At 52.5% G+C, this 140608-nt stretch overlaps 3 protein-coding genes across 3 annotated transcripts; all 3 read left to right on the forward strand.

The window, feature by feature from the left end:
• The first annotated feature begins 9991 nt into the window (after positions 1-9991).
• Positions 9992-52672, forward strand: Iffo2 (intermediate filament family orphan 2). Its single transcript, XM_059255305.1, has 9 exons — positions 9992-10879; positions 40402-40462; positions 42508-42603; positions 43776-43916; positions 45139-45278; positions 48752-48872; positions 48983-49075; positions 49946-50076; positions 51762-52672. The coding sequence occupies exons 1-9, from the start codon at positions 10230-10232 to the stop codon at positions 51865-51867; spliced, it is 1539 nt and encodes a 512-aa protein (XP_059111288.1). The 5' UTR covers positions 9992-10229; the 3' UTR covers positions 51868-52672.
• Positions 52673-58725: 6053 nt separating this feature from the next.
• Aldh4a1 (aldehyde dehydrogenase 4 family member A1) lies at positions 58726-83574 on the forward strand. The gene is made up of 15 exons (XM_059256230.1): positions 58726-59016; positions 68339-68432; positions 68523-68615; positions 69412-69459; positions 70435-70590; positions 71955-72104; positions 72216-72290; positions 73330-73517; positions 75739-75812; positions 77235-77431; positions 77649-77696; positions 78520-78672; positions 79262-79383; positions 79906-80024; positions 82634-83574. The coding sequence occupies exons 1-15, from the start codon at positions 58958-58960 to the stop codon at positions 82744-82746; spliced, it is 1689 nt and encodes a 562-aa protein (XP_059112213.1). The 5' UTR covers positions 58726-58957; the 3' UTR covers positions 82747-83574.
• Positions 83575-89506: 5932 nt separating this feature from the next.
• Tas1r2 (taste 1 receptor member 2) lies at positions 89507-103694 on the forward strand. The gene is made up of 6 exons (XM_059256231.1): positions 89507-89697; positions 91736-92036; positions 95222-95998; positions 97368-97577; positions 101302-101425; positions 102766-103694. The coding sequence occupies exons 1-6, from the start codon at positions 89507-89509 to the stop codon at positions 103692-103694; spliced, it is 2532 nt and encodes an 843-aa protein (XP_059112214.1).
• Positions 103695-140608: the final 36914 nt, after the last annotated feature.

A 140608-nucleotide genomic window follows, 5' to 3' on the forward strand; every position in this document is an offset into this window, starting at 1 on the left:
CATGACATCCACAGTCAGGAACAGAGGGAGAGAGTACATGCTTGTGCTCAGTTCTCTCTTTCTTTATACAGGCCAGGACTCAAACCCAGGGAGTGGTGTCGCCTACTTTTAGGCTAGCTCTTTCCACATCAATGGACATAATCAATATAATTTCCCATAGACATAGCCCCAAGTCAGCTTTGATAAAAGCAGGCTGGAGCTGTGGAATTCCAAGTAGGCTCCAGCTCAGGGGCTGGGGCTGGGCAATACTCTATTGAAAAGGGACAGAAAGGTGTTGAGCACAGATAAAACCTGGAGGAAAACTCTCCAGGTCAAATGTAGGGAAAGTACAGGGAGGTGTGAACAAGGGATGCTTCATTTGGGAATCAGAGTCATTGAATGCTGTACCCACAAGTCTAAGATCACCTTGGGGTCAGTCCCGGTAGCCCCAGTGTAGATGTGACACCAGCAGAGCCTGTGGTGACAGAGTAGAATCTTTGGTATCTTGAGCTCTAACCAAGATGGCCCAGTATGTCTGACCAGCCTCAGGGTGCCTGTTGGCCTCTGCTGGGCTCAGCTTGATTGCTTAGTGACAGTTCACACACACACACACACACACACACACACACACACACACACACACACTGCTGTTGTTACTACAATCCTGTGCAGGGCTGATTGTGTTAACAGCCCTGTGGGGTCAACAATGGGCAAGGGCTTGCTGTGTAGGTATGAGGACCTGAGTTCAGATTCCTAGACCCTACCTAAAGCCAGATGTGGGAGGACAGGCACATCTGGAACATCAGCACACACCTACGACAAGATGGGAGGTGAAGATGGGAATTTGTGGAAGCTCATGGGGCAGCTAGCCTGGCATATGGAGCAGGGAACAAGAGATCCTGTCTCAAACAAGGTGAAAGGTCAGAAGCTGACCTCTGACCTCCACATGCATACCTACACTCATGCACATGTATACATAAACATACATAAAGTTTTTTTGGTTTTGTTTTTCAAGATAGGATTACTCTACATAATAACCCTGGTTATCCTGGGACTCTCTCTCTCTCTCTCTCTCTCTCTCTCTCTCTCTCTCTCTCTCTCTCTCTCTCTCACACACACACACACACACACACACACACACACACATATATAAAATCATAATGATGGACAGAGCTACTGAGACCATTATGCCCTGAGGCTTCAGACATCCTTGAACAACATCGACAAACTAATAATTAAAATCGCAGAGAGAGTGAGTCAAGGGCCTGAAAGGTACCATAGGCCTGGTGGAGAGGGACGACTCTGTATGGCCCCCCTCTTCCAGGTGGCTTCATGAGGCTCGTGACACCCAGACAGTAGAGTCAGGCTGTTGGGAATTTGAGGTCCTGAGTGAGAGGATGCTCGCTGATGCTCGCAGAGCCTCCTCGGCCTCATCTAAAAATGGGGACAATGACACGCTATACACCGACATATGGGCCAAGCCAGAACTCTTTTTTGTCTGATTCCAGTACCTCATCTCTTACCTGGAGGGTGTCTCAGATCTTGACCCCGACTGTGACAGTCACTTCCCACCAACCAGGAAATTCTTGATGAAGGGATTATAGTTTGGCTGCAGGAGGCTACATCTGGTCCTTACACACATTTAAAAAATTTATGTGTGTGAGTGTTTTGCCTGTATGTACGTGTGTATACCACATGCAAGCCAGATGCCTGCTGAGGCCAGAGGACGCCATTGGCTGCCCTGGAACTGGACCAGACAGTTGTGAGCCACCATGTGGGTACTGGGAATCGAACCTGGGTCCTCTGTAGGAGCAGTAAATGCTTTTAACCTCTGAGCCATTGTTCCAGCTCCGTTCCATGTGTTTGATCAAAAGTTACAGTAAAAATTTACAGAAAAGCTTGTGGGATTTTTGCAAGTAGGGCTTTATCTTACCCCCCACCCCTGGCCCTGATTGCTGGGCTTTGTCTGGCTTGAGCTTGCCCTGCTCTTGTGCACACTGTCACAACCACTGTGAGCTCATATGTACAACTCCCTGTTGTGCTCAGTTTCCTTACAATCACTCACACCTTTGGCTCTCACCCCGCCCCCATCTTCTGAGATGCTTCTTGAGTCTTGGGAGGAAGGGGAGTTACATAAATGTCCCTTTTAGAGCTGGGCATTCCACAATCTCTTACTCTCTACCCCTTGACCAATTGTGGGTCTCAGTGTTAACCGCCATCCCCTGCTTAAGAAGTTTCTCTGATGCGGGTTGAGACACACAGTGAGCTCCGGACATAACTGTAAGCCATCAGGAGCTGGCTTCTTCTGGGACTTCGTTCCCTGCCAGCAGAGTAGATAGGCTGCCCTTCCAGACTGTCCTGAGCGCTGCTGCATCTTAGGGGTGAACCAAGGCTTACATTGTTATCTGTTGTTGGGCGCTTTGTGGCTCTTCCCATCTGTTTGGAGTCTGGCTGGTGGGTGGGGGCAGGTGTGGACTGAGTTAGCCTCTGAAGTGTCTGCAGTTACAAAACTGCCATCGGGGAGGTCACCAGGCTGACTCAGGGACTTCTGGATGTTGAGTGATTTCCACGTTTGTGCTGGGGACAGCAGGAGACCGATCTGTCATTGAAGCCCGGGTAAACTCAGGGCATCACTCTGCTTCATGCTTCTGACAGGGCTGGGCCACAGGAATAGGGCTTCTGATTCACCCTCTTTTCTGGTCACCTCCCGGAGGTCCTGTGGCTGGGACCATTGCTGCAGCAGTATTTGTACCACAAAGCCACTAGGACCTGCCTTGCGCTCCTCTGAGGGCTTTCCCTGAGGCATGATGTAACTGGGGGAGGTTAAATGTGCATGTATCCGGCTGCCTTCCACTGGGAAGAAGGGCAACCTGTAGAGAAGGCAGAAGGGGCCCCCCACAGCGAGGACACCTCACTCTCCCATCCCTGTAGACCCTGGATCCTTTGGAGTCTTCCTGGCAAAACCTCACTAGTTGCATCCCTCCAGGGGGCAGTGCAGTATTCATGCAGTACCTGCCTCCACATTAGGACTTTGGCTCTCTGGTCCTCCAAAATGAGGACCTTCTCCTGGTTGCCTAGCTTCTCCTCTCCCACCGTCAGTTTCTCCATCCTTAAAATGGGCACGAAGGCCCTGCCCTTAAATTCATCAGGGAAGAATGATGCCTGGCAGGTGCTGAATATTGCTAAGCTCACTGCTGCTGGAGCTGATGTGAGCAGGGCATGGTGAGGATGGATGAGACGCTGCCCAGGTAACAGACAAAGGGGCTCAGTGCCTACCTTCTCCTCGGGCTGGGGTCCATCTCTGGGGACTGTGCTGCCTTTAGATGACAATGATACTGGGGTAGGAAACATCGTCTCTCCTGAGAGGGCTGCAGACTTTCTAGTGACCTGGATGTGGCTCTGACTCCATGCTCCTCTGCCATCTCCCAGAGACAATGCACAGTATCAGAGAGAGACAGAGAGACAGAGAGACAGAGACAGAGCTCTCACCTCAACCCCTGAGGCAGCACTGATTCTTATTCTGTTTTGTTTTGTTTTAATTTAGTGGGGTGTGTGTGTGTGTGTACATGCACCTGTGGGTGTGAGCACAGGCTAGAAGTCACTGTAGGATGTCTTCCTTGATTCCTCTTCATTTTATTATTACTATTATTTTGGTAAATCGTTTTGTGTGTAGGAGGGGTTTGTCTGCATGTATGTCGGAGTACCATGTGTGTACCTGTTCCCACAGATGCTAGGAGATGGGGTGTCAGATATCTTGGGACTGGAGTCACAGATGGTTGTGAACCTCCATGTGGGTGCTGGAAACTGAACCCAGATCCTCTGCAAGAACAGCAACATTGTTTTGCTGTTCTGGGGTTACAGATGTGTGCTATAGTGCCTGGCTTTTACGTAGGTGATGGAGTTCTCACGCTGTGTGACAGGTACTCTACCAATGGAGCCACCCCCTCAGCCCCTGTTCCTACTTAATTGCTGGGAAAACTGAGGCTCCAAGAGGCCCAGTATTCCTGCCCCAACCCCTACCAAGGGAAGAACTACCTCAATAAGTACTAGGCTTCAAATGAGTTAGCACACAGCCAAGAGAGGGACTTGTGTCCTCCAGACAGGACTTCAGGGGTGCTAGGAAGAATCTGGAAAAGGTAAGGCCAAGGCTGGCGTAATGGGCTGGCTTCATCTTCCTGAGGGAGCTGTGGGTCAGATGGAGGTGTGAGAGATGAGGGGGGCAGTGTGCTAATGGACACATGACAGAGAGGGCTGCCTATGCCGCAGGGAGAGCAGCGGGAGGCAGCTACGCTGGTTCAGGACTTCCGTCTATACTCCCACATGCTCTGCTTTGGTGTGCCGTTGAATGGCGCGCTTAGAAAGCTGTCTGTCAATGTCTGGTAGCACTGAACTTGCTTGCGTCCATTGCAGCAGTGATCTATCTCTGGGGCTGTACCCAAGGCGGACAAGTTCCTAACTTTACCGAAAGCATCTTTGAGAGGGTCTGTAGCGGCTTTCAGCACCTCCAAGCTAAGGGACAACCCAGGTGTCCACCTGCAGCAGGATGGAATGAATCCACCCTGATGTGTCTATAGTGACACCACGCAGCTGAGGAACTAAATTCTGCTGTATGAACACTGTGTGGGCAAATCTCACGTACAGGCTGAGAGAAATAAGCCAAGGACGTCCTGCACCAGAACATGCAGTTCTAGAATGGACTGGAAAGGAATCGAGGGTGAGAAAAGTCCTCACAACTTTGGGAGCAGGAGACTGAAAGGGAACAAGAGGGAACTCCCCAACGTGTGGGATGTGGTCTGGTGAATAAATGCCCACTTACAAATTCATTGAGCTGCACACTTGGGACCTGTGCATTTACTAAATGTAAATTACACATACTCTGGGCAGAGTCAAAATAAGAAGCAAGGTGGACTCCCAGAGAACGAAGTCAGGAGCTGGCCAGCCAGAAAGGCTGGGGACCGAGTTCTGGAGGAGGGGGCCACATGTGCCAAGGCCCAGCAGCTGGAGTACACGATGGCGCTGCCTCCGGGCTCTGGATTCATTGATGGTGCCACTATCCCTTGCTTTTGTTTTGTTTTTGCTTTTGGTTTTTGTGAGACAAGATTTCTCTGTGTAGCCCTGGCTGTCCTGGAACTTGCTCTGTAGACCAGGCTGGCCTCAAACTGCCTGTGCCTCCTGAGAGCCGGGATTAAAGGTGTGGGCCACCACGCCTGGCTCACCCCTTGCTTCTGTCTGCCTCTTCCTACTCATATGAAGGTTTCTGAAAACACAACTTATTCCTTCCCTCCCCTTTAAGATGCCAGGGGAGGGGCTATTGAGATAGCTTCACCAGTAAAGGTGCCTGCCACCACCTAAGGACCTGAGTTCCAACACTGGGACCCACACTCCCACAGGTTGTCCTCTGACCTACATATGTGTGCAGTGTGCCCACTTCCGGTCCCTATACACACTAAATAAAAATGGAGAAAGGGAAACAAGAGGTGCTATGGGAGGGGATATAGGCAGAGCAGGAGGAGCTTGGTGGGGAGGTGGGAACTGGATTCAAAGCTGAGCTGTGCTGTGCACTGTGTCTTTGGCTGAGTCCTTTCCTCCCATGAGCCTCTGCTTCTCCATCTGTAGGGAGAGTATTTGATAGATGCTGTTTTCATGAGAGGGGCGGGTGAGGAAAGGACACAGTCAGCAGATACCTGTCCTGTTTGGGGAGCGAGTGTACCCCTGTACGAATGAGCATGGCCATGTTAAGGACACCAATGCTCCAGACCACTTTCTCCTCAGAATGACTTCATCCTGACACTGCTCTCTACAGAGACCCCACTGACATTAGCTAACATCCCCCTGCCTCTGCCACCTGTATATAATAAACACAATGAATTTCCCAAATGATGCTGTATCTCCATCAGAGCCCACAGCCCACCCAATCCCAGCTTTCCTGCATGTGTGTCTATCATTTCTTCACTCCCTATCATCTGAGTGAGGTCAGTCTGCGGGAGACGTGGACAGAGGCCGATTGCAAGACCCTCCAGTCCTGTGGCTCTCTGTGGAGTGATCCAGCGTGGCCTCCTGTCTGCCTAGCACAGAGTTCATTACCACACAGGACGGGATAGGAAGAATGCTGGCTTATGACAGCACGTCACAGCAACCCTCTAAACCATCACCAGCCCACTTCGCAGAGGGAAAACTGAGGCATAGGAAGGTTGAATAACTTGCCCAAGGCCTCACAGTTAATCATCTGTGGTCCCTGAGTCTGGGTCCCCTCTTCCCAACAACACTACACAGACAGGGGCACCCAGGCGAGCATCCTCAATGGGGAAGGCGCCGGAAGCCACCAAGGGCTCCCTCAAGACTGCTGACCAAGATCAGTGCTGTCAGGGCAGCCAGCAGGACACTCTGGCGCCCTGAATTTAGTGAGATCCACACCCTTTTCGAGGAAGGTGAACACACCCAGAATAATCGTGGAGCCGACAGACAGCCGAGGCCCTGTATAGCCTGGAGGTCCCAGGAAAGATGAGGTTCTGAACGTGCGGCTGAGCCCAGGTGAGCTCGAGTCACCACTTCTGCCAAGATTTTTTTTTTTTTTTTTTTTGCCGCTGTTGTCATTATTGTTTCTTTGGTGGGGAGGGGGAGCCATGGGACATCTCAAGGACAAAGCCTGTGCAAGTTAGGGATGAGTTTTCATCCGGCACGGTGAGGGCTCCTAGCCACTCCCTCCCTTGGTGCCATGATGGTTTACTGTACTTTTTCATTTCACTGGAGAAGAAGCCTGATTGGAATGTTCTGGAAACTGAAGCTTGGAGGGATGGGAGGCAGGGGAGGGGGAACCCCTTCTGCCCGGCGGCAGGCTGAACTTAGGCCCTGGCAGGGGTGCTGGGTAGCGTTGTAGGAGATGCTGCTCAGTGCATGATGGGCACTGAGAACTCCGTTTGCTTAAGCAGAGCAACCCCAAGTAAGTGCCGAATGATGGTGATACTGGCAGTCGTTGCTGACAGCCAGGAACTGTGGCTTCAGAAGCACCCAGCTCTGCCTGGGCTGGAGGGCGGGCCAATCAATCTTGGGTTTGGGCACTGAATGTCTGCATCAAGGGAAAACCCTAAGTCCTGGGCAAACCAGAAGGCTGTTTGTTGGTCCCCTAGGTGGTGGGCTATTTGGTATTTCTCCCTCTCACCTTATGTGAATGCATTATGAGGCTGCATATGGTGGTCTTTAATACCAGCATTCCATATACAGAGCAGATGGATCTCTGGGAGTACAAGGCTAGCCTGGGCTACATAGAGAGGCCCTGCTGCCTCAACAAACAAGCAAAACAATGCATATGTGGCTGTCAGAAGAGGGCTTTCCTAGCCAGCTGAAGGCCTTGATGCAAAACCCATGCATGATGCCCTATGCCTCTTAGCACTTAGGAGGTGGACCCAGGAAGATCAGAAATTCAAGGCCAGCCTGGGCTACATGATACCCTGTTTCGAAAATGAACAAACAAAAACCGTATCATTTTGTTTTTGCATTCTGACAAAATTTATGCAACGAAAAGAGTTTAAAATGCAAGTCACCAAAGTCTTCAAAAAGCAAATTCACAGCGTCATGATATATTTATTTCTTTATTTCTTTATCAGCACACTAACTAATGGAGCTTGAGAGCTGGCTCAGTGGGTGAAACCCTGCTGCACAAGTGTGAGGTCCTGAGTTCAGATCCCTGGGATTCATATAAGACTGGATGCAGAGGCAAGCATCTGTAATTCCAGATTCCTACCATGAGAGAGGAGGAGACAGGAGAGTCGCCAGGGCCAGCTAGAACCCCTAGGACCAGCTAGCCTGGCATACAAAGCATCATTGATATCTTGTCTCAAGTAAGGCAGAAGGTGGGGACCAACATCTGAAGTTGTGGTGTGTGTGTGCTTGCACAACACACACACACACACACACACACACACACACACACACACACACACACACATGATTTTTTAAAATGAGGTTTAGGGCTGAGGATGCGGCTTGCCTAGCAATTGAGATGCTCTGAGTTCCATTCCAAACACTATAAAAACCAAGCAAATAGATATAGCAGTAAGCCCAAGAAGACTTTCAGAATGTTGGTAGCTCAGGTCTCAGGATATTTACAGCACCGATCATACGGGCTTACCTGATTTCTATGGGCGACAGAATCACAAGGACTTCATTCAGAGTCAAAGGAAATGCTGACTAGCATTCAAAAGACCAGTGACCATAAAAGTGGAACTTAGGTCCATCCCAGTGTCACAGGCCCCTCAGAATTCTATTCTCACTCCACGTGGGAGCCCGAGAGCCCCCCACTTCAAGGCAAAGGGTTCCTGATTCTTTGGGGTGGATAAGGAAAACATTGAAGGCTACGAGATCTAAGAGTTCAGAACAGTGGCCAGGTAGGGTTGGGTTCAGAGGAGAAAGACTGCCAGAAGGGACTGTCAGAGCTCAGAGGTATGTCCATCTGTCAGGGAGCAAGGAGCTGGGAGTGAGGGAAGGCAACATGACTAACCCTGAAACACAGCAGTAACATCAGAGGCACAGCACCACCCTAGGACAAGCTACTGTCTTCTGTCACAAAGAACACCAAGGCATTGTCCCCGGAAGACAGGGTACCTACCCACAAGCTTACACAAACAGATAAGACAAATACACAAGTTAGTAACAAGACAGCAGGGCAGCGAAAAGAAAAAAAAGATGTGGTTGGACAAATCTAGAACATACCACATATCTGGTTAAGAGCTGGCGGTGTAAGCCACAGGCATTCAAGGGTGGGGTCCCTCCTTTATGAAGTTTGTGGTGAGGACCAAAGGCCAGCAGCTTGGAAGGCTGGTTAGAGCATGCTTGAGATGGTGGTGACTGCTCAGGTCTCAGTGACCTTCTCTATAAAGTGAAGATAATACTTAAGCTGTATGCTAATGCTTGCGGTGGGTGCAGGAGACGCTTGGAAATTGCAGGAGACACTGACTTTAGGGTGGTAGATGTGAAGACATCTGGATGAATGAATGAATGAATGAATGAATGAATGAATGAACAGATGGATGGATGGATAAGTACATCCTCTAAATACTTGCTTCTCCACATCGCAGCAAGGCAGTTGGGAGAATAGACGGACGAATAGACCCCCCAGCTGTGGGCTCTGCTACATCATCGCAGCCTGTGAGAACATGCTGGGAGGGTCATCGGTTGTTCTCTCCCGTCTTACCTGGCGTCCCTGAATCTCGGTTTGCCTGTGGACCAGCGGGCTCGAAGCCTGCGGGTAGAGGCGGGTGAGGAACCCTGGATCTGCCTAATGGGGGACGGGAGGGTGACCTAGGCCGCTGGAGGCTGGAGTTGGCATGCACGCTATGGTCGCCAGACCTTTGCAGGCCACAGTCATTCGCAGGCGTGAGAATCTGGGGCAGGGAAATTTGGGGCGCGGAGGGAGGGCGGGCGGGAAGTCAAGCCCCTTGGCAGACTTGGTGGGAGAGGGCTCCTTCGGAGGGCAAGTGAGCGGATCCAGATCGCCCGCTTCTTTAAGAGGCTGCTGCTCCCGGCTCTGCCGCGCTCCCCGCTGCATTAGATTTACCTGAATCCCGCTAGGCCTGCAGCGCCGCACGCAGGCGAGGGCTTTCCGGGCCATTGCTGGGCGGAGCCTAAGCTGCAGCAGTCGCCTGGCGCCTCGCAGACAAGTGGCGCAGCTTGTGGGTGGGCGGAGTTCAAGGGGTTGTGGGCGTGGCCGGGGCTGCAGGGCCTGGGAGCCGAGTCTCAGCGGGTGAAATCGCTGCATTGGGTGGAGGGGGCGTGGTCTATGCCCGCAGAGGGCGGTCCAGGCAAGGGGGCAGAGCCTTCGCCTATAGAGGGCGGGTCAGGGAGGGGCGTGGCCTTTGCCTGCAGAGGACTGCCAGGCGGGGGGTGTGGTCTGTGTCTGCAGAGGGCGGGCCCCGGGGGCGTGGTCTGTGCCTGCAGAGGGCGGGGCCCGTCGCAGAGGGGGCAGCGCCGGCCGAGAGTCCTCTGCGCGCCGCTACTGCGGCCGGTCCACAGCAGCTCTGACAGTCGCGGCGCAGGCACCGAGCCCCTCGCCAGCCCCACGCAGTCACAGCGACCTCCGGCTCGTCCCGCTCTCTCTTCCGGCGCTGCGGAGCTGCATCTGGCGTGTACCTGGCACCACCCCGGCCGCGCTGGAGCCCGCGCCCGCCCTGGCCCGGCCACGCCGGGAACCCGGCCCGGAGCTGGAGCCCCATCTGGAGCCACGGGCCCGGGGCCCTGAGCCGCGCAGCCGGCGCATGGTCAACTCGCTGCTGTTCGGGGAGATGGCCTTGGCTTTCGGCTGCCCGCCGGGGGGCGGCGGCTGCGCAGGCGGTGGCGGTGGTGGTGGGGCCGGGCCGGGGCCCTCGCCTGTAACGGCGGCACTGCGGGACGATCTGGGCTCCAACATCCACCTCCTCAAGGGGCTCAACGTGCGCTTCCGCTGCTTCTTGGCCAAAGTGCACGAGCTGGAGCGGCGCAACCGGCTCCTGGAGAAGCAGCTGGAGCAGCAGCAGAGCGAGCGCGAGCGGCGGCTGCGCTACAAGACCTTCTCCCGCGAGCAGGCCGTGCAGACCGGGCCCGAACTGCTGCGGCCGCCGGCTGCGGGCGGCGGGCAGGCCCTCGGCGCGGCCACCGGCGTCAACGCCAACGCGGTGGCCCTGGGCGGCCTGCCCCCCGGCGGCGGCTCGCACCCACAGCACTACGGTCGCCTGCCCGGGACCATATGGAGCTACACGCAGGTGCGGCGCACTGGCGGCGGCGGCGTGGAGACAGTGCAGGGCCCCGGCGTCTCGTGGGTACACCCGGACGGCGTGGGTGTGCAGATTGACACCATCACGCCAGAGATCCGCGCACTCTACAACGTGCTGGCCAAGGTGAAGCGCGAGCGTGACGAGTACAAACGGAGGTGAGTGGATGCGCCCCTCCTCCGCCGCTCCTGGGACGGGCAGCAGGGCCTGGCAGGTGGGCTACGGGCTGCAGGGAGGATTCGGTCATCTGAATCCACGAGCGCAGGGCCCTGCGCAGGATACCTGGGCGCCGACCCTCGGAGCCAGGCACATTGTTTCCCAGGGACGTAATAACCAGCGGACTTGTGGTGATCTCATTCTGTCCACATGACAATGCGGTGTGAGGCAGTCTTGTCCCCATATTGCAGATGAGGAAACTGAGGTGAAGAGGTGCTAAGTGACTTGCCCAAGGCGCCTTGGCTAATCCGTGGTGAAAGTCAAGATTTGATCCATTGATGGGAGTCCTGGCTGGTGTGTCTCCCAGGCTAGGTATTTACCCAGAGACGCTGGTGGTAGATTTTCTTCCCATAGCAGGTGTAAAGAAAAACTCTCAACTAGCACATTGTCATTTTTTTTTTTTGTCCTTGAATTTAATGAGCTCATGTGAGAAGATGGATGGATCTGTCTGTCCCCAAGGCCCCAGGGTTGGCTGTTTTGTTCCAGGTCTGTAAGGCCCAGATCCCTGGGCTGCACAATCAGAACCAGCCACCAGCCTTTAAGAAAATTCATCCTTTTCTTCACATTCTTCCAAGTCTCAAGGATTATTGAGGTCCCCCATGGGAGAGAGGCCCATGGGTTAGACTATTGGGTGGATCCAGATCATGGGTCCAGCTGGAGGTCAGGGGCAGACTGCCTGCAAGATGGTCAGTGTGCTCCCTGAAGTCCAGATTCCCTGGCTGCAATACTGGCACTGCTTTCTGCCTGCAGCCTGGCTAACAATACTGTCTGCTCAGCTTTCTGACACAGGGAGGGAGAGAGAGAGAAAGAGGGTCTGTGTGTGTAGTTCTCAGGTCTGCATGGGGAAGGGGCCCTCTGGTCTTAGGCTCCTGTCTCAGGCGTGTGTAACTCTGCTTCCCTGACTCTTAAGGGAGTGGGGCCATTCCTTCCGTTCCTACAGTCTCCCTGGAAGCTGGGCCTGGGTCTCCTTTCTTACCTGCTGCTGAGGTCTACTGACTGGGAAGAAGTCCGGGGCTAGCTCCCATCACCTGCAGAGGAGGGAGATTGTCAGGTACTTGGAAGCCTGTGCACTCCTCAGGGAAATGGAAATAGAAAACTCCGGCCAGTGCTCCAGGGTAGAGTGGGATGAAGCTCCTGTTGGAAGGTGTAAAATAATCAAGTAGATGTCATTACCTGTGATAAGCAGGGTGTAGACATGCCTGGAGTCCCTGTTGCACATGCAGGGCCTGGCTTGCTGGGGGATGCTTTTCTCTCTGGCCTTGGGAGTGTCCTGTGCCGTTCATAGTGGGGGCACCCTCTGCCCTTGGTGGTCATCCCCATCAGGGCGGTCTAGGGAAAGAGACGGTTGCCTTCGATGGTGAAACTGGAGGAGGAGGGTTGGGCTGGCCCTCCTGTCTGCCACCCTGGGCAGTGTAGTCATGACACAGGCTTGCGCTGTATTTGTTTAATTGTGTGTGTGCTTTTTGGCCCCGGCTGCTAAGGTGACGGAAAGACTGTGCCCAGGCTTAGAAAGAGATGGGTTGGCATTGAGCAGTGAGCTGTTCAGGTTGCACCCAGGGTGTGGGGTGTGATGTCAGCTTCTGGCACTGTCCTGGAATGAGCCAGCCCTGCTGAGACAGGTGGGGTGTAGGTATCTCTCTTCCCGCCTTTCTGGGAGGCTCATGTACACCTTCCTTTCTTTTCTTCATTGTCAGATGAATTGGAAAGACCTGTCTTCTCCGAAGTTGATTCAAAGCTTTGGAGTTTTCCAAAGTGAATATTCTGCCTTGCTCAGGCCTCAGTTTCCCTACCTGTCAAGCAATGTGTTTGGCCAACAGCTGTGCTCCTTGAAGCCCTGGGCTTCCTCGGTGATGCTTTGGGGAAAGCTCCTTGGGTAGTTAATAAAAATACAGCAAGGGCCTGTGAGATGGCCCAGCAGGTAAAGGTGCTTGCTGCCAAGCCTGACAACCATAGTTCAATCCCTGGGACCCACATGGTGAATGGAGAGAGCCTACTCCTGCAAGTTGTTCTCTGACCTCCACACACACACAGATACACATAAATAACTGTGTTAAAAACCCAAATACATCTAGCCGGGCGGTGGTGGTGCACGCCTTTAATCCTAGCACTTGGAAGGCAGAGGCAGGTGGATCTCTGTGAATTCGAGGCCAGCCTGGTCCACAGAGCGAGTTCCAGGACAGGTTCCAAAGCTACACAGAGAAACCCTGTCTCAAAAAACCCAAGTGCTCTTGCTTTACGTTGATGTCAATATACCTGATTCCACCAGCATGCAAATTTTTTCTAAGATAGATTTATTTATTTATTTAGTAATTATGTGGATGAGTGTCTTACCTGTGCATGTCTAGTGCCGGTGAAAAGAGGAGTAATTCCCTGGAAGTGGAGTTACAGGCGGTTGTGAGCTGCCATGTGGGTGCTGGGAACTGAACCCAGGTCCTCTGGAAGAGCAGCCAGTGCTCCTAACCACTGAGCTATCTCTCCAGCCCATCATGCTCACTTTTTAATAGTTGGCTTCAAGTTAAAGCCTCTTTCTTTGGATAATATCCCTAGCTGACTAAGCAGGCTGCTTACACAGTTTCTGGTAGTAACGGCTTACCCAAGTGTGACAAGATACTTCTGATTTTCTGCTAATAGCCCCATCTGAACCTAGAATTTAGTCCCAGCACTTGGGAGGCAGAGGCAGATGGATCTCTGTGAGTTTGAGGCCAGCCTGTTCTACAGAGAGAGTTCCAGGACAGCCAAGGCTACACAGAGAAACTCTGCCTCGAAAAATCAAAAGCCAAAACAAAAAACAACCCAAAACCTCTGGGCTACGTGATCTGAGAGGGGATGCCTAAGCTTGTCAGTATATGAATCTGCATCTGTACTGGGGTTGAAACCCCATGACAGATCACTTGCCCAGAGTGCAGGGGAAAATGGGTTGCAATAAGTGAATGTATCTGAGCTGCCAGCCTACCTCTGGTACTTTGACTATTAAAAGATCACAGTCTAGGAGATGAGACCACGGTGTTTGCCTGTCTGGTCTGTAGACTGCCAAAGGCATCATAGCATCCTGGGGTGTCTAGTGTGGAAACCCAGTGTTGAGCACCAGAGAGGTCCTGGCTGGAGAGGGGAAGACCTCCAGTGTTCTCTGGCACAAATCCGGAGGACCTCAGAGGCTCCTGCTCTAGTCACTAAATGGTAAGCTGGAAGTATAGCCATTTTTTTTTTTAAAGGTACAGGTCTTTGTGGTTCCTTCTCATGACTGCTTTCTGTCCATCTGCACCTGTAGTTTCCTGGTTGGCTGAGGTAGAATCGGTCCATCTTGAAGCCACCCAATTTAAGTACAGCGATGATTTTTTTTTTTTTTTTTAAGAAAATTTAGAGCGGCCGGGCAGCAGTGGTGCACGCCTTTAATCCAAGCATTCGGGAGGCAGAGCCAGGTGGATCTCTGTGAGTTCGAGGCCAGCCTGGTCTACAGAGCGAGATCCAGGACAGGCACCAAAACTACAAAGAGAAACCCTGTCTCGGGGGGCAGCGGGGGGAGAGAAAAGAAAAGAAAAAAATTTAAAGCAGTGTATCCATCTCCAGGGTCTAGTTTTAGAACATTTGAAACCCACCCCCTCCCCAAATTCCTTCCTGTCTATTTGCAATCAGCTCCCCTCTGGAGCAGTCACCAACCTGCCTGGTGTCTCCGCCTATGTGCTTTTTTTCTGGATGACTTAGAAGCGAGATCCCACGATGTGTAGTCTTCCGAATCTGGCTTCTTTCATATAGATGGTGTTTTAGGAGTTCTTCATGTTGTACTTGCGTATATCTGTAGAGTATCCCTCATCATTGCTAAATCACATGCACAGAGGGGTAGACCCTGTTCTCTGTCCCTTCACCTTACACAGTCTTGTGTTCCAAGCTTTAAGTCACCTGAGTGCTGTGTGATGTGGTGTACCATCAGCAGTACTAACCCAGAGCACAGCTTCTGGCCCTGGCCCCCTCCTCACCCCCCTACCCCCACCCCCACTCCCCCACCCTGCTCTTCTCTGGTTTCCCTTCAGCCCAACCTGCTCTTTACCACGTAGGAAATGTGGTCACCGAGACTGTATAGAGGGCAAAGTTGTGAAGCGTTGATCTGGAAACCAAAACAAACACTTCTTTCTGTCACCACCCTGTGCCACCAAGATCTCTTGTTCTGAGTTTGCGAGTTGGGGGCTTTCCCCGGGGAGAATCCTGGCAAATTATCTGAACTTTAAATGCATGCGTTTTCTGAACTGGCCTCCAAGAGACCCCGACTCCCTTGGGTGGTCCCTGGGTCTGTGTCATGGCTGATCTTTTGGTCTTTTCAGAGACTTTGTGTTTATTGTGCCTCCTATGTTCTGGGCATTCTGTTTCCTGTCTCTGCTTCGGAAGACCAGGGTCCATACCATGGCATGTTTCCATGGTTCCTCCTCTTGTTTACAGGAGGAGGCTGCGTTACTTTGTGACTGTCAAGAAGTTTTGTGTAGGTCCCACTGGCTGCATCAGGGAAGTTGTCGTGGCTGTTCCAGGAAGTCACAATTATTGGCAGAGACAGCCAGCTGCCTGCGGGGCGGGGTGACTCTCTACTGTCCCAGGTCCAAAGCCCCTGTAGCCCGGTAGGCCCGGTTGATTAAAGGGTGACTAGCTTTCTCCCCTTGATGCTGTGGACAGGCAGGGTCTATGTGCTCCTGGCTCGCTTTGTCCTTGGTGTCTGGGGAGAGTGGAGGGCTGTTGGAGGGTCTGAGGGACCTGTGTTGTCTTTTGTCTTGGTGGATTTCAAGTGGGCTCTTCAGATCCCTGGAGCCCATAGTAAGGTACCTCATGGGTGGTTCTGGGGACAGTGGGAGGCTGAGCCCCTGGAATTTGACACATCCAACCACAGGCTCCTTTTCCGTGATTCTAAAGGATAATCTGTGTGGAGACAGGCTTGATATTGACAAAAGAAAATGAAACCACCAGTTCAGCTGTGTATTTTCATTTCAGAGGTGGGGAAACTGAGGCCTGGGGAGGCTTGCCATCCACAGGTGGCTTTGGGCAGCTCTTCTAAGTGTCACTTACTCTCAGCCTAACTCTGATGTGGTGCCCACATCTGCCTCCAGCAGGGGCTTCTCAAAGGCTTTCTTGTCACCTTCTCATGTGGCTTTTTCAGAATCTGTTTAAAAAGCTCCTTCCTAGGATGGAGGGACTTTTGACACAGCTATTTCTGACTGAAACAGAAGCGGCTGGGCTGTTAGAGCTGGAATGGAGGGTTCCAAAAAGGGATGTGAAGTGGGCAGCTGGAGTGTCCCTGCCTTTCCCAGCATGCCCCAGGGAGGCCCTCCAGCAGGTGGGTGCTGGCCCCTGAATGCCCCAAGCCCCAAGGACTGCCTCAGAAGATTGTCCCCAGGCCACTGACACCTTTTTAATTTCTGAAGCTCCCAACAATAGAGGTTTTTAATTTTGATTTCCGAATGAGGCCTAGGACGGTGGGAAAGGGTTCGAATCCTGACTCTGCCATTCTGTATGACCATGGGCAGGTCTCTAGGCCTCTCTGAGCTTGCTGCTCTGTACAGAGGAATGCTGGGAAGGAGTAACTGAGTTCTGTGAAAGCCTCCATGGCTTGGGAAGCTCTGAGGATGTCCTTCACTGGAGCTCACAAAGTCTGTTCCCTTAATTTATGGCGCCTTCTGTGTACAGCCCTGGGCTGCCCAACAAATCCATTTCAGGATACATTGCTTCTCTCTGTGTCCCGTGGAAGGCGCCAGAGATGGTGCTGGGGGTGGAGGGAAACTGGGCCGCCTCTTTGTCCTGCCGAAGGGCAGTCTGGCCATTCTCAGTAGTGATTTGTGCCTCCGGAACTCCCCATACCCCCACTAGCCCTTTGTCTTAAAGGAATCCACACCCACACCCCCACACCCACTTCTAGGACCTCAGTTCACTGGAGAACCGGGTTACCGAGTCTCTTGGCCAGCTAGGCATCTCCCTGGGGACAGATTTGAGAAGGACTCTCAGAGCCTTGAGCCAGAGGGAGGGGAGGGAGGAAGGTCTCAGAAAAGAAGAGAAACTGGGGACAGCTGACTCTGAAGATTCTTTCCTTCCCAGAGGAATGCAGGCGAGGCTCTTGCCGGCCCCACCGGATGCATGCCTACCCACCCCACCCCCAGCCGCTATGCACCGTGCACAAACGCACTCACACATGCACGCAAGCACCTGGTCTCTGGCTTTGGGTCTGCAGCTTGACTCTCCACACGTGTCCTGTAACGTAGCTGTTGAAGGACACGGAAGGGTAGAGCAGAATCTAGCAGAATCGTGCATGTGTCCTTTGCTGCAACCAGACTCTGTGGCTTCCAGCAGAACTGATCTGAACCCCGCTGGGTATCAGATCCCGGAGGGTGGGGCTTTGTTGGCATCGGGGAGATGAAGCCAGGTTGGCATTTGTGTAGTTCCATGTCACAGATGGCTGGAGGCCTGAGACAGAACAGCCCTCTGTCCTCTGCACTCAGGAGTGAAGGTGTGAGCCCACAGTGTTCCTGAGACCTCAGTTCCTCCCACCCTGTAGCCCCCACACTCTGAACCCTAATTGCCCAGGATGTGTCTGCTCCCCAATGCGCTTGAGTTCCGCTGCTCCCAGCTTTTTTCTGGTGTTCACAGAGCTCAGCCAGGCCGGCCGGAGTCCACACTGAGTAAATATTTGTGCAGCCGGGGAGGACTACAAGTCTGGCTGCTGTGTGCTACTAGGCATCCAGGAGAAAGGGGGGTCAGATGACGCAGACTCGGTCGGCATCTAGGGGTCTGGCATACTGGGACAAAGGGTCAGCATCTGGAGCCAGAAGACCCGGCTTCAGTCTCAAGGCAGCAACTCCATGAGCTGGTATGACGCCCAGGCCTAGAACAACAGTGAAAAGCTGTGTGAGCCTGGGCTAGACGCTGAACCTCTTCCGATCTCAGTTTCCCCATCATTAGAATGGGAAGGTTGCCCATCGTAGTGCCACACATCTGTCACCCCAGTCCTAGGGAGGCTGAGGCAGAAAGATCTCCATGCATCTGAGACCAGCCTGGGCTACATAGTAGGTTCCAGAACAGCCAGGACTACAATGTAAGCTTGTTTCAAAAAACCAGAATCAATCAGCTTGATCAATCAGGGAAGCTAAGCTCTGTGCCCAGGATGTAGGAGGAGCCAGTGGGCTTACATGGCTATAGGAGGTTATGTATATGAGGCAAAGATCTATGTGGGAAGAGTTTGCAGGGTGGTATGGGAGCTGGGCTGGCTCTGCAGGCAGAGGCGGAGCACTGAGTGCCTACTTGGGAACTGGGAAGGAGTTTAGGAGTTGTGCACACTTCTGGGTACACCATGCTGGGAGGTTCAGAGAAGGAAGGTCTGGAGCCAGATGGGAGGCTGGCTAGTGAGCAATGGTAATCATGTCAGGGGAGCACCCTCCCATTCAGGTCAAGGGACCGGTGCTTGCTACCAGGACAGAATGTGGTTGCTCACAGTCCCTGGTACAAGAGGAGCTGTCACCCAGCATAAAGCCAGCAAAGCACCTGGTCCTCTGGAGGGTTGTAGCCTGGCTGAGCCCCCTAGCTGGTGGTGTGGGCTGCCTGAGCCCTGTAGAGTCAAATCCTTGCACAGACCTGCCTAGGGGTGGTGAGAGCTTCACCTTGCCCACCTGGGAATGGGAGAGGGGGGTTTGCCCATGCCCATGAGCACTGTGCTCTCCTTGTGACTTTCCTGGAGGGTCTGGATTTGATGAGGTCCATTCTGTCCCTTCCACCTCAGTCTGTCTCGCTATCAGCTCTTGGGAGGCTGAGACAGGAGCATTGCCGACAGTTTGAGGCCAGTTTGGGCTACACAGTTCATTAGTGAGTTCGTGGCCAGCCTGGGATTCATGGTGGAACTGTCTCAAAAGGAAGAGGGGCTGGTCAGATGACTTGCCTAGGTGCAAGAACCTCCCCCAGGTTGCCCAGGAGCCCCACTACTCATCCCGGCCAAGCTCTGAGCTTCTGCCCTGCTGTGAACTTAGTCCATACCCCCTGGAAGCTGACAAAGGTTGTCCCAGGTGAGGAGGCAGGATTGGCCCGGGAGCAAGGTCTTCTCCAGTGCCTGTCACAATATTACCTTGGCAGGTGGCTGCACAGAAGGCGGAGTCTGGGCTGCAAAGACTTCCTGCTGTCACTTTGCAGCAGTGATTTCTTAGGTAGCAAATTAGTCACTGGCAGCGGCAGGCAGCTGAGACTCTGAGCCACCCTACAGGCCATCCAGCCCCTCAGTGCACATTGAAGTCAGGCTGACTGTGCACCCCAGGCTCTCAGTGAATACTCCTGTTGTCCCTAGTTCCAAGGTGTCCCTAGGACAATGACTTGAAAGTCTTGTCTGTTCACAGCAAGCATGAAGGAGCAGGGAACATTTTGGGGACAGCATGGGAGCTGGGGACCCCCTAACTTTTTTGCTTCTGGTCAGCACTGTGAACTTTGCCTGGGCATCAAGAAGTGGTCACCGTCTTCTCTTGTCTCTTGCCGGGCACCGTGAGCCCGGTGAATGTGATTGTCTAAGACATCAGTGTTCTGTCGTCCTCATGGCCACCACTGAGCACATGTCACATGCTTCACCTGAGAACCAGGGAACAGACAGCCTCTGCTTCTGGAGCTCGGAGTCTGGGGTAGACATGTGTCTTGGCGCGTGGTGGAGTCATATGACATTGCCATGTGCCAAGTGCCTGTCAAACAATGCCCATGCATAGGAACCCGATCAATATTTCTTAGTTAATTTCATAAACAAGTATTTATGTAGCATTCACCCATTACCAGGCCCCATTCAGAGAGGGTCACACACATCCAATTCACAGAACCTCATTCCAACCCTGGGAGGTGGGTACTGTCCTCAGCCCATTTTAGAGGTGCTGAAACTGAGCCTTTGAGGGAACTGGACTAGGTGAGATTTAATCCCCCTAGATCCAACCTTTATCCTACACTGTACTCAGAGAAGGGAGCCCACAGCAAAGAGCTCTCCTGTTCCAAGCCTCAGCTTTCCCTCCTGTGAAATGGGTGAGCAATCTGACCTCAGGAGGCTATGTGGAGAGCTGTAGTGATGCTGAGGGGGTTCCTTGTGAAAGTGCCGGATCCCACACAGGGCCTCCTCTGACTTCCAGTGCCGCTGCCGGGGATACCCCAGGCTCCGGGGATACCCCAGGCTCCATGACACATGGCTCCTCCCTCTTGGCCTTGCAAAGCTGCTGAAGGAGGCCGCTTGGAGTGGAGCGTGCACAGAACCCATCTGGGGAATGAGAGCCTGCCCATGCTTGCACTGCTCATCAGTCGTGGGACCTTGGTAGAGTCTTTGCCACTCATTCTCCTTTTCTTTACCCGGGATATATGGCTGGTCACAAACACGGGGTGGACTGAACAAGGAGCCATGAGATGATGGCACTCAAGCCCTCGGGCCGTCACAGATGCTCTGGATCTTCAATCGAGGCTGAGGCCGGAGAAATGACCTTGGTGGGCCCAGAGTGGCAGCGTGCATTGCCCCTCTGAGTGGCTCTGACTGGCAGGACTGAACCACCAGAGAGATGTGTCTGTGCGCTTACTGTGTGTGCTCTGACTTGAGATGTGCAGGTTTGCCCAGTCCCTGCCCTGCCCATCTGTCACTTGGTGGGAAGAGGCTCCTGCAGTGGACACATTGCCTTCCGCCCTCTTAGCTGGTCATTTTTATTATTCCGTTTATTCAAGGCAGTTCTTGGCTCCCTGCCACCTATTGGCTGTCTTGGGGGAGAAGGAAGATCTACTGGTCTAAGTGGACCTTGTAAAATCCCCTGGCATTCAGGCGTCTCTCTGAGCAGGGACAACACAGCTTCCCAGGGACTACTGGGAACTCCCTTTCTGCCCTGGCCCACTGGGATACTGGGCCAAAGGCCATCCTGTCACAGTCAGGACAAAGTGGAAGTTTTGCAAAGTCACGAAGTCCTGGAACTCTGACTTAGGCACTGGTGAAGTCCTGGGGTGCTACCAGGCCCAGGATCCCAGGAATCACCCCAGCACTGTGTAGGGCCAGTCAAGGAAGGTTCCCTGGAGGAGGCAGCACTTGGGTTACATGCTGTCCTCTGTTCTTTTGTCTTTCTTCCTTCCTTCCTTCCTTCCTTCCTTCCTTCCTTCCTTCCTTCCTTCCTTCCTTCCTTTCTTTCTTTCTTTCTTTCTTTTTTTCTTTCTTTTTGTAAGTTGGGGTCTCTTTTTGTAAGTTGGTGCAGGGTGAGAAACTGCAGAGGAGAGCTCTCTTAACCAAGGAGAGCAGCATGGGCTGAGGCCTGGAAGGGAGACTGAGGCCAAGGCCACAAGCTGGGTCCGCTCCTTGGTCTAGTCTTCAAAGCTTTTCTTGGTTTTAGTCCCTCTCAGTCTTCCGTGCTTTTGGCTTCCAAGTCCCTGTTCTCATCTTCTTGCCTGCTCTTTCCAGTTCCGGTTCTGGTTTTCCGTTCTTCATGGTCTGTGTTCCTGCCCCCGTTTGAGGCATCACTGAGTAAGGATGGAGCTTTTGTTCTGTACTCCTCAACCGGATGCCAGGCCTGAGGGGGCAGCTCTTGCTGCTGAGGCTTTGAGAAGGAGTGTGTGTGTGTGTGTGTGTGTGTGTGTGTGTGTGTGTGTGCATGTGTGCGCACATGTGCCGCTCAAGCATGTGTCCAGAGCCTCTGTGTATACTCTGCGCCCTCAAGGTCAACCCCCCTCCCTCAGGGACCTTGTGCAATGGGCTGCGGTGTTATATAGTGGTAGGGTAGAGGACATGACCGCCAGATCTTAGAGGTCATTGCTGGCCTCGGGACCTAAGCTCATACGCAATGGGAGTAGGGACCACTTTACATCTCATGCTGCTTGTGTCTATTCCCATAGTCCACACGGCTCCAGACTCTTCATGGTCTGGCTACTCACCTCTTCCTTCCAGCAAAATCCTTTTCCTGCTATCCCCAGACGGGTGCCTGCTGTCCTCTGTTTTTTTGTCTTTCTTTCTTTCTTTCTTTCTTTCTTTCTTTCTTTCTTTCTTTCTTTCTTTCTTTCTTTCTTTCTTTCTTTCTGTAAGTTGGGGTCTTTTTTGTAAGTTGGTGCTGTCCAAGTCTATGTAGCTGACAATGACCGACCTTGAATTTCTGATCCTCTGCTGACACCTCTCAGGTCCTGAGATCATAGGCATACACCATCACACCTGGTTTATATGGTGCTGGGCATCGAACCCAGGGCCGCATGCATGTTGGGCAAGTACTCTGCCAACTGAGCTGCATGCGTCCCTAGTGGGTAGGGGTGCCTGCTGTCTTTTAAGAAAGACCAGAGAGTTGTCTCTCAGTGTCTTCTCTTTGCCCCACTAGTGTCCCCGTGGAACAGCTACCTTGAGTAGCTACCCTTCAGACAGGGAAGGGCTGGACCTGGGCTTCGCCACAGCTCTTTGAGTTAAGACCCCCCTGGGGGCAGCTAATGTAAGGCTTGAAGGTGGAGTTTGGAAAATACCCAGCAGCTGGTATGAGGAGGGGTGGAGTTGCCTCCCTGGGCCTCTGAGCAAATGTCTAGGTTGATGGTACTGCTGGTGGGACTTGATCTCTCAACCTGCAGAACAGATTGGAGGTCACCCGCAGGGCTCATCTGCTTATAACCTTGAACCAGACTCAGCCTCACTTTGGGGTCTTGGAGTACGGACTGGTCCCCCATCCTGTTCTACCCTCCACATGCATAGTGGCATTGTTTCTGTGCCTCTGTTTCCTCTTGAATGAAGTGGGGTAGAGAGACCAACAGGGCCCCGGGCCTGAGTGCTGGGCCTCCTCCCCGCTTTCCTCTAAGGTAGGCACCAGAATTGTAACTTGGGAAGTAGGTTGAACTTTCTGACCCTGCAAAACCATGTCTTCAGAGACCCCCCTCTTTCTGCCTGGGGGTGCGTGCCTCATGGGAGATGCTTTAGTCATTGTAGACTCTTGCTCTGAGCATCTTGCTGTTCTTGGGCAGTGGGGCTACACCTGTCTTTAAAGACAATACACCATGACTTAACCTGACCAGGGCGGTGGAGGTCTGAGTTCTGCAGGCGGTGACTGGCAGAGGCCACATTCACCTAGCGCCAAGTTCAAGGTCTTCCAACTGGCAGGTGGTTCCTTCCTGAGCCTTAAGGCACGATTAAACTGTGGGGACTTAGAGACACTGCTCTAGTCTGTCTTCTTTGGGGTCACCGTTGGCCTGTAAGTTAGCCTTTCATGCAGAGTGGGAGCCCTGACTTAAGTGAGGGGTTCACCTCACTGCCCCCCACCCTGGCAGCCTCTTTTCTTTCTGTCTGGGGAATTGGGAGTGACTCCTTAGACTTAGGTTGTGGCAGGGTTCGGGGGCATGGTGTGTGCTACATGCTGAGCAATGCTGGCCCTTAGCAAGACTGTCCTTGGCCCTCCCCAGCCCTACACAGTGTGAGTGGTCTACTTCCTCCTGCTCCTAAGGCAGACTAGCCTTTTGTGTTCTGATATTTCCTCTCCTTAGCATGGCCCTCGAAGAGGAGGTCATGTCCTCTCTCCTCTCTAGTACTCTGTCCACAGGGTGACCAGGAGAGAGGGCATGGCTTGGCATTCAGGGCACAGGCCATGGCTACCAGGTGGCAGGAATGGGCGAGTGTCTCTGTCCCTGCCTCCCCAGGGATCTTACAATGTGTGGCTGTGAAAGCAGCCCTGTTGGCCTGAGGGCTGGCTGTGAGGGGAAGCAAACTGTTTACCCAGAGGACTGACTCTCCATTCTCAGCTCACTCTACCAGGCTGAGAAATGGGCTCACGTTCCTTGCCCTCTCCCTGGGATTGAGAGGCAGGAGTCTGATTACAGAGTTCCATCTGGGCCCCTGGGGGACAGGCAGGTGGCCTCCTGGGACCTTAGGAAGGCCTTTCCCAGGCCTTGGCAAAGGGGTGACATTGAAGACTGGCTCGGTGTTGTTTTCCAGCGCTGACGTCAGGGCTGTGGTTTAGAGTTTCTTCCCAGACAAAGGCTGCTTTGTAGCTCTGGGTGAACTGAGCCCAGGAATCTCACTCCAGGTGGGAGGCCAGGTGGAGGAGAAGCAGGGCTGCGCCCAGGAGCCCTCAGAGGCCTGCCTGTCCTCAGATCCATCCCTCCATTTTGTCGCTTCCCAGGAGCAGGCGGCCATGCGCCCCTTCAGATGCACTCTCTTCACCACCCTCATGCTCCTAGGAGGTAGCTGGGCTCTGACCCATTGCACAGATGGAAAAACTAGGTCTTGGAAATAAAACAACTGAGTACTTGTCTTAGCTGGCAGTGGGCGTGTGGGCTTGAGTATCATTAGCTTCAAGGATTACCTAAGGTTCATCTCCCATCAAGCCACATCTCACCTCCAACTTTGGCACTGTGTTTAAATAGTCGGGGACCCCAGGGGAAGAACAGTGCAGGCAGAACTCAGCTTTCAGCAGGCACAAGAGCTGATTTCCCTTTTTGAGATTCTGAATTGGAATATGTGTGGCATGTGTTGGTCTGTGTGTGGGGGTGTACCCACACGTATGTACATGTTAAAGAAGCGGATTGGTTACCGGGAGATCTGTAGTTACTGGAAATGATTCCAGGGGGCCTTGTGGGTAGGTGTAAGTAGTCATTCCAGGGGACACCTAGGATCTCTGCTCCTCTTTTTCAGTATTCATACATCCACCCATCTTTCCTTCTTTCTGTCCATTCATCCATCTGTTCATCCATCTATCTATCCAACCATCCACTATTCATCTATCTATCTACTCACCTATCCATCCATCATCCATCCACCCACCCATCTGTCCATCCACCTACCCATCTATCCATCATCTGTCTGTCCATCCATCCATCCATCATCCATCCACTGACCTATCCATCACCCATCCATCCATCCGTCTATCTTCCATCCACCCATCCTTCCTCCCTTCCTCTCTCCCCCGTGCCCCTCTGGATTCCTGTGTTTGTTCTTTGGCTTGAGCTTTGAGGACAACTCTGTGTGGACTGGGGGCCTTTCCAGTGTCTGTCAAATCAAAGCAAGAAGAAACCTTGAAGGTTATTGAGTCCGCCTCTCCCCTTTTTCCCAGCGAGGGGTCAGTGACTATCCAGCTTGCCCAGTAAGTTCACAGCAGAGCCAGCATTCAGTCCAGCCCTGTGTCTCCCTTTCTGCTGGGGTGACAGGCAGCTGTCACCCTTAGCTGGCAGCTGCCTTAACTTGCCCCCTTTCCCTCCGGTCCTTTGATGTTTGGCCTCCGTTTTGAGACACATCTAGAGACACCAGAATACAGCCCTGGGCTGGAGCCCAGATTAGCTAACCAGCTCCAAGATGCCTTCCTCAACCTGAACATCCAGTTAGCGGCGCTCCTGAGGGCCATCTTTTCCTTGCTGGAGCAGTTTGGGGGTCCAGAGGTCATTTGATCCTTTTACCTGGAGGCTAGAAACACTGAAAATCCTGCTCAAAGTTCACACTCAGAACTGGATGGACTGCCTGCTTTACTGATGCCTTCCAGCAGCCTTTTCCACTGGGAAGTGCTTTCTGATCTCTGGACACAGTCCCGATGCTTCATTCCTTTTGTTTGGTGGTTTGAGCATCACTGCCTGTGGTACTCGAGGCAGCTCATCCCCGTCTCATCCTCCCTCTTCCCTCCTGTATCCTTTGCTGCTGTCCTGAGGGCCCTGCCTTGACTCAGACACCAGTTAGAGCATGCTCTGCAGGAGGCCCTGCCTGGGCTTCAGGATCCTGCTGGGTCTTGAGAGGGAGGCATACTCCTTCCTCTGGACTCAGGCATCACTCTGAGATAGAACTGGCATGTCTGTCTGGCCCAGGCCCACCCTTCTTGGCATGGAAACTGAGGCCCAGAGAGGCTGTGCCACTTGGCTATGGCTGTTCACAGCAGAGTTGGGTGCCTGCATTCACCAGTGGCCGTGTTTCTTTTTGGACAGAGGCCAGGATTCCCAGCCTGAGGGTGGCGGCTGTGGGTTTGGGGTGGGCTGTTCTGGACTGGTATCCCAGAAAGGAAAAAGCCAGTGCCTTGTAGCTCCACAGGCACCTCCACAGACCCCTGATGCTCCAGGGCTACTGTCACCTCCTGTGTGTCAAGAGGCTCGAGGTTCCACCCTAGACCCTCACTGGGCCCCAGGGAGACCCCTCAGATTCTCACCCTAGATGGGTGGCCAGAAAGTCCGAGAGTTTACTGGTGACTAAGGTCAGGGTATGTATCCTGTGGCTGGGCAGGAAGAGGTTAAGCAGTTCTGCCTTCCAGGCCTAAGTTCCCAGCTGGTGTCCTGGCCCCTCAGGCCAGCTAGGCCATCTGGCCGACAGATGCCATACTGTGTCCCATCTGTCCCAAGGCAAAGTCACCAGGAAGACCTGTCTGCTGCCTTTGTGAATCTACGGCAAGTCGACTCCTCACTGTCTGTTCCTATGAGTTCAGGCCACTTGGGAAGGACTCATAGCAGCAGGCTGGCCTCTGGCCACTCTCCCTGATGCCTGGGTTAGCTGCTGTATGGTGTCTTCAAAGTGACAGAGTCTGGGCTTCCTGTAAAGATGGGCTGGGAGAGTTGTAGGGACAAGCCCCGGTCACACAATGAGTCAGTGTAGGCAAGGCGGGGCACGCATCCATGCTAGGCTCCTGTTCAGAAGCTTATTTACCTAGTGAGCATCACTTGAGGGCCTACTGTGTGCCTGGTAACTGGAACCCAGGGTACCAGACAGTGTCCCCGCATCAGGGAGCAGGAACTATGAGAACAAGAGTCCCAGGGGAGGCATGGCTCATTGCGCTCTGGTACCTACCCAGACGCTGTGACAGTTCTCCCAAAAGCCATCAGCTGTCCCTGGCCACAGCCTCACAAGCCAATGTTGTTACCCCATTTTACAGATAAGGAGACGGAAGCTCAGAGAAATGAATTCACTTTTGCTAGCTCACTGGCTGGAGGTTGACTGAGTTGGGTCAGCCTTGCTGGTTTGTCTGATGTCAAAGCATTTGGGGTAGAGGTAGGGGACAGACACGCACGGTCTCATCCCTGCCACAACGTAGAATCCTTGTTTTTCTGTATTGGAACTTCTCCCTTTGGACGTTTGGCTGAGTCTAAGCTGGGGGTCACGAAGCTGGAGGACCCGGTCTCAGAGCAAGTCTCGAGTGGAGATAGCTCAGTCAATCAAGTACTTGCCTTGCAAGTATAGGGACGTGAGTTCAAGCCCTGGAACCCACATAAAAACACCGAACAGGGGGTCATGTGCTTGTAATCCCAGAGCTAGGCAGGAGGAGACAAGGGGATCCTTGGGGCTTGCTGGCCAGCCAGCCTACCCTAAATGGCCTCCTCTGGATTTAGTGAGTGAGGCTGTCTCCAAAGATAAAGACAAAGAAGAGAAAAAGAGGTGGCCATCATCTAACGAGTGACTTATGGCTTCCACATACACACACATACATGCTCATATACACACATACATATGTGCATGCACACACACACATGCAAACTGGGTGAGAAGGGGAGCTGTTGGTGCTGCACGGTGGGGTTGGTGGCCTTGCTGACTTGCCCTGGACAGCACATGGAGGACTCTCTATGCTGTGATAGGAGCCACACAGGGCCACCCGGGGCCTGGCAGTCCAGAGTGGAGCCCTTAGCACTCTGTATTCAAAATTTTAGTTAGTGAGTAACCTGATGCTGGTTTCTGATCTTGGGGAAACTGAGGCACACACTCCTCATCCTTCTCCCTTTTGGTAAATCACCTGGCCCAAGAAAACTGGTCCAGGCTTTGGGATCAGAGCGACCCGGGTTCAGATCCAGCCTTAGTGCTGGCACAGAAACAGGGAAGTCTGCCAGTCGCGGGCATGTGCGTCGGAGCCCTTGGGAGTCCAGTCCTGGCTCCTCCACTCCCCAGCTCTGTGACCTTGGCAGTTACTCCACTTCCTGGCCATCATCTTCTGTCTTTAGAGTAAACACAGTGGTCATTCTGCCTCATAAAGCACCCGTGAGGCCTCAGTGAGCCACCAGGGCCTCGTGCATGCTCACAAGTCATGATGTGAACCAGTGTGATTATGTGACCCTGTAAGCCTCAGTTTCCCCACCAGCCAGATGCAGATAAGGACATGGGAGACTCCAAAAAGATACTGTCCCAGGGACCATGATGTCGCAGAAGGTTCTCTGGGACTCTTCTCTCTAATCCATACCCTCCGTTCTCAGGGAACTGACTGCGGCAGGGAGACCCGGGTCTCATAGAAAGGTGGCAGCGACCCTGTGTGTATTAGGGTGGGGTGCCCATTATCTACCTCTGCCTTCCCCAGGTTCACCCGACTGAGTGCCAGGGTTGCCATGGCAACCCCCATTTGCTACTAAGAAACAAGTCTCCCAGGTTGAGGTTGATGGGTGTTGAGTCACTCAGCCCCTCTCCCTGTTTGGGCTAACCCAGTCTAATTACCCGTCCCAACACAGCCTGGAGCCTGCCTTCCCAGCCAGTTAAGGTGAGGGCGGGAAGACGCACGCAGGCACGCCCTGCTGCAATCCCTCTGCGGTTGCATCAACCCCATGGGTAATTGGCGGGTCCCTCTCACTCTTCTGTCTTCACGGAGAAGGCTCAGAAATGTCTTTCCCTTGTCAGCGGCATGGCCTGAAGCACACTTGGCCTGGCATGTCCTCCCCGCCTCTGAGTTCCCCCTGAAGAATGGCCCGGACACTCTGTGTCCCTTCGGACACTCCGTGTCCCTTCAGACCCCACGGTGTCCTGTATTCCAGGCTTTTCTCTGACCCTCCTGGAGAGTCACTTTGTGCTTGGCCGTTCTCATTTAATCCAGGTGGGGGCTCTCCCACTTTACAGATCAGGAGACTGAGGCCTGGGCAGGTGACCTGACTCAAGCTGCAGAGCCTGGTGCGAGCCTCGGATGATGATAAACTCGGGGTCTGAGGCAGTGACATGGCTCCCCCGAGCTTCTGCCCCACACTGCCCCACATTCACCTGTTGCTACTCAGCCACTGGCAATAAACAGTGGCGAGACCCAAGGTGCACATTAGCTTTCCAGAATAGCCTTGGGAGTCGCTTTTCTCAAGGCTGTAAACATATTCCTGGGTGGGGCCCTCACCCTGCTGGACACAGGCCCCTGGAACCTCCTGCTTCTGGGCCTGGGTATCCAGAGGCATGGTGCTCAGATCCTCTGCTGGCTTCTGACACTAGGGGCATGGAGGGGAAGTCATTGAGGGCTTGGCCAGACCCAGGCTCCTGGAGTCAGTGTCCTGCAGATAGACAGCTGTGGCCCCAGCATTTCCAGAGCTGGCTAGGCTCGGGCCTTCAAGGTGGACAGGAGAGAGTGGTGGAGCTGTCCTGGACTGTGGAGATTGGAGCAACTGATGGGAAGCCATGCCTAAGGCCACAGGGAATCAGAGCCATGGACTGGACCTCTCAGGAACAGGCCTGAAGGCGACAACTCATAGGCCCTTTTTCTCTGGTGAACACTTACGTGACTGCTGTGTGCTAGGCCCTGGGCTGGACACTGAGTTGCAACTGTGACCTTTAGATAAACCTGATAGTGTAAATGCTGAGTTATCTGAGACATGCAGGTAACAGAAATCCTCTGATCCCAGTGACTCAAAACCATGTCAAGTAGGGGGCTTGACCTTGACCCCTATAGGAGGCAGAGGAGGTTTCCTAGAGGAGGTGGTGTATAAGCTGAGTCCCGAGTTGGTATTTGATAAAAAGAGAAAGAAATAACAAAGGGGTGTGTATGTGTGGAACCTTCTAGACAGGAACCAACACATATGTAAAAATCAGAGGTGAGTGGCGTCGGGGTGATGGGACAACAGGAGCTGGGGACAGGATTGGGATCTCGCTTTTTCTCAGAGCCCTGGGCAGCCAGGAGCCTGTGGTGTGGAGTACAACGCCAAGTGACCTTACTCAGCTGCTGTGACCCACAAGCAAGTAGCCTTGTCACACGCAGCACTTTGGGGGGTTACCAAGGCCTTTTCTGAGTCTGCCCTCAGCCGTAGCAACCACTACGGAGCTAATGGGGCCAGCGTGTGAATGTGAGTGTACAGACATGTTCTATGCAGCGTGACCTTGATCCCTAGGACACCGGAATGGCATTGGAGGACCCTTAGTGCATGGTGCCTCACCCACCAGCCGATCTGGTCAGATGAGCTGGTGAAGATGTGGGGCCTGTTAGCAGACACTTTCAGGAAGGAGGACTTGGGGGGGGGGGGGGCTGTTGAACTATTTTTTTGTTTGGCCCCAATTTTCGCCCCCCTTGTCCACTCATTGTAAAACACTCCTGCAGTTTCAATCAGTGGGGGGGAAATGAACAGGTGGTTTTGTTTTCTTAAAATTAAGTGGTTCTAACTAAATATATGTGACATCATTCAAAAGTAAAAGGATTCAGAGGAAGAGCGTATCAGTCTGTTTTCCACTGTTAATACAAAACACCCGAGACCAGGTAACTTAAAGAGTTTGGCTTAGCCTGCAGTTTTGGAGACTGGAAGCTGGAAGAGCATGACGCCGGCTGTGTTCTGTCATGGTGGATGGCATCAGGGAGGGGGTGTGTGTTGAATGATTGCCTGGAAAGGCAGGAGGCCAGGGAGCAGGGAGGAACCAGGCTCATCCTTCTGTAACAACGTCTTGAGAGAAGCAACCCAGGCCCCATGAGAACCTTAATCCCTCTCCAGGGAGACCTGGGAAGAGGAAGTCATTAGCCCAGGAACCAGGTGACCTGGAATATCGAGGTCTGAATCCTGTTCTGTCCACCTTGAAGGCCCGAGTTCTGTTCTCTCACTGTCCCCTGCTGTTAAAACAGTAGAGATGGCAGTTGACTGAGGTATTGATTCAGAAAGGATCTGGGCCCTGAGAAGTGAGTTCATGAGCAAAGAACACGGCTGAAGAGCCCTGTCCAAGTCGGTGATCTTGACTCTGTATGCACACCTGGGTATCCACCCCGGCACCGTGGCCCTGAAGATTTTTTGAGCAGTGTGCTAGGGCACGAGGGTAGCGTTTTTGTAGAGCTCGGAACACCAGTCTTATCACTGAGGCTGAGGAGTTGCATGGCCCGGGCTTAACTTCGGCCAGTGCTTTGGTCTGAGCCTCAGTGTTCTTGTCTGTAACGTGGGGGTTGTGATGCCTGGCACAGAGGTGTTGGGGATGGCGTGAGGTAGTAAAAGACTCACTTATGCATTTTAAGCATTGGCTGCCCAGCATTGGCCACCCAGCATTGACCACCCAGCACTGGCTGCCCATCATTGGCCACCCAGCATTAGCCACCCAGCATTGACCACCCAGCACTGGCTGCCCAGCATTGGCCACCCAGCATTAGCCACCCAGCATTGACCACCCAGCACTGGCTGCCCATCATTGGCCACCCAGCATTAGCCACCCAGCATTGACCACCCAGCACTGGCTGCCCGTCATTGGCCACCCAGCATTAGCCACCCAGCACTGACCACTCTCCAGCACTAGCCTCCCAGCACTGGCTGCCCAGCATTGGCCACTTCGCATTGGCTGCCCTGCATTGACAGCTTAGCATGCTACTCAAGATTGTGGGATTGTGAGCATCCTGTAGCTGCCACCTCTAAGTGTTTTTGTTGTTGTTGTGTTTTTGATTTTTTTACTAATGGGTCCCAGGTACAGACAAGGCCACTGGACAACAGAACCTCAGCTTGGCACAGGGGCAGATGGCCATGCCCCTCTGGGGCCCACTTTGCCCAAAGATCTAGCAAGGATCCAAGAGGTTACTTTTTTTGAGACAGGGTCTGTTTATGTAGCCCTTCCTTGCTTTTCTGGAGCTGCTATGTAGACCAGGCTGACCTCGAACTCACAGAGATCCTCCTGCCTCTACCTTGAGGGTGCTGGGACTAAAGGTGAGTGCCTCCATGCCCAGCCATGAAGACACTCTGAAATACCTTGTTGGTTCTGGTGGGGACAGACTTCAAAGGACTGGGCAGAGCCCATTTATTCTTGGGGTGTGTTGTGGGCATGGTAGGCAGATGCAGATGTTTGTCCACGGGACGTTGGGTGGCATTAGTGCCTGGCTTCTTTTCCTCTGCTGCCCATCCCTGTGTAAAGCTGGTCCCCCACCCAGGTGAGTGACACTTAGTTCACTGTCATGGCTATCGCCAATGATTATGCAGCTAGGAACTTGGGGGCCACATGGTCTGGATGCCATCTGGCCTGTCACTTACAGTGTTGCTGAAATATGTTCCCAGTCTGAGTGACTGTCATGAGGGGGTCCTGAGGCAAAGGCTGAGGAGTGGTCTACATGTCCATGGCCCTATTCTGGGCTCCTTGCTTTTAGTATGCCGTGGTGTAGTTGCAAATAGCACTGATGTCCAGAGCTGGTAGGTAACTTGCTCAAGACCACACAAGAGCAGTTAGATTAGATCCAGGATGCTCAGGCTCTAGGGCCCTTCCTCTTCTCTCCATATACTTGCTGGCTTGCCCTTCAGGTCTGATGTCCCAGCTGACTCTGAGACTTTGGGGTTCATTACATAACCACTGGTGGTTGTAGGTGTTTGTCCGGGGACCACAGACATTGTTTCTGCTTGCTCTGGTGGGTGATGAGAATTAACCCAATTTAACCTCATGCTGAGAGGTAAGAGATTTGCCTGAGATCACACAACTGAGCTGGTGGTGGCAGTGGCACATACCTTTTATCCTAGCACTTGGGAGGCAGAGGCAGGCAGATTTCTTGAGTGTGAAGCCAGCATGGACCACAGAGTGAGTTCCGGGACAGTCAAGGCTACACAGAGAAACTCTGTCTCAAAAAAAAAAAAAAAAAACAAAAAAAGAAAAAAGAAAAAAAAACCACACAACTGGATGGAGCAGAGGCCAGACAGACTCAGAACTTCTTGTACATTGCTGACCACTCAGGGTTCAAAGGAGTGGGGGGTCAGTTGTTGTACTTTGTCTTTGTTCTTCCCAAGACCCAGTGGCTCTGCACAGATAGTCCAGAGGCCACCAGCTGCCCTTCGGAAGCTGTTCTTGGTCACTGGCAGACAGGTAATGGCCACAATCTTTGGTTCTGTAAGATCTGAGCATCACTGGGCAGTGGTGGCGCACGCCTTTAATCCCAGCACTTGGGAGGCAGAGGCAGGCGGACCTCTGTGAGTTCGAGGCCAGGCTCATCTACAAAGCAAGTTCCTGGACAGGAACAAACAAATAAAAAACCAAAAGACCCTAGCAGCTTGTAGCAAGTGGAATAGGAAATGTTGTGGAAGAATGAGACACAGGAATGAGCCTGTGCACGCTACCACCCTGTCCCTTGCTTGCAACTAGGCAGAGGAGGCTTAGGGGCACCCTTTGAGGACAGGCATCTGAGCTGGGCACTATCCAGGATGGTACTGCCTGTCACCTAGGGCCATGGCCAGAGTATGCAAAGAGCACTGTGGATGCAATGTCCAGAGAGACTCCCCCTCCTCTTTGACAGTGTCTCATGTAGCCTAGACCAGCTTTGCATTCCTTATGTAGTCAAGGCTGACTTTGAACTTATGCTCTTCCTGCCTCCACCCTGGAGTGCACTGCCATACCTGGTTTATGTGGTGCGAGAGGAAAAAACCAAGGTTCTCATGAGTGCTAGGTAAGCACTCTGCCAACTGAGCTGCATTCCCGGATTCTTGATGATGCTGTTACAGATAAGTGGGCCGAGGCCCGGGGTCGAGATGAGACTTGCTCAGATTATGCAGCGGATTAGCCACAGCCAGAACTCAAGGATCTCCTGACTCCTAGCTCTGTACCCTCCCCTGCACAGAGAGCCTCTCTGTGGCTTGTAACTTTGCCTACCCTCTCCCCAGCAGCCTTGTGGGATGGTTCAGGCTGTGAATAGGCCTATGTGTCTAGTGGAGGGCTGTGCTGGGTGTGGAGGGTTCCTTAAAACCCAGCCCATCACCAGCCTGTTGTCTGGGCTACGGCCCACTCCAGCTATTACCGCCCGCCTGTAATGGGATCGGCTGCCTGGGTTAAGTGTTCACATTAAATTAATACCTCCTCCGTGGAGACAATCAGCTGACATTTAATTTGTGTTTCCTTCTGGGCGGCAGAGTACAGCTGGGCAGCCCTAGTGGGCATGTCTGTGTGGCAGCATCCCTTTCTCAGGATCCAGACGGTAGAGATGGGAAGGTGGAGTGGTATCCAGAAGGCCAGGACAGGCACAGATGGATGGGAGCATGGGAGTGCAGGGCTCCCTACTGGAGGGTAGCTTGAGGTCCCTGGTTGTCATCTTCAAGGAAGAATATGTCCTCACAGTCTAGGGAAGAGGAAGCCAGGAGGGGAAGAGGGAAATGGCTCATGGTTTGTGGCTCAGCCTTTCGCTTCCTGGGGCACGGGCTGGTGGTTGGTGGTGCTGGGTTCTGTCATTGTACCCCAGCCCCTACCTCCCCATTATTTCTGTATTCTGCTGCAACACAGAAGGGGGTGGTGTGGAGTGAGGACCCAGACTCAGTCAAGGTTAGCGAGCCCCTTTGGAGCATGCAGGGAAGCTGTGGAAGCTCTGGGTCTTCCCAGGAGAGCCAACCTTGGGTTGTGCAGCCCAGGGCTCCCTAGTTGGTCTCTGCTGAAGCCCCTGTCTAGCACGGAAGGGCATCTGGCTGGGCCTCCACTCTGCTTGGGAGCCCCTTGTCTGTCTGTACCTGGCCCTGCCGCAGGACAGTGGGGTGAACTCATCTGCAGGAGTAGGGTGGAGCAGAGCAGTCATAGGCAGACCATAGGGAAGGAGGCTGCCGTCCACCCCCACCCAGGGCCAGGTCCAGGCCCACGCTTGGCCCGGAATGAAGTTTTCCACTGATGGCCCCAGCCCAGCCTCACCTGCGCTTGTTTCCTATCACCTGAGTGAGACAGCCTGGGTGTGCCTGCTTCCAGGCGGGACCATTCTTGCAGCTCCCTCCTGGTACCCTGAGGCTCCCGCCTGCTCCCCTGTCTGCCTGGCCTGCTCTTGGAGCCAGACTGAAGTGAGCTGCTGGGTGTGATGCTCTGCCTTGATTCAGCGCTGGGACTTGGGGTTTTCACCCTCCTCCTCTTCATGCAGAGTGGTCCCCACAACTGTCCTCAGAAATGAGATGTTTTCCACCTCACTGGTGGGAAACCAACACCAGAGAGGGTGATGGGTTGGCTTGCCCAGGATCTCACAGCTGGGGAATGTAGGGGCAGGAGGTGAAATGTTACCAAACGGGAGCCACAGACTGTATCTCAAGAAGCCATGTTCAGCCACCCATCCTTGAGAAGCTAATTAAATTAATGGTATGAAGAAGGGAGATGTATTCAGTGTGGTCACATTGGGAAGAGGGACAAGGATCCACTGACCCCCCTCAAGTCCCTCTTGGGGTCCTGAAGTGAGGTTAACTCTTTAAACAGGGGGCCATGGGTTGGAGCATGGAGTCCTGGACAGAGTGTGGTCCTGCCCACCTGGGCCCATCATTGTCTGGCTTCACTGTAGTCCTGTAAGGTGCTCTGACAGTTAGAACTGTGTGGAAGAATCCTTTTCCAGGAGCCAAGGTCCCCGCTCTGGCTGTGGTCTTTTCCTTGTTTCATTGTGAGATTCCTGGGGAAATTGCCATGTCTCAGCTTCCATTGTTTGTGTAGTCTGAACGTCGGATTGAGGGACACAGATGTCTCATTTTCAGAATGTCTTCGTTTCTGCCATGCTACTTCTGTCTGTCTCTACAGCCTGGGGGCTCCAGGACTGACTCCCCACGGGCCGTAGGCTCTCTGTGGTGTTCTAATTATCTGCAGGGGCTGCACCCACTTCCTTCCCGGGGCTGCTGAGCCTTTCTCTGACTGCTCAGGATATGAAAGCCCCATGAGTCAGCCCCTCTGCCAGCGGCTTCAGCTTGGGTTTCCGCCTCTCCCTCTCCGTAGCCAGGCTTCGTGGGCTCCTTCCCGCGTCTGTGTGTCATTTTGAGCTGATGGAGGAGGGGGAGCACTGGCCCTGGTTCAGGCAGCCAGGACTAGGCTTGCTTTAAAGCCGTCGTCCCCTCCTCCCCACAGTGGCCAGCTGAGATTTCTCATCTGTCACGTGGTCCCAGCACTGGCTCTTCAGGAATGCTGAGAGACCACATCTGGCAGTGACGGGGCTGCCGCCTCCCCCTTCAGCTGCCAGTCTCCCACATGTGCCTCTTCCGCTTAGGTGGTGGCGGGGCCTGCTCTCAGAGGCTGGCGGGGTCACTTTGTGGAGTCATTTCCTCTCCCTGCATTGATTGTCCTGACGTCCCTGCCTCCCCTCCCGGCTTTGAAGGGTTGTGAGCAGTGGGAGGGGAAGGTTCCTCTTTCTCCTTCAGCTTCCTGTCTGGGATGTGCACGCCCCTCCCCCAGGAGGGGTACGGGAGCCTAGAGGACACCCAGAGAGCCTGGCTGTGTGGGAATTTGGCTGTGGATTCCCCAGGCTGGGAAACAAAGATAAGATTCTGGGGCAGGGCTTAGGCTGAAGGAAGGGGCCTGAGTGTGGATCAGTTCATTCATCCACCCTCCCATTCATCCTTCCTCTCATTCATCCACCCTCCCATTCATCTTCCCATCCATCCACCCACCCACCCACCTATTCATCTTCTCATCCACGCATCTAATCCATGCATCCATCCCATTTCATTCAGTAAGGGTCAGAAAGATGGCTCAGCAGGTAAAGGCGGTTGCCACCAAGCCTGAGTTCAATCCCAGGACCCCTCATGGTGAAAGAGAATTGACATGACTATCCCCCTCCTTACTGAGAAGGAGTAGGGAGGCTGGCCTCCCGCTTTAGACCCAGCTCTCCCTTCGCACCCCCACCCCCAGTCCAGAGAGCTCATTTTCTTTTTTATGCCTCCTTGCTTCATTTAGCTGGGGCCCAGGGTGCTCAGGGAAGGTGAGGTGGTGCCCTCACACCGTGCCATGGTGAAGAGGGGAGAGGTGGCCTCACTTCCCATCACTCTCCCTAGCCTCATGGGCCTGGGTCCCTCAGGGGAGAGCTGTGAGCCATGCACATGATGCCCATCCAGGCTGCCTGGGAAGACCGATCCTCGTCCCTGGGTCTGGCTGCCTAAAATCTGTGGAGTTTTTTGTTTTTTTGTTTTTTTTTTTGAAGAGGATCAGTGGAGAGAAGATGACACTTGGGACAGCATGGGAGAAGGGAGAAGATTCCAGGAGGCAGAGGAGGAGGGAAGAACAGGCTAACACTTACCTAGAGGCCAAGCCCTCCTCTTCGTCTTCAACATGGGGCTAGTCCTTGGGGAATTAATGCACCCTCCTCTCCAGTTCTTGCGTCCGTCATCCCACACTTAAGAGATGTTAGAAGGACTGAGTGTCAGCATAGAAACATCCACCCTTCTGCCCCACAGGTGGTCTCTTGAAGGTGATCCCAGCCACTTTGTCCAGCTCAGAGCCGCACCCTACTAGGAGTTTGGGAACAAAGGCTTTCAGGAAAGTGTGTCCACCAAGCCCCTGGCCCGAAGCTTTTAAGTGCATGTCCTTTGTTCCTTGTTTGCAAGTCCCCTCCCTGGCTAAGCCTCCCTCTGTGGGCAGCCCCAGACAGGGCTTGGATGGTGCTGGAAACAGGTGCAGAAACCTCAGCCAGCCACTCCGTTGACCAGATTTTGGTGAAGCTGGGTCCTAGGGAAGATGGACCACCTGTCTGTCCTTTAATAGTCCAGGCAGCTAGTGGCTGAAGGGCAGAGATTTTCTGCATTGTCAACATATTAGCCCGCTGAGCCAGATTTTCCTCTGCCACCCCTGGGAGGGACATCTCTTTGGGGCAGTGGGCCCAATCTGTGCAGCCAGCTGCTGTCCACATTCAGGGTCTGTCACTCATCTCGGGGGGGGGGGGGGGGGGCAGAAAGGCAGCTGCACACCTACCCCAGCTTTGGAAATAAAAGGCCCCTGAAATCATTTGTGCAAACCCACCCTTGGGGTGTAGCCTGGGAAACATGATGGAAGTGGGTGCGGGGCTTGGGGTGGGAGGGAGGGGGGCAGGGAGGTCGAGGCACTGATAGCGTGGACACACAGAGGGCCATCTGCAGGCTGGCACCACCCAGGAGCTGTCCACCTCGTGTAGACTTGCTGGGATGGGTTTTGTGTGGGGACGAGATGGCTGGGTGATTCACCTGCAGGATCTAGGCTGAGTGAGGTTTGTGTCCCAGTTCCCTATTACCAGCTGTGTGGCTTCAGAAAATTACTTCATCTCTCTGAACCCCAGCTCCTTCATCTGCAAAGTAGTTTTGGATTAAAAACCCGAGAGGATTAGTAATTCATGTGAAAGCCAATGTATGTATGAGAGAATGAGTCCTGTATGTGAGACTCTGTTGACATCTGTCAATAAACAGCTGCTGTTCCTGTCTGGAGATCCAAAGGCATGCATGGGTGATGTGGATAAGCCTGACTTCTGGCTAGATGGCTAATTGGAGGAAAGGTTAAGGGTATTCTGCTGCATTCCAGGGGTGTGGGAAGAACCAGTGGTGTGGGGAGGACCATTGGTGTGGGGAGGACCAGGGGTGTGGGGAGGACCAGTGATGTGGGGAGGACCAGGGGTGTGGGGAGGACCAGTGATGTGGGGAGGACCAGGGGTGTGGGGAGGACCAGTGGTGTGGGGAGGATCAGTGGTGTGGGGAGGATCAGTGATGTGGGGAGGATCAGTGATGTGTGGAGGACCAGTGGTGTGGGGAGGACCATTGGTGTGGGGAGGACCATTGGTGTGGGGAGGATCAGTGATGTGGGGAGGATCAGTGATGTGGGGAGGATCAGTGATGTGGGGAGGACCATTGGTGTGGGGAGGACCAGTGGTGTGGGGAGGATCAGTGATGTGGGGAGGATCAGTGATGTGGGGAGGATCAGTGATGTGGGGAGGACCAGTGGTGTGGGGAGGTCCAAAGGTGTGGGGAGGACCAAAGGTGTGAGGAGGACGAGCGGTGTGGGGAGGACCAGTGGTGTGCCGTTTTCTCTCCTTCAGGCTTTGCTTGGTTGCTCCTGTCGTTGGCATGAGAGGGCCTGACCCCAGTGGCTGGACTGCCGCCAGCACCACACACTCTCCCTTGCGCCTTCTCTGTCCTCCCCCATCAGAGCAATGTGTCCAGGAGCGATGATTCAGCCCTGACCTGTGTCCTAGGCCTTCACCTCCCTCGGGGGAAGCCCTGAATACCCTGGGTTGCTAGCAGTGGTGAGGGTAGCCCTTCTCGATAGCCCTGCCTGCCTCCATGAGAGTGGCCTGGCTCTAGATTCAGCCTCATCCGTGACATACTGTGTAACCTTGAACAAATGCAGCCTAGGTCTCAGTTTCTCTCTGTGTTGGGGGCGGGGGAAATCTAGGGAGATAGTTCCATTCAGGTGAAGCCCTGAGATCCCTTCCCAGTCCTCTGTGCTCTGTAGTTCCAGACTTGAACTTAGGGCAGATATGGGCCCTGCCATGCCACTGGTTAAGGCGGAAGTGGACTCACGTCTCCTGGGAGCCTGGCAGGGCTGGCTTGTGTGGAGAGAGGAGGAATTTTCCTCAGTGTGTGCAAACAGTATCCATTTTCTCTTGTTTCCAAAAGCTGGTGATGTAACCAGCCCTTCATCCAGTCCTTCCCTCTGGCCTATTTTTAGCCTGGCCCCACAGCTTCTTAAGAGATTCAGACCTCCTTGCTCAGCGACCATGTAGGGAGGGTAGCATGGAGTGAAGAAAGACAGAAGCCTGTCTGTTTGTCCCAAGGCGGAGGTCAGGCACAGGCTGCCAGCTTCTCCGGGTAGGGAGGGGATCTTAGTGAGGTGCTCGGTCTTGGAGACCGAGTCCTGGCTCCCTGTCCTTACTGAATATTGGGGAGGGTCTCTCCGCTGTGCTTAACTGATGTCACACGGTGAAAATGGTGCCATCCATCCCATGCACTACTGGAGGCCTGAGCTGCATCATGTAGACCTCTCTAGAGGGAAGCTGTGCTGTTACCTTTGTTAGAGTCCCCCCGATTGCCGCTGCCCCTCCCCATTGCATGGTTAATGTCGGGGCACACATTACGTGCGTGCTTAGCCCCTGTCTTTTCCTCTTCGGCTTCATCCAGCGGGTGTGTAAATAAAACAATATGCACAAAGTTCTCAGGGTCTGGCATATAAGAAACACTGGAGCAAGGAGGGCTAGACCTACCCATGGATTAGGTGTGTGCCTTTGGGCAAGATATTTAACCAACTGAGCTAGTCTCCACATCTGTAAGGCTCTAAAACCTGCACAGGTAATGTTTGTGGCCTATATGGTGTGTTGCAGAACACATAACCCATCTGATAGTAGTGTTTAGCATGGAAACTTGCTTCTTACAGAGAAGAGCCCGAAAGCCTATAGCTGGACCAGCAGCACCTGTACAGCCCTTCACGGTTTGCATGGGATAGGCGGTGGTCCTGCCCATCTGTCCCCATAGTACCATGCTTGTGCCTCAGAGGTGGCATTTGCCAACCGCCCGGCCTTGTGGTTAGCAGCAGCCTGCTCACTGTCTTGTTGCTCCCCTTACTCTAGACTGAGAGGTCCTGTTTGGCAGGCAGATTTTCCTAGGCATCTTCCCTGCCCTGCGTGGAAGATGAGGGTGGGAACGGGGGACTGGCAGGAGGAGGTGGTCTGACCATGTGTTCTTCTTGGTGTTGCAGATGGGAGGAAGAGCTGGCCAAGCGTATGAACCTCCAGACCATGGTGGACACACTGCAGGAGGTAAGAGTCTGCAGAGTCCCCAGCCAGAGAGGTTTGCAGGTTAGCTGTGGGGCCATGATGGCGAAAGCTGGCTGAAGAGTCCTAGCATAGCCCCTGCCCTGATCACTCTCCGCCACCTGGGCCAAGCCTTACAGGGCAGAAGAGCTCAGGCACAGGACTCGGGAAGTCTGGGTCTTCCTGGATGACTGGGGCCAGCTGCTTCCCTCTCCTGCCTCTCAACTTCCAAGTGCCACTGGGCTAGGTGATCTTTGGGTCCCTTTGACCTTCCAACTGCAAGTTCCTCCAATTAGGACTGATGCTTTGGAGAGACCTGGGGAGACATCGCCTGGTAGCCCCCAGCCCAAGCAGGCTCTGGGATAGACCTGAGGACATTCCCCTTGCTGCTCTCTCTGGCTACTCTGAATTCAGGGCTGCGCCACTCACATACTTCCCGGGGGCCCTGAGCAGCACACTCTATCTTCAGCCTGGTTTCCGTTCTTCCTCTGTCACATGGGTCAAGACCAGCAACACCGTGAGACAGCAATGCAGAGTTAGCTTAATTTTTTTTTTACAGCTGGGTGTGGTGGCTCACACCTATAATTACTTGGGAGGTGGAGGCAGGAGGATGAGGAATTTAAGGTCAGCCTAGGCTGCATAGTGAGTTCCAGGCAGCTTGGTTTCATGAGACCCTGATTCAACAAAACAAAACCAATTTGTTTTTAAAGTTGGACTGGAGGTGTGTCTCAGTGGCTGAGCACTTTGCATATCTTATGCATAGCTCCAAGTTTGATCTCTATCTAGCATGGAAGAAAATATTAAAAGTTAGAATTAATTATTTTTAGAATTAGTTAAAAATTCAAATCACTTTCAGACGTTTGAAATATTTATTTTCCAGACAGTGAGATACACAGCTCAGTTAGTAGAATGCTTGTTCAGCATGTACAAAGCCCTAGGTTCACACTGTAAGCAGTGTGCAGTGCACACCTGTAACTCCAGCCCTAGGTTCCCACTGTGAACAGTGTGCAGTGCACACCCGTAACCCTAGCCCTAGGTTCCCACTGTAAACAGTGTGCAGTGCACACCCGTAACCCCAGCCCTAGGTTCCCACTGTAAGCAGTGTGCAGTGCACACCCGTAACCCCAGCCCTAGGTTCCCACTGTGAACAGTGTGCAGTGCACACCCGTAACCCCAGCCCTAGGTTCCCACTGTAAGCAGTGTGCAGTGCACACCCGTAACCCCAGCCCCAGGTTCCCACTGTAAGCAGTGTGCAGTGCACACCCGTAACCCCAGCATTTGGGAAGTAGAGCCAGGAGCGGGTTCAAGGTTGAGCTGGGAATGTTGTCAGACACGTTTAATCCGAGAACTTGGGAGGCAGAGGCAGGCGGATCTCTGAGGTTAAGGCTAGCCTGGTCTACAGAGCAAGTTTCAAGATAGCCAGGGATCCCAGAGAAACTCTTTCTTGAAAAACAAATGAACAACAATGAAAGAAGTTTAAGGTCACCCTCAGCTACAGAGGGAGTTTGGTCTCAGAGAAAAAGTAAAGGAAAGAGACAAATGTCCTTTTTTTCTTTATAATAAAATATTTTACAACATATTCACAGTCAGATGTTGGAAAAGTCCATAAAATCACAAAAGATCAAAATTATCTGTAATAATATCTGTTCTTCCTTCTGGTTCATCAGTTTTGTGTGACCTCCCAGCTTTTCCTGCACAAACATGCCTACACCCGGTCAACACCTTCAAATGCCTGTGTTAGAACAACAGACATGAAGTTATCATTTTCAAGGCCAAAGCTGGTCGGTCCTTGGCACGTGGTGGACTGGGGGTTGACCTTGTGTTTTCAAGTGCTGGGGAGCCTGCTGGCCTTAACCTACCCTTTGCTCCTGATAGCTACTCGTTTTTCTTTGCGTAAATGACCCCCAGGAAGCGTTGTGAACAGTCAGCATGGCTTGGCAGTCAGGCCAGGCTGAGGGATGCAAATGTTTAGCTTAGTAAGACACTGGACCCAGGTGTCCGTCCATCCTCTCCTCCCCCTTTAAAGCCTGCCTGTCTTCATCCGTCCGCAGGCAGCGCAAGAAGCTGAGGCCATCCAGGAGGAGATGAACGAGAAAATCGAACGGCTCAAAGCCGAGCTGGTGGTGTTCAAAGGGCTCATGAGTGACGTAAGTGGCGTGGCCGTCACCCTAGGCACCATGACCTCCCTTTTCCCATCATGCCAAACGCTCGGCTTATGGTTACAGTCGTGGCTGGCTGGTTTGTTCCGATGAGGGATGCATCGGGGACCAGGCGCCTCCCCGCCCTCCCCACATCGCTTCCCTATGTCCGAATAGAGGCTTTAACCGCTGCTTAACCCATCACCCTCCTCCTCCTCGGGCCCCTGACCTCTGTATGTGCTGCTCGACTCTCCCCAGCTCGCCGCGTGGCGACCTTGGTGTCTGCAGAGCACAGGCGACCAAATGGACTTGGCTGTGACAACCCCAGGGACTTCAGGCTCAGGGAGCCCATCCTCCTGTAGGGTGTCCTGGTTACGTTGGGGATGGCTGGTGTGTGCGTCTTCTTGGCCATTTGGGGTCCCTCCGAGAGACTGGCCATGGATGGAAACAGCTGTTAGCCACGTAGGCCTCCTTGAGTCTTGGACCTTGAGTGTCTTGCTGTCTTCAGGCAGTGGGCAGTCTGCCAGGAGAGCCCATTCGAAGGAGAAGGTGCCTGAATTTGGTGACTCAGCCCGGCTCAGCTCCTGGCTTTCAGGGACACGCAGTTGAGTGTGGTTAGGAGAAGCAGTGGGACCCAGGTGGAGGCCACCTGTCTCCCTTCATTTGGGTGCGGAGGGAACCTCGCTCTTTATGTGACCCCTGCTGTCATCTGCGGCAGGAATCTGGAGAGAGAGAGAACTGCTGAGGCAGGCGTGTTATGGGGGACAGTGGGGCATGAGGGTGGGAACAGAAGGGGAGTCTGTGCACTTTTGTGTGTGTGTGTGTGCTGGGGAATTAAGCCAACGGCCGTGGCCGCCTTAGGTGACATGCTCGCTCACTGAGTGACACCCCAGCCTCGGAAGGTACCTCTCAACAGTCTCCATGCTCTTGCTTGTCTTCTGCTCCCACTCAACCAACATTGCTGTGCCCTGCAGCCCCGAGGGGGACCAGCACACACAGCCTCACCTCCTCCCTCCCCAAGTCCCCATGTCCCTTTCTACCCTGAGCAGTGCTGACCAACCTTCCACCCCCAGGAAAGGCTCAACACTTCCCCCCACCCCCAGGGTGCTCCCTACTCCTCTGATCGCCCCTCCTGCTTGCTCCGTCCCTCGCTCACGTGACCCCTGCTGTCCTCCCTGCAGCCCATGACAGACCTGGACACAAAGATCCAAGAAAAGGCTATGAAGGTGGACATGGACATCTGCCGCCGGATCGATATCACGGCTAAGCTGTGCGATGTCGCACAGCAGCGCAACTCGGAAGACGTGTCCAAGATCTTCCAGGTGACCAGGGCCGGTCCCCTCACCAGTCCCCACCCCAACCTCTTAGAGCAGCCCTGACCTCCACCACAACCTGTCGACGCCTCTTTCCCCCCACATTCCGCTCACCTCATCCTGAGGTAGTCAGTCACCTGACCCTCTGACCTCCCTTAAGGAGACACAAACTTGGGGATTTGTAGTTTACAGCTGAGGAGACTGAGGCCTTGGGGCATGATAGGAGGTACCAAGAAAGGACATGGTAGAGCTGGGCTGGAACCCAGATCTCCTGGCCCTCCAGGCCGTTTCCTCACGCTTACCCTGTGCCCACCATTTCTCACGTAGCCTCTTTCTCTGAGACTCCGCATTGTTCCCATGGTAAGGGAGCCCTGGCCAGGAGATGGGGAGCCCTGACAACTGGCCCTCAGGGGTCCCGAAGAGAAGCTATTGGATTTTGCCTAGTTCTCATTCTCCCAAAGTGTTCTGTACATGTATCCCCCCTCCCCTGGTTCCCCATGCAAGAGAGGAGGCGGTCGTCAGTTGGCACCAACGGGCAGTTCTGGAGAGGGCCTGGGTGTGGTCCTGCTGACAGAGGGCACGCGTCATTCTCAGAAGTTTTGGGTCATAGTTTGGCTTGTGCTTGAGCCCAGGCAGAGCAGTGTGTTGTTGCTTTCCGTGTGCGACTCTGGACATGGTTGGGGGAGGTCGGCTCCTCCCCAGTCCTTTCTCCATCTCACGCCTTCTTGCTTCCTCCTGAGGGACTGATCCCTGCAGAGTGCTGTGCAGTCCTTTGCTCGGGCCTTGTCTGCTTGGTGAACCCTCCATGCCTCTGCATGGGAGAGGAAGGTTCTGAAAGCATGCAGCTATTTTGAGCTTTGTCAGGGTTTCTTGGTTTCTCTGGCTGGCTTTGAGACATCCCAGGTGATGATACCCCGGTCTGGCCTACCATTGTTCCAATCATGGGGCTGCTTTTCTGGTGATGGGCGAGCTGAGCTGGCCCAATCGCTAGGCCTCCCCGGGCAGGACTTGGTCCCTGTGTCTCCGTTCTCCGCCCTGCATGCCTCGTGCCTCATGCTTCCTGCTAACGCTGCCTGCTTCTTAGAACACCTATGCAGCTCCCTGCAGTGGTGGCTGGCCCCAGCCGTGCTCCATCCACTCCTGGGGACACTGGTTCCCTTCCAGGATCACCCCTTGCTCTCCACTCCAGCCAAGCACCCCAGTTACCTTGCTCTCTTCCTTCCCTGTCCAGGTGGTCCCTAAGAAGAAAGATCGTAAGGTGGCTTCAGATGATGACGTCTCCGAGCAGGATGGGGAGGTGAATCGGTTCTCAGATGAGGAGGTCGGCTCCATGAACATCACCGATGAGATGAAGCGCATGTTTAACCAGCTGTGAGTACCTAGGTTGCCCAGCCAGGGGACATATCAGTGGAGTGGCTGAGAAGAGCCCCAGATGTGATGTGTTCTGGAAGAGTTTGGGTTCTGTGTGTGTGTGTGTGTGTGTGTGTGTGTGTGTGTGTGTGTGTGTGTGTTCTCTCAATGTGCAGGCTCAGTGATGTCACATTGGTAGCTTAGACTTTGTCATTACAAGAAATTGACACATGCCACCATTCAGGACTCCCCTACCAAACCCTAGATCTGGTGCACCAGAACCCATTGAATATATTGCCCTGGGGCTAGGGTAGCACTGTGGCCTTGGCCTATTTGGTGCTTTGTTCTGAATCCTGATCCAGTTTTAACTCTAATCCATACGGTACCCGGAGGTGGGATTGGAAGAGGATGCTGGGTGAGTCAGGGGCGGGGCTGGGAGCCCCATGCTCCTGGGCACCTGGACTCTGCCACAGTGGGTACCACCAAAGCTCAGGCCACCAGCTCTTTGAGCTCCGCAAGGGGGAAGCACTTCAGGAGCACACAGTAGGGCAGGGCCAAGGCCGCCTACATGGTTCAGTGCTCTGTTCCCTTAGCCACCTTCCTGCTTGGAAGAGATGCCCGTCTTCTGTCTGCTGCGTCACTGTCCCTGGCTGGTCCCTCTTTGACTTAGCTAGGTACTTAGAGAGGACAGGCAGAGTGGAGTTGGGAGTTCCTCACCTGATACCTGACACCTCCCTTCAAACAGAACCGAGATGAGGCTGGACATTTGCTATTGACAATACCAAGGACACCCCTCAACTCTTGGTTCATCTCTCAACTCAAGTCTCCTCCAGATACGTGCTCTCACCTCCTGACAAGAGGGTGTCCCCCAACTCCCACCTCTTTTGGTTTTGGTTTTAAGATGCCGGCTCATGTAGCCCAGGCTAGCCTCAAGTTTGCTATGTAGTCTAGAATGACCTTGAACTTCTGATCTTCCTGCCTCCACCCCTTGAATACCAGGACCCATGCCTGGTTTCTGCGGTGCTGGAGATCAAAGCCAGGGCCTCCCATGCATGATAGGCAAGCGCTCCCAACTGAGCTGCATCTCTAGGCTTGGGAAAAGAAATGTGGCTTGGGTCTGGGTTTTCCCAAGGTTACTCTGGGAATTCCTGAGCCTAAGTCACTCTTAGATGCTCAGACACCCCAAATCGCCTTAATTTTGTTTAATAATTTCTTCTCCTCAGAAGAAATCAATTACCTGAAGTATTTCATGACGTCCCTAGGGAATTGTCAAGTTGGTCAGAAATGAGGTGCAGTGAAGAGGTACCCATCCGGAGAGCTGAACTGGGGGCGCCTTTGGCAAGGGCTGCTTGTGTGTAGAAATTGCCTTCAGCTGTGAGCAATGGAGACGCGATCCCTCATGTGGTGGGCACTGGAGTGTTGACAGGTTCAATGTCTAATTAGATTTGTCTGGCTTTAAAGTCGTCTAAGTTAAGAAAAGAAAACCCTCTGATCACCCTCTAGCCCTCTCCTGTTGCTCTGGCTGGTGTTAATGACCGATTCAGTAGCGTCTCCTTCCCACCCGATTTCTCCTTGAGCTCGTGGTCCAGCCCCAGCCAGTCCCAGTGAGGCTTCTGAATGACGCACCCGGGTCAGAACCTTGTTTGTTTTGATCCAGATCAGTGGCTTGGGCTTCAGACCAAGGCTGAGAGGAATTTCAACCGCCTTCCAAAGTCCCTGGGAGGGGTGGGGGCTCTTTCCGTCTCTGCTCTCATCCATCTTCCTGTCTGTTCTGGGGAGCCATCCCTCAGCAGGGCTTTCCTTCAGACCTCAGACGCTGGAAAGGAAGTGAAGTCAGTAGTGGACTGTGTGATGTGCTAATGGGTGGACCCGAGGGGCTCAGAATCGCCTCCTCCAATAGCCAACCCCATGCTTATTTCCTGACTCACGGGCGCCACCTACAGGCTCCTACAAGAATTGCTTTGAGGCAAGGGAACCAGCCTGGCCTGCCTCTAGGGGCGCTGTAGGAAGTTTTTTTATCAGAAGTCTCTCTGTCACTGCCCGTTGGTCCCCAGCTAATAACTTTGATGATTGATGTAGAGCAGAGCTCTAGAAGAGTCAGGAGAGAATGGAGAAAGGGGAAGCATAGACAATGGGAGAGCCCGGAATGGAAGTCTTCAGACCCTCCTGTGCCACTGATGTAAGCTCAGCCGGACATGGCAGCACAAGCCTGTATTCCCAGGATTTGTTTGTTCGTTTGCTTTCTTTTGAGACAAGGTCGCTCTATGTAGCCCTAGCTGGGCTAGAACTTGCTACATAGACTAGGCTGGCCTTGAACTCATGGAGACCCTTCTTCTTCTGCCTCCTAAGTGCTAGGATTAAAGTGTACATATGGGGCTAGAGAGATGGCTCAGTGGTTAAGAGCATTGGCTGTTCTTCCAAAAGATCCGAGTTCAATTCCCAGCACCCACATGACAGCTCACAATTGTCTGTGGTTCCAGTTCCAGGGGATCTGGCATCCTCACACAGACATACATGCAGGCAAAACACCAATGCACATTTAAAAAAAGAAGAAGGCATATGTATGCCACCATACCCAGCAGATGGAATGTTTTTTTTTTTAAGGGGTTCCCAATCTTTCTTGAGTCTCAGTTTGCTAACCTGTAAAATGAAACTAACAATCATGCTAATGCCCAGGCTGGAGGCTCGCCTTAGTTGCTTTCAAAGCTAGAGAACCAGAAGGTTTGTTGCCTGCCCCTGCTACACACTGTTGGTGGCTTTGAGCAAATGCGGTTCCTTCTGAGCCATGGTCTCCTCATCTGCAAAATGTGAGGAGTATGGTTGGATTTGCCTCTTTTGACCAGAAGCATGTCTAAAGGAGAGAGAGAGAGAGAGAGAGAGAGAGAGAGAGAGAGAGAGAGAGAGAGAGAGAGAGAGAGATTCTGCGGAGATTTAAAAACAGATTTGTTTTCTTTGTGTGTGTGCCTGGGCATCATGAACATGTAGTGCTGGTAGTCCAGAAGAGGGTATCAGGGCCCCTGGAACCAGTGTCAACAGTCAGTTTTAAGCCGCCATGTGGGCACTGGGGACTGATTTCCAGTCCTCTGCAAGAGCAGTGTTTTTCACTGCCCAGTCATCTCACTAGCCCTGGGGGCCGGGGTGTAGGAGAGTGACACAAGGTTTTATACCATAGCTCAAGCTGATACGAACTCACATGTAGCCCAGGCTGGCCTTGAATTTGACCCTCCTGCCTCATCCTCCCGAATTCTGGGATTATAGACATGCACCACACTACTTTTGACCTAAAACCAGACTTCTAATTGTACAGAGACGTTCTGTATTTTGAAAGGCTAGAGCTCTTTTTGCATGAGACAATTGGCTTTGGCTGCCACCCCCTCTTTTTTGAGACCCGCCTTATGGGCACACACTCACTGGGAAGGTGCCACTTTCTGTCCTCTGTATGCACCCCAGGAGCCTGGCTTCTATTCAGTCATGCCTTCTGATGTCACCTACAGGCGGGAGACCTTTGATTTCGATGACGACTGTGACAGTCTGACTTGGGAAGAGAATGAAGACACCCTGCTGCTATGGGAGGATTTCACCAACTGTAACCCGACCATTGACCTGCAGGGCGAGGTGAGCCCAAGACCCACCTTCTCGGGGGGCGCCTCTTTCCCATGAGCCCCCAGTTTTGCCCTTTTCATGCAGCCTGCTCCCCAGCTAAACTGTCCCCTCTGTCTCCCCAGCAAGAAGAAAACTTGGGCAACTTGATCCATGAGACTGAGTCCTTCTTCAAGACGAGAGACAAGGAGTACCAGGAGACGATAGGGCAGATCGAGGTAAGAGCTCGGGCCATGGAGCCTGCCACTGAGTCTCCTGGGGGCCGCATAGTTGAGATCCTGGGTGATCAAGTGTCCGTGGAAATGCAGGCTTACAAAATGGGACATGCAAGGGGTCAGGAGTCAGGAGCCTGGCATCGCAAACCTGTCCTTATTAGGGTATTGGTTTCCTAATCTGTGAAGTCTGGCAGTGATTCCTGCCTCCCCTAAAGAGGCTGAGGCAGGAGAGTGCCCGTAACAGGCTTAGCCAATGCCTAGCATCATCTGGCATCACTCCGAAGTCAGCTCTGGTTGTTCTGGGTTATCCTTACCTCCTCCTTGGCTGTAGGGACTGGGTGCCCATGCAGAGGAATAATGATGTCCAAAGAGGCCAAGCCACTTCCCCACTGTTTCCAAGTCAGGAAGCAATATTCAGGCCAGTGTGCTTGACCACTGCTATACAAGAGTTAGTGCTCTTTCTGTTGGAGAAGGAGAAGCCTAGAGTCCTCCTCCCTCCTCCCTAGAGGAGCAGGTGTAACAGTATAGGAGAAGGCTCAGAAACATGAAGAGCTTTCTGTTCCTGCCCATAGCCAGAGATGCTGAGTACAGGGAAGTCCCCTGAATCAGTGGGGGTTAGCCGGACAGACTGACTCTGGGGTTGCTAAGCAACTATTCCCCCTTTGACCAGAAGCATGTCTAAAGAATATTGATCCATGTGCAGAGAATAAGGAAGGTTGATACCCACAAGGCAGAGCCTTGAGAGCACAGTGTCCAGGCATGGCTTGGACGGCGCCAGGGATGGCCTGGGTGGAGGAGGGTGGTTGCTGCTGCTGGCAATCTGAGGTTCAAAGGTCCCCCTCACCACCTTTATTCCGCATTGACTCCTTCCAGCTGGAGCTGGCCACAGCCAAGAGCGACATGAACCGACATCTGCATGAGTACATGGAGATGTGCAGCATGAAGCGAGGCCTGGATGTGCAGATGGAGACCTGCCGCCGACTCATCAAAGGCTCTGCAGACAGGTTGGCCCCTGCTCCTCTAAACTTCTGTGGTGGGGGCCTTAGAGAGACATTCTGGGGCTGCATCATGCCCCTTCACTACATTTTCACTTTGCTGACCATTTGTCTGTTCTTCCTTCCATTCATGCATCCATGCATCCATCCATGCATCCATGCATCCATGCGTCCATTCATCCATGCATACATGCATCCATCCATCCACCTAAGACCCCAGTATAAGCATACCACTCTGTGCTAGGTGATTTATGTACCTAATCTCACAGAGCTTCTGTTAAAAACAAAACAAAACAAACAAACAAAAAAACCATTGACTCAACAGATAGTTGTCAAAGGCACCCTGTGTGCAAGACCATCTGCGCTAGCTTATTTCTGTGATAAAACAGCATGCCCAAAAGCAAATTGGGGAGGAAAGGGTTTCACTTCCACATCACAGTCCACTGTTGAGGGAAGTCAGGGTAGGAACCCGGAACCAGGAACTGAAGCAAAGGCCATGGAGCGATACTGTTCCCTGGCTTGTTCCATCCACCTGCCCAGGGTTGGCATCACCCCCCCCCCCCGCAGTGCGCTGTTCTCTCTCTCTCTCTCTCTCTCTCTCTCTCTCTCTCTCTCTCTCTCTCTCTCTCTCTCTCACACACACACACACACACACACACACACACACACATCATTCATTAATTAAGAAAATGAAACACCCCCATAGACTTGCCTACAGGTCATTCTGGTGGAGCCATTTTCTTAACAGGTCCTCTCTTCCCAGATGACTTTGGCTTGTGTCAAGGTGCCAAAAAAAAAAAAAAAACAAAAAAAACAAAAAAAAAAAAAAACAAAAAACCTACCCAGCACAGGGTCTGATGACTGGAAAGCCAGAGCGGGCAGGGCACACCTCTCTGCTGCTGACTAGGCTCCTACTGTGTCCTTCCCCTTTCTCATCTTTCAGCTCCGCCCACACGGGGCTGTGTGTCAGATGTGGAATGCAGAGGCAGACCCCCGTCAGGATCTGCAGCCCTGTTGGGGGACAGACACAGATAGAAGGATGGGAATGCTTGGCACAGAGCTCAGCTTTCTTTCCTGTTGTCACTGTGTATGAGGGAGCAGTGGCTGTAAGGGAAGCGTAGTGGGTAGCAGAGGTCGGCTTCACCTGTCCAGCCTTTAGCTCATGGAATCCCCTAGGACCCACTGTTATAGGCAAGTGGAACTGCTTGCCAGAGACCGCCTTGGGCAGACTGAAACCCGGGGCTGTTTCCTCCAGTGTGTGTAGTCTCCGTATGCTCTCAGTTTTCTCGGGTTTACTGGGTACCACTTTGTGCTCAGACCAGGAATGATGGATGGTTACAGCATGAGGAACCAAGCTGGACCCGTGACCCCCACTCCCACACACTAGACTAAGCAGTGGCTAGGGCAGGGGTCCCAAGGAGTCGCAAGAGTCATAGGCAGTTCATGGAACCTACATGAGCTGGGGAAAAGTGTAGCCCGGGCAAGGATTATGGCGGGAGCCCCTCAGCGTAGATCCTGTTTGGTTCTTGTTTTGTTTTGCCAGGGGTGGAACCTAGGGCCGTGTGCGCACTAGACAATGTTCCGCTCACCCAGCCCCTTAGGGTGTGTTTTTACAGGTGTGACTGCCCGGAGTTCCTGGGATGTCAGGGGACCCCAGCTGCTCGCTGAAAGTCTCCTCCTTCCATGCTTTGCAGGAATTCACCGTCCCCCAGCTCTGTGGCCAGCAGCGACTCAGGAAGTACAGATGAGATCCAGGATGACCTGGAGCGGGAGGCAGATGTGGAGCCCATGGTCAGCTGATAATGGAGGCCCTGGGCAACTGGTGGTCTTGGTGATGGGGCCCAGGCTGCTCTCCTCACTGAGCCACACAGACTCTGTCCTTCCTCCTCTGGAGGCCCAGCGGGACCGCTGCTTCCTTCCTTCCTCCACCGCCCACCACTCGCCCACGGAATGGTGCTGTCGATTTTCTACCGTCCTCCACATCACAAATGCAGACTTCTGTGCGACGATGCAACTGTGCCTTCTCCCTTAAGCTGAGCCACTTTGAGCTCCAAAGAATTCTTCCTAGCAGGTGTTTTTTATACAAAACTCTTAAGGCGAGGGTGGGGCCTGGGTGTGGTATCTCTTGGTTTTGTCACTCCCACCTGCTCCTCTGATTGACCACGAGCTTTGCCCTCCCTCCCTCTGTCCTGGCCCTGACTGGCTTCAAGTTGGTGGCCACCTGGGGGAATCTGCCTTCCAGAAGAAGGGGGCCGTTTACCTCCAGACCTGGGTGAGGAGGACTCCTTAGTTCTTTCTCACCCACTGAAGGAGAGAGAGGCCGATGGAATGCCGGGAGGGGAGACCAATTTTTTTCTTTTTCTTTTGGATCTAGTGGCGATGTGTTGGGGCAAGGCACTGTCGGGGAAGGTAGAGCCTCACTGTTTAAACTATGCAAAAAACAAAAACAAAAAAGCAGCTTGCCTTATATCAGTGGGGAAGGCAGGCCCTCTCTCAGACTCCTGGGAACTGGGAGGGAGGCCAAGGTTAGCATGAAACCCTCATAGCCTCTGAGGGTGAGCGGTGAATTTGGAGATGGTCCCATTCAGACCTCTGGTGAGGCCTGCATTCTGTCAGCTGGCCCACTGGACTGTTGGCTTTCTTGGGGACCTCTGTGGGTGGGGTGGGTGGGGTGGTGGTCTTTTATTGTCCTGGTGACTTGATGTTCTTTCCCGTCTCTCCAGCCACCTGCCGGGCTGCACAGTTGTAATTTCTCTGTGAGAAAGTATGAACGGGCCAGGCCACTGGTACCCACTCCGTCCGCCATGGCGCCATCTTGGTCCTCCATTGTCCCTCTGACTGGAAGAAAGCCTTGTGAGGGAAGGGGAGGGAGGTGGTGAGGCTCCTGGCAGGCTGGTGGTAGCCGGAGTAGAAGCCCCAAGTGAGGACCATCCTCATTCTTGTTTCTAGGCTTTTCCATACTCGCTTGGCTGGACTCTTGGGGAGTCACTCTGAGCCAGTGCTTCCCCAAAGCTCCAAGGGGCCTGAGTTAAGGGATCATAAGATAGACCATCCATCTAGTCTCAGCTGGGAACTTACCTAGCAATCAGGTTTTATTTTTATTTTATTTGTTCTTATTTTTGTGTCCACTCTAGTGGTTTTGATGGCCTGTGTTGTTTTTGTTGACCCAGGAGCTCCCTCTGGAGGTCAAAGGAACAAAATGTACCCAGGGACCAGAACCCATGGCCCTCTGAGGCCTGTGTGTTGAAGGGCAGGGGACTCTGGGCTGGAGCCGTGGTGGTACCCTGATTCTCCCCTGCATCTTTGTATGTCTCTCTGTGAGTGGCCCCATCTGTTTGGCATTTAGAACCAGTGTATATAATAGACAATGTATGTATAGAGAAGAGAGAGAATGTATTTGTTGGCGTAATTTATCAGAATTTGGTGGCCTTTCTCATGTGTGTTTTCCATGATGGGGGGTGGGGCACATCCCACTGGTCCCTGTGCAGCCTGGCTGCAAGGATTCACGTATCATCTCTGGATGGCCCAACAGTCCCTTCTGGCAGGTACTTGGAGGGACGACACAGCCCCTCCCCTCCCCCTTCTTACCAATCCTTCTTTCAAAGGTTACAGGGTTCATATGCTTCTGGTTATTACTATTGTGTTATTGATATTTTGTTTTTATTTTAACCAAAGGGTATCAGAGCCAGATGGGTCTGGACCTTAGCTGCTGTAAAGATTTCCGTTTCCATGAGGGCAGGAAGATGGCTGCCCCCATGGGTCTCCTCGGCCGAGGCTGAGGAGAGCCTGGCAGGCAGAGTAGAAGCTGGCCCTTAGATGTTCTTCAGGGTGGTGGTGTGGTGACACATATCTCTAGAGTTAAGACAGTAAGCTACAGTATAAACGTTTGGGGTGACGCAGGTAACCCTGGAAGTTGGTGTCCTGTGTTGTTATTTTTGTTTTCCCAACTGTATACATGGGTCATTTGTCTAGGACGTATGAGAAAGGCAGGCGCCAGCATGTTCCTTCCTGCTGGCTTTCAAAGTCTGCTTTCCCCTGGGGAGTGAGGCTCCGAGGCAGGAGGATGATGGGAGAAGAGCCAGGGAATGGTGGTCATGCCTCCTGGGCTGGTTCTGGGGTCCGGGCCTGGCCTCCACTCTCTCTCTCTCCTCTCTCTCTTTCAGTTCGTTGCCAGTGGGCCCTGCTTGTCCCCTCACTGTGAGCCCACAGCTTGCCAAGAAAGACCCCACCGCTCACTGGGGGCAGCGCCTGCCCAGTCTGGACAAACTCGTCCATCCTTGTAAACATGTACATACTTCCTTTTGAGTTTTCTATTTCTGAGCCCGGTGTCATATTGACACTGGTGTTTCAGGGCTTCTCAGACGGGCTCTTCATGTTGCCCTTGGTCACGCTCCTAGTTTGGGGGCCACATACACAGGCACATCAGGGAGACAGCGGCATCCTTTCAGGTCCCTGGTTGATTGTGAAACACACACACACACACACACACACACACACACACACACACACACCCTCACACTCCTCCAAATGAGAACGATTGGGAAGAAGTTTTGTCTCCCTGTGGCCGTGTGTCTGGAAGGCCTGTCCACGTTGGACTCTGCTCTGGGGGTGGAGCTCAGATGACCTATGGAGAGTCAAACCACTTTGACTTTGGGGCGGGAAGAGGGGGGGGGTGGGCTAAGGGATCAGATAAGGTGTAACTTAAGCTAAATGTATTCTATTTATAAAGCAAGAGACTCTATTTTTATGAAAGGAAAAGGTTTTTAATCTAGGGTAGGCAGTCGTGGTGGCCCAGCACTTTGCTGTGGATGAGATGCCACCATGCTCGTTGACTCGGGGTGTGTAATAGTCACCCTGCCTTCCGTCTTCACTACACACAGCTGGGGCAGAAGTGGCTTCTTTCTTTCCTCAGCCCTCAGCTCCTTGGAAGTCTTGAAAGAGAGCTGGGGGTGGGGGCCACGGGTAGGGGTGGGGACAGGCAAGTAGACTGCAGGAAACTGAGTGGGGGAGGGGTGCTTCAGAGGTAGGTTCTGATTAGTTTCTCCAGCTCCCCTCTGCTCCCACTCAGCTGTGGGGGTAGGGGGGCAGAGTTGGGAAGCCCCGTGGGCTTGGGGAACATAGGACTTCTTCAGGGCCTGGGGCTTACGGTGTCTGGAGTTGTCAGGCAGCTGGAATAGGCACAGAAGGGACCCAAGATGCTGAGAGCTCAGCCCTGGCTGTGTCCACTCCAGGCCAAGGTCGAGCTTGTGTCTTTGGTCCCTGGATAAAGGAGCAGGACTCTGGAGGATTGCCTCAGACCTGGGTCCTCCCTCTGGGACCCCAAGCTAGGCTTTGGAAGGGTAACCACCTACAGGGAGGAATCGGAAGGGGTCTGAGCAAAGCCATACACTGTCTCTGGGAGGGGATTTTCCGTGAGTGAAGATTTCCAGGCTCAGTTGGGCTGTGTGTGAGCCTTAGGTAAACCTCTCGCCTTTCCCGCCCCGCCCCCAAGCTCTCAAAGAAATGTGGTGAACTCCCCACAATGTCCCCTTTATGCACATTGTAGCATCTACCTGGTTTTTAGCCCCACCCTATCCCACGGTTGCTGTGTCTGTCAGCTGGGTCTGAAAATCCCCGGGAGGGGTTTGTACTCACTAAAAGACTACTGACCCTACCTACCATAAAGCCAACCTGTTTACTGTACTGTTGTAAATACCGTGCCCTTTATATCCTGTATATCGGCTTCTTTTGAATAAAGTAAAAATGTCTTAGAACAGACGGTGTGTGCTTCTTTTTGTCGTGGTGATTGTGGGAGGGTCAGAAGACTAAAGCAAACACATTAACCAATGAGTGATAAGATAGGGAGCCACACACTACCTGTTTGCATCTCACAGTAAGATCTTCCAGAAGGAGATAAAGCAGGACTTGGCTGAAGAGGAGAGCCCCAGAGAGGTCCCAGGCTAATTGGCACTGTCCCGTCTGAAGCTGAGGTCCCACCAGCTACAAAGCCCCCATTTCACAAACTTCCCAGAACATCTACAAGAAGCACCTGCTGGGCTCTGGGTTTGATACTGTCCACTATTCTAGTTACTTTTGTTTAATGGCTCTGGATTTGAGACTGTCCACTGTTTTGTTTTGTTTTGTTTTTGTTTTTGTTTTGGGTTTTTTTTTTTTTTTTTTTTTGTTTTGTTTTGTTTTGTTTTGTTTTGTTTTTCGAGACAGGGTTTCTCTGTGTAGCTTTGCGCCTTTCCTGGGACTCACTTGGTAGCCCAGGCTGGCCTCGAACTCACAGAGATCTGCCTGGCTCTGCCTCCCGAGTGCTGGGATTAAAGGCGTGCGCCACCACCGCCCGGCTGTCCACTGTTTTTAGTTACTTTTATTTAATGGCTCTGGATTTGATATGGTCCACTGTAGCTTGAGTTTTCCTGCCTGGTCCACATTCAGGACAAATCTCTCTCACCTGCCAGTCCCACAGCCCTCAGACCCAACCAAGTAAACACAGAGACCTACATTGGTTATAAACTGTATAGCCATGGCAGGCTTCTTGCCAACTGCTCTTACAGCTTAAATTAATCCATTTCCATTAATCTATACCTTGCCACATGGCTCGTGGCTTACCGGCATCTTCACATGCTGTTTGTCATCGTGGCGGCTGGCAGTGTCTCTCTGACTCAGCCTTCCACTTCCCAGCTTTATTTTCCTTGTCCTGCCTACACTTGCTGCCTAGCCAATGGCCAATCAGTGTTTTATTTATTGACTAATTAGCAACACATTTGCCATACAGAACATCCCACAGCAGTTCACTGTTGTAGTTACTTTTGTTTAATGGCCACATTCAAAAGTGACATCACTCCACTGAGAACTGTCTTCGGGGTGAAGAGACACTGCTCCTTGCTCACATTTATGTAGTGCCCTTTCCCTAGTCATCGTTCTTGGCTCAGATCTCCCAGCGCGTCTCAAATGGTGGAACTGGGAGGAAAAGGAGAAGTCCAAGGTGACAGGGCTGTTTGAGGTGGCCCTTATCATCCTATTCCACAGAAGAGGAAACTGAGGCCCAGAGGGGCTGTACTGGATAGTTTTTATGTCAACTTGACACAAACAAGAGGCATCTGAGAGGAGGGAACCAAAAGATCAGGCTGTGGGCAGGCCTGTAGGGCGTTTTCTCAATTGAAGGGGAAGGTCCAGCCCATTCTGGATAGTGCCACCCCTGGGCTGGTGGTCCTGGGTTCTATAAGAAAGCAGGCTGAGCAAGCAGCACCCCTCCATGGCCTCTACATCAGCTCCTGCCTCCAGGATTGTACCCTGACTTCCTTCAAGGATGAACTGCAATGTGGAAGTGTAAGCCAAATAAACCCTTTTCTCCCCAACTTGCTTTTGGTATGGTGTTTCACCACAGCAATAGTAACTCGAACTAAGACAGAGACTAATTTGCCCAGTGTGATATCAAAGTAGAATTGGATAGAAGTGACCTTACAGTAAATGCCCTGGTCACGCTGCCAGAGACATAGAAACATGTTATTAGAATAAAGAAAACACGGGCTGGAGAGACGGCTCAGAGGTTAAGAACACTTGCTGTTCTTCCAGAGGTCCTGAGTTCAATTCCCAGCACCCACATGGTGGCTCACTACCATCTGTAATGAGATCTGGCTCCCTCTTCTGGCCTGTGGGGATACATGAAAACAGAACATTGTATACATAATAAATAAATAAATCTTTAAAAAAGAGAAAACATATTGGTATCTTGGGAATATAGTAGTTCCCTCAGGCATTATCCTAACAGCAGGCTTCAGAAGCAGTGTTTTTTGGGGGTGAGTGGGGGTGGTTTGAGATAGGGGTTCTCTGTGTAGTCCTGGAACTAGCTCTGTAGCCCAGGCTGGACTCGAATATACAGAGATCTGCCTGCCTCTGCCTCCTAAGTGCTGGGATTACAGGTGTGTGCCACCACTGCCTAGCTCAGAAGCAGTTTTAATATATTCGAATATTCATCAAACAACTCCTTATGCAGAAAACTGATAATTTTTTTTCAGGTGGGCAGAGGGACAGAGAGGAAAAACTGTTTTTTGTGGCTAGAGGCTTTGGGAAAAAGGAAGAAAGAAAAAGAAAAGAAGGAAGGAAGGAGGGAAGAAAAGGAGAGAGAGAGAGAGAGAGAGAGAGAGAGAGAGAGAGAGAGAGAGAGAGAGAGAGAGAGAGAGAGAGAGAAACGCTAAGCACAGGCCCGCTATGGTTTTATCTCATAATGATCCCAATCTGGAAGGAAGCAGGCAGGCCCAGGCAGCTGGCTGGCCCTGCGCCAGGCTGGGAGGCGGAGGGCAGATCAGGCTCCATCCAGGGCGGCAGCCCCCAGGGTGGCGGCGGGGAGCTGGCTTTAGTATGGCCCCGCGGGCTGGAGCAGAGTGGTGGCCCGCAGGTGGCCAGTCTTCAGCAGCAAAGGGTGGGACCCCTGCTGCACCTGTCCCATGGACCTGGTCCCATCTACCACTGAGCACGTGCTCCGTGCAGGAGCTGTCATTGGCTCCTGCAACTCTCCAGCCCGACCTAAGAAGTATGCAACTTGCCGGTCCAGCTGATTGGCCCGGAGGCTTTCACGTGTGACTGTGATTGGTCGATGAGGCTCACGCCCTCTCTCTCCTTGGGTCATACCATAAGGAGAGGAGGAGAAGAGAAAAGAGCATCTATTTCAGGGCATTTCTGTCGGATTCCCCTGCTCCGCAGTCCACAGTAGCCTTTGGGATACTAAATAAGGCTGCTGTTTATTGACAGGAGGGGGTACCCGCAGAGAGACCCCGAGGCAAGTGGACCGGGTGATGCTGAGCCTCCCGCAAAGGTGGTGCGCTCCGGGTTTGACTAGTCCAAGCTTTCAGGGCGGACTCGGAGCGTTCAACAGGCTGACGGGATCCTCAGACCCTACTCGATGCTCTTCTTGCCCACGCTGCGCCGAGCCATGCTTTCTCACTTCTGGAGGAGCGCTGGGTGAGTGAACCCCTTGCTGTCGGAGCCCTGAGAGCGGCGGGCGACTCCCTCCCTGCGTGTGCCGGGCTGCAGCCACCCTGGGAGAGCCACCCTCACCCAGCTCCCCAAGTCTCCCCTAAGCTCGAGGGTCGCGTCCTGCACAGCCACTCTCCCATGGAGACTCTGTGTCCCCTTCCTGGGTCTCCCTAGATGGTCACTTTTCCTTAGCCAAGGACTCCGCGCCCCCAGATGACTCCTGTGGTCGGTTGTGGTGCCCGGACTATGTCCACGCCCCCTTCCTACCTCCTCTTCCTCCTAATGCTGGATATTTCAAATTTGTTGATTCTCCCAGTCCTGGGACGTCCCTGAGTTCAGGTTCTGGAGACTCCTGATGCTCCTGGGGACCGCTCTATCCCACTCTCTTTTCAGTTCAATATTGGGCTTTTGTTTTTCGGTGGGTGCCGTAATGACTTTTTATAATGTGTGATGCTAACGGTTGGGTTCTGAGTGGCTTATGGCTTATTTTGAGATCTGAATAAATTCATTAAGACAAGTTCCTGCCGGGTGGTGGTGGTGCACACCTTTAATTCTAGCACTGCGGAGACAGAGGCAGATGAATCTCTGTGAGTTCGAGGCCAGCCTGGTCTACAAATCCAGTTCCAGGACTACATAGAGAAAGTCTGTATCGAAAAACAAAAACAACAACAAAGGTGTTTGGTTAGCACTTAGGAAGCAGAGGCGACTAATCTCTGAGGGTTGAAGGCCTGGCCAATTTGGTTTATGTAGCCAGGGCTACAGCTGTCTCTAGAACAGGTGTCTGGTTATTACCACTGTCAGGATTGCCACTTTAGGTCAGACTTCTCATGAGGTGTAGAAGTAATGAAATCATTACAAGTAATGAAGAAACTGGCAGGTTCCAGGGCAGAGCTGCTCTTCAGATCTGTACACTGTTGTTCAGCCAGAACCTCAGTGCCCTCAGTGACCTGTTCCAAGATCCTACCCCCAGTGGGGCTCTCAGTCTGCTGGGCTTGGGTGTTGTGTTTCTGTCTCCCTTTTACAATGACACAGCACCCGCCCACCCCTACCTTAGTTCCTATTTGCTGCTCTGTGGCCTGTGACTCACTGTGTCTTCCTCCACTGAATTGTGACCTCTCTGAGTTAATCAGTGACCCTTTCCCTAGCACCCGTGAGATGGCAGGGGTGAGTTTCAGCTCTTCCGTACATCCTGGTGGGGAGTTGGCAGGACGAGGACATGGGATTGGAGTATGTGGAGACTCCAGTCCTTCAACGTCTTCTGCATTGAGACTACCCACTGCTTAGTGGGGAGAAAGGCATGGACACAAAGACCCCCTGATTGCTCATAGGAAGCAGTCCATGTTATGAAATGGTTCCAAATAGCGGTATCATGTAGCAAGCTAACAAGTAGGATGGACCCCACACTGAGCCTAGGAGCTTGTTCTGTCCCCATGTGCAGCCGGGGAACTCTGCCTGTTCAGGCAGATGTAACTGGAGTTACAGTTGGTCTAGAGCCAGATCCCCGCTTCAGTGCGAGGCCTCTTGAGCTGGTGGGAAGAGGATTTTGCAACCAGTTCTCCGGCTCCCGCTGCCTGCTTTTACAGTGTGGCTGGCCTGGCGGGATGCCCAGATGCGTTTCTCCGCATCGGCAGCGTTTATTCACTCACCTTTGGGGCAGGTACTGGGGGGCTGCTCTGCCCTGCAGAATGCTTAGGAGCGCTTCCAACCTGTGCCTCTGGTGCCAGTGGCTTCTTCAGTCATGACAGTAACAATCTTCAGAGGTTTTCTTGTTGTCACTGGTTGAGAGACACAATCGTAGGACAGCTGTGAATATGCTGCTCAAGTTGGCGGTTTGAAAGCCTTAGGCTGTTTCTCTGGAACCATACAATGCAATGCTGAGATTGCTTCTCCTTTAAATTCCTCTGTCTGGGTCTGAATTTCTATATGATCTGTTTTAACAAGTTTTTCTAAAACTTTCATCTTGGTAGTCACATTAACCAACTTTTTAAATGATAAAACAAATGATCAAACAATATTTATAATTGACATTACATAAACCCCATCTACATTAATTATCCTCTCATTTAGTTGTTCCATTTTCAGACTGTCAATTGTATTATCAAACAGAGACCAAATTCCCTCAATTGTCTAAATGTTTCCCATTTTTTTAATGCGGGAAAAGACTTTCTTTTAACTAATTCCTCCCTTTAAGAAATCTGCCTAAGCACAAGGCCCTGGGTTCAATCCTCAGCTCCGGGGGTGGGGTGGGGGGAGAAATCTGCCTCCTGAGTGACAGAATTAAGGGTGTGTGTGCCGCCACTGCCTGGCTCTGTTCCCAGTGTGGCCTTGAACTCACAGAGATCCAGATAGATCTCTGCCTCCCGAGTGATAGAATTAAGGGTGTGTGCCACCACTGTCTGGCTTCTGTGTCTAATCTAGGGGCTGGCTCTGTCCTCTGATCCTCAAGGCAAGCTTTATTAGAGTACACAATATATCACCACACTTGAGTCCCATCCCCAGTGATGCATTGTGTACACGTGTGTGCGCATCCACAGATGCAAATTTACATGTAGATCTGCACCTTGCATGTTTCACAGATTCTGTGCAGAGATGTATCACTAAGGCCACAGATGAGAAAGTGAACACAGAAAAGGGCAGAGGTCAAGGTCAAGGTGGAAAGGCAACAGGCCAATGGGAAGCCTGATGTTCATTAGCTCGAGACCCTCAATAAGTTTTTCTTCATTTCCACCGGCCTCAGTTGTTTAATCTGTGAAATGAGGAGAGCAGACTTATACATTACAGGCTGCCCAGGGGCTGAGGAAGACAAGCCTTGTAAAAGGTGAATCTGGGGGAGAGGAGGGGCCTGGGAAGTGACTCAGTTAGTGGAGTACCAGCCTAGCATGCACCAAGAGCTAGCCAGGTATATCGTTGACTTATAATGAATGTTCATTATCTGTCCCTTATTTGCCTTTGTGCCAGACCCTTCAGGGAGTCTTCCTGTGCATCTTAGGGCTGTTTCAGGCCGCCAGCCCCTGTGCCCTGCCACTGTTACTGGGGATTCTTGACCCATCTACACGTTGTTTTTGTCATGCATGGACACTGACTTTTGCCTTGTCCCTGAGCACATCTCAAAGCCCTGCGGGTGAGGTGTTCCTGACCTCACCGAGCACTCTGCTTCAGTGTCTTGCTAACAGCCCTGTCACAGGCAATGACAAGGATCCGAGTGTGCAGGTGTGGTGCTTGGTGTGCCTTCTAAATACTGTGGAGGACTGTAGGTGGGTTTTTTTTGTTGTTGTTGTTGGGACTGCTGGTCAGCTCTGTCCCACCAGCTGGCTCCCAAATAGCCACACAGAGACTTATTATTAATTCTAAATGCTCGGCCAAAAGCTTAGGCTTGTTACTAACTAACTCTTCTAACTTAAATTAACCCATATTTCTTATCTATGCTCTACCATGTGGTAGTACCTTTTTTCATCACAGCATGTTCATCTCCAGCTTCTTCTGTGTCTGGCTGGTGGCCCCCTTTTCTTCCTAGCATTCTCTTTTTGTTTGAAAGTCCTGCTTAACCTCTACCTGCTTAGCTATTGGCCATTTAGCCCTTTATTAAACCAATGTGAACAACAAATATTCACAGTGTACAAAAAGATCGTTCCACAGCAGAGGCCTAGATGGAACCTGAGGTCCTTGTAATGCTTCTGACATTGTTCAAATCGGCTGGCACTGGCACCTGGAAACACTCTGCACCTGGCACACAGTAGGGGTTGAACCTGTTGCTGTTAGAATGGCCCAGAACAGAGTGCAGCTTGGACCTGGCCCATCTCTAAGCAGCTCTGTGGCCCTGGGCAGGTGACTTGGCTTCTCTGTTGTCATGTGGAGAATAGCAGTAGCTCACTCACAGGGTGTCTTGTCTTTGGGTTTTTTTTTCCTTACAGTGTAGTGACTTTGTGTGTAAGGCAAGCGCTTTATCATGGGACTGAATATCCAGCCCCCTTTTAACCTTTATTTTGAGACAGAGTCTTGCCAAGTTGCCCAGGCTGGCTTTGAACTTGCAATCCTCCTGCCCCAGCCTCAGAATAACTGGGATTGTAGTTAACTTCATTAGTAGGCCTTGTCTTGGGGGTTGAATGAGTTCATAGATGCTGAGTGGTTTGACACGTGCCCAGCACCCAGAAAACTCAGGATTGCTGCAATATGGTGACCCACCTCTCTCCCACAGTGGGCTGCCTTGAGTGGTCAGCCCTGACAGAAATACCAAGGATAGCAGGACAGCAAGAGAGTCCTCCAGGCTGGATGTGGTGGTGTGCACTGTGGCTCCCTGTGCTTAGGAAGCAGAGGCAGGTAGATCTCTGAGTTCAAGGTCAGCCTGGTCTACAAAGCAAGTTCCAGGACCAAAAGAGCTGTAAGTATGCTCCATTACAGATGAGCTGTGACCATGAGCTGCAAAGGAGTAAATGGTTTACTCTTCCATAAAAGGAAGCCGTAGTGCAACTTACTGCATTTGGAGGGTAGACTAAGTGAGATGGTACCCGTGCCCATGATGCTTAGCTTTGTCAACTTGACACAACCTGAAAACACCTGGGAAGAGGGTCTTAGTGAGAGACTACTTTGGGTTGGCCTGGGGGGGAACATCTTCATTAAGTTAATTGTGAAAAGACCCAGCCCAGTGTGGGTGGCGCCATTCCCTAGGCAGGAGATCCCGAGCTGAGCACATGCAGTTGCGCGTATATGTGTTCCCTCCGCTCTTGACTGTGGATGCTATGTGACCAGCTGTCTCGAGCGCCTGCCTCTGACTTCCCCACGGTGACAGGCCTGGGCTGTGGGCTAGCATCAACACCTTTTCACCCTAAGTTGCTTTTCTTCAGAGCATTTTATCACAGCAATAGAAATAAATGGCACAAGGGCAGTATCTCCACCTCTCTCAGCTCAGTGCTCGGCACTCAGAGCTCAGGGGACGGTCTGGACTGTCTTCTACGGCATCGAGGTAAAGTGGCTCCTGTAGCCTGCCCCACCCTGGGCCCTGTACTTTCCCCTCCCCAGGAGCCTCCACTGCTACCCTAATTACACCTAATTGAGTGATAAGGGGATTTGCCTTATCAGGCCCCAGATTACAGCTGGAAAACAGGAGGCCGGAGGAAGCAAGACAGCAGCTCCCCTTGCTTTCTTCTGGACCTGGTGTTTAGCTGGCAGGAGAGTCCAGGCCAAGTTCAGTCCCAGAGGTCTGGTGCTTTCCAAGCTTTTTCTCTGGTGGTGTTTCTTACGCTCTGGGACTCGTGGAATGGATACAGGCTGCATCGGGGAGCTTGCTGCTTGCTTCAAGCAGGAGATGCCCAGGCTCCCTTGCGAACCCCCTGCTTGGCTCGGAGATAATGGGAGAGGAACCCCCTTCAGACTGCGGTGGGCAGCAGGGGGAGGGGGGGCCCACCTGTGAGGGGCATCCAAGCGTGGTGGGGAGGTCTGAGGAAAGGGTGGGACAGCTGGGGTTCTGCAGGGTTGTGGTGGTGGGGAATGAACCTGAGGACTCCTAAGGATCCAGAATCTTCATTTTAGAAGAAGTGGTTTTAGGTTGAGTCTCCCTTGATTCAGTATTCATGTGAAAATCTGGGTCTTGGCCCGCAAGCTGACTTGGAAGGTGAAGGCGCTTGCTGCCAAGCCTGACAATCTGTGTTTGGTTCTCAGGACCCACGTGGTGGAAGGAGACAAGTGTTTTCCGATCTTCACGTGTGGGTTGTGACACATTAGAAATTAATAAGTGGAATGTGGTCCTCACTGTGCCGTGAAGACAGTCACGGACCTCACTCATCCAGTAGTGGTCCCGTATGATTATCGCGGAGGGCTGGGGCTTCGTGACAGAGCCTGTGTGTCTGCGCTTTGAGTACTTGCCTGACGTGGGAGGCTCTGACTTCTGTCCCCAGCGCTGTATAAACCCAGTATGGAGATGCATACCTGCAATCCCAGCCTGCTCTTTAGGAGGTTCATCTTCTTTTACATAGTGAGTTTGGAGCTAGTCTGGGCTGCACAGTGAGACCCTGTCTCAAGATAAAATAAAATAGGGATGTTTGCTGCCTGCAAAACAGTGCTCCATATTGCAGCATGATAGTGTTGTGCATGTCCTGTTTACAGCATCCCCTGGTTGAAAAAGGCCCTCTGGAGTGGCCTGCATGTGTGAGGTTTCTGTGTGGGTTTTCTATGGTGCCTCCACAATGACTAAGTTGTTTAGGTGTGTATTTCTCAGGGCAGGTCCCCGGTGCTGGTGGGACAGGATTGTGTAACTTTGGTTATGGCACGAGCAGCCTGGAGATGGTGGAGACATGACAGGTGAGACCTGATGGCACTTTGAACCTTGGACAGGGTGGGGCCTGTGCCCTCTACCTCGCCATCTCCTCCCCCAAAGAGTGCTGAGTTGGCTGGCACGCACTCTTCTTGGAATTCCTGACATCTCCTGCCTCTAGCGGGGAGGGGAACATGGGCTCTGAAGCTTGAGCTGAGGAGAACCTCTTATTGGCTCAGGCCCTGGCGGCAGGTCCCGGGGTGGGGGTGGGGGGATGTTGTCCCAGGGTGGGGGTGGGGGGATGTTGTCCCAGGTTGCTAGGGAAACCTGAGTTGGGGGCAGAGGGAGGATTGAAAGTGGGGTCAAGTCTACATCTGGAGCCGGGCACCTTGTTGAGTCCTAAAAATGTGTGGAGAATAAACAACTGGGTGGGTGGATTAACTCTGTGTTGTTGCTGTGGGGTTAAGTGTGCTGACTGCATGAATGAATGAAGATAACCATCCTGCCTAGAAAGTCCTCAGGGAATCCTCTTAGAGAGCAGTGGTTCTCAACATGTGGGTCGTGACCCCTTTCAACAAACCTCCATCTCCAAAAAAAATATTTACATTATGATTCGTAACAGTAGCAAAATTACGGTTATGAAGTAGCAACGAAAATATTTTTATGGTTGGCAGGGTCACCACGTGAGGAACTGTATTAAAGGGTCGCTGTGTTAGGAAGAGTGAGAACCACTGTCCTAGAGGCCCTGAGTCTTGTGCTACGATGGATGGTCCATCTCCATCTTCATCTAAGCTAGTGGAGGGTGCCTGTTAAACCGGGGTGGACCACCAGCTGAAAAGAGAGAGAGCCCGTTGGAAGAGAAGCCTGTTGTTTTTGGCCACACTTCACTCACACTCAACTTGATCTTTGAACTAGTCTCTCCAGGGCCTGGAGACTTTCCAGGGCCAGAGAAAGGCCCCGTGAGCCTGCGGTCACAGTGGGCCTCTGCCCCGGGGAAGGCGGGAGGAGGGCTGGGGGATCTGTTTCTGGCATCACTTTTGTGGGGTAGCAGGGAAGAGAGGCCTGGTGTGGGTGGGGTACGTGTTGACTTTTTCCCACCTGAATGTGATCCTGGAGTGTGTGTGTGGGGGGGGGGGGGCGGGCTTTGGAAAGTCCTGGGCCTTGGTAAGGAATGAATTGTGGGACTGGAGGTGAGCTTGAAGGTACACTGTGATGTTCTGGTTCCTCCGCTGAGAGAGTAGATGGATTGTGCTGGCCAAGAGGGATCTTGGTGGACAGGAGTGTTGGCTTTGGTTTATCTGCTTCCAGAAGTGGCAGTGTCCAACATGGTGGGTGGTAGGGTGAGGCCTGGAGCCCTGCTGGACTCAGTCCACATCCAGCTCAGGAACCACTCCACTGTCAGTCCCTAGGAATTTCTGCCCCCTCTCTCCTGTTCCCAGGACTGCAGGAGGAGGGGACAGGGTGGACTTCTCTAGCTTTGCCTTCTTTCAGCTGTCCAGTCTCCATAGTAACCCTAGGAGATGGGCCTCACTGTTTTGTACTGGAACGTGAGGCTAATGGGGGCAGGACTGGGTAGCCTCTGAGACGGCCTCTCCATCTTACCTGCTCTTCCTCTTCCAGACAAGGGTGGGAGGAAGGAATGTGACTCGGCCGGGGTTATGACTGTGGGGAGGAGAACGGACACCCTCCCCCGTCCAGCTAGAAGCTTACCCTCCTTCCCTCCTCTTCCAGATCTTGCCAGCACATGACCCTCTTCCTTGTCCTCAACCCTATAGGCCTCTTTCTGCCTTTATTTATCCCGCCTGTCTACTCTTCCTTCCTCCTGGAATGTGGCCTCAGGGCCACACCCACCCCACGTGGGTTTGTTTTCTCCTTCTAGTGACCTCTGGGCCCTCACATTCCTTCCCGTGAAAAAAGGAGAAACACATGTCCCCACTCCCTCAGTCTGACCACTCTGTCCTGCCGAGCATGGTTATGCTGATGGAGGCCCAGCCAACAGCATCGCACTGACCCAGCTAGAGTGAAGCTCAGAGAGCTCTTCATTTTGTCTAGGCATAGTCCGGGCACCCACAGAGTAGTAGCACTAGTAGAGGGGTGGCTTTTCTGCCCAACTCTATCGTCCCTCTCATTTCCCAGCAACACCCAGCTTTCTGGACTGTCCCCTCGGATCACCCACCCAGTCATGTGGTGGCTTTCCCCAGCATCTTGCACATGGTGCCTGGCTTTGTCTGCACTCAAATTCAGGTTTCTTCTAATTTTGGGCTTCAGCCAGTCATTTTCCTTAAGAAAATACCTGGATGACTTATTCTGTCAGGGGCGGCTGTTTGAGCAGCTGGTGAGGCCTGGCCTGGGGCCTGGGCTCTGTGAATGTTGCCAACAGATGTCCTCTGAGTTGTCCTCATTTACAGAAGAAACTGAGGCCTGAGGGGACATCTCATGTCTGGGAAGGGGAAGAGCTGGACCTTTAGCTCTGGAGTGATGGACCCCGAGTGTTGGCTCTGATCCCCTCCATCTGCCCTGCTTTGCACCTGCATACAAGGAAGGAGGTGGAGGTCAATAATCAGCCAGGTTCCCCAGACCAGTGTTGCTGTGCCCAGCGCTCAGGCCAGTCCTCCAAGTTCATGGTCTATATGTGATGCTCTTGCTCACCTGAATGCCAGCTTTCTGCTGAGGGCATCTCTCTGGCTCACATTGAGAGACGGCTCTCACAGGCTACCTGTTCAGTGTAGAGAAACCTGATTCTGTAGGGTGAATTTCAGGAAAGAAGGGACAGTGGCCGTCAACATATACAAAATTGACTTCAAGTAACGGTGTGGCTTTGGTGGCTTATTGCCATTCAGTAACTGTAGAAACAGACTCAGAGCAGGCAAGTCATGTGACGGGAGACACACAGTGGTGGCGTTATGATTTCTAAGTATTAGACCCAAAGCCAGTTGTCTCCCCAGGCCTTGGATTTGCTTTGATATCAGCCATGTGGGTCAGTCCGGGACCACCTGTGAAGACAGAGGGACTAGCGTGATGGCTGCTGACCTTTTTTTTTTCCCCCATGCTTGTTTCCAGGCTGCGTTGGAGGCACACCTCCTCTCTTAAGGTGGCCAATGAGCCCATCTTAGCATTCACTCAGGGCAGCCCCGAGCGGGATGCTCTTCAGAAGGTAACAGGGTGGTGTGTCCCCAGGGTGTGTGGGGGCATGGAACAAAGGGAGACAAGAAGTTCCCATCCACATTTCTGTCCCTCTCCCCAGGCTCTGAAGGACCTGAAGGGCCAGACAGAAGCCGTCCCGTGTGTTGTTGGGGACGAGGAGGTGTGGACGTCCAATGTGCAGTACCAGCTGTCGGTAGGTCTGATAGGAGCAGGAGCTGTGCTCTGCCTGGAAGGGTCATCGTCCCCTCCCAGGCTTTGAATTCCTTAGATGCCTAAAACTAGAACAAAGGGTACCATGCCCGGCCCACTCCTGAGTCATGTCCCCAGCAAGGAGCCTGGGAAGAGTGTGTGTGTGTGTGTGTCCCTGGTGGTTTCTTCCTATGGGTCAGTTGCAAGCTGGAGGGGCGGGGGAGGAGAGGGAGGCGGAGGAGATCTGGGTTCAGCCCTGTAGAAGCCAGTGTGTACCTCAGCAAAGCCAGAGACTCACAGATCGCCCAGTCTAGGGCGGGGGAGCGAAGGGCTGGCCTTTTGGCCAATGAGTCAATTTCAATAGAACTTTAAGAGCACTGTGTGCTGGATCCAGTTTGAAAGAGCTAACCTACCTTTTTCGGCCTGTTCCCTTTAGCCTTGTGACTCTGAGCACAGGGTACCTGTGGAGGTCAGAGGGCAACTCGGCGGAGTCGGCTCTCTCCTTACCCCCTTACGTGGGTCCTGGGGATTGAACTCAGGTTACTATCACTAAGCCTGAGTGGCAAGCACCTTTACCTGCCGAGCTGTCTCACTGGCCTGTTGGAAGAACTTCTAACTGAGGCTGGTGCACAGCTTCCAGGCATGGAGAGCCGGGGAGGAGGAGGGAGCTGTGGCCTTAGTGCTGCGGGTGGGTGAGCTGGGATTCAGGCATATCCGACTGAACACAGAGGTTGAAAGGCAGAGTGGTCTGTGGTCTTAGCCTTACTCATGAACCACGATGCTCCCGCCCTTTCTTTCAGCCCTTTAACCATGGACACAAGGTGGCCAAGTTCTGTTATGCGGACAAGGTGAGTCCCTGGTGACCATGGCTGTCCTGCCAATTGTGGGTGTACCCCACTTCCTCTCTCCCTGATCCTGGGGAGTCCTTGGGCTGAGTCTGTAACAGAACTCATGCACAGTTAACTCAAGCCAAACTCCAGCTGTGTTGCTCAGAGTGGGAACAGCACCAAACATGCCCACTAACATGCCCACCGCTTCAAGCAGACATGGGGAGATCTGTTGGGGGCCAGGGGGTGTGTAGGGAAAGATAAACAGTGCTGGTTGGTGGTGCTGGTTACCGGTGGAAAAGTCACGAGCCACGGCCACGACTATCAGAGTTACAGAGAGCTTTATTAGAAGGGAAGTGGGGGGAGAGGGGAGCCAGGCCTGGGGGAGGGAGAAATGGCGGGAGCAGAGCAGAGAGCAGGGAGCAGAGAGAGAGGGTGGGGGCCCGTGTCCAGCTTTTTAAGGCACAGATTGCGTGACCACGTAGTCGCCGGCGCCCCCTGATGATGTAAGACACAAGACCCCGAGCTGCGCATGTACAGGATCCTAACAGATAGATTCTGTAAGACTGAGTCAGAGCAGTTGGACACATAGATAGAAAGTCAGGCAGAGAGTGAGAGAGAGGGCCCATGGGAGGGGCTGATGGCAGGTGCCATGTGGTAATGAGGGCCGGTGGGGTCTGGGCCACTGGCAGCTAGTATGTGTGCCAAGCTGTGGTTCTGACGGCAAGGCTGGAGCCCCCTCAAGGATGTGGTACCTCCTTAGTTAGACCATGGGAGAAAGTGGGGCAGGAACTTTCTTTTTTAGCAGCTAACTCAGCTGGCAGGAGCCTAAGACCTCAGAATGACTGCAGGACAGGCTGTCTCTGGCAGTGTGGACTGGACTGGGGGGCCTTCTGCTGGTAACTAGAGTCTTTCCAGCCCCTCCTCTGTGCCCTGGGGCTCTTCCTGCTGTGTAAGGCAGAAGGCAGCCCTTTACCCCTCTCCCCCTCTTTCCAGGCCTTGCTCAACAAAGCCATTGAAGCTGCCTTGGCTGCCAGGAAAGAGTGGGACCTGAAGCCTGTGGCAGACCGGGCCCAGATCTTCCTGAAGGCGGCAGATATGCTGAGCGGGCCACGAAGGGCTGAGGTCCTTGCCAAGACCATGGTGGGACAGGTGAGGATTAACAGGCTCCATTCCTGTCACTAGACATTGGCTGAGCCTCTGTGTGCCAGGAGCTGTTGGAGGCTCGGAGATGTGCTCCAGAAACATTCCTCGGAGTGGGGATATAGCATAGGTTACCGCACTAGGCGGATTGTGCTGAGCCCATGTGTCCTGCTGTGGGCCCGTCACCTCCCCTCCATTCCTGTCCCCCTACTCTGGGCCAAGCCTTTGCCATTTCAGGCTTATCAGTCACTCTACTAGAGGTGGCTAGCCTTCTGACTTTGCTCTATGGCACTGCCATCTACAAATATGTCAGACTGTGTGCATAGCCACCGTGGGACACACGGGGCTCACAAAGCTGCCGATTGGACCCCGCTGCCGCCAGTCTCCCCGCAGCCCTCAGAGGGATCGTTTAAACACCCACCAAGTTGCTCCTGACTCAGGGACCACCAGGGTCTCTCTCCTAGGTTCTCATCCTATACCTGGGGCCCCTCTCTCCCTCTCCCCATGATGGAGTTTGAACTCAGCAGGAGTCTGTGGGAAGCCCAGGCCTCCTCTAGCTCTGCCCAGTGTCCACCGCCTAGAATGGACCCTGACTATCTGGTCAGGCTCCATCCTTACCTCTATGGGGTTACCTGGCATTCCAAGCCCAAGAAGGGCCGTTCTGTTCCATTCGGGAGTGTTTTGCTCCTCGTCAGTTACAGTTAATGCTCAGGTAGTGGCCGGGTGTTACGTGTATATTGACTTCCTGGCGAGATCTGTCTTGCTTGAACTTCGTCTTTAAGTTGTCAAAGGAGTCTCCTGAGAAATGCAGTTTGAGAAATGGGCTTTTCAAGTGAGCAGTGCCCTGCACTGAGGAAGGAGCCAGGGAGAAAGACACAGTTTGGCCTCCTCTAAGAGTTCTGCTAAAGGAACCGCTGGCCTTAATTCTAGCATGATGAGTCCCACCTGCTCACCTATCTCTATGGTGAGAGCGCCCTCTGCTGCACAGAGGCGGGATGACAGCTCCCCACCTTTGCAGTGTTGAATTTATGCTATGAGGGAGATTATCAGGATTATGTGGGCTGTCACATTTGTCTTGAGATTCACCGGATTCTAGGTAGCACTCTGCAGGTCTTAGCCTCCTAGGCTCCACACTCTAATCGCATGTCAAGAATTATGAGCTGTGTAGCTCTGCAAGATGGTCAGCAGATGCTTTTCCGGTCCAGTGTACGTTAGTCTGTTTGATGGAAGAGGTTCGGATGCCTGAGAATCAGGTCCTTTCCCTCCTCAGTCCCAAGGCCAGGCCTGGCCAGCCCACTGAAGGTTTCTGTTCCCTTCTGGAGGCTGGCTCTGGCCTGTGTGCTGTCACTGAACCCGGGCCACCCTCCTAACAGGGAAAGACCGTGATCCAAGCGGAGATTGATGCTGCAGCGGAGCTCATCGACTTCTTCCGATTCAACGCCAAGTTCGCCGTGGAACTGGAGGGGGAACAGCCCATCAGCATGCCGCCCAGCACCAACCACGTGGTGTACCGGGGGCTGGAGGTACTGCAGGGCAGGCAGCGAGCGGGCCACAGGGGCTGCTGGGAGCAGCGAGCGGGCCACAGGGGCTGCTGGGAGCCTTGAGCTCTGCCTCACCCTCTCCCTCTTACTCAGGGCTTTGTGGCAGCCATCTCACCCTTCAACTTCACCGCAATCGGAGGCAACCTGGCAGGCGCACCAGCCTTGATGGTGAGGAACCGGGGACAAGGCCGTCAGTCATGCCCCAGATCTCCAACAAGCACAGACCCCGCCCTCAGTCGTGGGAGAAGCGCAGACGGTGGTAGCTGTGGCCGAGAATAAGCTCTGGGTTCCAGCACAGCCGTGTCCGTTTGTGGGAGACCCGAGCAGACCCCAAGCTCAGAGGCACAGTTTCCTCCTTTGTCAAACAGGAGCAATGATGTATGTGTGGCGGGGGTGCATGCCATCAGGCTTCCAACATTGAGTGAGACGTGCTAGACACCAGGCAGGTCCAGGCGAGAGTGAGCCACGGGTCCAATGGCCGCTGATGGTGGTGTTGACCTGGAGTGCTCACGTGTGTGGCAGCCATTGACACTGTGCTGATGATGTCATTTAACTAAAAAAAAGCAGCGAGAGAAGTGGCTGCCCCTGTGCCTCTTTGCCAGGCGACACCTGAGATGTACAGGAGGGACTTACTTGTCAAGGCTGGTAAACAGTGGAATAGCTAGGAATTTGTTGAGTGAAGGTGCCTGTACCATGAGCTCCCAGTCTGATGTCGGGGAAACAGGCCAGTCCTCAGCAGGCTGGGGAAAAGGAGAGCCGGTGTTTGTGGGGTATGGCTCCCCATGTGCGTCTTCCGTGCATACACAGGGACAACCTCGTGCATCAGCAAATGGGCCCTCCTGGTGCCTGTGACGCTGCACGTGCTCTGGCCCAGCACCCGTGCAGAACATCTGTGAATACTTGCCCAGCCACACCCAGGAGTGGCCCAGAAACACGGAGAACAGCCCTAGCCTGGAGTGAGGGCAGGATTCGGCCCAGGCTTGCAGGGAAAGGGAACCCAGGCTAGAGTCAGAGGCGAAACTTGGGTCCTCCATGGCAGGGAACTCTGGAAATGGTGCAGATGTTACACGAGTGGGCTTAGGTGGGGCACGTGGGGTATAGAGTGGTTCCAGGTAAGGGTGACCATGCTGTCGGGTACAGTGGGGTACGTGGCTGGTATGGTTGGTATCCTACTGCCTTGTGAGTCATGTTCACACCTTTTTGGCAGGGCAACGTGGTCCTGTGGAAGCCCAGCGACACTGCCATGCTGGCTAGCTATGCTGTCTACCGCATCCTCCGGGAGGCTGGCCTGCCCCCCAACATAATCCAGTTTGTGCCAGCTGATGGGCCAACATTCGGGGACACGGTCACCAGCTCAGAGCACCTCTGTGGCATCAACTTCACAGGCAGTGTGCCGTAAGTCCCTGGGGGGCCGGTGGGGGAGGGCCAGGGCACAGTGGTGTAGGGAAACGGTGCCGCTCTCTGGGGCTGTGAACCCAGAGGTCACACGCTGATCTTGCCCACTTTCTCTGCATGATCAGCCTCTCTCAATCTAGTTATTTTTTTTAACCTGTCAAACAAGAGTGGTAGTCCCTATCTTTTTTGGTTTTGATCTTTTCAAGACAAAGTTTCTCTGTGTAAAAATCTTGGCTGTCCTGGATCTCGCTCTGTAGACCAGGCTGGTCTCGAACTCTCTGAGATCCGCTGCCTCTGCCTCCCAAATGCTGGGATTAAAGGCACCACCACCCGGCATTGGTCCCTATCTTGCTGAGTGTTTGGAAGGATGGGAAAGGAGGGTGCTGTGTGGGCTGGGAAGCACGGCCCATGGCTGATAGCAGGCAGCCTTTACCATGGAGGACATGTTTGGGCGAGCTGGAAACAGGAGATACGTGTCCTGCTTCTTGGAGAAGGCACCCTGGTGAAAGATTGGCTAGGCAGAGGTGAGGAAGTGGGAACAGGGTTATAGGAAGGGGAAGGACACCAAGGGGGCTTGCAGGCTGAGCCTAGGATGTGCTGCAAGGCCTGTCCCTTGGGCCTTGGGGGGTGGAGTTGGGGGAGGGCTGGATAGTCCTCACCAGTCACCTGCTCACTGACTCAGCAGCACAGGGTTCTGTGCCACAGCTGGGAATAAGTGAATAGTAAGGTCCCCTGCTCACCACCCCCCACCCACCTCCCTTGGTCCCACCTCTCAGATTTAGCCCAGTGGCTCCTAGGAGCCTTTTGTATCTTCAGAAGTGTCTGGGCTGCACGCTGAAGGAGGCAGGGGACACAGAAGGTTATAGGGAATGGTGTAAGCATAGTTCTGTTTCAGGCTCGGGTTGTCCACTGGACCTGGGGAGTGACTGGGTTTTTTTTTCTTGGATTCCTAATAGCCATGGCCCAGCCATGTCTAACTGAAACTGTTTTATTGTAAAAATCCGTATTGTGTGTGTGCTCTGGTCCCTCTGGGCTTGCGTATCTCATGGAGGTGGACGACATTTTGTAGGTCCCCCCAGTCCCATCTCAGGTCCTTGGTCAGTATATCCCGGGTCTGCCCATTGCTGGCCGTCCCAGCCCTTGCAACTGTACTCTGTCCTAGGAACCGGCTGGAGCTGTTCCAGAAGGCCTTCTCAGGAGGTTGTGGGCTGCAGGGATTGGGATAATGGCACGGACCAGGCAGGGATGTCAGAACCTAGGGCAGAGCAGCATGCTGAGCCGAAGGCAGTCTGCAGGGCTGGAGTCTGGGTCCAAGACCTTCTGGCCTTAACAGAGAGGGCATGGTTGACCAGGACAGACGCTGTCAGGAGTACAGGCTTGGGGACGTTGAGTCATGTGTCGGTCATTGACCGAGGAGTCTTCTGGGCATCTGGGTAGAGGTGATTGGGACAGCCAGGTGTCCCATTTGCACCTGCAGCTCTTGCTGTGGAGCACCTTACCAGCGTGGCTTCTCTGCACCTTCCCCGCCTGGGTCGCTGGTGTGGGTGGCAGCTTCGGGACTGCTGAGGAGGTCTTTTCCCCAGAGGCCCTGCTCTGCCAGTGCTCGGGTCTCTGCCTGTTAGCAGGCGGAGTGGGCCTGGCCCTCGTTTGCCACGCTCTGGCAAGCTGCTAGGCCGAAGGTGGGAAAGTCATAAATTACCGTTAGCTACTGTGGCTGGGTGATTAGCATTTTTATTGTTTTGTGGTGTTGAGGTTGGTCACAGTGAAGCCTGGGGAGGAGGCGGTGTCTCTGGGGCGGCAGGTCAGGGCACAGCCTGAGTCGTTGGTTTGGTCCGTCAGGCCAGGCACTGGGCCAGGATGCCCCTCATAGCCACAGGGGTGTGTATTCCTTGTTAGGCACTGCGGTGTGCCCAGCGTGATCCTAAGTCCCGACTCATACCGGCATCCATGCGCGTGGAGGGTTCTTGTCACTAGGTGAGGTGCAGAATTGAAGGCTCAGAGACAGCAAGTCATGAGCCCAAGATCACACAGCCCTGTGTCAGAGCCACGGCCAGCACTTTCTGTTTTCACATCTGGGCCTGTGTGCCACCTTGCTCCCCAACCCCGGTCACAGCTGCCACCACCCACTTAGTTCCTCTGGTTCTACGATGACCCCCCTCCCCACCCCAGGTCTTTTAGCTTCTTCCTAGGGAGGCTGCTTGACATGCCTCTTTGCTTCTAGCACCTTCAAGCACCTGTGGAAGCAGGTGGCCCAGAATCTGGACCGTTACCGGACCTTCCCGCGCCTAGCCGGAGGTAAGCCCCGCCGCTCACACGCTTCCAGGGCTCCCCTCTTCCTGGGCCCTTAGGAGAGGGCAGGAGGTCAGAGTGGGGGTGGCCAGGATTCTCTTGGGTTGCTGGGAACCGATATTGGAGACTTCTCAACCTGCCTCTGCAGTGGCCCCCTCAGGAGCCCCGTGTGATACGGAAGCCCTTAAACATGCCTGTGTGTGGAGCTGAAAGCCACGTTCCTCTGAGGCGTGTGTTAGTCGTTAGCACACACGGCCGGGGGATGCTGTGGTGGATGGCGGGGGTCTGAGCAGGGGAGGAAGGAGCCTGGGGTGTGTGTGTGTGTGTGTGTGTGTGTGTGTGTGTGTGTGTGTGTGTGTGACAGTGACCACACGTTGACAATGATAACTCCTGAGAAACCATTCTGTGGTCACAAAAACGTGACACACGTCGTCGTGTGAAACAAAGCCAGAGGAGTCGTCTCCTGCAGGGCTTCTCAGAGCCTTTAGTACTCCATTTATGTACTTGGAGAGCATAATCAGCTGTGCAGTGTTTCCCAAACTCCCCGGGCCACGGAACCCCATTTTGCAAAGTCTCTATGGGACAAGAGTTTTCTAGAACACACTTTGGGAAAGTGCTGAGACCTCAAGAAAAGGTCTGTCTGGGGCACACTCGACAGTAGAAGCTGGGGCTGGTGGTCTAATTTTCTAAGCCCAGTGTGAGGTGGGACCCCTGGTAAGGCCCTTCCTGAGCTGGCTGGCCTCTGGTGGTGTGCCTGGGCTGGCGTAGCATTTGACTTTCCCAGCCCCCCATGTCCTCAGTCCTTGCCTTTGTGAGAGGAAAGGTGGACCCTGCAGGGGAGGGTGTGGGTGGCCCTTCCCTCTCAAGGCCATGGCCCAACCTGGAGCCAATGGCTTCATCACTTTGCCTCGGTTTACTCATCTTTGAGATGGGAGGGCGACAATGGGGGTAGTCCTTGGGATGTGGGGAGGCAGTTCAGGGTGCTTCCTCCAGTACCTGGCAGGTGGTGTGTGCTTTTGGTTGCTGTTATCTGTTGTAACTGAGCAGGTAAACTGAGGCTGGAAGGTGCTGTGACAGTCTGAAGGTCTTCTCTAAGGGAATAGGTGGGCTTCCCTGGGAGGTTTCAGGAAAGCCTGGGTGGGCTCTTGGGAGCTTAGCTGGCTGTACTCCTGCCTCATGTTGACCATTTGGTTTTCTCATCTGTGATGGGGAGTGGGTGCCAATGCCCTCTGCTCTCCTGTTCCCTTCCCCTGGCCTTGCTTCGTCTTCTGGGGAGTGGGGCCGGCCTGGCTCATGGCTCCTTTGCTCCTCTCTCTCCTAATTGCTTCCTCTCATTGCCTGCTGAATGTGGGGCTGTGGACTGGTGTGGGTGGTGGCTTGGGCAGCAGCCAGCAACCTCCACTCATGTCCACACCCTGTGCTCTGTAGAGTGTGGCGGGAAGAATTTCCATTTTGTGCACAGCTCGGCCGACGTGGACAGCGTGGTGAGCGGGACGGTGCGCTCGGCCTTCGAGTATGGTGGTCAGAAGTGCTCAGCCTGCTCGCGCCTCTACGTGCCACAGTCTCTGTGGCCACAGATCAAAGGGCGGCTGCTGGAAGAACACAGCAGGATCAAAGTGGGCGACGTGAGTGGCACCTCCCGCTGCACCCAGCAGGTGGCTGATGAGATTGGCTGCCGCTGTCTCCAGCTCTTTGAGTGCCCGGTCCTTCCCTGGGGCTCTCTCTGGCTCTTTGAGGCAGGGTCCTTCCCTTGGGGCTCTGTGCATGTGGGGTGGGCTGTGGGGAAGGGTCTCCCTTTGTCTCTGGCCCGCAGTGTCTCATCTCTCCCTCCCTTGTCCCCAGCCTGTAGAGGACTTTGGGACCTTCTTCTCTGCAGTGATTGATGCCAAGGTAAGGGGTGGGTCACAGCACAATCTGGGGGGAGGGTGCTGGACCCAGAGCTAGGACAGAGAGGGGCAGGTTCGTAGGTGTGGTTTGTAACCAGACATGCCTCCCTGGCCTGGAAGAGGACAGGATCATCCATGCCGGAAATTGCTTTTGTCTGCACACTCTTGAGCCAGGCTCAGCAAGCCCCTAATGCGTATTTGTGTGCACACACTCATGGACACATACACACATATGTGCACTTGAGATCACAGCTCTGGAACCAGAGTGTAAACGACCTTGAAAACACATCTCTGTAGCCACATGCACATATCATGTGCTTAAATGTAAACACATAGCTATATATGTACCTTTCCATATGTTTATCTCAGCGTGTGTTTATATGTAAGGATACCTGTGGTTTTACCACACATGAGCATTCACACACACTGTGTAACACATATATATATATATATCCCACATATGTGACATACTCACATACACACACCCCATATACATATACAGCACACACATACATACCACATACATGCACTTATATACTTATATACATAACCCCCCACACACACATACACTCAAGACACAGACACATGCTACATACACACATATATAACACAAGCAGGTATCCTTTTCTGTGTCCCTGCCCCTCCAGGTCTCTGGTCTCTGCATGCCTGGCTTCCTGACCATTTGGCAGGTTAGCCGGGCCTTGCTCTTAACCCTGAGTGCCTCCAACCCTACCCCCTTCTCAGAACTCAGGCCCTTTAGGCAGAGGTGTTTTGGGGTGAATCTGAGGGACAGCTGTTTTTGACACTGTCCTGCTCACCTGCCCTAGGCCTTCGCACGCATCAAGAAGTGGCTGGAGCATGCGCGTTCCTCGCCCAGCCTCAGTGTCCTGGCAGGGGGCCAGTGCAACGAGTCGGTGGGTTACTTCGTGGAGCCATGCATCATCGAGAGCAAGGACCCTCAGGAGCCCATCATGAAGGAGGTGATTGCAGTGGGCTGTGTAGCTACAGGGCTGTCCTTGGGCACAGCATCACGCGGGGCTCTAACACTGTCTGGTGTCATGGGTGAGGAGGGGTGGCTGGCCGGAATGGCTCACAGAGTGAATAGACCTGGGTCTTGAGCTTCAGGCCTATCCAAGACTCCGTCCTTGTCGCTGTCAGCGCTGGCTGTGGCCTGGCACTCCATTGCCACAGCTACCACAGCTACTATGGAACTATGGCAGCTGTGGGCTCCCTGGCTCCCTGTGTGGCTGTGGCTGATGCCTGAGATCCAGGGAAATCCTTGCTGGGGAGGGGCCCCGAGGAGGGAGATGCCTTAGCACTTGCTGCTGAGTGAGCCGCACTGCTGCTGCTGCTTTGCTGTCCAGGTGAGGGCATGGCAGGGAGGCCGGAAAGTTCTGGAACTTTGGCCAAATGGTCAGGAAGCCAGGCATGAAGAGACAGAGGGAACCTGGAGGAATCCGCCCGTCTCTGCCTGTGCTCAGGGCGGCTGTGTGGTCTGAGGCCTGGGCTGGTGGGGAGGATGGCCAGATGGGGACATCATAGTGACTGACCCCTCTCTCGTCTTCCCAGGAGATCTTCGGTCCTGTGCTGACGGTGTATGTGTACCCGGATAACAAGTACAGAGAGACGCTGCAGCTGGTTGACAGCACTACCAGCTATGGCCTCACGGGGGCAGTGTTCGCCCAGGATAAGTGAGTGGCCTCAGCCCTGAGAGCGGGGCTGGTGTGCTGTCCCTGCCAGCTCAACAGCATCCCCCTGCCTCCTAGACGCAGTTCCTGCTCACCCTAACCTCGACTCTTTGCATTTTCCTTCCTCCTCGGCCCTGTAAGCCACCGTGTCTGCCCCTGAGAGGGAAGTACTGGGATTGGAGCCGGAGAGGAAAGCATGGGGGCCTGGGTGTTAGCTAAGTTTCTGTGAAATGGCCCGGTTGGACTGGGACCCCTGCCCCCATTGTTCCCACAGCTGTGGCCTGACCCTCTATGCTCTCTGTCCAGGCCTCCCAGTGGCCCCAGGAGGCAGGTGAGCTGATCCCCTTCTCAGGGGAGAAGCTGAACCTTGGAGACTAACTTGTCCAGTGCCCACTCTAGCAGCTGGCCAGTGTCCTGTTTCTACTATGGCTGCTTGCTTAGCTGGAAAGCCAGTGAGGGCTGCCTGAGGGATTGGAGGCCACACCTGGGGCTGGCAGCCTCTCTGATCACTGTCCTGTCTCCTAGGGCAATCGTCCAGGAGGCCACGAGGATGCTGAGGAATGCTGCTGGCAACTTCTACATCAACGACAAATCCACTGGGTCCGTGGTGGGCCAGCAGCCCTTCGGGGGTGCCCGGGCCTCTGGTGAGTGGGAGGCGAGTCCGGGTCAGAGGCCATAGGTCATTGCTTCAAGGCTGTCACTAGGAACAGAACAACTGTTGGGGGTATATGAGTGTTCAAATACAGAATGCTTTCAGGAGCTTCTGAAGCTAGGAGGCCATTCTATTGTACGGGGAAGGAAACTGAGGCATGGGGGAGGGTTGTGAATGTTAGCTTTAATGTCCACACTTCTACCACCAGGCTTAAGATCACCTAGGTTCAATGCTCTCTAGGTCATAGTTGGAGAAGCTCTGGATGGGCAGGCAGTGAATTGCCAGGGGCTACTACCCCCTAGTGGCAGCCAGGGCCAGAACACATGTTAATAAGAATGTGATGTTTCTACCCAGGTAAACAGCATGTAGCATTTAAGGCAGCCTGTCTCTTCAAATATCTGTCGTCTCCCCCCCCCCCTCTCTCTCTCTAACCAAAAACATTCAAAGGCTGGTCTTCTAGGTCTTTGAAATACATGGCATAATTGTTAGCCATATTCACCCCATGGTGCAGAATGTAGCACCCCCAAGGATTTGTTCCTGACTTAATGCAGTGTCCCCCAGATTCCAAGCTTCTAGTAACTGTTCTCATTGCCAGCTTCTGTGAGATCAGCTCTTTCAGGTCCCATGAGATGAGAGCACACCATTCTTATCTTTCGGAACCTGGCTTACTTCATACAGCATAACAGTTACTAGTTCCCTTTTCGTGAGTGAATAATAATCTACAATGTGGAGGTACCACATTTTTTTTCACCACCCATCTATCAATGGGCCCTTTGGTTGTTCCCTTTTCTTGTCAGTTGTGAACAGAACAGAAGTGAACGTTGGTGTTCAGATGTCTCTTCAGTATGCTGGCTTAATATCCTTTCCTGGCTAAATACCCAGGAAGGATTGTTGTAGGGTTTTTTTTTTTTTTTTTTTTTTTTTGTGTGTGTGTGTGTGTGTGTGTGTATGTGTGTGTGTGTGTGTGTTGGGGGCGGGCAGTTCACAGGGTTTCTATGTATAGTCTTGGCTGTCCTGGAACTAGCTCCATAGATCAGGTTGACTTTGAACTCACAGAGATCCACCTGCTCTGCCTTCTGCATGCTGGGATCAAGGATGTGCGCCACCACCGCCCAGCGGATTGCTGTAGCTTTTAAAGAGCAATTTCTAAACCAATACTCATGATTCTACACTAACCTACCTTCCTGTGTGCCGGGCTTTTCTTTCTTCTACATCCTCCTCAGCACGCATGTGGTGTGTGTGTGTGTGTGTGTGTGTGTGTGTGTGTGTGTGTGTGTGACTAGTTTCTTTGTTGACTTCCTTTCTGAATGATCTGCCCTTTGCTGGGAGGGGAGTATTTACAGTTTCTGCTGTTATATTGGAGTGTCTCTTTCTCTTTGTGTCTATTAATATTTGCTTTCTATGTTTCGGTGTTCTGATATTGGTTGCCTCTGTATTTACAGCTGCTGTTTTCTGTCCTTGACTTTCTCATTTATAACCCTTCCCCTACCCCCCCCACCTTCCTCTCATCTTCCCTCCCCCCCCCCAGTTTTAGTTTAGAGTCTACTTTATTTGCTATGAGCTGCTCCTATGCCTTTGAGATCCATTTATATCTTCTTCCTGTGTCCTCAGGGGTGAAGTGTGTTTCTTGTAAACCACATATAATTGGGTCTTGCTTATTTATTTACTTAAGAATAAGTAAACTTTTTTAGCTGGGTAAGATGGCACATACCTTTAATGCCAGCTCTTGGAAGGCAAAGGCAAGTAGATCTCCATGAGTTCCAGGCCGACCAAGGCTGCAAAGTGAGACCCTGTCTCAAAAAATTTGGCCCAGAACATGCTATGTAGACCAGGCTGGTCTTGAACTCACATAGATCTACCTGCCTCACCTCCCAAGTGCTGGAATTAAAGTGTGCACCACTGCACCTGGCCCAGCATCTCTCTTTTTTTTTTTAAATAACTAAAAAAATTATATGTATGTGTATGAGTAACAGGCCACATGTATATAAATACTCAGAGAATCTAGGTGATGATGTCAGATCCCCAGGAGCTGGAGTTGCTAGAGGTTGTGGCCTGCTTTGTATAGGACTGGGAACCAAACTCTGGTTCTCTAGAAGACCAGGAAGAGCTCTCTGTCCAGCCTGGGTCTTGGTTTTTTAAATCCATTCACTCACTATGACTTTTAATTGCAGAATTTAACTCATTTACATTTAATGTAATTACTGATAGGTAAGGCTTGCTTATTCTTTCTGCCTCTCTTACCAACTTCCTTTATGCTCACATGATTCACTCAAGTATTGTGTTTTAATTCCTGCCTTGGACTGTCCATCTCTCCTTCATTTCTAAAGAGCACCTTGGCTGGGCAGTGTTGCTTTTGATTGGTATTTTCTCTCTTTGGTTCTGTGAGCCTCAGCCTCTCCCCTGCCCTCTGGCCATGCACACTTGGCCCTGATATGCTCAGCAAACTCTGATGAATGTGTTTAGTTTCTGCTTCTCAGCAGGGTGCATTCAGGAGGGTGCATTGTAGACAGAGCCATCATTTACCCCTGTGCTGCCCCATTCACTCCCCCAGCCCCAAGACCCCTACCTGCCAAGAACCATTGTGCATTCTCTTTCCCACAGGAACCAATGACAAGCCAGGAGGCCCCCACTACATCCTGCGCTGGACATCACCCCAGGTCATCAAGGAAACTCACCAGCCCCTGGGGGACTGGCGATACTCCTACATGCAGTGAGCTCTGCTCAGCACCTATACGTCTACCTGTCTGTCCATCCAGATGACTGACATCTCTGCACTGACCCCCGGCTCCCCACCAGCTCCTTCTGGACACTTCACAGCTGAGATTGACCCTGTCCTGGCCATTGAGCTGTAACCTGACCCCTCTTCCCTTGGAGTCAGGTGACCAGGCTTTGGCTTTGGGTCATACTGGGAAAGAAGAGCCAATTCGCCCAGAAATCTCATCTGCTACGGAACACCCTGGTGCCTGGCCAGCTCTCCGCCTGGCTGCTTTACTCTCCTTATCCGAGGCCCCTTGGCTCAGAGACTCTGAGAACAGAGAGAGACACTCTCGGGAGCCTGTGGGGAAAGGAGACAGCTCTGGTGCCCCGCAGCCTCATCACTCAGACTCCTGACCTTGGCCTCGGCCCCTCCACATATCCAATGAGATAGGATCTCAGTCAGGTGGCTGCAGGGGTACCAGCTGGCTTTGCCCCTCGGTCTGCTAGATGCTCCTGCAGGCACTTGTGCCCAGCCGTATGCCTTAGACCCATGTGCCTTCTCTAGGGTGCCTGGGTGTCCCTGAGCCTTCATCTCTCCTGGCCATCTGCTGGGAGTGAGCAGTAGTGGTCACCTGGGAAACCTTGAGCTGGGCCTCCATTCCATACTCTTGTCTGAGCAGCCAGATCAGTGGTGGCCAGGGCGAGTTCCTACTTGGGTCCTGGATGATCAAGTGTTATTTTTAGTAGCTTGAGAGCCTGCAGGGTTCCCCTTTAAGGACATTTGCCAAGGGATCCACATACAGCTGATGTGGCTGTCCCCAAGGGCCACCCCGGGTCACCACGGTCCACACCAGTACCAGGCCAGCTCTGAGCTCTGCTTCCTTTCAGGGTCTGTGTGTCTCCCAGGGATCAGGGCTCCCAATTCCGTTGGTTCTACACTGTGAGGGGGTGGGGCGCACTTACTGTCACCCAATAAAACACTAGCTGCCAAATCAAAGTCGTGGTGGTTGTGGAGGGAGGTGAGGGGCTGGCTAGCTTCTCTTTCCGAATCTAATGCATGGCCGACATCTTGTCATATGGTGCAGTTGGATGCCCGTGGTGGAATAAGGGGGCTCTGAGGCTGGGGAGTCCCTGCTGGAGGTAGCAGTGACCCTGGAACCCGGTCTAAAATCTGGATTTAGATCATGGCTTTCTGTCTGCTGCCAAGGTGATCGCCAGAAAATCATGTAAATTCCCCTACACTCCATCTCTCCAGCTCTAAAATGATGGATCCCCTTGTGTATACAGAGGGTCAAGTGAGCCGCTCCATGTGGATTCCGGACAGCAGAAGACAAGTGCTCAGATATGTTACCTGTTTACCCAGTGTTCTACCACTGGGTGCTGTGGTGGTTAATTTTATGTCCATCTTGCTGGGCATAGTCCCCAGAGACCTGGTCAACCATTGTGGAAGTTTCTATGACAGTGTCTTTTGGATGAAAGTAAGATTTAAATTAGTGGGCTTTTACATTTTTATTATGTGTGTTTGTGTGCTTGTGTGTACGCATGTGTGTACTGGTGCCCAGAGAAGCCAGAAGGGGAGATTAAAACAGTTGGGACTGGTGTTAGAGGCATCTGTGAGCTGTGCAATGTGGGTACTCAAATCCAGACTCTAGCTGTCTGGCAGGGCAGTGAGCACTATAACCACTGAGCCATCTTTCCAGCCCCCAGTGTGTTTATTTTGAGACATGGTCTTGCTGTGTAGTCTAGATTAGTCTCGAATCCGGATGCCTCAGCCTCCCGAGTGCTGGGTTTACAGGCGTGTGTCTCCATGCCTGGCTTTAGGAAGCACAGCAGATTCTTCATAGTGTGAATGGGCCTTGTCTGATCAGTTCGGTGCTGAAATAGAACAGTAGATGAGCTCACCCAGGCTCAGTAGACTACCAGTAGACTACCCTCTGGAGACAGTTCTTCCCAGGCCTTCTCATCCTCCCTCCATCTGTCTCCTCATACATATCTTCCTCTTTCCCCTTTCTGTACCCCATGGATTCTGTGTTCCTGGAAAACCTTGGCTAATACACATATCAAGGACTCTATGTGTCTCTGTACTCCCAGCTCCCACTAGCAAGTACAGCCTCACTCCTTTTTTACAGATGGGGAAACTGAGGCAGAGCTGACATAGTACTTCCCAGCTGTCTTAGTTAGGGTTTTTATTGCTATGAAGAGACACCATTGCAGCATGATTCTTTTTTTTTTTTTTTTTTTTTTTTAAGATTTATTTATTTATTTTGTATACAGTGTTCTGCCTGCATGTATGCCTGCAGGCCAGAAGAGGGCACCAGATCTCATTATAGATGGTTGTGAGCCACCATGTGGTTGCTGGGAATTGAACTCAATACCTCTGGAAGAGCAGTCAGTGTTCTTAACCTCTGAGCCATCTCTCCAGCCCCTGCAGCATGATTCTTAAAAGGTCTTATTAATAAAAACAAACCTGGAGCCAGTTATTGGGGTGAACACTGAAAGATCAGAGAAACAGATCTAACCTCACCTTGCCAACTTCTCAGCTGATCCTATTTCCTCAGACTGGAGGCCTCTCAGTCCTCATCTAGAATGAATCTCAGCTGAACTGCTGCTAAAAGCCTAAAAGCTTAACCAGGCTGTAGTTCCTGGTTTTCACGCCTTATATATCTTTCTGCTTCCTGCCATCACTTCCTGGGATTAAAGGCGTATGTCACCATGCCTGACTGTTTCCAGTGTGGCTTTGAACTCAGAGATCCAGATGGATCTCTGCCTTCGGAATGCTAGAATTAAAGGTGTGTGTGCCACCATTTTCTGGCCTCTATATCTAGTGGCTGTTCTGTTCTCTGACCCCAGATAAGTTTATTAGGGTGCACAATATATTGGGGAACACAGTATCACCACACAGCATGACCATGGAAACTTTTACAAAGAAAACCTTGAATTGAGGTGGCTTGCTTACAGTTTCAGAGGTTCAGTCCAGTATCATCATGGTGGGACATGGGGGTGTGCAGGCTGACATGGTGCTGGAGAAGTAGCTGAGAGTCCTACATCTTGCAGGCAAAAGGAAATGGTCTGTCTCACTGGGTAGTATCTTGTGTAGCAGGAATCTCAGAAGGTCTTATTAATAAAATCAAACCTGAGGCCAGTTATTAGAGTGAATACTGGAAGATCAGAGAAGCAGAACAAGCCACAGCTACCTCACCTTGCCAGTTCCTTAGCTGATCCTGTTTCCTCAGACTGGATGCCTCTGAGTCCTCATTTAGAATGAATCTCAGCTGAACTGCTGCTCGAAAGCCTGAAAGCTTAACCAGCCAAAATGCTTCTAGTTTTTGGTCTTCACGCCTTATATACCTTTCCACTTTCTGCCATCACTCCCTGGGATTAAAGGCTCACTTTCTGGGATTAAAGGCATGTGTCACCATGCCTGGCTGTTTCCAATGTGGCCTTGAACTCACAGAGATCCAGAGGGATTTCTGCCTCTGGAATACTAGGATTAAAGGCATGTGCTACCACTGCCTATCCTCTATGTTTAATATTGTGGCTATTCTGTCTCTGACCCCAGATAAGTTTATTAGAGTGGACAATATTTTGGGGAACACAATACCACCACAATCTTGAGCATATATGAGACCTACTCCAACAAGGCCACACCTACTAGTAGTGCCACTCCCTTTGGGGGCCATTTTCTTTCAAACCACCACACCAGGAGAGTGGTGTTGCTGGGAGGTGAACCCAGATATGTCTCTGCTGTACTCCTGTGTCCACACCTGGTGTTGTACCTCCTTGGGGTACAAGGAATCAATCACACCTGCTGGAAGGAGCCAGTAAGGGACCCTGCCCATGTGCAAAGCTCTGGGTTCAAGCTGATTGGCCACAGTAGCTCCCTTCTAGGTGGAAGTAACATGGATGCCCTGGCTGTGACTCACAGAAGGGAAGGATGGCATTTTTAACTCTGTTTATGTTTTTGAATGAATGGTGCCAATTACTCAGGGGCATACTGAGTAGCTTTTACAGTTCTGAAGATGGACCCTGGACTCTAGCACATGACAGGCAAGTGCTCTACCACTGAGCCCTACATCAGCCCTCTGGAAAATCCTCTCTCCCAGTGACCATACCAGGCCATTGTAGAGGTCAGAGGTGGTGGGGACAGTGGAAGGCAGATTTGATCTCAAGTCTGTATTCCTGGCAGTCTTCTCCATGAGGTCACTGGCTTCTCGGCTCTTCTGTCACTGTCTCTAGATGACCCTCCCATGATGTTTCCTTTTTAACTGCAGGGACTCAAAGCCATCAGTGGTCCCTTAGACTTGGGGCTGTTGGCTTTCAAGGCCACGCTCCCCGTTTGGGTTCCTGAGGCTTTGCATGGTCAATACTGTCAGTCCCCATGTCTGCGGTCACCCACAGAGCCCCTTCATTTCCCTGCTGTGGCCAGGGCCCCAGCCCCAGCCCTGAGCCTGGACAGGGACCATTTGACTGTGGCCGGACGTCCCTGCCGCCACTGCTGCACACACTGTCACTCAAGCATATGCTCTAAGGAAATGAAGGACCATCTGCTCCCTCCTGGATGCTGTGACCCGGAGCTTCAGCAGGAGGGGGCAGAGGAAATGGCAGGGTCCACACCTGCTCCCTTCAGCCAGCCCTGTCTTCATTTCCTTAGTCTGTGCATCAGTCCAGTGCCTCCGTCATCCCAGGGTGCAGAGAGCCCAGGCCAGGCTGGTCTAGAGCACAGGCTCTGTGTCTGGCATTGGACTGAGAATTGGCTTTAGAGAATTGAGCCTTGGGCTGGCAAGATGGTTCAGAGGGTAAAGGCACTTGCCACCAACCTGAGTTTTATGGTAGATGGCAAGAACCCACTCATGCAACCTGTCCTCTGACCTCCATCACTCATCCTAGCACGTTTGTGTGTGTGTGTGTGTGTGTGTGTGTGTGTGTGTGTGCGCACTTGCACACACAGTAAGTTAATTAGTAAAAAATACTTCGATCTCACCCTTCATCGTAGCTCATCGAGTGTGTCCTATCCCACCCATTTCCCTGATGAGGACAGTGAAGGACAGGTGGGTGACAGGATACCAGCACAAGAGGAAACGGCCAAGCTTCGGTTTACATCCCTGGATGTTAAGCCACGGGACCCCTCTGCAGCTTCTTGCCCAGGGTGGAGTCTCAGCCCTGACCCTTCAAGTCTGACACTTCTCAGCAGCTGGGGACCAAATGAAACATTTGGGAGACAAAGTTCTGGGGTGGCAGCCTGCAGCGTGGGACGCTTGGTGAGTGAGGACCTTTCAGCCTCAGTATCTGTCCTGGAGGCTGCACACACAGTGGGGACAGGGACCTGTTTATGGGCCCCATGATCCCGCCAGTTAGTCTAGTCCATGGCGGCCTGTGATGGCAGTGGGGCTTAGCTACCTTTCACAGATGAGAAACGGGGTGGGGGGGCGGGGAAGATGCTTAGAGGTGAGGAGGGGAGTGATGCTCTCATCCCTATGCAGGAAGCATCCCAGGTCTACAGAGTGCCCCACTCATTACCTCTTCAGATTTTTTTTTTTTTTGAGGTCTCAGGTAGCCCAGGATGGCCCCAAACTCCCTGTCCTGGTTATTTTTCTGTTGCTGCGATAAAATATGGACCTAAAGCAGCTTGGGGGAAGGAAACAATTCTTTTCAGCTTGTAGGTTGTAGTCCGTCATGGAGGGGCGTTAGAGCAGTAACCTGGGGGGCAGGAGCTGAAGTGGAGGCTGTGGAGGAATGATGCTTACTGGCTTGCTACCCACAGCTCACTCAGTTCGCTGTCATACCATCCAGGACCCCCTGCTGAGGGGTAACATCTCCTACCGTGAGCTGAGCCCTCCCACATATACCATTAATCAAGAAAATCCCTCTAGAGGTCTGCCCCCAGGCCAGTGTGATGGAGGCAATTCCACAGTTGAGGTCCCTCTTCCCAGATGACTGTAGCTGGTGTCAAGTTGACAAAATCTAACCAGTGCTCTGTATAGCCAAGGCTCCATCTCCTGAGTGTTGGATGCCAGCCCTACACCACCATGTCCAGCCACTCTAGAGATGTCTTCTAACATCCCATGAGGCTGAATGAGGAGTTGTGGAGGCCCAGCCTGTGGGCAACCAGTGCAGACCTCTCCAGTAGTCCCTGCCCAACGTCCGAACAAGATAGACTGGCTTGTGGACCCTGCCTAGGGGAAGGCCCACCCCTCTGCACCCTAAGCTAGCACAGCACCCAGTGTGTCCAGGAGGAGGGGGTAGGGGTGGAGACCAGAACTGAAGAGACAAGAAAGGGTATAAGGGTCTTGAGGGCGCAGAGTGGGAGGTGGTGGGGAAAGGTGCTTGGGCAGCCATTGGTTCCTACCCCAGCCCCTTCTGTCCATTGGGCATGCCAAATGGTAGGCCTACTTCTTCTCTTTGTGTGCCAAAGGAGACACCAAACCAATGGGCCAGGCTGGGCTCACTGTGCCCATGGCCATCCCCTCTGCCTTCTCTATCTGCTCTGCGTGTCCACCATGGCTGATTGTCACCTTCACAGCCAGTGACCACACAGGTATGAGCTCAGGCTGGGTGTGGCCACATCACGAAGACGCCTTGTCCTCCCATGGTGTGCAGGCCCCACTTGGCCCCAGAACTGTATCCTGCCCCAGAACTGTTCCTTCCCCAGAGCCCTTACGGCTGTCCACCTGTCCCCAGGCAGGATCATTACTATGTAAATGTTTGTGCAAATCTCAGTGTGGGGTGGCAGGCTCCGCGGTGAGGTAGGGGCATCTCCTAAAGCATTACTTCGCTGTCATGGGGCCCCAGGCAAGGACACTCCACTTGCTGTTTCTCCTACTACATATTCTGACTAAGCCAGTCCAGCTGGTAGAGAACTCCGACTTCCACCTGGCTGGGGACTACCTCCTGGGTGGCCTCTTTTCTCTCCACGCCAATGTGAAGAGCATCTCCCACCTCAGCTACCTGCAGGTGCCCAAGTGCAATGAGTGAGTCTCCACTTGAAGCTGCGGGTGGTGGCGGGGTGGGCATGGAGTCAGGGTCAGGGAAAGCAGAGTCCTCAGAAGGCCGGGCCAGGGCCCAGAATGCTTCTCATTCTTTGCCAACCCCCCAATCCTAGACCCAGCCTGCTAGTCTCCAGTGCCCCCCACCCCCTGCACGGTCTGTGCTGCTGAAATTTCAAGCAGTTGTGTTTGTAATCCTGAGATCTGGATTGCCCCTTTGTTACATCCCTGGAAAGACAGGATGTTAAGCTCACAGGGTCACCACCAAAGCCATCCTCCACTACCTGTGGGAGCCCCAGTAAGACCATGTCAAAGCCTTGTCTAGATGCCAGGCTCTGTGTGGTGGTGTTTGAGTACTGGGTTCAGACACTGGACACTGAGGAGCTCTTTGCAGTTTCCAAGGTTGTGGCTGGGGAGACAGGGAGTGCTCCAGGCTTGGAGAGTCCTTCTCCCTCCGTGAACCATTTGGGGTGACAGCACCATTTAGAGACCAAGTGCACACGGGAGCCATCCTGACCTTGCCCAGGTGGTGGAACGTTCTGGGAGATGGGAAAGAGGGAGGGAGAGAGGAAAGACTGACGAAGGGTTGACGGTGGGAATTCCCCACTTAGATGACGAGGAGGAGGATGGTGTATGGACTTGAGGCTGGGGAGGATGGTGCAGTGATGGCACCGGGCATGGTGCTAGGTTTTCTGATGCCTGCGATGATGATGGTGATGATGATGATGGTGATGAGGTCTGTAATGATTGGCAGGACCAGTGGCAGCGACATGGTAATGACACTAGTAATGTTGACTGCAGCAATAATGGTGGTAGTTAAATGGGTACAAGGACGGTGGCGGTGAGGTGGTCGTGGTTGTCGTAGTTATAGTGATGGTGGTGACGGTAGTCGTGGTGGCGGTAGTATTGGTAATGGTGGTGTTGATGGTTATTGTATTGTTTTAAAGGTGGGGGTGTTGATAGTGACTGTTAGCAGTTATAATAATGGTGTTTATGGTGGTGATGATGGTAGTGGTCATGGTATAGCAGTGGTGATGGTGTTGGTGATGATAGCAGTTGTGGCAGTAATGTTGGTGATGATGTAGTGGTGGTGATGGTGGTGATGGTGGTAATGATGGTATTATTGGTGATAGTGGTGTAGTAGTAGTGATGGCATATAGTAGTGATGGTGGTAGTGGTGCTATTAGTGATGGTGGTGGTAGTGGTGATGGTGTAGCAACAGTGATAGTGATGTGGTGGTGATGGTGGTGGTGGTGATGATGGTGGTAGTGATTGTTGTTAGGGGTGGTATAATGGTAGAAATAGTGGTAGTAGTGGTGATGGTGTTCCTGACGGTGGTGTTGGTGTTGACAGTGGTATAGTAGTAGTGATGGTATATGGTAGTGATGGTAGCAGTGGTGGTGATGTGTCATTGTCGGTGATAGTAACGGTGTGGTGGTACTGATGGTAGCAACGATGCTGATGTTGTTAGTGGCAGTGATGGTAATGATGTGGTGATGGTGGTGGTGGTGATGATCACAGTAACAGGGATGGCAGTGGTGGTGCTGGGACAGGGAGAGATGATGGTGACGGTGGGGATGGCAGTGACGGAGGAGATCAGGACAATGACGGGTGGACAATGGTAGAAGTCATAGGACTCACAGTGTGGACACAGGGACAGTGGTGACAAGATGTGGCAAATGCCAGAATCTTCTGTAATACTCCTTGTCAAGCTTTCCTGTGTGGGGAACCATCATTATCACCAGTACCACCATCATCATCATCACAGTCCCCTCCCCTCCCTGGGGACCCGCCCTCACAGTGTGAGCCCCTCCCCTCCCCTCCCTGGGGACCCGCCCTCACAGTGTGAGCCCCTCCCCTCCCTATGGACCCGCCCCTCACAGTGTGAGCCCCTCCCCTCCCCTCCCCTGCCTGGGGACCCGCCCCTCACAGTGTGAGCCCCTCCCCTCCCTGGGGACCCGCCCTCACAGTGTGAGCCCCTCCCCTCCCTGGGGACCTGCCCTCACAGTGTGTGGCCCTGCAGGTACGACATGAAGGTGCTGGGCTACAACCTCATGCAGGCCATGCGCTTCGCTGTGGAGGAGATCAACAATTGCAGCACTCTGCTACCGGGCGTGCTGCTTGGCTACGAGATGGTGGATGTGTGCTACCACTCCAACAATGTCCATCCTGGGCTCTACTTCCTGGCACAGGATGATGAATTCCTGCCCATCCTCCAAGACTACAGCCACTATATGCCCCATGTGGTGGCTGTCATTGGCCCAGACAACTCTGAGTCTGCCATCACTGTGTCCAACCTCCTCTCCCATTTCCTCATTCCACAGGTGATTCCTGGGAGATGTGGCTGGGAGAGGGGCAGAGGGTGAGGAGCTCTTCCCTGTCAGCCATGGTAGGAACATGAGCAGGGGCGGGCAGCAGTTCAAGCACAGGAGGCAGGCTGACTAACTGGAGCCTGTGGTGAATCTCTTCACCCTCTGAGCCTCAGTTTCCCCATCTGTAAAGTGGGCTGATGAAGCTCCACCCAGGACTTTCTGTGGGTTGAAGCACACAGTAGGTGGCCTGCAATGCTATCGTTCCCACCAACTGCATCTTTCTCAGGAATGAGAACTAAAGAGCATTCAGAATTAGCTTGCTCAATTGCCTAGCACAAAACCTGACTCACAGCAGGCCCTCAAGGAGTGCCTCCAGGGCCTGGGGAGATGGCTCAGTTGGTAAAGTGTTTGTTGCGCAAGCATGGGGACCTGAGTTGGGATCTTCAGCACCCACGTAAAACACCAGGGCCAGCACCGGGGACTGCGGATGGTGGAGACAGGATTCCCTAAGCTCATTGGATGGCCAGTCTTGCTCAGTGAGCTCCAGGTTCACTGAGAGGCCTTATCTCCAAAAACAGGGTGGACAGTGATTGAGGAAGACACCTAACGCTGCCTTCTGGCCTCCATACATGTGCACATGAACCCATACACACATGCTCAACACATGTGTGTGCATACACACATGTGCACATGTATCATGCACACACACATGTACACCCAAAAAGTGCTGATAGTCTCACTTATATTTTAAATTTGGGGGTGGGGTGGGGCATGAGATGGGGGTCTCTCTACATAGCCCCGATGTCCTAGAACTTACTATATAGATCAGGCTGACACTTCAAACTCACAGAGATCCAACTGCCTCTGCCACCTGAGTGCTGAGACTAAAGGAGTGCCCTGCCATGCCTGGCATCTTTAAGTTGTTTTGAGTCACATCTTCATTTACTTTTGGGGAGAGAATACATGCATGTATTATGGCACGTGTGTGGAGGTCAGAGGACAGTCTGTGGAAGCTGATTCTCTCCTTCCACCAAGTGGATCTTGGAAGAGTGAGCTCATCCTCTGGTGTGGAGGCAAATGCCTTTTCCTTCTCAGCCATCTTGCAAAGCTCTGACTGCTGTCCGTCCATCACCAGCCACATGGGTGAAAGCGCCCAGTCCAGCACAGCTGTAGAATACTAACTAAAGATCAGATTGGCACACAGTAGGCTGGCGCTAGTACTGGACTTGCTGCTGTGGCTCTTACCTTGTAAAGTACCCAGAGCAGGGTCAGACACATGGTAGGTGCTAACTATGTGCTTACATTTTGATGTGCAATGTCTGGTCCAGGACTGAGCTCATCCCTTGAGCACCTACTGTATGCCAGGGACGGTTGTGGGTGCTGGGGAAACACCTGGGAACCAGGCACAAATTCCTGCCTGCGTGCAGTCTGTTTCCTACAGGAAGACACAGATGATACGTACAGATAAATGAGAGATGCACAATGTCAGGAGTGCTATGGGTAAAAGGCAGAGTAGCAAGGGTGGAGACTGAGGCAGGCTTGAGACAACTGGACTTTTCAGCGTGGCGATCAGGTGGGTTTGCTGACCACAGGACAAAGGCTCCAGGGCTTAGGGGAGCTATGCAAGCAGCCGGGAGGAGGGCATTCCAAGAGGCTGGCAGATGTGATGGTAAGAGACACCTGATGGGCTTACACAACAGGGTGAGCGGAGCCAGGGCCTGGAGGAAAGTAGGAGGAAAGGGAAGCAGAGGCCACGAGGATGGTTCTGGGATGGAGTGGGGAGGTCGGTGATGGGTGGGTACCCTCAGGGGACCACTGAAAAGACTGGCTGGTGAGTTTGTGGTGTGTGCAGAAGGCCAAAGATGCCACCAAAGCTTTTGGCCTGAAAACTGGAAGGGATGGATTCCCTAGGTGAGGGGGACCCTGCAGGTGTCTATGCAGGCAGAGATGAGAATGAAAATACAGTGTAGACTGACTTCCTCAACTTGGATCGGACTTCAGGAAGTCCGGTGCCAGGTGGTTCATTGTCAGAATATTTAAAACACAGTACGATTTGGGAAAAGTTTCCAGGCAACAATCATTCCCATCCCAGATTCACAATAAAGCTTAAGGTGTAACTACATAGAAACTCCTTTACAAAGTACCTGTGACCATGATGGTGGGTTCTAGCTAACAGTCCTAGAATCTAGTGTGATCTCTGACCAATAGCATAGCAGTCAGCAGTACATGTGACTTCTCCCCTAAGGGTTCTGTTAACTGGGAGCTAGGGAGGAAAAGTCTGGCATAAACATTCTGGGGGATTTGGGTGAGATCTTCCTCTATAGCAAAAGGTGGGTGAGGTCTGCCTCCACAGATAGCAAAGAGGTTGTCAAGTCGTTAACAAAATCCACTCAACTTGCTGGAGGTATTTCATCTGATTTCTCCCATTGAGAAGACACCCCTATGTGATTAACACTCCTGGTTTCTCTAATGATCCATGAACAAAAAGATCTTTATGCTCTCAACACTTACAGACACGTGGGAAGATGCTGGATGGACTCAGAGAAGAGCCAGAGTCTGGGATTGGAAAGGTCAAGTTCGAGATGGGAGGTGGACATTTTCAAGTCCACCCCTGAGGTTCAGGAGGGAGGTTGGAGCCAGAGCTGGATGATGGTGTCTCTGGCTTGAAACAATGTTTACACAAAAGGCTGAATGAGAGTTGTGAGGAAGGCAAGGGTGGTGGAGGAGAACTGAGGCTGGGAGCCTGCACTTAGGGGTACACTGAGACTATAAGGTCACAGCAGAGGGAAGGAACCATGAAAAGAGATGGGGTAGCCAGTGAGGGGAACAAAGCCTCAGTTGGGGTCTAGGAGGACATGTGGCCAATGGTGAGGCTGGGATGCCCTGCGAAGATAAAAATGGCACTCAGGATGTGCAGTAGGAGCTCAGTCAGGGTTCCTAAGTGGTGGGAAGGAGACAGATGTGTACCACCTAGCCAGGATGTGACACGCAATAGATGCCCTGTCAGGGGCAGTAGGTGATGAGGAGACTGATGTGGGTCGCTCGGACAAGTCACAGTACATAGCACGGTCTCATATTTACTAAGGTGGCCATGATGATGACAGTGTAAACCCATCCCTGGGCATGTATGTGTCCCCATATGTCACCAGGGTGATGATGTCAGGTGGAGCGCCTCCTCTAATACCTCACTCCGGCAGGTCACATACAGCGCCATCTCCGACAAGCTGCGGGACAAGCGGCGCTTCCCAGCGATGCTGCGCACAGTGCCCAGTGCCAGCCATCACATCGAGGCCATGGTGCAACTGATGATTCACTTCCACTGGAACTGGATTGTGGTACTGGTGAGCAACGATGACTATGGCCGGGAGAACGGCCAGCTGCTGAGCCAGCGTCTGATCAGAACAGGTGACATCTGCATCGCCTTCCAGGAGGTGCTGCCCACACCCGAACCCAGCCAGGTCATGGGGCCCGAGGAGCAGAGCCAACTGGACAACATTCTAGAAAAGCTGCAGCGGACCACAGCCCGTGTTGTGGTGGTGTTCTCGCCAGAGCTGGCCCTGCACAACTTCTTCCGGGAGGTGCTGCGCTGGAATTTCACCGGCCTCGTGTGGATCGCCTCCGAGTCCTGGTCTATCGACCCAGTTCTGCACAACCTTACAGGGCTGCACCACACGGGCACTTTCCTGGGCATCACCATCCAGAGGGTCTCCATCCCTGGCTTTAGCGAGTTCCGAGTGCGCCATACCAAGGCAACGCAACCCATACCCAACAAGACCAGCCCACGGGCCACGTGCAACCAGGACTGCGATGCCTGTTTGAACATCACCGAGTCCTACAACAACGTCCTGATGCTTTCTGGGGAGCGTGTGGTCTACAGTGTGTACTCTGCAGTCTATGCGGTGGCCCACGCCCTGCACAGGTTCCTGCGCTGCAACCAGGTCAGCTGCATCAAGGAAGTGGTCTACCCATGGAAGGTGAGGGCCTAACCTTGCAGGGACCGACTCCACCGTTGCCGTGCTCAGGGACTCAGGATATGGGTGAAGAAAAAGCTGGACTTGGCTGTGTGTGTCTGTAACCCCAGTGCTGGGGAGGGTAGAGATGGAAGGATTGCTGGGGTCGCCAGCTGCCAACTAAGCTCCAGGTTCAGTGAGAGACTCTGTCTCAAGGGAATAAGGTAGACAGTGACAAAGCAGGACACTTGATGTCCTCCTCTGGGCTCTGTGCGGGTGCACAGGCATGCCCCCCCCGACATATACACTATACACACACACACACACACACACACACACACACACACACACACACACGGGTACATCAACACAACAACACAGCTTTGTTCTATCTCAGCCACGTGTCTCTGCCGCATATCCTCAGAGCTTAGTTCCACTGCTCTAAGTACTTACGTTCTGAAATGTGCAGTTCTTTGAAAGGTGTTTGGTTACCGGCTGGATTTGACTCTTGAGTGCTGAGGCTCTGGTAGCCTGTGTCAGCATTCAGAGCGGTGCTTCACCGCTTGCCAGGTGCCCGCTAGGATGCATCGTGATGGTTCTTTCACACCTAGGGAGACTGAGTCACAAAGCCAACTAACTGCAGAGCAAGGACTGCAACTCAGGCCTGGGCTGCTCTGTTCAGAGCACCTTCTGGCCAGCACCAGTTTGGGGAGATGGACTCCGAAAGAGCTGACCCTGTGGTGTGGGAGAATGGGAAGGACTGAGTGCAGGGAAAATTCCAGATGATATTTGCAGTGGAGAAAACCCCCGAGGGACACCCCAGGTGACTTCTAGGGAGGGGAAGGTGAGAAAGCAATATTCTCTGCTACTATTCTAAGTTTTTTTTCCTTAATTTTTATTTATATGAGTGTTATGTATGTGCACCACATGTGTGTAGTGCCCATGGAGGCCAGAAGAGGGCGTTGGATCCCCTGGAGCTGGAGTTACAGGTGGTTGTGAGCAGCAATATGGGTGCTGGGAATTGAACCCAGGTCCCTGGAAGAACACTCAGTGCTCTTAACCACTGAGCTAGCTCTCTAGCCCGCATTCTAAGGTTCTAATGTGGCTCCAGAGCCCAGAAGACAGGGTCCTGCTGCCTCCATTTTGCAGAAAAGAAATTGGAGTCCAGAGAGGTTGAGCAAGAGGCCCAAAGTTTCAGGAGTGTGGCAGGGATGAGGCCTAGCTCCAGGCACACCAGGTTCCAAAGTCACCTACTACCCGCCGACCGATGCTCCCCCAGAGCTTGACGCGCACATTTGACAGGTGTTGAGGCCAGTGCAGGGGTGGTAGACTCCCAAATGTCTGGTCCCATCTCTGATGCCAGCTCTGTTTCCCTTCTTTCTGACCCCTCCAGCTACTCAGGGAGCTCTGGCATGTCAACTTCACCCTCCTGGGCAACCAGCTCTTCTTCGACCAACAGGGGGACATGCCAATGTTCTTGGACATCATCCAGTGGCAGTGGGACCTGAGCCAGAACCCCTTCCAAAGCATCGCCTTCTACTCCCCCATCCAGCAGAGGATGACCTACATCCACAATGTGTCCTGGCACACCCCCAACAACACGGTCAGCTTGGAGGGTAGTAGTGCCTGGGCGCTTGTCAAGAAGGGCCCTCAGAGATGCATCAGTCACGGCCAGTGGGGTCTCCATTTGGGGTGTAGGGCCTGTGGTCCTGTCCTTCTTTGCCAACGGAGAACTATGGAGTTTAAGGTGCTCTAGCTCCAGCAGATGGGGGACTGGGGGCGGGACTCTGCTTACAGCCCTGTGCTGAAGTGCACGTGACTCCCATATCAGCCTGAGGTGATGGGATTAGGCACATTCTTTGATGCTGCCACCAAATGACTGACTGAGCAGCTTAAAGAATGAAGGGCTTATTTCTGCTCGGGGTGGGCGCAGGAGGTGTAGGTGTAGGTGTGTGTGTGTGTGTGTGTGTGTGTGTGTGTGTGTGTGTGTGTGTGCTAAGGACACAGTCCATCATGGTGGAGAAGGGATGGCAGCAGGAGCCCAAGGTGGCTGGTCACATGATATTCACAGACAGGAAGCAGAGAGAGATGGAGGCTGGTGGTCAGCTCACTTCCTCCATTTTATTCAGCCCAGGACCCCAGCCCATGGGACGATAGTGCCCACACCCACAGTGCCCACACCCAGGGTGGATCTCCCCTCCTCTGCTAAACCTTTCTAGAGACACCATCTCAGACACACCCAGAGGTGATTCCCATAGTTTTTAAGTTTCATCAAGTTGTTAGGATTACGCATCACAGAGACGGAGGCTACTGCTCTCCCCATTGTGTGGATGAGAACACCAAAGGCACAGAGAAGTTGTGTAACATCCTTAAGTCCACACAGCTGGTCTGTAGTCGAGGCTTTCTCTACATAGCCTTCCAGCTATAGCTGGTCATTCAGTGTTGAGCTTGTGGAGTCAACTAGGCTGGTGTCTTTGTCTGTTTTCTTGAGCTTAAATCACGGGAGTTCTTTGTCTCAGGTTCTGGAGGCAGAAGAAGAGGGAGAGGTGCCGCTGGTCCCTGCAGAGGCCAGGAGCCAGTTTGGCCTCTCTCCTGGTGTTTGGCAGCTTGGTGTTTGGCAGTTTGTCCACAGGGTCTCTAACCCAAGCTGGTTTCAAATACACTATGTAACAGAGAATGAAACTGAATATGTGATCCTTCTGCCTCCACCTCCTGAGTGCTGGGATTGCAGGCATGTCCTACCATCCCTGGGTTATGGAGTGCCAGGTTCAAACCCAGGGCTTCACGAATGCTGGGCAATCTCAACCAACTGAGCTACATCTCCAATCCCCTTGGTTTTCTTATATAGAGTCCCGCTGTGTAGCCCAGGATGGTCCTCTGCAAGAGCGGCCAGCGCTTTTAACCTCCGAGCAGCCTCTCCAGCCCCTCCTTCTGCTATTTATTTATTTATTTATTTATTTATTTATTTATTTATTTATTTATTTATTTATTTATTTATTTTTAATCTCATTTGATTTTTCTGTACTTGGAGAACATGTCTACTGTGATTTCAATCTTTTTAATTTGGTTAAAACTTGCATCACAGCCAAGCCTGGATAGTGTCCGTCCTGGGAGATTCATGCACATTGGAGAAGATGCTGCGCTCTGCGGCTGCTGGGCAGAGTGTCCTGGTAGAGTGTGTTGTTTTATGGTATTGGTCAACTTCTCCACTTCATTGTGGATCCTCTGTTTAGTTCTATGCATTAATCAAAAGTATGATGTTGACATTTCCACCTGTCAGTTTCAAATAGTAGACATTCTCTATTTTCCTTTGCTTCTTGCTTGCTTTATGTATTTGGAGTCTCTCTTGTTAGGGATGTATGTGTTTATACTTGCATTATATGTGGTTGCTGTGCCAGAGACTTACATGTTTTTCATGCTCCTTTTCTGGGGTCTCTTATAATATCTTTGGGTTTCTCTTGAGATTCCATCTTTTGTTTTATGTATTTGTAGTTTTGTTTTTTAATCTGAGTGAGTAAAGATTCAGCCTCAGTCAGTCAGTCAGTCATTTGCTTGGTAAGTTTTTTTATTAATTTGCTTTCTCTGGGGTTATTTCTCCTACCAGTAAGTGGAACACTCTGTGTGTTCCTGAATACCCTCTTCATGCACCTGACTGCAGCTTTGGAGGCTGTGCTGGGCTCCACGGCCCAGTTCTCTGGGGATCTGAGTTGCTGATTCTGGGTTTGCTCTTCTGTCTTCTCACTGTGAGGACTTCAGGCTTCCCATGATCAAGCTGGAAGCCAGCCATGCCCAGTTTTTTCCTCAAAGCCCTAGTGAAGCTCTCCCGTGTAGCACTTTTAGCATTCTCCATGGTATTTAAAACTCTCCATCTAATTCATGAAAATACTAGTCTTCAATGCCAGCATCTGGCATCAGTTTATGCCCTGAGTTTGTGTGTGTGCAGGTGTGCATACATATGTGTGCTGGTGCATGGTATGTATATACATGTGGAGGTCAGACATTAACCTAGAAATGTCATCTGATGACCAGTACAAGAAGTATGTGCATGTTGGGGGACATGAAGGCAGAGACCTCAGACTTGAAAGAGGCAAAAAGAGATGGGCTCTGGTGTCAAGGGGTTCTTCTGGGGCTCCCTGGTCTGAGCCCTGGCCCCTTTGTAGCTAGAGTTGTCCTGCCTTGCCCACAGTCAGGACAAATCTTTGTTACCTGCCAGTCCCAAAGCCGCTTAGACCCAACCAAGTAAACATAGAAACTTATATTGCTTACAAACTGTATGGCCGTGGCAGGCTTCTTGCTAACTGTTTTTATAGCTTAAATTAATCCATTTCCATAAATCTATACCTTGCCACGTGGCTCGTGGCTCACCGGCATCTTCACATGCTGGTTGTCATAGTGGTGGCTGGCAGTGACTCCCTCCGCCTTCCTGTTTTCTCTGTTCTCCTCTCTGTTAGCCCCGCCTATACTTCCTGCCTTGCCACTGGCCAATCAGTGTTTTATTTATTGACCAATCAGAGCAATTTGACATACAGACCATCCCACAGCACCCCTTCTTGTGTACGTCTGTAACAGATGGTTTTCCTTGGTCACAAAAAATGATCTCCACAGGATCTGGCGGCTGCTCACCCACCCCAGAGCTGTGGCTGCCTGAGGTAATTCACTGTCTCCTCTCTCTACCATGCTCTAGCCACACGTGTCTCCCCTCACCAGGCTCGGACACTATACCTTCCTCATCATCTTCCACACCAACCTCACGCCTACTGTTTCCTGTGTATAATCCATCCATTCAGTCCATGCTTGATGACCTTTCTGTGCTGGGCTCTTCTGTAGTAGAGACAATAGCCAGGAATACTGTCCGTGTGTTCTAGTTCACCTGAGCCCCCTGCATTTCAGAAGGACATGAAAGCAGGAGCCTGGGCTCTAAGTGACAGGAAAGCAGGTTAGCGGGACAGGTGGTGGTGGTTCAGGCAAGGACAGACCCAGGATCTCTCGATATCTTTCACTTCTCCCCCAACAAGATCAGGTTTTTCTTTGGCCATGATATCCTCTTGGTGGTAAGATGGCTGCCAGCACCCCAGGGTTGCACGCTATCTTGTCTACATCCCCAGGAAGTCTCTGTTGTAACCCTTGGGTGTTTTACCAGAGGATGATGGGTTGGATTAGGTCATAGACAGGCAAGCCAAGAGAGTCCTGCAAAGACCCGGTTCTAACAGCAGTTCAGACAGGGCCAGGCTACCCTGTCCCAAGGAGCATCCTGCTAGGTGAGGGAAACATTGGCCTCTCAGAGGGTGCGGAAAGAGGGCTCGGGGTCTCTTGTCTTCTTCCTCCAGATCCCCATGTCCATGTGTTCCAAGAGCTGCCAGCCTGGGCAAATGAAAAAGCCCGTGGGTCTCCACACTTGCTGCTTTGAGTGCATGAATTGCTTACCAGGCACCTACCTCAACCGCTCTGCAGGTACGGCTCCCGTCACCCCTGCTTGGCACTTCCTCAGCAGACCTTGGCTTCTGTTCATGGCTCAGCACCCCTACCCTGTCCTGGAGTTTTTAGGGTTTCTTCCCTATGCCAGGGTCTCTGAGGCCTTCCCGGGGAATGCAAGTATCCAAAGGCCAGAGACCAAGCCTGGTGCTTCTTGTGGCTTCCCATGAAGCACAATCCCCAGTACAGGTTTCGGGGTGTGTGATACTCCGGGATCAGTCCTCACACTGTGTGCCAAGCCCTCAACCCACTCAGCCATCTCCCCAGTTCCAATGACTGAATTCTCACTTGAAAGACTCTCTCTCTAGAACACCGAGCCCAGGGTTAAAATTCACACCAGCGTAGCACAGTTCCGGGTTGAGTGTAAGCTTTCTCATGACCTCATTGATTAAAAATGAATTGACGATTTCACCTTTGAATAAAAATACTTGCTGTGTGCCCAGCATCATGCAGGGCTCTGACTAAGCGCTGGTCAAGTCTGTTGAAGGCTCCTGCTAACCCGTCTGTCACAGTTGTCAGTGGCCTGCAGACAGGAGCTAGGCTTTACTCGTCTCCGGAGCTCTCTGTCTCTGGTACCTGTCTCGGTGTCCAGCTCTCAATGGGGCTGGGGACACATGGTTGATAAAGAGCTTACCTTGCATATACAAGGACATGAGTCTGTTCCCTAGAACCCATGTGAAACAGAGCTAGGCATGATGCATTTGGAACCAGGGCTGGGGAGGTTGAGACAAGTGGATCCCTGGGGCTCACTTGTCAGTTTAGATGACTTGTTGAGTTCCAGGCAAGTGGGAGACCTAGTCTCAATAAGACAATGAGAGAGAGAGAGAGAGAGAGAGAGAGAGAGAGAGAGAGAGAGAGACAGAGAGACAGAGAGACAGAGGGAAGAAAGAAGGAAGAGGATGACATTTGAGGAATAATACTGATGTTGTCTTTTAGCCTGTATACCCATGTGTACACACACACACACACACACACACACACACACACACACACACACACACACATACACACACGCCCCATGTAAACACCCCCCCCCCCACCAAACACTAACAGAATGAGGCCCTTGAGGATGTGGTTGCAGGCCTCTCCCACTAGGGGGCGATATCTTGACAGAGTGGTCTTAGAGTTGGGTTCTGAGCAAGGAGACCTGGGTTTGAATCCTTATTTGGTAACTTACTGGCTCTGTGACTTTGAGAAAGGGACTTAACCCAGCTGGCGAGGCTGCAGGGGTCCTTGCCTCCCTCTGGCTCAGGGCCCAGAAGACACAGCAACTCACAGGTGGGGATCCAGCTGATGGGAGTCACTGTGGGTTCTTGCAGATGAGTTTAACTGTTTGCCTTGCCCGGATTCCATGTGGTCCCACATGAATGCCATCACTTGCTTCAAGCGGCAGCTGGCCTTCCTGGAGTGGCACGAAGTGCCCACCATTGTGGTGGTCATACTGGCTTTCCTAGGCTTCTTCAGCACGCTGGCCATTCTGCTCATCTTCTGGAGACATTTCCAGACACCCATGGTGCGCTCCGCTGGTGGCCCCATGTGCTTCCTGATGCTGGTGCCGCTGCTGCTGGCATTTGGGATGGTGCCGGTGTACGTGGGACGCCCCACGGTCTTCACATGTTTCTGCCGCCAGGCTTTCTTCACCGTCTGCTTCTCCGTCTGCCTGTCCTGCATCACTGTGCGCTCCTTCCAGATTGTGTGTGTCTTCAAGATGGCCAGACGCTTGCCACGAGCCTATGGCTTCTGGGTGCGTTACCATGGGCCCTATGTTTTTGTGGCCTTCATCACAGGCATCAAGATAGCCCTGGTGGCGGCCAACATGCTGGCCACCACCATCAACCCCATTGGCCGGACCGACCCTGAGGACCCTAACACCATGATCCTCTCCTGTCACCCTAATTACCGCAATGGGCTACTGTTCAACACCAGCATGGACTTGCTGCTGTCCGTGGTGGGATTCAGCTTTGCTTACATGGGCAAGGAATTACCCACCAACTACAATGAGGCTAAGTTCATCACCCTCAGCATGACCTTCTCCTTCACCTCTTCCATCTCCCTCTGCACCTTCATGTCCGTCCACAATGGAGTGCTGGTCACCATCATGGACCTCCTGGTCACTGTGCTCAACTTCCTGGCCATCAGCTTGGGATACTTTGGCCCCAAGTGTTACATGATCCTTTTCTACCCAGAGCGCAACACTCCAGCTTACTTCAATAGCATGATCCAGGGCTACACCATGAGGAAGAGCTAGCCTTGCCCACCGGCCTCAGGGGCAGAGACCCCAGCCTGCTACTGGTGTTCCTATGCCATTTCTGTAGTCTGGACATTTTTACCCACTTAGCACTTGAAAATACCCATACTGCACTCCCCCCCCTCCCCAGCTGTTTCACTGGCCCAGAGCTGCCACTCACTTATGGAAGAAGCCACCCAAGGTGACCTATGGGGCTCCAAGTACAGTCTGATTTATAAGCCCTACCGCTGCCATCTGGTGGTCACAGTGAGCACCTGCAGGCTGTGGCCCTTGCCTTCCAGCCTGCTCAAGGCTGGTCATTGTGAGGCCCACATGGGCTCCAGCATGTTTCCTGTTTCTGTGTTTCCTTTCCAGTTCCCGGGAAGCACAGGTTTGGGCTTCTATGTTCTAACGGACAGCTAGGCATCATGGGTCCTTCATTGTTGCTTATGAATAAACTTTCCTTGGGTGAAATCGATGTCCCTTCTTGATTTCAGAGGTTCCCCAAGGAAAGGCCCATGGACTCAGTCGGGGCATTCATTGCTGGGTGACCTTAGGCCAACTTGCCCTTGAGCCTACACTTGCCCACCTCTGAAATGGGAACCATAGTTGGAAATGTTGATGTTTGGGGGCTGAAGAAATGGAAGATGTTACAGACTTGGTAGGAAGGAAGCTGTGATGAGCTACCCTTCAGGAAGAGTTCTGGGGAGAGCCACCGCATGGTTGCCATAGACAGCCATGATGGGGCCTCAGAGGAGCTTCCTTAAGAGAGATAACCACCACAGACAGCATGACGGGGCTGCAAGAGAAAAAGCCTTCACTTCTTTGGAAGCCTTGTTCTGTGGGGTGTGTGTGTGGGGAAACTTTCTCCACTATGTTACTTAGGCTACATGCCAGAAATCCCAGAGCAGAAAGGCACTAGTTAAAAGTGAAGTTACAATTCAATGTTTGGGGCCCAGGTATCAACTGCGAGGGAGTCTTCCAGGTCATAGCAAGCTTGCTTATTAATGCCCTGTACAGAGAGAGAGAGCTGTGAGGAGGCATGGCCTGATTTCTGAGGGTGGGGAGGGGCAGATAAAGGGTTTATAATATAACAAGAATCAGGCCTGACCCCTCGGTGCTCACCAAGGAGACAGAGCTCCAGTGTGAGGTTCTAAACCACCCTCCAGAGAGCCTCAGGGGCCAGCTCAGGGGCACCCAGATCTCAGACAAGAGTGCAAGCATTGGAGTGGTGGTGTTTGGGCAGGACAGAGGGACAAGCTTCCGGAAGGGTCACCACTGGAGGACATGGGTGGAGGCTTTTCAAATCTCCTCTGGGAGTGAGAAGTTTCCCAACAGTTGAGAGGATGGAGCTGTTTCCTCCTGGCTTAAAGAACAGAAGTGTGGGGGTGGGGCCAGGTGTGGATATCAAGAGGAAAGATGGGAACACAGAGCAGAAGGAAAGACAACTGGGGCCCCAGGACAGAGGCTCAGCTCTGGGTCTCGGGACCTCGTCCTTTCTGAGTGTCCTCGCCAGTGTTCTGGGCACAGTGTGCCCCCTGCCTCTCTGCTCTGTCACCTGGGAAGCCATCCTGGCATCCCTTGCTCCATGTCCAGCTGTCTTCCCACAGTCCTCAGCTTGGGTCTCATGTAGGGGCTGGAGATAGTGAGGGGAAGACCCTGGATTGGGCAGCATTTCCCAGAGGAACCAAACAGAGCTGTAGGATATGCATATACAATGGTAAGAAGACGTTTATTAGATGAGTCTACCGGGCTGCTATAGTGACCTGCAGACAGGAGAGCTGGGGACTCCACAGGTGCAAAAGAAGGAACTTTGCTGTCAGACAGAGAGGGGACAACTTTGCAGTCCCAGTCTGAAGTCAAAGGCCTGGGCACCTCTGGAGAACACTGGTCCACAGCCAAGTTCAAAGGTTAAACGATCCAGAGTCTGGTGATGTCTGCTGCAACAGAAGCACTCTCTCAAGGATGACACGGAATGCACACCAGCATCCCTCTTCCATGCTTCACCCTGCCAGACCCACAGGGCCAAGCCAGTCACCTCAGGAAATGCTCCAAAGTGTGCTTTACCAACCGTCTAACTAACTAACTAACTAACTAACTAGCCAACCAACCAACTAAAATGGTTCTTAGTGCAACAATGGAATCTCTCAGCAGACACTAAGGATGTGTTTTGTTTTGTTTTGTTTTTTTTTTTTTAAAGCGAGGTCTTTGTGGAATATTCCTTCTCCATCCTGTCCATCCTTCCCAGGAGAGCCTGGAGCCTAGACAGAGGGGCCTGGCTCAGCTCTGAGCTTTCAAGGAACGATTTGTAGGGTCTGGTCCTGGCTGTGTCCCATATGTCCCCCTTGCCTGAGGGACCAGATTGTAGGGGCACAGGGAGTTTTAATCTCTTAATTCCTTCTCTTTACATCCTTCTGTGCCTTGGCTTAATTTTTCTTTTTTTCTTTTTTGTTGAAAAAGAGCTAATGGCCTTTATTTCTGAGTTCCACTGGAGGACCACCATTAGTGAAGAAAATCCCAGAACCTCGCTGACCTCAGGGGGTACCTAGTGCACACATCCTGCACGGCCACTGTAATGGAGGGGTCTGAATCCTTTCTTCCCTTCCAGTGACTGCGGACACCCTCCATTGTTAGACAACTATTGTGTTGTGTTGTGTTGCGTTGTGTGTGTGTGTGTGTGTGTGTGTGTGTGTGGCATATGTGTGTGTTGTGTTGTGTGTATGGGACATGTGTGTGATGTGTGTTGTAGGTTGTGTGTATGTGTGTTGTATGTAGGTGTGGGGTATGTTGTGTGTGTATGTGTGTGTGTGTGTGTGTGTGTGTGTGTGTGTGTGTGTGTGTGTGCATGGTGTGTTGGGTGTATATGTATGGTGTATGCAAGTACAAATGCATGCTTGTTCACCTGCATGTAGTAGCCAGAGGACAACCTCCTGTGTTGTTCATCTTTTTCCCCCCTTTGGAGCTGTGGTCTCAGCCTGCAGACTCCAAGGATCCCCTGTCAGGCCAAGGAAGCCTCCTGATATGTTGACAGCTTGTATCAAGCTGAGGACTGAGGAATGAGCAGCAGCTCTGAGCCCAATGGCTTGAGTTTGACTCCCACGAACCCAGGTAGTGGATGAAGAGAACCACCTCTACACTATGCACACACAGGGCAGATAGATACGCTTTCAAAAAGGATGAGAGGCAGGTAGCCAAAGAAGGGAGGGGTGCTGTGGACTGCTCCAGGAAGAGAACCAGCCTGAGCAAAGGCCCTGAGGCAGGGGGACCCAGCAGCTCAGAGAGCAGAGTTAGGGAGCTGAACCTGAGTGAGGGAGGAGAGACAAGGGGAAGAGAGAGACAGAGAGGTGAGATGGGTTGAGGGAGAGAGCAGGAGAGGAAAGTAGGTGTGGGAAGACACAGAATGGAGGGGCACGGCAGCTGTGTGGACAGTGGGTGAGGACTGCGCATGCCCCACAGGACAGCTGTGGTCTTCAGCAGGATACCTGTCTCCCGGGAGTCCCTGACAAGTACGATTTAGACTTTGTCCAGGGGGCTTTGAGAGAAAAGAGTAGGTTTGTAGGGATGGAGCTCAAGGGCCAAATGAGGCTGGGAGACCCTTGAGGAGTCAGCTACTAGGTCTGATGGAGCTGGTGATGCATGGGGTTGGGGCCACATCAGCTGACTGAATGCAGGGGTGAGCGAAGGAAGGGGAAGGGATCTGGGGAGGGAGAGGGGGCTGGGGTTTGGGTTTGCAGCTGTCTAGGGCAGCTGTTGGATGGTTTGGGCTACACCAAGCCTCGAGGCATGCTTGGTACCCAGCTCAGCATGCTGGTGCATGCTCATCGATTTCTGCAGGCCTCCCGTTGCACTGCGCTGATGTCACCGAGAAGTCTAGCAGATACCAGAGTCCCACAGAGAACCTGGGAGCCCACAGGCCAACAGCCAGCCAGGACCAACCCATCCCCAGTGCTGCTCAGTTCTTGGGGTACAAGCAAGAGGGTCAGAGTCTCTCTTGCCTAGGATGTGCCCCTAGGATGGGGACACCCAAGTGGAATGTCTAGGGCAGCGAGGCAAAGACAGGTTTACTTCTACCAGAGGAGTGGCCGGCCGTCCTCCTTCCAATGATGATGTATAGGCCACCTGCTTCCAGTTAGCAGCTCCAGGCACCTAATTGGCAGATCAAACAATCTGATGTTCCACGTTAGATAAGTTGTTAACACACTCTGCGGACACTGACACTTTCTGGATGGATTCCAAGGCCCATCTGACCACCGTGGGAGAGGGGTGCTAATAAGAACCAGGCCCTTGTGCACAGAAGTGAGAAGGGTGTGCGAGCGTGAACAGCTTTGAAGAGGCAAATGCAGCCGTGGCTGCCAAGGAGGGCACAGGAGCTGCTGAGTCTTAAGGCCACTCAAGACCGTGGACTTGAACCCAGAGGAGACAGGAGCTCTCTCAGAGAGGACTACTGACAGAGACCCAGTGGACGCCGAAGATTTCAAGGAACCCCGAGTCCTGCCTTGATGGAATCGTGAATGGAGTGCTACAGATTCGAAGCAAGGGACATTGGCTCCTAGAGTTTCCATGACTTGAAGGGCTCTGGGTAAGTGGCTGCAGCTTTGTTACCTGAGAAACCAGAAAACAGAGGGGCCACTGTGAAGGAACACTTTGTCTATACCTGAGGGGATAAATTGTCTCAGGTCCCTACATGCCTGAGATACAATGGGTCTGGGTGTGGTCCTTACCTGCAGAAATTACCTCTGAAATCACTGTCACAGAGGCCTCAGTATAGAGTCACAGTGGCCCCTCACATAATAACAGTGTTTCCTTGAAGAGTCACAGTGTCCCCCTCACAGAGTCACAGTGGCTCCTGTGGTAAACTGAATGCATTTTGCTTTATGATAGAGCTATAAGCCTATGGGGACTAGGGAGTGGAATGTGGTGGTTTGAATAGGAACAGTCCCTATAGGCTCAAACATTTGAATACTTTGTTACCAGGGCATGACACTATTTGAAAGGATTAGAAGGATTAGGAGGTGGAGCCTTATTGGAGGAAGTATGTCACTGAGGGTGGCCTTTGAGGTTTCAAAAGCCCATGCCAAACTCAGTGTCTCTGTCTCTGCCTTTGGATCAGGATGTAGCCCTCAGATACTGCTCCAACACCAATCGTGCTGCCATGCTCTCCACCATGATGATAATGGACTAAACCTATGAAACTGTAAACAAACCCCCTTTTTCTTTGTAAGAGTGGCCATGGTCATGTGTCTCTTCACAGCAATAGAGGAATGACTAAGACAGAAGTTGGTACCAGGAGTGGGGTATTGCTGTGACAGGTCTGACCGTGCTGATGTTGGACGAGAAGGAAGACAGTGCCAGGGACAATTTAAACTGTGGGGTCCCAGGGCAAGAAGTTTCAGAGGGTAAGAATAGTAGTAAGTGCCAAAGAAACTTTTCTTGTGATATTTTGGCAAAGATTGTGGCTGTTTTTTGCCCTTGTCCTAAATATCTGCCTGAGGTTAAAACGAAGAGTTTTGGATTAATGGAGTTGGCAGAGGAGATTTCAAGACAGCCTAATATTGACTCTCTCTTGTGGTTATTAGTGGTCACTCTTATGCAGATATATAATGAAAAGGAGAAATCTGGTCCAAGAAATACAAAGTGTATAGTTAGAAGAGAAAAGAAGTACCAGGAAATGTAACAGAGCTAAGTCCAGTGCTCAAGGAAATAAAAAGTTTAATAAAACCTAAGGACAAGGGCCCATCCAGCTAAGCTTCCAACTTATGAAAAGGAATTAAAGAAAATCTTAAGCAGTGAAGGAAGTCATGGACAACAGATAGCTGATGAAGATGTAATTGAATGAGGGGGCCAAATTCCAGCCCCAGTAAGCAGAACTTAGCAGCTTCAGCCACTTGATTCTGACTTTAGAGTCAAGGATAGAAGAAAGGAAGTATGCAATCTCCCTCTGCAGCTAGAGAAAGCCACTAAGGCCAGACATGTGTCAGGGGTGTCCCTGCATGGAGGCCTAGAGAGGACATTGAGTGAAGCTGTGAAGGTGAAGCCTGGATTGCCTTGGAGACCCCAAACTGCTGGAGATGCCAGAGCTATGGGACACCTGCCTAGAAAAGCTGTAGATTGGGTGTGGAACCAGTCCAAGAGAGAGAAGTATATTGCAGTCAACAAAGCTGAAAGGAGTTGGAGATCTGAAGAGTGGTTTGACATCAGACGTCAATATGCAGAATGTGAAATTTGTCCTGCTTGGTTTTGGTCTTGCTTTGGTCCAGTATTTCCTCACTATGATCCCTTTCCTCCCTTTTAGAATGGTAATGTATATCCTCTGCCATTATATGTTGGAAGTATTTGATCTGCTTTTTGATTTTGATTTTATAGGGGATTACAGCTTTAAAGATTGCATGAGTCTCAGAAGAAACTTGAACTTTGGAATTTTAAATAGTGTTAGACTGTGAGAGACTATGGGGACTTTTGAAGTTGGGCTGAATACATTTTTCATTATGCTGTGGCTACAAGCCTATGGGGGTCAGGGAGTGGGATGTGGTTGTTTAAATAGGAACAGTCCCCATAGGCTCAAATATTTGAGTGCTTGGTCACCAGGGAGTGGAACTATTTGAAAGGATTAGAAGGATTAGGGGGTGTGGTCTTGTTGGAGGAAGTGTGTCACTGGAGGTGGGATTTGAGGTTTCAAAAGCCCATGCCAATCCCTCTCTCTCTCTCTCTCTCTCTCTCTCTCTCTCTCTCTCTCTCTTTCTCTCTCTCTCTCTGCCTTTGGATCAGGATGTAGCTCTCAGCTACTGCTCCAGGGCCATGCCTGACTACATGCTGCCATGCTGTCCACCATGATGATAATGGACTAAGCCTGAGACTGTAAACAAGCCCCCAACTAAAATGTGTTTCTTTATAAGAGTTGCCTTATGAAGATGTCTCTTTACAGCAATAGAACATAACTAAGACACCCCCTTACAGAATCACAGTGTCCACTCATAGAGTCATGGAGTCCCTCCTCAGGGTCACAGTGTCTCTTCACTGAGTCACAGTGTTTTCCTAACAGAGTCACAGTGTCAAATCACAGAGTCACAGTGTCTCCTCACAGAGTCCTAGTGGCTCACTTACAGAATCAGTGTCCACTCAGAGTTAGTGCCCCCTTCAGTATCACAGTGCTCCCATAGAGACTCACAGAGTTAGTGCTCCCACAGAGACTCACAGAATTAGTGTTCTCTTCAGTATCCCAGTGCTCCCACAGAGACTCACAGAGTTAGTGCTCCCCTCAGTATCATAGTGCTCCCACAGAGACTCACAGAGTTAGTGTTCCCCTCAGTATCACAGTGCTCCCACAGAGACTCACAGAGTCTTCCTCCCAGAGTCACGATCTCCTCTGACAGAGTCACAATGTTCCTATTTCAGAGTCACAAGGTCTCCCTCACAGAGCAACAGTGCTGCCCTAGAGAGTCACAGTGTCTCATGACAGAGTCATAGTGTCTCCCCCAGAGAGTCACAGTGTCCCTTACAGAGTCACAGTGTCCCTTACAGAGTCACAGTGTCCCTTACAGAGTCACAGTGTCCCTTACAGAGTCACAGTGTCCCTTACAGAGTTACAGTGTCCCTTACAGAGTTACAGTGTTCCCCCACAGAGTCACAGTGTCCAGAGTCACAGTGTCCCTTACAGAGTCACAGTGCCCCTTACAGAGTCACAGTGTCCCTTACAGAGTCACAGTGTCCCTTACAGAGTTACAGTGTCCCTTACAGAGTTACAGTGTTCCCCCACAGAGTCACAGTGTCAAATCAGTCACAGTGTCTTCTCACAGTATCAGTGTCTTCCTCAGAGTCTCAGTGTCTCCCTCAGAGTCACTGTGTCCCTTTTATAGAGTGTCCCCTCACAGAGACACAGTGTCCTCTTTAAGAGCGTCTCCTCACAGAGACACAGTGTCCTCTTTAAGAGTGTCTCTCTTCAGAGAGTCACACTGTCCCTTTCTTTCTCCAAGTTTTGTTTCACAGTGAGGTTAACTCTGTTCTAGAACAATTGTTTTTATTTTAAAGCTTTTAACTTATTAATTTTGTGTGTGCGTATGTACATGTGTGTAACATGTATGTATGAATGTTTTTATTTGTACACATGTATGTATATGTATTTGTGTGTGTTCATGTGTACATGCGTGTTAGTGAGTGCATATCCATGCATGTGCATTGGTGTGTGTGTGTGTGTGTAATTCAGAGAGCGACTCTTGGCTATGGCTTCTCTCCTGAGGCCTCGCTGGATCTCAGGATCAAATTCAGGCATTCAGGTCTCGGTGCAGACATCTCTCTCTGCTCAGCCATCTAGCTGGCCTCACTCTGCAGGCCCCGGGGTCCTCTTTCTTCACGTCTGCCTTCCCGCTGAGGAAGAAAGCCACCAGGCTTCCCAAGGGACAGATCTGCTCACTGATTTCCCAGTTCAATGTCACCACAAGGGGTTTCCTTTGCTCTCTGGTACAGTCCCTCCTAGATCTGCCTTAGCCACGATGGGCAGGGGATCATGGTGGAGATGCTGGTGATGTGTTTAAGTCAGTTAGGTGGCCATAGTGACATGACAGTGATGGCCATAGAGACGGTGAGCATGGTGTTGTTACCGGTGAGGTGAGTGTGGCATTGGTGATGATGACAGTGGTGGGGATGGTGACAATAAAAATGGTGGTGATGGTGACAATGGTGGTAGTGGTGATAGACTACTGAATCTATTATGAAAAAAGAGAGAATATGGATATGATAAGATAAAAAGGGAGATTATGGAATTTACTTTTAAAAAGGATAAGTAATGAAAATTTTTGTCTGAGTTTATCAATGTTACTGGACTGGACATTGTTAATATATATTAATGGAGTTTTTTGCTTGAATCTGTCAAATGTTAACGGACTAGATGTCGTTAATGTAATCTTGACTTATTGGATATAATTTTTCTTCTATTAGTTATAAGCTTTTTTAAATTTTAGACAAAAAAGGGGAAATGTGGTGGTATTGTATTCCCCAAAATATTGTGCACCCTAATAAACTTATCTGGGGTCAAAGAACAGAACAGCCACTAGATACAGAGGCTAGAAAATGGTGGCACTCATGCCTTTAATCCTAGCATTCCAGAGACAGAAATCCCTCTGGATCTCTGTGAGTTCAAGGCCACATTGGAAATAGCCAGGCATGGTGACACACGCCTTTAATCCCAGAAAGCAAGCCTTTAATCCCAGGGAGTGGTGGTAGGAGGCAGAAAGATATATAAGGTGTGAGGACCAGAAACTAGAGGCATTTGGCCTGGTTAAGCATTTGGCTGGTTAAGCTTTTAGGCAGCGCAGTTCAGCTGAGAGCCATTGGGATGAGGACACAGAAGCTTCCAGTCTGAGGAAACAAGACCAGCTGAGAAGTTGGCCAGATGAGGTTAGCTGTGGTTTGTTCTGGTTCTCTGATCTTCCAGTTCACCCTAATACCTGGCTCAGGTTTGATTTTATTCATAAGACCTTCTAAGATTCCCTCTACAGGGTGCAGTCCCTCAGGGTGGGGAAACCAGGGCAGCAGGAGCGAGGCTGCTGGTCACATGGCATCTGCAGCCAGGACCCAGGGAGAGATGAACGCTGGTGCTCAGTCCAGGATCCCACGGGCTGGTGCCATCCACGTTCAGGGTGGGTCTTCCCAGGTCACTTAGAGACACAACCAGAGAGGTGTTTTCACGATGTTTCCAAACCCTTCACATTGACAGTTAGGACAAACCCTTCCAGGCTTGTTGGACCAGGCTGTCTCTGAGGTGTTCGGTGGGAGCCCTGAACATGGACTATCTGCCTGGGCAGATCTCACTGTCCCTCACCCCAGGGCATCCCTAACTCTAAGCCACTTCACCCAACTGCCAACCTCTGAGCCACATGAGCCTGCCAGTCAGTCCTTGCCTGTTGAAAGGACCAGCCTGAGAATGTGGAACAGAATTAGAACTTGAGAAATGTGTTTCGAGTGAAATCCTGTGACCTGCTTCTTTAGGCGGGGATGGACTCTAGGCCTCAGTTTCTCCAGCCAGGGTGGGTGGTCCCCAACTTGAGTAGAGCTCTAATGACAAAACTCATTAAAAGCCATGGAACTGGAAAGTCCCATAATCCCCGCTGAGGTTACATCTCAGTGTTACATCTTGGCCTCCTTTGGGAAACACAGGACCCACCGAACCCCATGTGTTCCCTGAAGGGCAGTCCCAGAAGCTGACAGCAGATGGCGATGTTGGTCTCATTCCTGGACTTCTCAGGTTCCCTTCCCCAGGGAGCTGGAAGGGCTCTGTGGGGGTTGGGACAGACAGACGGACAGACACACACACAAACACACACACACACACACAAACACACACACACACACATGATTTGGAGACACATGGGAGAACACACAAGCCATTCTCTTTTAAAGTGTCAACTGTCATGTAAATGCTCAACATGGTTAGGTTCACTTAGCACACATGTGTTTACATGTGGTGTCATGGCATCTGCCAGACCTGATATGTGTGTGAAGTCAAGAGCAGGGATAAACACAGGGCAGTTGTGCTGGTTTTGGTGGGATGTGTGAACACACAGGTGCCTACATCTGTGCTTGTCTGTGTGTGTGCATGGATAGCTGCAGGAGACAGAGGGCTTGGACGTGTCTTGCCACGGCCCTCTGTGTGGGATGATTTAGGTGCGTGGAAAGATAATATGTCGATAGCTGCCTCAGTGTGCACATGCGTGCAGTTTATGTGTGCACATGCGTGCAATTTGTGTGTGCACTTGTATTTATGTTTATGTGTTTCTTGTGTGTGTTTGTACTTATGTTTATGTTCTCTCTCTCTCTCTGTATGTTCATCACAAATCCCTGGCAACCCTTTGCTAGGTGATGACAAGAACCAAGAACAAGGGCTGAATAGAACGGCTCTTGCAGAGGGCTGGGGTTCCATTCCAGCATCTGTATAGCAGCTCACAACTGTCTATAACTCCAGTTCCAGGGGATCAGATGACCTCTCCTGGCCTCCATAGGCTCTTGCATACATGTGGTGCACATACATACATGTAAGCAAAACACACACATACACATTTTAAAAAAGGAATTAAAGAAAAAAAAAGATGTGAGAACAAGTAGCTTGAGGAACGGGGCAGTGTAAAGGTCAAGTTCGATCTGCCACTGACCTCCACATAGGAGAATGGTCACTCCAGGCTGACCCAGTGCCTAGACACCCTGTCCAGGTTAGGCAGGCACAACAGTCTTCTAGAACCAGCAGAGGACAGCCTTGTCACTATTGATATGGATGACACTAGTACATTTGTGTGCTGTGTACACCTAAAGCCCTTGTCGCACAGTTAGGGAAACAGGCTCTGGGTGGGGAGGAATTAGCTGGTGTCACAGTGAGGAGGGTGGGTCAGGGTCTTGGATGAAAGTCCCACCCTGAGAACCACCGTTAAATAACCTCTACCTCATTCAAGCCAGTGGTTGGACAGGACGGCGCTGGGGGTCATCCTACTCAGGGCCGGGTGAGCAGCAGCTGGCTGGTATGTGTGAGAGACAGGACGACAGAGGGAAAATGACTCATGTCTGAGGGACGGTGTTAGTGCTGAGGTCTGTGGGATGAGGTGGGATGGAGACACAGTTCTGGGGAGAACACCTTCCTTCCAGAAAGAGCCATGGATGGGAGGCAGGAGCTGGGTACAGCAAGACCCAGGCCCCACTACAAGGGATTTGATCTCAGGATAGCAAGAAGTGTGTGTGTGTGTGTGTGTGTGTGTGTGTGTGTGTGTGTGTGTGTGTGTTGCAGGGAGATGGGAAATATCAGCAAGAATGGTTCAGATCTGATTTGAACTACAAAGCCCAGCATGGTGGCACATCCTCTCAACCTGCCAATCAGGAGGCTAAGGCAAGAGGGTCTTGAGTTCAAGGTCATCCAGTTGGACTACGTAGGGAAACTCTATCTCAAAAAAAGCAAACAGACAAAAGTTCCTAGATGCAATTGAGAGAGAGTTCTGGGGAGGGGGGCTGTCTGATGGCACTGCAGACAACGTCCAGTGTGCAACAGGGATTCTGAAAAACAGCTGTGTTTGGGGTCTAGGCAGCTCGGCTACATGGAGAAGATGGCTTGAACTCTGGGTCCCTGTACAAGATCCCCCTGGTCTGTCCCTTGTGCGTACTCCTGCCCCCAGGCTCCTTCTATGACCTCTTTGACACTGCGGTGTTTGTCAGGGTGAGTCTAAGGTATAGGCCCTCTGTCCAGGCTGAAGGCCCACAGCCAGGTCTCCCCTTAAGCGACAGATGCCATCAATCAAAATGTGCTTCTGAAAGCCTCCGTTTCCCTCTCTGGGCAGTGGAAAGATGCTTCTCCAAGCGTGGCAGGTGATGGGGAGGCAGTGGGGATGCATGGATTGTGCACGGCCCGGGGCAGGTCATCAGGGCTAGGAGCAGGTCAACAGGGCTGGGAGCAGCTCATCAGGGCTGGGAGTACTGACCATTGCTTTCATGCGGACCCCCAGGTACTCATCCAGCTTCCTACAATCTCTTACCTCTTTGAACTGTGGTGTCTCCCTCTCTAGAGGCCCCAGGGTGGTGAGCTCTTGAAATGTAGGCAGAGCCTGAAGAGGGTGAATAGGGCATCACTCCAGCTGCTCCACAGAGAGGTGGCTTCTGCGGACAGCAACAAGACAAGCTGGGTGTCAGGGTTAGTACAAGACCTCCTCTGCTACCTATCTCCCCCCACCACATTTCTCTCTTCAGCCCCTCCTTTTACTGTGCTCCAAGGAGCAGCCTTGGAAGGCTCCCTGCATCCCTTGCTCTCTTCTCTGCTTGTTGTGATGTGAGTTGAAGCAACCTTGCATCTCTGATACAGCTTCCCTCCCTTCCTGCCCTCCTGTCCTCTGGGGGACACATGAGCAAGATCCCAGGGACGCTCAGGGCTGCTCCATGTGGCCCCACTCCTAACCCTGCTCATAAACCTACTCCTATCCCAGATCTTAGTTCCACTTCTAGCTCTGCTACCCCAGCCCTGTATGGACAAGCGCTTCTGGGGCGGGGTATTAGGTTATTTTCATCTCCCACCCCTGCCTCTGCCTGCTCACCCACCCTACCCACCAGCTGTGCTCCCATGATGCTTGGTGGCTGCTGCAAGAGACTTGCAGATCACAGGTCTGACATTTCAGCATCTGTGTGTCTCTGCCAGGCAGACACTGGCCAAAGCCATCCATTCTCCCTGCTTGATCACCTAGAGCATTACCTCAGCCCCATCATCCTTCAGGCTGTTTCCTGTAGGCCTCACATGGGACTGCTGGTACCCTGACTTCTAGGACAGGAATAGGCCCTGCCTTCCATTGCAATCCCTGCATGGGGCTCAGAGGACTGCCTTGACTTCTGGTCGCTTTCTTCTTCCCTGGGTCCTTTTGTACTAATCACGCCATGTTGCTTCCAGACCCTCAGCACCTCTGCACATGCTTGGCCCTTTACCCACACTTCCCGGTAGCCCCAGTGTATTCCTCTCCTGCCCTAACCCACTTCCACATTGTGTTCCGATTTCAGCTGAATCTGTCCTGTCCCCTCTTGGAAGTCCCACTGGGAGCATGATGTGAGGGGATGCAAGATGTCGCAGTACATTCCATCCACAGGAGGCTTGGATACACATGGGGGTCTGCCATTCAACAGAGTATAGTGACGGCCTGGGGGCTGCAGCCGCTGCTGAGGTGGCACATGGCCGCTTTGATGACACAGGTGAAGGAGACAGAAGTGTCGTGGTGTCTTTCTGGCTGCAGGGAGAGTTGACTATGATGGAGGGATGTTGATGACACATGTTGATGAGGTTTAGGAATTCAGTCTGTCAGGCAACACCCAGCTTCTGTGGGTTGTTTCCTTGTTTCTGTCTTCCCTTCCCTCTCTCCCACCTTTGATCTTTCTTTCTTCCTTTCTTTCTAAGTTGGGGTCTCGTGTATCCCAGGCTGGCCCCAAACTTACTATGTAGTCTCGAACTTCCGATCCTTTGAGATGATACACATTTGCCGCCACACCCTGTGAGGTGCTGGCGGCTGAACTCGGCTCTGTGTATGCTAGGCAAGCACTCTGCCACCTGTGCTATGGAAATACATGCCCAACCCTCAGCCTGTGCCTAGGTCACCAAATTTTTGAGCCAATGTGGGGATAATGGGGATCATGGATGAAGAATTCACACACATAGAATTAAATGAAGGGGCATGTGGTCAGGTGTGGCCTGCGTTTATATAAGAACGATTCCTTGGGGATTTGGGAGGAGACACATGGGGCAGAGTACCCAGGGTGATGCCAAGGGTGGAGCCTCTGGGGGACCCTGTTCCCAATGCTCGGTGGGCCCTGAAGGACTTTCTGAAGAACAGTTGACCTGACGACACAGGGAGATAAACCTGTCTTAAGTCTCAGCCCCGGGTCTAACCTCGGCTCACCAGACCCTCAGTGTGTCCCTGGGCTGGCTCCACCCCCAAGAAACGCCCAAGGGCTCCCCAGGTCTCTAAGGCTCTTGATATCCTCCCACTTCTTAGATGAGCCCAAAGAGTACATCTGGAAGGTCCTTTTAGCAAGCTGGTGGCAGCCTTGCGGAGCGCACCCATGAGGCAAGAGGTTGGCATGCGTCACCGAGGGGTGAGGTGTATTTCAGGGCACTTCCTGATCACCTGCTGTCCTTTCTACCTTCCCATCTGCATGTTACAGTGCACCTGCCTCCCACCTTGGACCCGTGAACCTGGGAGCACGGCTATCTAAGGGCTTGGAGCCCCAATAAGACATAGCCACTCACAGCCTCCGCACCAGAGTCTCCCATTCTGATATCCGTGTGCAGGAAGTGAGTGGCAAACAGAGAGGGCATGGCCTTCCCCCAAAGCCACACAGCTAGAAGAGGCAGAGAAGCAGTTCTGGAAAAAAAAAAACAAGGAAGTTTGCTATAGGATCCTGACCGTGACTTGGGGTGACCTCAATGGAGTAGCCACAAGCTGAGCAGGCAAGGGCAGGGAAATTGGGAAGAAATTAACCACTGTAACCAGATATGCCAGTGTAATTAAGCCTGTTGACATCAGAGCCAGAAGACCTGGGTGCGAATCCTAGCCATGCCATGTGGTAGCTATGTGACCTTAGGCTACCCGCTCACCCTCTCTGAGCCTCAGCTTCCTGTCTGCAGTATGGAGTTGGTAATGGAGTTGAGGCTTCTTATGAGGCTTAAGTGAGTGTGTGCAGAGTGTGGCTACTGTGCCCTGTACCTCTCGCCTCAGGCCATTGTGGCGGGAGTGACCCTGCTTTGCACACAAAGGAAGTGAGAGAGGAGGGGAGGTTGATTCAGCCCCAGTTTGTGCCCAGCCTGGCTGGCTCCATGCCTGCCCAGCCGCCTTGGCAGGGGAGTTAGGAGGGGATTGGAGGACTGTGTGTGTTGGGGGGAAGCAGCCAGCCTGACATAAGGCCCTCAAGAATGTGATCTGCTTCCTCCCGGGCCCCTGGGAGCCTGGTAATCCTGGATGTGGGGAGACAGCTGCTTGGCCAGCCGTGGGGCTGCTCAGGGGATGCGCCCCCCCTTGCTTTTTCCTGCAGGGTGGGGGCTGTGGCTGTTAACCCTGGCTGGACCAGAGCTGGAAGGTGGGAGATGGGGAGGTAGAAAGCAGCAGACCGGGTGGCAGGGAGTTGGCCTGGTCCTGCTTCTGGGCTTGCTTATTTAGGATGAAGGTTTCCTGGGCTGGCCTTGCACCCTGGAGCTCTGCGATCCTCCGCTCCGGTGGGCAGGGACTATGAGAGCACATGGAGGCACCTGTGCCGTGCCCGCGTCCCTTCAAATGTGGGCTCCTTGCTAGATACCAGAGGAACGCTAGGCCTGGGACATGGTACAGAACAGGGTAGGGAAGATGGCTGCGTGGGAGAAGGCTCACTGTGCGAGCACGAGGACCTGGCTCTGGAACCTGGCATCTCCGTCAAAGCCAGGTGAGGCAGTGCTCATCTGGAACCCCAGCCCTGGAGAGCGGTGGCAGACGGGGCTCAGTGGCAAACCAGACAAGCCAGTCACTGTTCCAGTGTCAGTGAGAGACCCTGTCTAGAAAAAGAAGACGGAGACGCAGAGAACCCTGGGTGTCAACTTCTGACCTCCACAGCACACGTGCATGCATTCATGTACTCTGAGGTGCTTTAAAACTCAAGTGTGGGGGCTGATGAGATGGGTCAGGGACTAAAAGAACCTGCTGCACAAGCCTGATGGCCTGAGTCAGTCTCTGGAGCCCACGTAAAGGTGGAAGAAGAGAACCCATAGCCAAGCGTGGTAGCACACAACTTTAATGCCAGCACTCGGGAGGCAGAGGCAGGTGGATGTCTGAGATCGAGGCCAGCCTGGTCTACAGACGAGTTCCAGGACAGCCAGGGCTGTTTACACAAAGAAACCTTGTCTCTAAAAACAACAACAATAACAAAAACCAAACAACAAAAATAAACGAAACAGAACAAAAATGGGAGCCTGTAGCTCTGTAGCCATTCTCTCCAGCTGAAACACCCGCTCCTGGAAGAGGAGGGGGACTCCTAACATTCCTGAAGACCAGAGAGTTCTGAGATTGTCAGCCCCTCCCTAGGCTGCATGAGCAGCGACTGTTATGGAGGAAGAGACTCTTTGGTGGCACTGTCTGGGAGGCTGTGCTGGAAGCTACCCATTGAAGTCCTCCTGGGCTCTCACCCTGCTAGAGGGTGGGGCTGTCTGTGGGGACACCCACACTCCCGTAAGTCACCCCAATAAACTCATTGGTTCACTAAACTGGGTTTGTGTAGATTTGTTTCTTTCGTCTGTCGGTGGGTCTGATGTGGGGTGAGTTGACATTTGTCTCTCAGGAAAAGTCACAGGACACCTGTGATGAGGGAGTTCAACAGTGGTCACCAGCGCCAGCCCCGTGGCCGTCACCAATGCCAACCTCACGACTGTTGTCACCAACGCCAGCCCCATGGCCGCCACTGACGTGGTAGGGCTTTGCCTGTGGCGTCACATTCACTCCTCCATAAGACAGCTGTTTGCTGGAAGGTAGGGTGAGTTTTCAGAAACACCCATTTTACAGATGAAGGAGGTAAGCAGGATAGGCTGGTGTATGTGGAGCCACCCAGCTCTCGGGTGAGCTGGATTCAGATGGATTCAGATCCAAATCTGGATGGTTCCAGAATCAATGTCTGAAAGATTGCTGTGATGGGGATGAGGGGTTGGGACACCACTGAGCCTAAGGGGAGGGTGACTGTGGGTTTAGGGAGGGGCCTTGTTTTCCTGGGGACATCGAGTGACAGGGAGAAAGGGAGGGCAATGGGAGAGGAAGGACCCAGACTGCCAGACCCTGCATCTGTCCCAGCATCATGGGGACAGTGAGCCAGTAGAGGGAAGCAGTGGGGTTGAGGTTGAACCCCAGCAGGCTTCTGAGTAAGAGAGTGTACAGGGAGAGACATGAAAATTGTTGACTGGACAGGGGTTCAGCTATGGCCAGGCTTGCCCAAGGTCACACAGCGGTCTTGCCCAGGGCTCCCAGGCTTCCTGTGCCACCTCCTTGCCTTTCAAGCACAGTTTCTCCTTCAGGAGTTTTTCTCCCTGATTGAAGCGCAGGGCCTTCTCCAAGTCCAGTCCCAAACTCCAGGAGTTTGCGTGGGGGTTGCTGGGAAAAGGGGGAGACCAGGACTGTGGGCGTTTCTGAGTGGCTATACAAACTGTGCCATTTCTGAACAGAAATAAGAATTTTAGTGTGACCCCTCCCCCACCACAGTTGTGGTATGACACCCCCAGGCCCTCATTTAAAGACTCAGGGAACCCCAAGCTGCAGAGTACAAGGGTTTGAAAACACTGTGAGGTATGTGGGGGATGGATCCATCCAGGCTGTTCAAGGCGCTGTGGTATTAGCCGCAAGTAATAAAGAAGCAAAGCCCTGTTGAGCTGGTCAAGGTCATGGTCAGGGTAAATCCCTGGAGAGAGATAGGGAGGCTGCACAGGAAGCCTAGAAGACCTGGATCTGACCTTGACACGGGCCAAGACTTCTGCATGACCTCAGGCAAGCCTCTCAGCCTCTCTGAACCTTTGAGCAAGTGAGCCTGGTCAGCAATCCTGGTTTTCCAGGATTTGGGGACAGGAGGCAAATCTCTCACCCCAGCAGAAGGCAGCATGGGCGGGGGAGCCCCAGCTCACCCTTCTCAGATCCTGGGAACAGTGAGGTCTAATCTGCCATTGACATTCTGTGGGGTCTTGGAGCCATGTGGGGGGCTTGAGTTTCGCCTGGTCTGTGTGATCCTCTGGCCCCTGGTAGCACTTGCTTCACGTCACTCTGGGGGGATTAAGAATGAGTGCTGGGGATTGGGGGTGCTGAGGAGAGAGAGCAGAGGGGAGGGGCTAAGGGCCAGCTGCAGGGTGAGGCCTCTCTGCCCTCAAAGTTGCTTTGTGGGGGGTGTGGGGTACACATTGGGCCTTCACTGTGACAATTGCACATGCAGTCAGCAGTGAACACTTGTGACCTATGGAGATGGAAGGAGGAGGTCTCTTCTCAAGTCAATAGACAAGAAATTAGGCTCTCTCCGAGAGTAGAGCTGAAGCCCCAGCTGTGTGGTGGTGGGCCCCGCCTCACCCTGCACATGCAGCTCCCAAGCCCAATCAGAGAGTGATGGAGGCCACCAAAGGCCACAGGCAAATGATGGGGGTGGTCAGTGTCCCATGGGAGGGCTCTTGGGAGCTGGAACTCAAGCCCTGACTAGCTTGAGGCTGGTGTGGTATCAGGACTTCCAGACGGTCTGAATATGGCTCTCCTCTGTGGGCCTTGCTTTTCCACACACTGAGAGGTACGTGCAGGCTTCCAGGAGCTGTTGCTGACAAGGACCAAGAGAAAAATCTAGATTGGTTCTCTTTCCTCCACTCCCCTCCTCTCCAGGTTAAAACCAAGGGCTAGGGGCTTCAATAGGAAAGGAAGGATTCCTGAGACTCAGTTTCCCCAGAGCGTATCATCAAGATGGGAATTAAATGAGATATTACGTAGAAAGCCCCTAACACAAGCTGATAAACCAACTCCGTTCATTCACATGGAGTTCCAAGTGGTCTTCCAGAGTCCAGCTGATTTCCTGAGACCAAGTCCGGTGTGAACGGTTCTAGACTCATGTTTCATTGAGCTGTGCGGGAACGCACCTGGTAAAGGCAGTACCAATGCCCATTTTGGAGATGAGGCCCGGACTGATGAAGGGGTACGGTTAGAACCCTGCTCCGCTCAACCAGTGCTTCATTTGTGTCCTGGCCTTTAGTCCTGCGTACCCTGAGCGGGCATAGGGACCTCAAAGTTGTACTTTTCTGGAAGGTCCCTGAGGATGGAGCCTGGCATATGGTGGGCACTCATGGAATGAATAACTAAGCTGGCAGCCACCCAGCCAGTCCCCCGGTAGCTCTGGAGAGGACTGGACTGAACTGGACAGTTTCAGCCTATGTTTAGCCTTGGAGGGCCAACTGCCTGGCCTGCCCACCACCCAGCCTCCTCAACGGCTTGCAGCAAGATGGGCCCATAGAGAGCTCCAGAAGGCCCCGGATAGAATATCATGACTGAGACTTGAAAACCTGATCTCACCCCAGCCGTTCTTCCCAAGGTTCCTTCAGCCATCAATCAGCAGAGAGACATGATCGTATTTTATAGCCCGGCCAGGCTGGGGTGGCAGGAAACCCAAGCCCATCCCGCCTGGGGTCCTGCTTGCTTAGAGAGATCAAGGTGACGGGTAGAGCCTTAACTCTTCGTGGTCCCACTCCACCAGATTCGGGCACAGCCCTCCTCCAGCAGCCCTGCCCTGCTGGGTGTCTTGGGGGTGATAGAGTGACATACCCAGAGAGGTGGTAGGTCTTTGTCCTCCAAGAGCTTGAGGAAGGCCCAGAGCTCAGAGGACCTAAACCTAAGAAGTTATGTTCTGGATCAAGGCCCGCCTGTTTGTGGCTGGGTGTCCTCTGGCAGGTGTCTTTCCATCTCTGGGCTCCTGACCTCTCCTGGGGAATCCCGGAAGCTTTCTGTTCTCTTCCTACGCCTGTCATGCCTTCACACGGTGGCTGTGGCCCACTGTCTCTCTCCTAAAGTCCTGGGTTAGCTAATGCATAAGAGATTCTTGCCACTCTCAGGCACTGTTAATTTTTTTTCTTCTGAGACTCAGTACTCAGATAGGACTCTCCATGGCTCAACACAGCCCAAGAATTAGGCTGACGTTCACTTCCTGCTGTCATTCCTAGATGAGAACATGATTCCTGGCTTTGGACATGGGTCTATGGTCCTCCCTGGGGCTCAGATTCTTTTCAAGGCTAATATGAGTTGGAGGGCAGGGGATGCTCTGCCTCCCGGTGGGCAAGGCTCAGAGCTCAGGCTGAAGGTCAGAGACACACAGAATTGGCTTGAAGCCATGACCCCGGCTCTACCTGCAGGGATTTCTTCCAGAAGATGTAGAGGCCAGAGGGTGCAGCCACAGGGTAAAGGTCTCATTTAGGAAGGGGCAGGGGGCTCAGCACTGACTCCCCTGGCTGTGGCATGAGTCAGTTTTCTGGAAGCCATTCAGCAGCTGAGTGAGCTCGGAGCCTCGACTTGACCGTCTCTCTTGGCTGAGAAGAAAAATACCAATATGCCCAAATTATCTTGAGGCTTAAAATTCAGTAATGACCATAATCAACGGAGCCTGTTTTGGCATCAGGGTAGCCCAGGAGGCTGAGCTCCACTTAACTGAGGGTCTCTCGTGAGGGGATTGGAGTCCTTCTTGGTGCCAGTGGGGTGGAGGCTTTAACAGGAGCTATGCTCCAGGGTCTTGAGTTTCCATCCCCTGGGTGACAGGGGTCATTTAGGGGATGGACGGAAACTCTTGGAATAGCTTCCTTGGGTAAGGAGACTTTGGGGACACAGGTGTTGCACCAACAGCTGGATGTGTTGGGTTAATGGACGACTGTTAGAAGATCAGCTTCCTGAGATGTTGTGGTGGGCAAGTCTGGGATGCCTCAGGTTTGGATAGGACTCTCTACCCAGTGGGCAGAACATGGCTCCTCCTTTATCCCAGAGGTCCTGTTACCTCCTCCAACCCCTTCCCAGAGTGTTCCTTGGGCTAAGACCCTTACCTGTTGTCTTTCTGGGCTCCTGGGGCAGGGGGAGAGAAGACCCAAGTTTTGGGGGCAAGGAGGTCAAGTCTCCATGTGGCCTATCTGTGCCTCAGTTTCCCTATGGGTAAGTAGGAGTTGTCCTAACTTTCTCAGGGAACAGGTCACTAGGCATCTCCTGATCAGATTTAAGGACTCAGTTTTAACATTAGAGAAGTTAGCCACTCCTCCGGTCCTACTGTGTGCTAACCCTCCCTGTTTCTCTTCTGCGGAGCACATCATACACTGCCCTGAGACCTCTGTCTGTGCTAGCCCTCCAGCCTGAGGTCAAGCCTACCGGTTCACAGCTGCTCTGCCTAGTCCATGTACCCAGTAGGACTGGGGAAGACAGGTGGCAGGCTTTGTACTCAGTGCACAAGCTGTGATACCGTCCCCATTCTCTAGAGCAGTCGCTCTAGAGAATCACAACCCCCTTGGGAACGAAAGACCCCTTCACAATGGCCACCTAAGGGCCATCGGAAAACACAGATATTTACATTATGGTTCATAACAGTAGCAAAATTACAGTTATGAAAGACAATGGAAATAATTTTCTGGTTGGGGGTCACCACAACATGAGGAACTGTATTAAAGGGTCACAGCATTAGGAAGGTTGAGGACCAGTGCTCTAGAGGGTGCTGTGCCCATATCCTGCGGGGAGGGGGAGAGGGGGCAGTGAGGGAAGCAAGTCCTGCGCTGATTGACTGTTGAGCTAGGTGCTGGCTAAGCTGCCCCTGAGCTGAGGAGAAGCCTGACCCCTGACCGTTTTTTTGCTCCCCTCTGCCTCAGGGGTCTTGCCTGGGGTCTTGTTTCTAGCAAATGGAGCTGAATACCCCCATTGATCCACTTGGCTGATGCTCAGCTGAGGCCAGGGAAGATGCTCTTGGCTCCAGCCCAGAGTGCTGGAGGCTGGACAATAGGTGGAGGATGAGACCCACCTGGCCTGTGCACACAGCCCGGGGACAGTCTTTCCTCCTTTTCTCATTTTTTCCCCTTAAGACCAAACCCCAAAACAACAATCTCCCACGATTTGGAAAAATGGCCCATGTCTGGCTCTGGAACATTTTTATGGCCTTTTACAGGCAGGGATCTGATGCCCAGGAACAAGAGCTGGGTTCCCAGCCTCAGCCTGGAGGATGGGGGTAGGCCCATCCATCTTCCCAGCTGGCGGTTACATGTGGGAAAGGCTGCTGGGGCAGAGTGGGGGCTGGGGACACCTGTTGCGGTCACTCTTCCTAAGCCAGGCTCTAGGCTCTCAGGCTCTCAGCAGAATCGGTGCGGACCGGTTGGGGGCAGACTGGGACCCTCTGCCACAGGCACACACTCTGGTCCAGGCTGACATCACCCAGGATGGTGAAACTGAGAGGAGACTGGGAGGCTTCTGGAGGCCACACTGGCTCCCTACCCCCACTCCCAGAGGAGGCAGAGCATCCCTAGGGAGTCCCAAAGAGGGAGGAGCCAGCCATGGCCTCAGAGGGCTTCCATGCTAAAGGCATGCTGTTAACATCAGCGACCGTGCAGATTGTAGCCCCAGTGGTGAGGGGAAGAGCAAGGGCCCCGAGGGAAGACATGAATGAAGGTTCAGAGCCTTGGCAGGACAGTATCTACTTGGGAAAACTTGTAGGGTGCAGGACAGAGAGACGCCTGGGGGCTGCCTCACTGAGATGATGGAGCCTTGCAGGGGAACAGCAAGGGACGGTTCTTGCAGCAGAGGGACACCGTCATGTCTGCAGTCTGTGAAGAATGTGTGTCTTAGGGGAGGAGGAACGAGAGCGGATGGTGAGGCTGAGATTATAGACGAGGCTGGATTGCATTCTGAGAAGTCAGAGGCAAGGTTGGACCCTCCCAGGCTTACCCAGCCCTGATATTCCGGGTGGTGTCCTTTGTGAAGACATCTACCCTCTCTGGGCCTCAGTTTCCCCATGTTTGTAAGCTATAGAGAGATAAAATGTGGTTCATCTTATAGCATCCTGACTTAGTGTGCAGCTCTGTTCTTAAGCAATGGTGGGAATGTCTCTGAGACTCGACTTCCCTTATATGTAAAATACCAAATTCCCCAGGCTGTTGGTGATTCCGGTTCATCTAGCATTTTGTGGTCCAGGACCTGGCACACACTGGTCAGGGACAGAGGCTGTCTGTCCGTCTAGAGCCCTCCTTTGTTTCCGCTGCCCTCTTTCAGGGATCTATCTGGCAGGCTTGGCGCTGCAGGATGAGTGAGTGAGCCTTCGCTGGCTGGGCAGACGGAGGAAGCCACTCAGGTTTCAGGATCCAAGGACCTGCAGAGCTCTGAGGAATTTTCCCAGGCTGGGTGTGGGCAGCTGGAAGCCATCCGTCCCAGGGAAGGCAGAGGATGGGGGTCCTGCCAAGGTCTTTTGCTGGGAACAAAAACTCAGGAGGGGGGCAGAATTCTCCCATCCAATCTGGAAAGATGAAACCCTGCTGCCAGGGCAGCTGTTGGTGGTGGTACCAAAACACCAAGCAGCCTGGTCCCTGGGGTGGCGAGGGATGGGGGGGCATTGGGGGCCCCCCGAGAAGGAGGAGGGCCTGGCCTAGCTTCAGCCACTCTCTAACCTGGGTGGGAGCCTGAGGATACTGCTCCAGGGTACTGATGGTTCTTCTGGGTATCAGGGTTCCGGCATCCGGGAGACAGGGAGGTGGGGGTCTATGGCACACAGGGGCAGGGTAGTCTTGTATAATATTAGAGGGACCAGCCTTAATATTATGCATCCCAGGGGCTCAGGAGAGAGAACTACTAATGGCGAGGACTATTGTCGGGAAATAGAATCTCAGCACACCGAGCTCTGTAGTCCACTTGCTTTAATTCCTCTGGCATAACATCTTTTATACACAGCTTCAGTTCTGTTCTCGTGTCTAGCTCCTTTCTTGCCTGATTTCTCTCTATATTTATCTACTGCTCCCTCTAAGTTCTATCTTAACTCTCTTGTCTTAACTCTGCCTCAACTAGGTCCTTTTCATCTTGTTCTTATCCAGCTAGTACTTCCCCATCTGACTCTTCCTCATCTTCCATCTCGTTCCTCTGGTACTCTCTTCTAGCCCTTCAATCTAGTTCTTCTCCATCTCAGTTTGTTCCTCTCAAGTTCGTACCTGCCTAGTTCTTCCATTCTCCTTTCTCTTCTCTGTCCCTGGTGCTCTGGAAGTCCTGGCATATAAAGCCAGGCTTCCAGGGTCAAATGGAGGGGTGATAAGAATCACATTGAGAGGCAATAACCGTTAATTATCATTTGCAACCCCAAAGGGAAGTGACCAATGGGGAAATGAATCAACTAAAGGCTAAATTCGGGTAGTATCTAAGAAGAGGGCTCTTATGTGCTCAACTATAGTCTTAAATGTGATTAGTAGAAAATGTTAAGAATCTATAAGTTGCTAGGTCAATGGGAGAAAATAAAACTGTCTTCTTTTTTCCTGTGGCTCCTATCTGTCCAAGCTATCTGCCGTTTTTCTGCAGGGTGGGGGAAAGTGTGCTCAGTCGCTAGGCAACCTGTGTGCAGCTAGATGCCTCTGGTGATAGTTAAAGGGAGATCTGGAACTAGAGGTAAGGTTTGGGGAAGGAGGAAGTAAAGCTTAATTGGCACATCCTCCAGGCCTTCTCAAACAGGTAGCCTGGATGCTTAAGTCTGTTCTTAGAAAGTACAGAGGTATCTCTGATAAGGTACTTTCCTCCATCTGGGGATGGACCTGGCCGGATGCTGCCAATGACGATAATTACAGGGAGCTTGAACTGGGGTTCTGGCTGAGCATAGCTGTCAGCACAGAAAGTTATCTAAATATTCCTAGAAGTGGTTAGATAAGGAGTTAAAGGTCTATAAAGTTAGTAAGGATGTAAGAAAAGGAGGGTCTGAGTTAAATTGTGTAAAGCTATTACTTAATGTCCACCTGACCTAGGTGTCTCCTTGTGGAATTTATCTTAAATCAGGAGACTTTCAGGTGGACTGTTATTACTGCTAGTCCTTGAAAGTGGCTAAGGGAGATATCTGATTCCAGAGGAAGCCTTTCCTGAGGCTGTTCTCCAAATACCTGGAATGTGTATGTCCAGAGGGTGACCAGTCCACACTGTTAGCCCTTCTTGGGGAAAAGTCAATTGGGAAAACTATGAAGGCACACATGATTTTCATAACAGAAGACAGCTGATATATAACAAGCCAAATAACACCAAAAACTCCTTGGGATTTGGCTTCCTCTGGAGGAAATCCTTGATCCCTCCAGGTAGTGACTTTGCCATAACCAGCTGAGTTCTTATGATATATTCCTGCGGCCGCAGCAGGGTAGCCCTACTTTGGAGTCTAGGAGAAGGCAAGTTCAAATCAGTTTCAAGGTCCATGTTACCTGCTCTGCAAGGTTGCTCTGAAGGTTAGAGATAAAGGCTGAGAAGTGCCTGTATGCAGTAGGTGCTCAATAAATAAATGCTAGTTGTGTTTCTGGAGGAGGTGTAGACTAATGATGGAGTATATCCAGGATGCCGCAAATGATGGCACCCGGCTGTGATCTCAGCTTGGAGGTGAGCCTGGATGACTCAAGGCTTTACAGGCAGACAAACAGCATAGGTAGAACCTGACTTCTCAAGCTCCATAGAGCATTCTAGAACCTCAGTTTCCCCATGTGCCACACTTTGGACCTACAGGGCAGGGCATACACTTTTGTGGTGTGCCTTAGCTGACGGGGTTCTGCCCGTTGTTACCAACACCATGAGAGCCCATGTTCTGGTCTTTAGACCGAGGGCATTCTTCTTGCCTGCCCTGGTGATGACAGCTGTGCCCTCCTTGTCTGATGGCAGATAAACTAACTCTGAAGACTGTCCGCCACTTGGGAGTAGAAGCATGTAGTGCCCCTGTAGTATGAAGAGGGCTCAGCTTGAGGTGGGTCAGACAATGGGAGGGGAAGGAGGCAGAGAGAGGCACTGGACTGGGAGCCCCCACACAGCCTGGCCTCCACAGGTTCTCCGGTAGTCAGTTCTGGCTTTCTGCTTTCTTTCTTTTGAGACAGGGTCTCACTGTCTAGCCCTAGCTGTCCTGGAACTCTCAGGGATCTGCCTGCCTCTGCCTCCTTAGTGCTGGGACCAAAGGCACTCATCATTGTCCAACAGTTCCTGCTTTCTTAAATATTCAGCCACAGTTGTAGGAACCACAGGGCCGCACTAAGAAGAGGTGAGGGGGCCTGAGCTGGGTGTGACAAGCCTAGTGTGAAGGTCACGTGGGGAGCTGGGTGGCTGTGGGTGCAGCTGAGGACAGAGGCACAGTCAGTTGATAGGGTGGAGGCGGGGGCTGGTCCCCACTCTCCATTCTCTCTTCTGTAAGGGTTGTTGCATATGATGAGGAGCCTGTGGGCAGAGGCCCCTCATCACTGCCTCCTGAGGGTGTGTGTGAAGTGTGAGGAAGCTCGTGTCAGCCATGGTGCTGCTAGGAGGAGTTCTAGAATTCTCATGGAACCTAAAATGGCCCTTACCACCCTCCCTGGCATTTCTAAAACCAGGTCCTTGAGGGCTGCGGGGTCCACCAAGGCAGCTGGATGGGGCAGGAGACTGGGGACTTCAGCCCGGCTACACAGTCCTAGTTGTATCTCAACTGGTAGAAGCTTCATAAGCTTCATGGTGTAGAACTCATCCTGGCTTCACCCTCAGTGGCTTGCACTGCTGTTAAAGATCTAAACACCGGCTTACCGGGGCTCAGGATGTGATCTGGTGGGCCCTGCTACCCCTAGGTCTGTGATCCTTGGTCAGTGGGCTCCCCCTTCTCACCCTGTATGACTGTTTCCTGGGCCCAGGGTGTCTTGTCTCTCAGATGCTCTCCAGGGGAGCCTCTCCAGAGGTCCTGCTTTGCCCTTGAGCCCCTGTCCCCCCTCAGGCTTTCTCTCAGCTCGGGCCCATTCCCTACTGTAGCTGTCTATCTCTGCCGCCACCCACAGACATCAGTTCCAGGGGACAATGAGAAGATGAGTGGTACTGTGGTAACTGTCAGGCAAACAAGGGACGTGACTGTCCCACAGAGGCAGCCGAGGTGTCCCCTGCCTCGGGTGCTGTTCCCCGTGACCTTTCTCATTTCCCATGGGCACATTTTTGCTTCTTGCCCATCGTCCACTCTCCCTGCCATGATCAGTGTGCTTCCTGGGTCCGTGTGCAGTGGGATCACATGGGAAGCTGGCAAACAACCTTACACCCTGGGGACAGGAAGTCACTCCCAGATCTGACCACTTGGCTGGGATGCCTCTCCTCTAAGCCCAAGCCTGGGAAAGGCTCCTTTTGGCCCCAGTGTGGCACTCCCCTGTCATAGCACTGCCAAGGGCTTCGGCTGGTGCAGGGGTGCTGCGTCAATACTCTGTTGCTGGAAATCCCTGCCTGCCCCCACTGCCCCCCCCCCCCCCCGTTGTAGTAGGACCCAGCTGCAAGAGGTGGGAGGTAGGAAGCTTGGGAGAGGAGGTGGCCTGCGGCCAGGGCGGGATGAATAACAGGCTGCTTCTGGGAAACATCCTTGAAAATCAATTCTCTCTGTGGAAAGCCGGTGGGCTGGGCAGGGTCTTCTGGGGTCTTTTGAACTCATGAGCTACGGCATGTTCCCTTGGGTCCTCTGCGGCTGCCTTTCCCAGAGAGGCATGATTCTGATTCCACTGGGGTCCACCAGGTTCTCAAGATTTTGCTGCCATCCTCCCGCCCAAGAATCAGAGCCAGAGACAGTGTCTCAGTGTGCTTCCTGTTGCTGTGATAAACACCACAACCAAGAGTAACTTGGGGATAAAGGGTTTGTTTGGTGTATGTGTCCCAGGTCACGTGGCCCATTGTTGAGGGAAGTCAGGGCAGGAATTCCAGGCAGGACCTGATGCAGAGGTCTTGGAGGAATACTGCTTACTGGCTTGCTGAGCTTGCTTTCCTGTACAACCCAGGACCACCTGCCCAGGGATGGCACCTCCCACAGTGGGCTGGACCCTCCCACATCAGTCATCAATCAAGAAGACGGCTTACAGCCTTGCCTACAAGCCAAGCTGATGGAGATATTTTCTCACTTGAGGTCCCTTTTCCCAGATGACTCTAGCTTGTGTCAAGTGGACAAAAAAAAAAAAAAAAAACCAAAAGACCAGTTGAACAGACACCAAGAATGTCCCATGAGTGGTTGGATGTGGTTCATAATGTCACAGACGTGTTCCTGCCAAGACCAAGTCCCCAGTGTGTGTGTGTGTGTGTGTGTGTGTGTGTGTGTGTGTGTGAGAGAGAGAGAGAGAGAGAGAGAGAGAAAGAGAGGGAGAGAGAGAGAGAGAGAGAGAGAGAGAGAGAGAGAGAGAGAGAGAGAGAGAGAGAGAGAGAGAGCCTTCTGTGATTGCTCTCCACTTTATTGTTTGAGGAAGGGTCTCTCACTGATCCTGAACCTTGCTATTTCAGTTAGACCAGATGGCCAGTGAGCTTCCGGGATCTGCCTGTCTCTACTCCCCCCTCCCCCCCCCCAGCACTGGGGTTACAAGCGCACACTGCCTGCACATATAGGAAGTTGGCATGAGGGCAGGCTTTCTGCATTTACCTCTTTCCTCCCTTTGGCACATTTCTCTCGCTGTTCACCCAGGCTATTGCTTGTATGACCATGTCTTTTTTTTTTTTTCATGGCTATTGGGGAGGGGATTTTGTAGTGTGGATGGGCCCCTGGGTAGTAGTTCATTTATCCTGTGAAGGATCTTGGGGTGGTCCCCAATGTTTGATCCTTACATATGACGTACCTGCAAACATTTGTGCACAGGTGTCTACAGGGCCATCCTGCCTCCAAGATAAATGTCCTGCCTGGGGCACATCATAGATGTTTCCCAGAAGCCAGGTATGGTAGTTTGAATGTGATTAGCTCCCATCATCTCTTAAGGAGAGGCACTACTGGGAGGAGGGGAAGAGTAAACTGTGTTTGGGCCAGCAAGATGGCCCAGTGGGTAAAGGTGGCATGCTGAACACTGCAGGCTGGACCACATCCTCATCCACATCACTTTTCTAGACAAGAATCCTAAGGTGGCTCTCCTGCATCAGAAGGTCGGGCCAGTTCCCAGTCCTCTCATGAACTCACACTATACCACGGAGACACTCATCTTGCTACCAGGCCTCCTGATTTTCTGTAACCTCTTCAGTGGTGATCAACTCTTTGGACTCACAGGAAGGCATGTGATATTATTAAAATGAGATCGTGGGTATAGACTTTTGGAGTTAAAATCCTGGTCCTGCTATCCACTTGCTGTAACCTTGGGAAACTTACTTGACCTTTCTAAGCCCTGCTTGCCTCTTATACATGAAGGATAAGTAGAGCTCTGGTTTGGAGGGTTGTTGTGAGATCCAAATGGCACATTTGCATAAAGAATACAGTGTTAGGCTGGAGAGATTGCTCAGCAGGTAAGAGTGTTTATTGCACTTCCAGAGGACCTGGGTTCAATTCCTAGCATCCACGCGGTGGCTCACAACAGTCTGTAACTCTAGTTCCTGCACTCGCACAGTAGACATAAACTCGTGCAAGCAAACACTTACAGTGAAATATAATATACTTACAGTGAAAATAAATAAACAAATAGAATACAGTGTAGTTCCTGGCACAGAGAAATTCAGCAGATAAATATTGACTCCTTCTTTTAATCACCACCACCACTGTCACCACCATGATCATCACCATCATCACCTTAACTACCATCATCAATATCATCACCAACATCAGCACCAGCATCAGCATCATCACCACCATCTTCATCACCATCATCCTCATTACCACCATCATTATCACTGTTAGTAGCACAGTTTTCCAGGCACCAGAGATCCAGAGATGACTAACTGTGACAGAGGGGTGCTCAAAGTCTCTCTCGGGGGACACAGACATATATGGAGCCATGTGACAAGTGTCTGTGAATGGTGAAAAAGCACAATGAAAGTCCCAGGGCAAGGGGAGGGAGACTTGCTTGCCTGGATCTGGGGATGGGAAGGGAGGAAGCTGGAGGGGGAGGAGCCAGTGTGGGGGGGGTGTATGTACACTACAGGATGTGAGGTAGCTAGAGGGGACATGGCTGGTGGCAAAGGTCTGTGAGAAGCCGGAGGCATGGGGCCTGTGCCCACTAGTTTTATGTCAACTAGACACAAGCTATGGTTATTTGGAAAGAGCGAATCTCAGATGAGAAAAAGCTTCCACCAGATTGGCCTGCGGGCAGGTCTATGGGGAATTTTCTTGATTAATGGTTGATGTGGGAGGGTCCAGCTCACTGAGGCTGTGCTACTGTTGGGCTGGTGACCTTGGGTTCTATAAAAAAGCAGGCTGAGCAAGCCATGAGGAGCAAGCCAGTAAGCAGTGCTCTTCCATGGCCTCTGTATCAGCTCCTACCCCCAGGTTCCTGCCTTGAGTTCCTGCCCTGACTTCCCTTCCAGATGGTCTACAAGCTGTAAGATGAAATAAACCCTCTCCTCCGGAAGCTGCTGTGCTTTATGACAGCAACAGAAACCCTAACTAAGACAGGGCCTGAGTGATTTGTATTAGAATCAGTTTCACAGGGAGTGCCTCCTTGGCCTCTGCCCGCTTCCTCTGAAAACATGAAGCTGCTCATGCAGCGGTTCTCAACCTGTGGGTCATCACGACCCCTCTTGGGGTTGCATATCAGATAGTCTGCATATCAGATGTTCACTTTATGGTTTACAGCAGTAGCAAAATTACAGTGATGAAGTAGCAACAGGTATAATGTTAAGGTCAGGGGTCCCCACAACATGAGGAACTGTATTAAAGGGTCGCAGCATTCGGAAGGTGGAGAACCACTGTGCTAACAGAACACAGTGGCTGCAGAGCTCCACGGGCCAAACCAGGGGAAGATGCAGTCACAGCGACCGTGGCATGGAGAGGCCCAAAAGTCCACCCGACCTTCTGTCCTCGGCTTCGAGAGAGGCCTGAGGCCAGGCTGTGGGGCCCCGGGAGATACTTATTTTCATTCTTTGAAGACTTACATGTATTTATTTTTAGTCAGGGTTGATCTCACTTATGTAGCCCAGGATGACTGAACTTCTGGTCCTCCTGCCTCCACGCTGGAGTCCTGGAATAGCAGGCATATGCCACCACATCTTATTTACTCTTTGCTGGGAATCTAACCCAGGGCTTCCTGAATGCCAGGCGGGCACTCTATTAACTGAGCCACAGCCCTCCCCCTCCCCCAAACTCGTTGCAATGCAAAGGCATCAGGTGCTGATGGTGCAGCCTGATGTCTTAGAGCAGTGCACATCAGGTTCAGAGCCCCGGCCCCTGGGCTTCCTGAGGTTGGAGGTAAGCTGGTGGTGGTCCCTCTGGGTGGTGGGTGTTTGGAAAGGGGGAGGGGCTTCTAGAGAGGGCTGGCCCACTCCAGACCGTGTGATGAGGGAAGAATGGAAAGAGAGAACCGTGCAGTCCTGAGGCAGGGGCATTCCGGGTAGAATGGGAAGCAAATGTGAACGCTAAACTTGGAGCCCAGAGGCCGAAGCCATGGTCACCGTCACCGAGTGGCTTCTTCCTCTGTGTCCCCATAGCCATTGTGACTTGCTCATGCCTGCAACCCTAAGCTTCCTGAGAAGGAGAGAAATCTGGCAGGAAGCCTGCTTGGGCAGGATGTGGCACCTGCTTCCGGCTCTATTGCCCGCTAAGTCAACTCATCCCTTCTGCACCTACGCCAGTCAGTGACCATGGCAACTTAGGAAGGAGCATCCACCACGTCACCTCTCCAGGAGATTGAAGCATCACCCTCCAGATGGTGCCCGGGGAAGGAGAGGAGTCTAGGAAGGACAGCTGGAAATTGGTGGGATTAAGGACGGGGGGGTAGCGCAACCCTGTGATGAATCTCACTGCTCACTTCAGGAGCTCTCCCAGCTGCTATGGTGGTCTGTGCTGTGCAGAACTGACAGAGAAGGCATAGCGATGATCTCTTACTTAAAGTCCAAACCAGTATTCACAGCACTTTCCAAGCTAGGCACCGTGACTCACACCTAGCATCCTGGCACTCAGGAGCCGAGGCTGCAGGTTCATGAGTTCAAGGCCAGCCTGGGATGGCTAGGGAGAGTTTAATCAAAAGAAAAAAAACAAACAAACAAAAAACCAGGGCTGAGAATGGAGCTGAGTGGAGGGGCAGTTGCCTGGCATGCTCCAGGTACCGAGTCTAAACTCCAGCAAACACAAGCATCCCCAAAGCCAAACGAGCCAAGTCCATCAGGAATGTCCGAATGAACCCAAGCAGGTGGCTGAGACTGGGAGCCACCACAGTCGACTTCGCTCTGGGTGAACTTTGTGGCAAGTGAAGGGGCCGCACCCTCTGGGCTGAGGTGCTGGTGGCTGGTGTGATGACAGCCGGCTCCTGCCTGGTTTTGTGCCCAGCTGCAGCACCTGCTACTGTGTGACCTTGGGCATGTGCTTCGACCTCCACTGTCGGAGTTCTTTTTCCTGCAGTGTGGATGGCCATGAGGGACTGGCTAGCTCACCAACCCTGTGCACAGTAAATGCATACGAAATGTGAAGGGGGGGTGGCACACACCTGTGATCCCAGCACTCCAGAGGCAGAGGCAAGATCAGGAGTTCAAGGTCATCCTCAGCTACTCAGTGGGTTTGAGGACTGTCCGGACTGCGTCAGACATTCCTAGAAGAACCAAGAACAGCCAGCTACCTTCCGCTCTGTAGCCCAGCGAGAGTGCAGCACCGAAGCTGGCTGGTGGTAGCACCAGGACTTGAACCCAGAGCCCCAGCTCTCCATTGGGTCTTTTTTCCCCCATCTCACCTACTGCTTCAGATTCCTGAAGCAGGAATCTGAAGACCACCTGGCAAAGCTAATTGCTGAAATATGTATATGGGGTAACCTTTGCATAAACACCGGGGCAGCATCCCTGGTCCTTGGCACATAGTACATGCTCACATAACATGTTAGGTTAAAGATACAGAGAGAAGGGCAGGTGGGGAGCTGGCCAATTGAATTGTCTCCCAGGACCATGCACGGAGACACTTTCCTGAATCTTAGCTCCACAGGCATCCGCCCCTCTTCATCACACTGCCCACCCCAGGTGTAGAGGTGTAAATCAGGCCTCCCCACCAGGCTGCTCCTCGGGCCTAGGGTGCTTCACCTGCGGTCTGTCCCTATGTTAGGACAGGCTTGTGTGATCGGTAGGGGCTGGAGGCCCTGGGTGGCCATGACTCGACAGAACAGTGGCTGTGACAGTCTGTGAATTCGTCTGAGTGTCCTGGGCCTCTGATATGATGTGATGACAGCAGGGGACCCTGTCTCAGCCTGGATGAAAGCGGGACACTCAGCCCATCCACAGCCAAGGAAGATGGCTGATGAGGAGAGGAGAGGGGAGGGGTGTCCAGACTGAAGGGTGCAGGGCCAAGTAGAGGTTCTGGGAAGCTCAGATGGGGCAGAGAGAGAGTGGGGGGAAGGAGGAAGGGAGGGAGGGAGAGAGAGGAGGGAGGGAGAGAGATGAATGGAAGGAGAGAGAGAAATAGAGAGAGAGAGAGCATACACTTTTAACCTGAGCCTCCCACTGGGCAGCAGGGCCACTTACCCCCAACCACCTCTCCTGGCTCCTCAGGATGCTCTTGGGTTGAGGCTGGTAGAGCAGGTTCACTGGATCTCTGCAGACTCAAAATTGTGTGAAAGGGACTTCATGAACTGGGTATTGTCAGTTGAGTAGGAGTTTTCTTAGCCCACCCCACACTGGCCTCATCTGTTTTTCCTCACAGGGTAGTTAACACTCCTGGGTCTTCACGTGCTCTGCTGTCTCTGCCTTCTTCCTTCCCTTCCATGTCACAGGACAGGCTCTTCTACATGGTGGCAACAGTGAGGACAATCCTGTGTGAAAAGCCTGCCTCTTGCACTTAGGGGACAGAAGAGGCGTTCGTATCAGGATGGTGCCTCGCACCCTGATGGAGGTGTGGGCCTGGGCATGATGGGAAGCTAATAGAAGGGAACAGGGTCTCCTGTGCCTCTGGCCAGGGGCACACCTGTCCTCTGGCTGTTCTTCAGGTGAATGTGGGATGACCATGAGGGAACCTCAGTGGGTATCAAGGCCTGAACTTTCTGGTTCAGACTCTGGAGGAGTTGAGTCTGTTTTAGGGTTTCTATGGCTGTGAAGAGACACCATGACCATGGCAACTCTTATGAGGAAAACACTTAATTGCGGTAGCTTGCTTACAGTTTTAGAGGTTCAGTCCATTCTTATCATGATGGGGAGCAGTGTGCACGTAGACATGGTGCTGGAGTAGTTGAGAGTCCTACAGCTTGCAGGCAACAGGAAGTTGACTGAGACACTGGGTGGTATCCTGAGCATAGGAAACCTCAAAGCCCACCCCCGTAGTGACACACTCCTCCAACAAGGCTATATCCATTCCAACAAAGCCACACCTCCTAATAGTGCTACTCCCTCTGAGATTATGGAGGCCAATTACATTCAAACTACCACAGTCTCTTACATCATCACTAGAGATTGCACCTGGCTGTCCACTCCTGACTCCCTCACACTGGAATGGAGGCACCACAGGTCCAGGCTTCTGCTTGTCTTGTTCCTGGATGAAGCCCCAGTTTCTAAAACACCCCTGACATGGGCTCTGTGGACTATGTTGCTGGTCTGTCTGTCAGAAGGGAGTGAGAGAGAGGCCCCGGGTCAGGCTGTGATCTGGACCTGCCCCTCCTACCAGCTCTGAACTGGCAGACATTTCCCATCTGAAAGCAGGGGGGTGGTGGTGGTGGTGTGTGTGGCTCGGTTGATAGAGAGCCTGCCTGGCCTGCACAAAGCTCTGGGTGTGATCCCAGCACTGCACACCTGTCATCCCAGCAGCACTCAGGAGTCAGAGGCAGGAGCATGAGGTCAAGGTCATCCTTGTCTATATAGCAAGTTCAAGGCCACCTTGAGCTACATAAGACCCTGTTTTAAAACACCAAATAAAAGCAGGTCGTAGTAATACATGCATTTAATCCCAATGCTTGGGAGGCAGGGGCAGATGGATCCCTGTGAGTTCGAGGCCAGCCTGGTCTATATAGTGAGTTCAAGAGCAGCCAGAGCTACATAATGAGACCCTGTCTGGGGGAGAGGGGCAGAGCAGGACACCAGAAAGAAAACAAAAATGAGTAGCTGTGAATGGCTGCTACTGGAGGTGTAAACACTTATAACAGTAACCCAGCAGCCTTTAACTGATCTTAACAATGACTACAAACTGATCTCCCACTGTGAGTGACTCATTCATTTTGAACAAGTGTTTGTTGCAGATCTACTTGGCAACACATGATGGTATTGATACAGTGAGGCCAAATCCTAGCTCCCTAGGGGCTGGTGATGGGAAACATATTAGTCAAGGTACAGCCTAAGCTACTGGAATGAGTAACCCCAACAACACATTGGCTTACCGGAACTGGAAGGTTTGATTGATTCGTTTCTGTTATCCCCAAGTACCACTTCAGAGGTCCAGGCCTACTAGTGACAGCTATACATTTCTCAGTGTGTGTTCTCTCCCAAAATAGCTGCAGCAGCTCCTACCATCTCACCCAAAACCCAGCTAACATGAAGTAATTTTTTTTTTCAGCATTACTTGTAAGAGTTTCTTACACTTCTACTCACACTCCACTGGCCAGGACTTAGTCATATGACCGCATCTGGCCACAAGAAGATCTGAAGAACAGAAGAGCTAGGTAAGTTATTAAGGGCTTAGGAACCCCTGGTCTGGAACACCAGCCCTTCTCACCCAGGTGAGCCAGGCCCACAGTGGGGTGTCTTGGACAGTCACAAAGCTCAGACTGGCAAATTCGGCAGCTACAAAGACTATCTGGTTGATCCGACAAAGCTGACTTCGGGGACATTATTTACACTGAAAAATTGTCATTCACACATGGTAGAGGCGGCTAAGGAGGCCAGGTGGTGGGCCCTGGCCTGTGCTTGGAGTTACCACACCTCACCCAGGCTGGGAAGGCCTTAAATCACTGCAGCTTGAGGTCAAGTCCAGTTCTGCAGCTGACCTTGGGCAGGTCTCTCTGAGCAAAGGAGTTCCCTGGGTCAACCCGCTAGCGTGGTGGAGATGGTGCTTTTAAATGCACCTGCATGCACCCGGGCTCTCAAACAAGACAGGCAGGTGGTGCTTGTTGCCAACATTCCCACTGAGCTCTGAAGGGAACAAAGGACCCAAATTGTCCCTCAGGAGAGAGGACTCTCTTGGAGGGGGAAGGACGGACTCGGTGAGGCAGGTGACCTAACCAGGGGTGGGCTGGGGATGACAGTCGCCCACCTCCTCTGGTCCCCATGCTCATCCTTTGCTTCGACTTGTGTACCTCTGGGTTCCCGCTCCCCACTGTGTCCCCGGCCCCTCCATGGCCACAGCCACGCTGTAGAATTTCCAATTTTCAGCTAATGTGCAGGTCGTGACAGAGGCTCAGAGGCCCTGGTCGGACATAATGGTAGGAGAATTGTAAATGTCGCCCCAGTGAATGGCAATGAGCAGGGCAGGGAGGGGACCAGGCAGTGGCGGTGCACCAGGGCAGGAATGCATTTTCTCTCGGACTGTGTCGTATTGGATTTCCAGAGGTGCGAGGGCTCCAGGTACATGTCATTAGTAACAGTTTGGGCGATAATGAATCCTTTTATTTCTTTTCCTCACAGCTCATGAATACATAATGAGGCCCCGCTCAGGCGCATCTGGCCTGGGCCCTGCGCCTCTGCCACCTAATCTAGGTCCCGCTCCAATATCCAGGCAGCCCAGCTGGGGCCAGCCTTAAAGGAGCCGCTGCCCTTTCCTGCCCTGAGGCTGCTAAGCTGGCCAAGGGCTGGGCACTCTTGATGCCCAGGATGGTGAGGAAATGGTAAAGTCAGGGAAAGACAGGGTCCCCAGTTCCTGTCCTGGTGTATGCAGTAAGCACTCAGCAGTATATTCAG

Source organism: Peromyscus eremicus, chromosome 2, assembly GCF_949786415.1.
Source record: "Peromyscus eremicus chromosome 2, PerEre_H2_v1, whole genome shotgun sequence".
NCBI lineage: Eukaryota > Metazoa > Chordata > Mammalia > Rodentia > Cricetidae > Peromyscus > Peromyscus eremicus.

Excerpts from the sequence above, each read along its gene's own strand:
- Tas1r2 (XM_059256231.1), top strand. The coding sequence starts at position 89,507 with ATGGGGCCCCAGGCAAGGACACTCCACTTGCTGTTTCTCCTACTACAT. Across the intron at positions 92,037-95,221 it reads CCCATTTCCTCATTCCACAG|GTCACATACAGCGCCATCTC; the intron begins GTGATTCCTGGG and ends TCACTCCGGCAG. Across the intron at positions 97,578-101,301 it reads GGCACACCCCCAACAACACG|ATCCCCATGTCCATGTGTTC; the intron begins GTCAGCTTGGAG and ends TTCTTCCTCCAG.
- Iffo2 (XM_059255305.1), top strand. The coding sequence starts at position 10,230 with ATGGTCAACTCGCTGCTGTTCGGGGAGATGGCCTTGGCTTTCGGCTGC. Across the intron at positions 10,880-40,401 it reads CGTGACGAGTACAAACGGAG|ATGGGAGGAAGAGCTGGCCA; the intron begins GTGAGTGGATGC and ends TTGGTGTTGCAG. Across the intron at positions 45,279-48,751 it reads AAGCGCATGTTTAACCAGCT|GCGGGAGACCTTTGATTTCG; the intron begins GTGAGTACCTAG and ends TGTCACCTACAG.
- Aldh4a1 (XM_059256230.1), top strand. The coding sequence starts at position 58,958 with ATGCTCTTCTTGCCCACGCTGCGCCGAGCCATGCTTTCTCACTTCTGG. Across the intron at positions 68,616-69,411 it reads ATGTGCAGTACCAGCTGTCG|CCCTTTAACCATGGACACAA; the intron begins GTAGGTCTGATA and ends CCTTTCTTTCAG. Across the intron at positions 80,025-82,633 it reads CGGGGGTGCCCGGGCCTCTG|GAACCAATGACAAGCCAGGA; the intron begins GTGAGTGGGAGG and ends TCTTTCCCACAG.